The 144,179-nt window shown below is 39.8% G+C and overlaps 2 protein-coding genes across 8 annotated transcripts in view; both read left to right on the top strand.

Moving 5' to 3' along the window:
• The window catches only part of LOC109409257 (syntaxin-1A), a 298,425-nt gene extending 294,761 nt beyond the window's left edge, over positions 1-3,664 (top strand). For all 4 annotated transcript variants that reach the window (XR_009998103.1, XR_009998102.1, XR_009998104.1 and 1 more), the window contains exon 10: positions 2,103-3,664. The gene's annotated coding sequence lies outside the window, so the exon portion shown is untranslated. The remainder of the gene's footprint in view (positions 1-2,102) is intronic.
• A 33,556-nt stretch (positions 3,665-37,220) lies between these two features.
• LOC115265416 (PDZ domain-containing protein GIPC3) lies at positions 37,221-143,530 on the top strand. Of its 4 annotated transcripts, none has more exons than XM_062854409.1 (6): positions 37,221-37,596; positions 49,084-49,425; positions 125,287-125,517; positions 125,673-125,924; positions 125,987-126,076; positions 142,638-143,530. In XM_062854409.1, the coding sequence occupies exons 2-6, from the start codon at positions 49,111-49,113 to the stop codon at positions 142,788-142,790; spliced, it is 1,041 nt and encodes a 346-aa protein (XP_062710393.1). In that variant the 5' UTR covers positions 37,221-37,596; positions 49,084-49,110; the 3' UTR covers positions 142,791-143,530. The 4 variants fall into 4 exon arrangements, with proteins under 4 accessions (XP_062710393.1, XP_029726272.1, XP_062710391.1 ...); XM_029870412.2 differs by having other exon boundaries at positions 37,226-37,596; positions 48,631-49,425; XM_062854407.1 differs by having other exon boundaries at positions 37,226-37,596; positions 48,503-49,425.
• The last annotated feature ends 649 nt before the right edge of the window (positions 143,531-144,179 follow it).

The following is a 144,179-nucleotide window of genomic DNA, read 5'->3' as shown; positions in this document are numbered from 1 at the left end:
CATGGCTTTTTAAGGACCCTGACGAACAGTTACCAAGAAACTAGTCTCAAACCACATAAGGGACAATCGGTACTGTCCCGTAATCGGTTCCTGGTGTCGTGACTTTTTCGATAATCCGAAAAACGGTTAGCAAGAAAATTGGCTCAGACCGCATTCAAAACTACCAGTAGTGTTCCGGATTGGGTTTCTCGGGTATCCTACCGAATGTGGCTGTTAACGTAAAGTTAGTTAGATTTCCCATTGATTTGATAGCCCATTTAATTTTATTTGCCAATTTGTATATTTATATGGTATGTTGAGACGAGCAGATGAACTTCCGCAGAAGAACTCACTCTCAGTTCTCTTTCTCTCTAAAAGTCGCTCGTCATCGAATATAGTATAATTATTCAATAAGAATCAAGCACATTTTTTGTAAGTTTGGTCTTGATCTCAACCTCGTGTAAAACAGTTGTGCTAAACATATCTCGTTGCGTGTGTAATTTCGTTACCGCCAATAAAGCTTATTCAGTCTAATAATTTCGACTTCGCGAGTGTTTTTCTGGAACAAATCCAGAAGAAACGAGAAACCCAGCGCTACTTTTTCCCCTCATCGGCCGCAGTAAGTTCCCCAACAGTGGCCAAATACAAAAGTGAATCAAACCCATGCATGCTATACCAGAACCAGCATTGGGTGCTCGCAGGAACTACAAAAGTTAACAAAGTCAATACAAGCGATAAATATGTGCAAGAGAACAAAATCTTGACTGAACTAAGCCAACATACAAACAGTCGTCTCACTATACTCGCCCAAGTACTTGTTTTCAACGATTGAATCAAACATAAATTGCTTTTGTTCGTTTGACGTTTACTCACTATCGTTATCAAGCCAGCAGTGGCTTATGAAACGCAACCTGATTAGCATTTGGCGATTATTTTTTCGTGACGAATAAAATAGCAATATGTTCCAAATCATATGTCTGTTTGTCTGTACTAAAGCAATCTCATCAAATCACACCAAGAATCACACCATTTCAGATTCCTGAGGAGTAAAAATATACAGTAGGATGAGTCTACGTTATATTGAAAAATGAAAATCATCTCATCAACCCCGGACAAAGTTTTTTCAATCCTCTTTTGCGTCTAAAACTACTGTGAAATTTTTTTAAGGTTTTATTGCTTGCATTTTTTGTCAAATTTTACAAGAATATTGTAACCTATGATAATGAAATATAGACTAAAGTGTGCAGAAAAAAACTTTGTCAAAGACCGCAAAGTCATCTGGTATTGTGAAAGAAGTGATTCAGTGATAGTGAAGGTTCAAGCAGTCAACTGATAATTATGATATTTTTCAGCTCTGTCTATACGTTTAACATAACGTTGGAATATGTTACATTGATAAGTTTCCCAATTATATTAAAATAATTGCTTATAAATAAAGAATTCTCAGGATTCAGGAACAGTTCGGATTACGTCGATGGAAAGATCATGCTTCGAAATGATGGCTCATGCACAGAAACTTGCTGAACAAAGGAAACAAAGGAAGATTCCAAAATTTATTCCAAAAACAGACCGCCCGATAGGTAGGAGATTGTCCGCATCACGACGGCTTCAAACCGAACGGACTCAATATATACCAAAATTTCCGTATGACATTTTTGAGTTTAGAAAAGCCATCTTGACTAGCAAACCTTGACCGATTGATCCCTTGAAAAGGCCCCACACGGACCGAAACGTCGGAAAAAATCAAAAGCTAGTATTTTGGATTTCCCCAAAAGACTGCAAAGCCAACATTCTGAAGCAAAATCATCCCAGTCGTATCCCAACCAAGGAAAGATCATGAGTACATGTTCGACGAGAAAGGCACTATCACCACTAGGTGGATTAATCTGGGTTTTTCAATCCAGATTTCCTTCGGACGGGATAAGATAAAAATCATTCACACTTATCCCTGTTGTGCCACAACATCGATACATAAGTAGCAACCATTTACTTAATTCTTGATTATTGAACTATCAACACCAACAGCTTTTGTTTTTAGTATTGTTCCAAACCAATGGCATAGCTTCGTTTTTTTTCAATGTGTTCGTTTGAGAAAAGATGGTTAATTATTCTTCTCATTTTAGATTTTTCTGCGTCTCAGTGGCGGGTTATCGCACCCTGTGACATCGTCAACCCTCTGGAATAGTGCTAATAACCTGAATTCTACAACAGAAAACCCTTGCTGCAAAACAAAGATCAACCCAATCAATACCAGCGACTTAATATATGCGAAGGATGAATCGAACATTGATTACCAGATCGGTCGGAAAAGTGTGACACAAACACGAAATGAAACAATAACAGTTCAAATGGATTAGTGGTGTGGTGCACTCCATTCAGTGATCTCGTGACTCGTAAGCTTATAAAAACAAAAAGAAAAGTGTGTGAAACAAGCTTCTAAACACACCCGCCTGATGATGATTGCGATTTCTTTTTTCGTCGTTTAAGTTTGTGTAGGATAATTTTAGGAATAAGTTGTTCGCCGCCGAAACGCGATCGTAAGTTTTGTTTTCGATTCGTTGATTTGATCATTAGAAACAAAAACACATACCTACATACCTAAGAAACATGTATCTAGTCAAGCTGGGTTTTGCCAACGATGGACGACACGCTATAATCATCAGTCGTTCTTGATCGCTGCTAGTTCAATCAATACCGCACGCAGTAAGTGCATTACAAAAACATAGATTTTAGTTCTAGTGTAAATACTATTGTAGGAGGAAGTTTGTCCATCGTTTGTTACACATTCGTTTCCGTTGATGCTATTTATCTCAATTCGAAGTAAAGTGGTAGGTAACGGGGATGGTACATTTCACAAAAAGACGTTTCTTTTGACATAATGGTCGTTTGTGATAATGCCGTTTGGCATAACATGAAGAATGGAAAATTTGAGGAGTAATATTATAGTGTTGCCAATCTAAATTATGCCAAATGGAATACTCACGTTATTATGGGCAACCGAAACGTCTTTGAGTGAAACGTCCCAACCCCTCTTACCCAGCTAGAGCCGTAGTAAGCCGATTTCCGCAAGGTCGATCATTTTGGTACTCTTGTTCCAACTCAAACAACTTTTGCTTGCGAAATCGAAGTGTTTTTTTTTTTAAGGAAACGCCTATGAGAGCAGTTGAGCGATTAGATAAAAAAAAACTTTTTAAATAGAATCCAGGGAATCCGCGGACATTGTGTGTGGAATGTCCCGAGATTTAGAAACGCCTCCATTAGAGCAATAATTCAGACAAAAAGTGAGGAGCACTTCCAATCAGCGTGACGAGCAAAACCATTCTCACACACAAGTAAAACAAAAAAGAAACTAGGGAAAGGGTTGTCCAATGGGTTCGGTTGGGCGCCCAGCGCGAATCTCTCTGGAGTCTCTGTACATAGGGTAATGTGTGATGATCCAATCAGGCAGGGCGCCCAGCGGAACCCCGAGGAGGACACGTTTAAACAACAGTAACAACCATGCAAGGACATTAAAATTGGCTTAATAAAAACTCTATATATGCAAGCAAGCAAGTGTGTGGCAAAGATGAAATCGGAAATCCCGGGAGATCAAGAAAGGGGCGCGGAGTGGCTGTTTTGACGCGCGAGCGTGTGCGTAGAAGCTTACATGTGTGATGCATTCAGAACAAGCGCGAGAAGACACGAAGAAGACACTAATAATGAGGAAGAAAAATTTAAAAAATGTTCAAGAAAATGTGTGATAATATTTAAAGAATAATAATCTCTAACATTACTTTGAGGAAACAAAAAAAAAAGGATATACAAGAGGAAGCCTATAGATATACTACTTACGTACTACCACTACTCTGCCCTTCTACGCATAATTGTCTTATCTTGTATGGGAATCCCTTTGGGAAACATGGGATAATTATACGTAGAACGGCAGTAACTATTACTACTATTCACGGGACATGACGACGACGTCTCAAAAACGGAGTGGGCACGTGACTTCCACTACGACGGACAATACTTTCGTGGTTAGACTTGATCACGAACGGGATCGTTTTCAAGGTGATGGCGACGGCTCAGGCGGGATGGGATTTCCAATGCTTCGAATTGCTGGTTTATACGAGGGAATTCTTGACCCAGGACAAACAAAGAACTAAATACTGTATTCAGATCGTCTATATGAACTTGTATAGGCGAATACCGTGTTTGAAAACACAAACACAAACCATCAAGTACATCAGTAGATCTCTAGACCTACATTCTAGGACGTACTAGGCTGACCTACTTTGGACCCTATGTTTCAGTTCATCTGATTGGACACACATGGGTTAAACACATAGACCACTAGCTACGTTTGTAGATCTCGAGGCCTTATTCTAAAGATATCTTGGGTGACCTACAATGCCGAAAGGACCTTTCACATTCCTGCTATCTCAAGTAAGTGCTTGGATTATCTGTGTAAACTTGTACAGATAAGTACCGAGCAAAAGAAGCAGCAGCGGACGTCTGACTGTGTCTGTATATCTTAAGGCATTTAGGAAGAATTTGGATGACCTAGAACCTTCTTAGGGACCCTCGTTTAGAATTCGGTTTATCTGGTTGGAGCTAGCTGTGGATTGATACCATCTCAGACGGCGGTGTATTGATAAATACCGTGTTTGAAAACCAAACACAAATCACCGTTTACATCTATAGATCTCTTGATCTGCATTCCAGGAAGTTCTTGGATGAGCTACTTTGGACCTTGCCTTGAGTTTCCCTTGAGGGTTTTGCGAGTGATTTGAAACAAATTTTGAGAGCATTTTAGAAGTGTTTCAGGGATTCCATGGGTGTTTCTAGGGGAATCAAGGGGTTTACAGAGGCGTTTCAGAGTGCCTCAGGGGGCATTTCGGGCGGTCTCAGGATCGTTCCTGGCAGACCTCCGGGGGTTTCAGGAGAGTTCTAACCTTCCGTAACTCGCGCGGTTGGTCATCACCTAACGCTAATGCTGAGTGCAAAAAGCAATATTTTTTCAACGTGTTGTACAAAATACAGCAGCTCGCGATCACTTGAGCGTTAAGAGATTTTAGAGATATCTGTTTTGAAACGCTTCAAGAGGAATCAGGAGTTTTTCAGAGGCATTTCAGGGTACCTCAAGGGAGTTTCAGGAGATTTCAGGGGCTTTTCAGGGTTGTTTTAAGGGATTTCAGAATATCTTTTTATAAGGAATTAGTGTTTCCCTTTTGAAAAGCTTCCAAAACTCCTTGGAAATCCCCCAACCTTCCTAATGCATCAAGTTGGCAACAGTTCGTTGACGTAGTGCACGATTTGGGCCAAAAATGAGCGTAATGTACAAGGAGGGTTTCAAAGTTTTCTAAAATTTCCTGGGATCCCCTGAAACTCGCCTGAAATGTCCATGAAACCCTTTGAATGCCCTTGAAATACCCTTAAATGACTTTGATACTTCCATGAGCCCATCGAAACGTTTCTGAAATCCGTTGAAGCACTCTTAAGTAACTCTTTGAATTTCGCGGAAACCCCTCCTTCTCTCAAACTTCCGAAATGCCCCTGAAATGGCTTGAAACACCTCTGAAATTCCCACTATCCCTTTTAAGTTAAGCGCTTCCAATACCCTTTGGGACGCCCTTGAAAGGCTCCAGAGACTCTTCTGAAACCGTTTTGGAACACCCAAAAAACCCTGGAACCGCCCCTGAAACTCACGTAATCCCATCGAAACGCCCCTAAAGCTCCCGGAATTCCTTAGAAATGCCCCTGGAACGCCTTTTAAAAGCTCCTAAAACCCCTCCGAAACACCCGTGAAACGCCCTTAGTAATCCCTGAAACGCCTTTGAAACCACTTTAATGTCACCTGAAACCTCCGAAAATACCTTTGAAAGCCCTCTGAAATCCCCTGAAATGCTTCGAAATACCTTTGAAACTCCCACAAAAGAGCTTACACCCTTGAAACCACATGAAATGCTATTAAAGATCCTAAAATTCCATTGTAACGCCCGTGAAAGGTCCCAGTCCTATCCAAACAAGGCGTTCACTCTCCTCGAGTTGGTACTTACTAGCCAGTCGAAGTCCAGGTGCAGCTCATCCTGGTCCTCGAACTCCGATGTCGGGACGCGGTCCAACACCTCCTGGTCAAAGCTGACGTACTCCTGGTAGTGCAGGAGTACGTAATTAAAATACTTCGTCCGCTTCGGTTACAGCACACTTCGAAGGTCGTTGGTACATCGCAGTGTTCTCGACAGATGTCACCGATGGTGTCGATGCCCTCTGACCATCGGGGATTCTCGTTTGATCGTCTCATTGATTTGCTAGGGCCGTACCTCACTGATCGATGGAAGATCTTCTTCTTGGTGTGTGGCGGCGGAATACCGTCGACTCGTTGACCGCCGGGACTCCGCGATTGATCGCCTCGATGAGTAGCAGAGACGGCTGCGCTTCCACTGATGCCTGTTATAGATTCACAGAAGGCTTCGACGGTACCGATCGTCCAGATGACTGGCTGGATTTCCTTGGCTGACCTCCATGTTGACCAGCAAAGGACTTCGGGGTTAACGAAAGCAAGGCTTGCTGACCGGTAGAATTTCGTATCTTATCGGTAACTTCGATGCCGATGACCTTGGCGATCGACGGCAAAGGTGTAAACCTTGATGCCGATTGTCCTCTGACCGGCAGGATTCCATAGCTGACTGCCTCCATGACTAGCAGGACGTTCCGCTGGGACCGATGGACTCTTCGACAGGCTGGTGTTCTAGCCGATGGCTAGGATATCACCATTGACACCGAGCATTTTTTTCCCTGGAGCGTACGCCCAACACACTTTGCAATGTTTTGCAACGCCTTGTTCATGAACAAGATCGATGAGGTTGAGCAGTATAGGTCATCTTAAGATATTGTAAGGTATTACGCGTGATGGGGCCCTCTAAAGACTAACATCTATGGTTTAAGAATCATGCATTTGATTTGGAAATTTCGCTGAACTAAACCTGTTCTGTAAATGCGAGCTGTGATATTTACTTAAATGAGTAGGAAGGTTCAGGGAATTGAAACTTGACCTAGCATCGTAAACTTTAAGAATTCTCTGTATGGCAACCGTATGCAAAAACTGCGGTCATATCCATAGCTGCATCCCAAACAATACATGTATGTCTAAACACTTGCTTTCTAGGGAGTTCTTAGATAACGTACAGTTTTGTTTGAACCCGAACATCAGCAATGTAAAATAACAAAAGAAATCCATCTACTCGAAGTTGAGCGAGAGCATGGTGCGCCAAGTACGAACGTGACCCGAACAGTTCGCGAATGACGTCATTGGAGCGAAATTGGAAAGAGACAAACAGAGCATTAACTCAACTCTCAACCACTGAGCGGAATTGAGCCGATTGAATCAGAACGCGTTCATTGATTCAATAAACTTAATTCACTTGGTCCGAGAATTTTGACACTAGTGCAGGGCCGTTTCCAATCAGAATTGGACGATTCCAGTTGGAAATGGTCCCGCTCTAGTGTCAAAATTCTCAGACTGAGTGAATTCGGTTCACGCAGTACTGAATCCTCTCTCAGTAAGCGCTAAATGAACGTTCCAAAGAGAATGGACTTATCCACCGATGAACCGAATTCTCGCGGTCCGAGAATTTTGACACTAGAGCGGGGCCGTTCCAATCAGAATTGGACGATTCTGATTGGAACAGACCCCGCTCTAGTGTCAAAATTCTCGGACCGCGATGAATTTGGTTCATCGGTGGATAAGTCCATACTTTGCTTCGTTCGTCTCGGGGACATAGATTCGGTAGCGATTCATTCAGCTGTCGTCGTTTCTAGCGTCACTCTGTACGTCACGGACCGAATAAATTCGGTTTATCGGTGGATAAGTCCATCACCTTCTGATTCAGATGTTTTTGCACAACGTAGTGTTTCGTGAAACATGTTCACTATGTGGTGGTAGAATAAACCATGGACGATCATTATGTCTAGGAACTCCATGAAAACTATAGGAGCTTTTCCAAAATGTCATCAATGTTCAGAAATATCACCAGCAGTTCCTGCAATCTGACCTTGCGCTATCATAAGCTCTGAAAAAGACATCCCCTCTAAAGACAGAAGACTTCACCGATCACTGAAACGAAGATACATGACACTTGAGTGGAAAACGACACAATTTCTCATCAGCATTGTCATCACTAAAATCGCATTTTTCGGTAACCGTAATCATACGTTTTGCAGACAGAAGAATCCTGTTCAATGAAGAAGGTTGAACATGGTTGAAGTTGCTGCATCCTGCTCTTACCGAATTGTTGACGAACAGGTAAGAGCAGAATGCAGCATCTTCTACCATGTTCAACCTACTTCATTGAACAGGACTAAGGTTTTACTTGCTTTACAAACCAACTTTTTTTTTGAATTGTTACATGAGCTTCTCACTGGAACGTAGAGGTCCATCATGAAAGTATGGAAATCGTGTCCATAAAATTGATTCGTATTGAGGCTTGATAATTCTCCTCAAATTCAAAAGCGTTTTGCAACATGCTCTATTTAGAGCGGTATTTCGCTTCTGCCTCGTCGCGAGGGAGCGAACGAACCCCAAACAGAGAGGCAATAAAAATTGAACGAGGAAGAGGGAAACGAAAAAAGAGCCGATGATGATTTCGGATCAAAGAGTGCGATTCTTGCCTCGAGAGTCTTTCTTTGTATGGGAGTGGAACGCGAGAGCTTTTTGAGTGTGAGTGGACGTGAGAAGCACAACAAGCAATTTTGAGTGCTGGACGAATTCCTCGCTGCGCGACAAGCTCACGCTCGGTGCTGTTGAGGATTTGCGTTGTGATTTTCCGAGTTTTATTTTTTCTCCTCAGAAAATCGCCGAAATCGCTTCCTCATTTTCTCGCGAGGGAGTTTCTATCAAGCCTGGTCGCCAGACCGTTGCCAAACAATGATATGAAGTGCAGGAACTTGGTTTTCCTTCCGACGATGTTCTCTGTTAGTCGAATTCATTAAGCTAGAACCCATGAGTCTCGTATGACACGCGATTCGTTAAATTTCTCTGTTCGCTGGATGAGTTCTTTTTAATACTTCACTGAACAGCAGCAGTCACTCAATGAATCTGACTTAGTATAGGCGTCCAATGACGACAAGTGCAGAGCATTTCTACCAGTGACTTCAAATAATATCAATCGAGCATTGAAGAGAACTCATTCGGCACTCACCGTGCAAAGCAATGACGTATATGATTTATTGATTTATATCATTGTGATGAGATGATTAAATGAGTTCAGTATGATTGAGTTAATGAATATATAGGACCACTGCAGCTTTGCGTGTTTGCAGAGCTGCAAAGCTCGCACAATGTAGAAAGTGCTACGCTGTTCGCCCAGTATTTCAATTAAATGAGTTCCAAATGATTTCTCTTCGATGATCCATAGAAATTAATCAAGTATATGCAATTTAAATGAAGCATTAAAAGTAACTCATTTGGCACTCACTACTGCATTCAAAAAGGGTATAAAATTACCGTATAACGACAGTATGACAGTCATTTCAATTTTTCCACCGATCAATTCATCCCTCTACTACCAATCACGTTTTCCCAGTCATCATCACTCATACTCTCACGCTAGGACGCATCAGCGGGACGACACACCCGGGAAAGACACTCACCACAAAGACACACTCACACAAAAACGCGAGAAAACAAGAATCGTACTATACTGCCCAGAAAAATAAACTTACGAAAGTGAGATTTAAGAATTTTACAACAATTCACGATAAGATTCTTCATTAGTAGGAATTCGAAGAAAATGAAAAAAGAGAAAACCCAAAACAAAAAACGCAAATCGAGAACGGTAAACAAAAAAAAAAAACTATCCAAACTGTACAGTTTTCCGAGGTTACGATTGTTGCTTCGTGACGTTTACTTTGAGTTATGAGTTCTTGCAGCTTTCGTGTGACGCTTAGGTTATGCGTTGCTACTGAAAGGCAGTGAATGAATTTTTGGGCTCTGACTAATAAAGAGGTTACAAATCATGATAAAATGCGTACAGTAGCAACGTATTTATATTTCATTTGACATTTCTATCAAAACAATGCATGAGCAACGCGTAATCATCATTAAACAAGGAATGCATTCTATACATGTAGCATTTGAACGGATGAAATTACAAACAAGGATCTAGCCTATTCATTTATATTAGTTATTTACCTTGAACTCGAAGCAAGTAATAAAGGGTTGAACATAACAATTAAAATCTTATAGCCGAAAAACTAGTCAGATAGAAAAAAGAACTCACGTATAGAACATCTGCAAATCGCAAAAAGAAAAAAAAATGAACAACCAATTTAAAATCAGCGAAAGACAAAATGTTATTCAATCTTCTTCCTCTCGTGGACAGCGAATTAAAAACAAAAAATACAAAAAAGACACTTTGCGAATAAGATCAAAACACACACACACACGAAAGTCCTAACAAAAAAAATGAATGCACACAAAACAATATCACGTCATCTAGGAGAAAAAAAAAACACAATTAAAGGCGATCTGTTGTACAGAAAGTATTTTTTCTCTATATTTCTCTATATCAGTTAATAACTAGTAAGGTTACCATTAAGAACAAAATATTTAAATAAAAAAGAGAATAATTAAGCTACTTGGATGGCGACGAGCATTGCCAGAATAGGCCAAAGATGGCGCTGCAGGCGAGTGCTGTCACGTCGTTCCACAGTAAAGCCCCCCTTGTTGATCAGTCTTTTACTCACACAGACGCCAGACGGCTCTCTGACTGTTTTCCATATCTTTCAAAACAAAAACAAAACATCACTTTTAACCCCGTTCGAACCGTTTTTACAATCGACTGTGGCGTGACAGCACCGCCTGTCACATCCAGTGCCATCTTGGATTGGTCGGATGGAGAGAAAGAGAAAGATGGTTAGCAAATCTATATAAGCGCAGCAGCAGCAGCAGCATCATTGTGAGATATAAAAAGCAAACAAACAAAAAATCGACACGTGTTAATTTTAATTTTTCCTCCTAACCCTTTCTCTTGTATTAGATAAGGCATTTATTTTTTCTTGAAATCTTGATGTTGATGAACAAAACTAAAAAAAATATTGCAAAACGAAAGCGAAGCAACCGTTGCTATATATTGGGAGGAAAATGGCGGGAAAGCGTTTGACAGAAGTATAAATAAACAGAACATGTTTAGAGAAGGATCGTGTATATTGTTACATTTAATCGTAAGTCCATTTTGAAGTTACTGACAAGTTAATGAAGAATCTCTCTCAAAATAGTGTTGAAAGAATCGTAGGAAAAATCATTCATCTCTATCTACACACGCAGTGGAAGGAATACAATAACAAAATCAGTTAGCCCTCCCTCGGTTTGACAGCAGTTTATACAAACCAACACACACACATATACAACACTCAACCATGTACACAATCCCAGACTCAGACAGGTTAATCAAACGAAGACACTCACACTTACAAGTGATCAAAGCGTCGGAAAACAAAATTGGCACATTTTCAAATCCACACATAAACAGTCACACAAACACGAACATAGAAACGAGATGATGTATTAACAATAACCTATAACAATGGAAAACAAATAGCGACTAACGAAGAAAAATCAAGATGAAAAATGGACAATTGAAAATTGGTTTTCATGTTATTTAATAAACAAAAAACGAAACAAGTTAATAAGATTAAAGGAGAATCAAGTGATGGCTTTCAAAATTATATAAAAGGAAAATCTAAAAAAATAAATAAAGTTAATAAAAGCTAACAATTTTCGCCTTTTGCATTTAAAGAACACTCACACACACATACACAAACACACTCACAACACACACACATACCAAACATCAATGCTAGCCAACAACCAGTGATTAGGAAAAAGCAACAATACTAAATTACCACTTCTCTCTGTTTCTGTCTTTCTGAAGATAATAGGAACAATTTAAAAGAAAACACTCTCAAACACGTAAACACAAAAGAAACTCACAAAACATAAATGATAATACAAACGGAAAGACTTTGAAAATTTTACCGCACTCGTAGGAAAAGACACCGTTCAATTTCTTCCTGGTAGATATCCCCTTGTCTCAAAGGCAACGCAGCTATGAAAAGAAAATAAAAAAAGCAAACACAGCCCTACACACACTCACAAACATTGAATAATCAATCCCACAAAGGAGGAACGTGTGAGCGAATCAAACGAATCGCCCGACTTTGTGCGGCGACCCCACCGGTCACGTCTCGAGACTACCACTACTCTTTAACTAAACTGAGATACAAAATACAGTTCTTTCCCAACTCACACAAATCAACACAGAAGACACACGCGCATGTTTCAATGACGATTGTAGAAGAACTCTTTTCGTTCTGTCCCGAAAACCCTCTGGTACCTTCACACTTCAAGGAATAGTACACAACACTCAACTCTACAAACAATGAATTACCACAACTCGAGGGAGCATAGTAGTACTCGAGGAAGAGAAAACAACACAAACCAACAAGAAGCAAAGCAAATGCAAACAAAGTGAGAGTAACCGTGTGTAAAACTTGTCAATTTTTCGCATAAAGAAATGAAACATCTACTAAGAAAAATCGAAAACCAACATTTAGGAACAACTACAACAACAGCAACAAACAACATCATCAACCAAAAAAAAAACAGAAGAAACAGCTTCAAAGTTTACAAACTTATCAATAACAACAGTCACCACCAGAAGTGAAACAGGAAAAACACAAACTAAAAGGAAAGTCCAAACATCTCTCTTTCCAAACTACATTCAGTAGCAATAGCAACTCGAACTCTCGAATTCTATTCGATGTGTAACATCCACAAAGTCATCAAATCCAAACAACAGCAAAAAGAGCAGCTGCAGCAAAAATTAACTTCGAGAAAAAAAGAATACGAAACATACACACAGAAGAACAAAACAAAAAACAAAGAAGCATAAAACCGCAGAAAGCAAAACAACAACAACAACAAACAAAACAGAAAATCAGAGAACGAAAAACAAGTAATCAGCTGTAATCTACTTCAAAACAAAAACAAACAAAAAAAATGCTATTATAGTATGTAATGAAATTCCACAGAACCAGAGAAAACAAAATCGTTGCAATAAAGATGAAAATATTAAGGATAAAAATTAAAAAAAAACGAGCCACGTTTGGAGTATTTTTCGCTGAAGAACTTCCATTTCCCTCAACACAACTCCGGTGAAGACGTTTTGGTAGAATCCCGAGGTGTTGAGCACTTTCGCTCATGCATGCTGCCGGAGACTTCAACGGTGAGGAAGAATTTAATCGAGGAACCCAAATTGTACACTACTATATACTACTATATACTACTTTCAGTCCTGTGCAAGGGACTGAGTTGAAACTTCTTCATCCTAGGCGATTTTCCGCTGTGACCTACGCCAGATCGAACTTTCTACTGCCAAAATCATAATCAAAATAGACATTTTTATATTTTTGTACACTTCTTTTAATCACGGAGATGATTTAAAAAATATAAAAATGTTGAGTTTGCTTATTGTTTTGGCGGTAGAATTTTTTGTCGCTTAGCCAAGCATGGACGTAAAATAAGGTTTGGGTGTATTTTTCTCTGAAGAACTTCCATTTCCCTCAACACAACTCCGGTGAAGACGTTTTGGTAGAACCCCGAGGTGTTAAGCACTTTCGCTCATGCATGCTGCCGGAGACTTCAACGGTGAGGAAGAATTTAATCGAGGAACCCGAATTTAAAAAAAATATGTTTAGGTAAGTAAACACTACTATATAGTACAGTCGACCCTCCACATGTCGATGTTCTACATCTCGATATCTCTCCCTATCTCGATGGTTTGGTCGGTGTCTTCAATCTGCATACATTTTACCTTTCTGCATGTCGATATCTCCTTATCTTAAATTCCAGAGGAATTCCCGAAGGAAATTCCAGAGGAATTCCCGTAGGAAATTTCAGTGGAATTCCCGTGGGAAATTCCAGAGAAATTCCCGTAGGAAATTCCAGAGGAATTCCCGTAGGAAACTCCAGAGGAATTCCCGTAGGAAATTTCAAAGGAATTCCCGTAGGAAATTCGAAAGAAATTCCCGTAGGAATTTCCTACGGGAATTCCTCTGGAATTTCCTTCGGGAATTCCTCTGGAATTTTCTTCGGGAATTCCTCTGGAATTTTTTTCGGAACTTCTTCTTCTTGGCGTAACGTCCTCACTGGGACAAAGCCTGCTTCTCAGCTTAGTGTTCTATGAGCACTTCCACAGTTATTAACTGAGAGCTTCCTCTGCCAATGACCATTTTGCATGTGTATATCGTGTGGCAGGCACGAACATACTCTATGCCCAAGGAAGTCAAGGAAATTTCCTTTACGAAAAGATCCTGGAGCGACCGGGAATCGAACCCGTCACCCTCAGCATGGTCATGCTGAATACCCGTGCGTTTACCGCCTCGGCTATATGGGCCCTTTCTTTCGGAAATTCCTCTGGAATGTCCGTAGGGAGTTCCTCTGGAATTTCCTTCGGGAACTCCTATGGAATTTCCTACAGGAATTCGTCTGGAGTTTTCTTCGGGAATTTATCTGGATATTTCTTCGGAAATTCCTTCTTGAATTTCCTCTTCAATTTACTTCGGGAATTCCTTTGGAGTTTTCTTCGGGAATTCTTTTGAGAATTCCTTCATAAACTCTTCAGGGAGTTTCTTCGGGAGTTCTCCTAGATTTTATTTTGTTTTCTTTGAAAGTTCCTTCGGGAATTCTTCAGGAAGTTTCTACGGATGTTCCTTCTTGTATTTCACTGAAAACCTCTTCAGGAATTGATTATGAAATATTTTTAGGAATTCCTCAAGATTTCTCTGGAAGTTCCTTCAGGAATTTCACTGGAAGTCTCTTCAGGAATTCTTCTGGAAGTTCTTCAGTAATTCTTGAAGGAACTTCCAGAAAAATTACTAAAAGAACTTCCAGATAAATTCCAGGAGCAGCATCCAAAGGAATTACTGAAGAGGCCTCCAGTGAAATTTTTGAAAGAAATTTCAGAGGATTTCGGGAACGAACCCCAGTGGAATTTCTGAAGGAATATCCAAAAGAATTCCTAAAGGAACTTCAGGAACATGGCCAAGTGGTTTCACATAGAAAAATTGTACTTGTAATAGTCACCGACAATTCACAAATACAAAGAAATTAAAAAAAAAGTCGCCGACAAGCTGACGCTGAAAATTCTAGAAGTTTGTTAGGTCGCATACTAGGGTTTGTTTCATGTAGATGAGTGGCCACTTCCCTGAAGGCATGGCCCCTAGTCCGGAACATGGTCAAGTGGTTCCAAAAGAAAAGTCATCCTTGTAACGATCACCATTGAGCTGGTACTGAAAATTCATGAAATTTGGCACAGGTCGATTAGTAGCCTCAGGGGGCAGGGCCTCTAGTCGGAAACATGGCCAAAGCATTCATTCAAAAGCAATTTTGTTTGGGTGTTTTCTCGGATTTCCAGGATACTTTTGAACACGTACCTTTCGATTCCATATTGGAAGCCGCATGGATTGTCCCATTTATCTTTCAATGATTTCCAATTGGATTTACCAAATGCTTAAAAACCAACATCTCTTCTCGGCATTACGTCAAGCAGCGATTGGGAAATTGAGTGTTTGTGGATGCCCCCATGTGGGAGTCTTGCTATAGCTTTTGAGAAATCTCGTAGCAGAAACGCATAGAGATAATCAGGGCCCTACATTTTCAATTTCAATCGAAATTTTCAGGCGAAGTTTGTAAACAATGTTTTCAATCGTCAATGGAAACAAGGCGCCGTCGTCGTCGCTCAGCCCGACTGTCATCGTCACCGATGAACCGACGGTGCTGCATCGTCGCAGATGCCACTTTGTTTCGCGCTCACAAGGGGCTGTCCATAAACCACGTGGTCATGAGAGGGGGGGGGGGGGGGGTTCGGCCAATGACCATTTTGTATGGACACAAAAACAAATTTGTATGCACAAATGACCACGCCGGGGGGGGGGGGGGGGTTGAAAAGTCCCAAAAAAATGACCACGTGGTTTATGGACAGCCCCCAAGCTCACGCACGCTCGTTCGACATCGAATGAATTTCTCTGTTATAACTCAATTAATGAGTGTAACAACCGGCAAATCTGTCTAATGTTAATGTATGCTATGCATATTTTACTGAAATAGATTATAACCAATAAAAATATTAAGCAAACATACATTTTAAACAATTTGAAAATTTCAATTGAATCCCAGTCGGAGTGAAAATGAGCCGCCAGCCGTCGTTGCGTCGAAGAAAGTGACAAGAAGGGCGGCTGAAGCGAAGCGCATGCATGTTGTTTTGAATGTTCCCGTCGTCGGCGTCCGTCCGATGCTGATGGGCGCTCGCTTTCAGCGTCATGTTTTGGTTTCGACGATGTAGGCCCCTGGAGATAACTCAATATGGTTTTCCTACATATGAATTTGTCCATCACAAGCCTCAACAGGCTGCTTCATTTATATGTATATCTTAGCTGAGAATCCGACTGTGGAACTTTGAATCATTTGATATGTAACTACCCAGCTTTTGTGCAACTGCGTTTCCGAGTACTCGGTAAACACTTGATTAAGTGAAACTGATCTAAGAAGCCTGAATCTTCAGGATGTTCTGTTGTTCTGAACCCGTTGTGGCAAGTAGCTATAGGCTTACTTTACGCTTTATGCGTTTTTTACAGTGCCCTTTTCAGGACGCTGTTTGAACCCGTTGTGGGACGTTTGTACGATTATGTCGACCCTATTCCCTTATCTTCCCTTTCCCTATCCCATTCCTTATTCCTCCCTTCGCTCTCCCTCAGATAAATGATGAATAGGCTCGTATTCATGGCGATGGCACAAATTTCCCAAATGGAGGAGAACGTGCCTCTTGAGCCGACCTACTGATACCTGATACCTGATGGCCTCTAGTCGGAAACATGGCCAAATTATTGCATATAGAAAGGTCATCCTTGTAATGATCTCCAACGAGCTGGCACTGAAAATTCATGGAGTTGGATAGGTCGCACGTTAGGGTTTGGCTCAGGTCGGTAATTGGCCACTTCCCTGGGGGCGTGGAATCTGTAACGTGGCCAGGTGGTTCCCAGAGAGTTCATGAATGCTTCCGGATATTGTCGAAACATTTTATCGAGTTTTTGTAGGATAAATAGCCTAGAAATAATGCGAAAACCATCAAGCTGATGACAAATTCCAGAGTTCTCTGGCCCAAGATAATCTATTACCCTAACGGAATCCGGAATATCTCCGGAACCACTTGGCCAATCCAATCCATTCTTGGACCTTCAAAACTAGGGAAAAATCCCGATCCAACCGAGCCAAGAGAATTATAATCGGTTAAGATTTGACTAAGTTAGAGCAAATTGAAGGTAAAAATGATGTGCCAAAAAGTATGTTAGTACAGCAAAGGTTAAGCATTCTCTCAAACGATCTTCCAAGGATGCTTTGGAAATTGCTCCAAGGATTTACTTTTCGAAAATCTGAGTTTCTGTCAGAAAATCGGCATGGGATTTATCTAGAAATTCCTCCAGAGATTAAAAAAAATGTGTGAGACCTATTCAGAAATTTTCCTATAGAAACTGCCCGTGGGATTCTTTCAGAAAGTCTTCTACGGCTTTAATTTTTTTTTATGAATTTCTCCAAGGATTACTACGAAAAAATTTCTTCAGATTTTTCGATAATTCTTTCATGGACGCTTGCTGAAACTTTTTAAAGCATTCACCTTCCATGAACTTTCTCAAAAATACTTCATGGATTTTTAAAGGAAATGTTTCACGGGAACATTAAGAATAAGAAATTCAGAACTCCTTCAAAATTTTCTCAGAAGTTTTCTAAAGAATTTTCTCCAAGGATTGCTTTAGAAATTCTACAAGAGATTAAGGAAATTCCCATCGTTTCTTCACATTACTTGAGATATTCCTTCAAGACATTTATTTTCAGAAATAGCTTCGACAGATTCTATCAAAGATTCTCATAAGGATGCGCTGGAAAGGCTGGAAGACATTCATGCAGAGATTTTATCAGAAATTCCGCCGGTTATTCCTCTATGTATTTTCTCAGAAATTTCTCCAAGCGTACCTCCAGGAATTAAAAAAAATGTTTAGGATTTTTATTAGAGGATTTCTCCAGGATTTTTTTTCCAAAATGTCTCGAGAGGTTTTGTTAGGTATTCCACCAAAACAAGGGTTTCCAGGTGTTTATTCAGATATTCCTCTTGGAATATCTTTAGAAAATCCATTTATGGATTCTTTAAATATTCCTGTCTTTTTTCAGAAATTCTTTCAAAAATTCATTTAGAATTTACCTCAGTTTTTTTTTAATTCCTTCTGAAATTTCTTCAGCAATACTTTCGGAAGTTCTAAAGATACTTCTTCAACATTCCTAGAACTACTTCAGAAGGGATTTCTCCAAAAGTTGTTCCATGGATTCTTTCAAAAATTGTTCCAGCAGTTCCTTAAGAGATTCCTCCAGTAATTCATCCATTGAAATGTACCAGGAAAGGAGCGCTAAAATCAGGGAACCTTGACAGCTCTGATTTTTCCAGCACAGCACTGGAAAACATTTTGTCAGTAATCTGCCGAGGCATCACAATGACATTTTTCTGGAATTTGCTACACATTTTGGAATTACACACCAAGATAGTATAAAGTATCTACTAAACATATCAGGAATATATTACAATTCTCGGTGAGGAAGTCATAAGAAATCTTGAATGAGGTTTGTTAGGAAGCTTTGAGAAATTTTGGATCAATTTCGGCGCCGGCCACGTCCTTATAGTCAGTTTGGAAGGGAGAGGAATGTTAGAGTGTGCTGGTTGTTGTTACTAAAGACCGAGATCACCTCTGCATCCCCACAACCAGCACGGACTGGGGTATTTGTTAGACGGAAAGGATGGCAGATCTGGGAGTCACCGTTGGGTCGGTGATGCGATCCATGGATAGGGGGTTATTTTTAGTATTCGTAAGATTGTGTGGTGAATGAGGTGAATAAGGTCAGGCGGCACAGCACGCTTTGGTTGCATAACTTGTAGGTTATATACACTGTGCTGTGAGTGGAAATTGGAAGGGAGGGAAACGACTTTTTTCCAATTCGTTTCTGGTTCTAGCGATGGCTTTGAACATATGAATATACATGAGTTGTATATGTAGAGAAGAGAGACAGAGAGAAAGTGGATAGAAAGGTACAAAGTAGGATGAAAGGGACGGGCCAGGGATTGAACCCATGACCTTCTGCATACGAATCAGAAGCGGTAGCCACTAGACCACCAAGCCCGTCTACAAAAATGTACATAAAATCGAGGGTCCACTAAATCGAGGTATACATTCATTTCATTTATTTAGTTCAACATCATATTCATGATAACACTGAATCAACAATTTGCCGCCATAATACTCAATTTGCAGCTGCAGCCAGGGTTGGTAACCATCTATTTCGTCACTGACCAACGACGAAAAACTAAAAAAGTTCGTCACCAAATAAAACTCCGCCACTTGCATCATCATCCCCGACCGACAAAGAAACCACGACGAGGATGAACCGAAAATAAAACAGGGAGCTATAGTTTTCGTCATTCTCTTTTGTCTCCTTTTGTAAAGACGAAAAACGAACATGCATTCGTCACATGGCATCTGACAGCAGACGTAAGGCGAACCAGTCAAGCTTTTATTGACGATTTGGCCTCGGTCCTTTCGAGCTGTTGAATTAGCTCTGTTGGTATGCTTGATGTGCTGACAATCTGAAGATTTTTGGTTCGATTCCGAATGAAGGCGTGTTTAACTTCTGCATTTTTTTTCTTCTGATCAGCCATCCACGTGAGGCTGATTATTCGTTCGTTCGAACAGGAAGATGCAAGCAACTCAACGAAAATGCCAATAAAGAGAAACGGCAAAACTTTTTCGTCGTGAGCAGCAAACTGACTGACGGTGTTTGAAGAAAAATATTCAAGAACTGCTGACTCAGTGACGCAAACTTTTTATTACCCGTTGTCGTCAGTGATTATGCTTCAGCTCCGGCGACTATTAACAACCCTGACTGCAGCTCTCAAACGTCGATCACGCCCAACGCTCGCCAGATCTTGCTCCACCTGGTCCGCCCATCGTGCTCTCTGTAGCGTCTTGTACATGGTACATTTGGTGCGGGGGTGAATCTTTTTTGACCGCAGTTTCTTCTGGAGCCCGTAGTAGGCACGACTTCCACTGATGATGCGCCTTCGTATTTCACGGCTCACATTATTGTCAGCCGTTGTCGAGGAACCGAGGTAGACGAATTCTTCTACCACCTCGAAAATATCCCCGTCTAGCGTAGCATCGCTGCCAAGGTTTGTCCTATCTCGCTCAGTCCCACCTACCAGCATGTACCGCATCCAGTACTATTCCGACCTTTGCTGCTTCACGTTTCAGGCGGGTGTACAGTCCTGCCACCGTTCCAACTGTTCTAGCAATAATATCCATGTCATCCGCGAAACAGACAAATTGGCCGGATTTCATGAAGATCGTACCCCGGCTCGTCGCATAACCCCTTTCAGGGCGATGTTGAATAGTAGGCAGAAAAGTCCATCACCTTGTCGTAGTCCCCGTCGAGATTTGAATGAACTGGATAGTTCACCCGAAATCCTTACGCTGTTCTGCACACCGTCCATCGATGCTCTTATCAGTCTGATAAGCTTTCCGGGAAAGTTGTTCTCGTCCATGATTTTCCACAGCTCTGTGCGGTCGATACTGTCTTATGCCGCTTTGAAGTCGATGAACAGGTGATGCGCTGGGACCTGGTATTCACGGTATTTCTGGAGGATTTGCCGTACGGTGTAGATCTGGTCCGTTGTCGACCGGTCGTCGATGGAACCGGCTTAGTAACTTCCCACGAACTAATTTACTTTAGGTGAAAGACGACGGAAGATGATCTGGGATTGCACTTTGTAGGCAGCATTCAAAATGGTAATCGCTCGAAAGTTCTCACACATTAACTTGTTGCCCTTTTTGTGGATGAGACAGATTATCTCTTCCTTCCACTCCTCCGGTGGCTGTTCGGTCTCCCAGATCTTGACTACTAACTGGTGCATACAGGTGGCCAACTTTTCTGGTCCCATCTTGATGAGTTCTGCTGCGATACCGTTCTTACCAGCCGCTTTTTTTGTTTTTGAGCTGGTGGATGGCATCCTAAACTTCCCTCAGCGTGTGAGTTGGTTCGTTCCCGTCCTCTGCTACACCAACATAGTCATTTCCTTCGCTGCCTTGATCCCCCGTGCCTACATTCTCTTCGCCATGCTCGTCGAAGTGCTGCTTCCACCTTTCGATCACCTCACGTTTGTCCGTTAGTAGGCTCACATTCTTATCCCTACAGATTTCGGCTTGCGGCACGTAGCCTTTGCGGGATGCGTTGAGCTTCTGGTAGAACTTTCTTGTGAACGGCACAGCAGTTCCATTTCCTCGCACTCCGCTTCTTCCATGCGTCGCTTTTTCTCCCGGAAGAGACGGGTCTGCGATTTGCGGTTCCGTTTGTTGTGCTGATCTCCAGGTGTAACTATACGGGAGGCTGTTCTGGAAGAAGGTGCTATGAATGGCCATGTTCTTGAAGGCGGCGAAGTCGATGAGGCGTAGGCCATTTTCTTGATCCTCAGATGGTATGATTACCTCTAAACGTTCGCACCATGGATCCTGTCCAACACACCTCCTGCAGCGCTACGATGCCGAACCCGCGGTCCTTCAGTATATCGGCGAGAATGCGGGTGCTCCCAATGAAGTTGAGAGATCGGCAGTTCCACGTACCGAGCTTCCAATCGCAAGTCCCTTTTCGTCGCTGAGGTTGTCGCCATTGGTATCGGTTCGCATTCTTCTCTTGTTGATGTTTCGGCGCTATTTTTTAACGGCTGGCTCGCAGGGCCTGACACCAACCCACTAACCCAAGGAGCTGGGCTTACCTTCCCGGAATCTACGGATTCTGCATTAGCATTTCCTTCAACTATAGTGCCAAATAGCTAGACTCAAGCGCTAGTCTTCGCCGGGGGTGGTGTTTCTAATGGGCGCCCGGGAGATAATATTTTATCTGAGCTTCCACCCCCAAGTCGAGGTATACCTGTATAGTGAAAATAAATGAAACTAGCCACAGCCTACCATAAGGAAACCCCCAGACGTCGCCATTGTCACTTCCCGTTTCAACATAATTAAAATGCGTCTTGTGCAAAACGAAAGCATGATGCAAATCAGCAACAGAAATGACAATCAGCGCGTGTGTACGCATAAATCGTAAACGATTACTGAAGTTCCCGTCTGCTGGTTTCTATCGATAGAATAAGAACTATGCACGGTTTACATTAGGCATAGACGTATGTATGTAATGTATTTGCTTTTCTCTGGAAGGAGAATCTACGGCACTCGCCAATTGTTGTTGGTGTCAGCAGATGCGTATGAGTTATTGTTTAACACCATGCCTGTATAGGGGGTGATACACAAATTATGTCACGCAAAAATCGACCTTTTTCAACCCCCCTCCCCCCTACGTCACACTTCTTGTATGAGACCTCAATTTTTTTGTATGGGTCGTCACGTTATGCAAACCCCCCTTAAAGCGTCACATAATTTGTGCATGGCGCCTAGGTAGAATATGTACTTGCATAAATTGACAGCAGGAACGACATCGGAAACGGCCATGAACCCCTCATGAAGCAAATTTGAAACGCATTTTGCGACTCGTATGTAATTACAACGATACCGGTAAATTACATTTTTTTCCTCTCCTACAATAAGTATCTTTATGCAATTCAGTATCATAATTTACATTTTATATAACTCATTTTGGTATCATAATGGCCAATTTTTCCGAACTGGTTCATTATGCAACTAAAATGAGTTGCATAATGAAAAATAGTTGTGTAATGTTCATAATGCAACTCATTTGAGTTGCATTATGAATATTATGCAACTCAAATGGGTTGCATTATGAAAAAATCATTGCATAAAATTTTGTATGGAACTCGTTGCAAAACTCGATTTTTTCAGCACTCTTCGTATTTAAATGCACGACTCGTGCTGAAAAAATCAACTTTTTGCCACTCGTTACATAAATAACTATTTAGGTACCTATCGTCTGGTTTTCCCACTCTCGACCGATCGAAAAAAAATGCACTGCCGCCAACCCACCGCGCCATTTATATGCCATAATACCCACCTACCACCGTCGTCGTCCATTATGTGACTGCTCCAAATGACCCACTCACACGTTTTCGTGTTTTATTGTTTCTCGCTACTTTTGGGTGAAATGAACTTGTAACTGCCAAGTCAGCCAACGTCGTCGTCGTCGTAGTCGTTGATCAGCGTAGAGGTTGGGGGAAATTTTTAACGAACACGGTGTATGCAAGCAGCGCTCTGCGACTGGTGCATTAATTATTATTCAAATATCGTGCATCGAAATTACTATGAGAAACTCACATACCTACGTAGGAAGGTTCGCCAACTTCCACCCTCTACCGGCGCAGCACAGCAGTTGCGTTGCGTTCCGCGTATCATAGAGGAAGCGAGAGACACATTGTTCATGTTTCACATCGTCTCGCGGTTTGCTTCAGCAAACAGCTACAACGACGAAACCGGCACGTGAAAAAGAGCTTCACTGTGTTAAGATGCTAGTACACAGGGTCAAATATTTGAATAAACACAAACCAATGCTCAAACAGCTGGTTGAATTTTTATCAGTGTCAAACAGATGTTTACTCTTTAGCACATTCCGTATCAAATATTTGACCCCGTGTACCTGGGGGCTTAGGGTCTGTGTCAATTGGCGAATTAAAATTAATTTTCGCTTAAACTTGACAGTTCGATAATTATTTCCTTAGGAGAACTGTCAAGTTTAAGTGTTGAACTGTCAAATTTAAGTAAAAATTAATTTTAATTCGCCAATTGACACAGACCCTTAGTATTAACACCATGGCTTTTTGCCGATGTAAACAATTAGAGTTAACAACACAACACCTAGTAGCCTTACATGACGTGAAAACCTACAGTGTATCAAACAATTGTCCGTACAGCAATTTTTTAGTCAAAATAATTTTTCATTCAAATATTTATAACTTTTTTATACGTCAATCAAAAACGCTGAAATTTTGACCAATCATAAACCATATATTACAGCTCCATTGGTAAAATTTTGAGCGAGATCCAATAAGTTTTCTGAAAGTTATAGAACTTTTAGTAAAACTTTTAGGATTTTTGGACACATTTTTAAAACATTATATCTCAATATGTAGTCGATGAAACTTTTTCAATCTTTTTTGTGTTACAGCTTATACCTAAGGCTTTCATATGCAGCTTTGTTTGACATTTTATGTTCACTACAAAAAATATGAAAAATCTGCATATATTCAAAGTATTATTTGTAAATTTATCATATTTTGATCAATAAAAGTGCCAAGTGTTTTTAACTTTTTTAAACTCTTTTAATGTAATATTTTTATACAGGACCTACTAAACAACATATGAAGAGTAGGTCCTATGCATTTTTCGTTCAGTTAATGCACTTTTATTGGTAGAAAACGTTTGGCAGATTATATGTTCAAAATATGGTATTTTTTCAAAAACTGTCAACTACATAAGCAAATTTTTCATATTTTTTGTAGTGAATATAAAACCTCAAACAAAGCTGCATATGAAAGCCTTAGGTAGAAGCTGTAACACAAAAAAGATTGAAATATTTTCATCGACTACATATTAAGATATAATGTTTTTAAAATGCGTTCAAAAATCTTATAAGTTTTACTAAAAGTTCTATAACTTTCAGAAAACTTATTCGATCTCGCTCAAAATTTTACCAATAGAGCAGTAATATATGATTCATGATTGGTCAAAATTTCAGCGGTTTTGATTGACGTATAAAAAAGTTATAAACATTTGATGGCAAAAATATTTTGACAAAAAAATTGCTGTACGGACAATTGTTTGATACACTGTACCTGTTGTGTTGTTAACTCTATTTTTTACATCGGCAAAAAGTCATAGTGCCAACTATAAGGCCCCGAAAACACGGGGTCAAATATTTGACAAGGAATGCACTAAAGATTGTGTAAAAGTGCTCAATACATCAAGGACTATTATTTAAGGATTTACATTAATTCCATAAAAAATACCGGAATTCCTTCCGAGGTTCCTCTGAAAGTACATCTAGAAAATCCACTTGGTATTCCTGCCCTCCGGAAATGCTTCCAGGAGTTCCTCCAGCAATTCAACTAGGAGTTCATTCTTACGGAAATTCCTCCAGGAATTTATCACGGGATTTATCCATGAATTCCTCTCGGGATTCCAGAACCACAATCTTGTGGAGGCCCTTTAACAATTTTTTTTGTTTATTCTTTTTATTACTAATCCACTACAGGACACATGAACGAGAAACCGAGCAGTTACCGGAGGAGTGGAAGGAAGAGACAATCTGCCCCATTAACAAGAAAGGTGATCGTTTGGAATATGATCCTCTCCCGTCGGTCTCATCGACGGGCGGTCGACAAAGGACCAGATCTTCACCGTACAGCAAGCCCTTCAGAAATGCCGTGAATACTAGGTCCCAACACATCACCTGTTCATCGGCTTCAAGGCGGCATGAGTTAGATAGTATCGATCGCACAGAGCTATAGATACTCATGGATGAAATTGGCCTTTCTGGGAAATTGACCAGACTGCTCAAAGCAACTATGGACGGTGTGCAAAACTACGTAAAGGGTTTCTGGTGAATTATCCAGTTCATTCGAATTTCGCCGGGGACTGCGACGTGGTGAGGGACTCTCATGCCTACTCTTCAAAATCGCTCTGGAAGGTGTGATGCGACGAGCCGGGCTCAACAGCCGGGGCACGATTTTCACAAAATCCGTTCAATTTATGTGCTTTTCGGGCGACATGACCACACAGAGAACAGACGTTTAAGCTCGAACAAAAATACGTCAAAATGGTGTGTAAAGGATTTAAGTGCACCTCAACGCCACCAACAGAGACTACCCCACATATAAAGTCGATTTGACCCCACGATGGCAGTGTTCATCGTTGAAATACACTAGCCCACAAAGCGACACGAGTGCCAAACGACCAAAAACGGCGAGCATTGGAAACTAAAATGACAACACAACAATGTTAAGTGATAAGACGCTAGCGCCACACAACAGGAGCATAACCACATACTCCGAAATGACCGTTACAAAGTTTTACACAAGGCAGAAAGCGAAGATAGACGTCTGTTCTCTGTGATGACCAGACCATTTGGAATGGTGACAGAGCTGTACACGCGCCAGAAACGCGAAGCAGCAAAGGTCGAACTGGTGGTGAATGCGTCAAAAACAAAGTACATATTGGTAGGTGGAGCCGAACACGACCGGTTAGGGGGTTACCTTCCTGGTGGTGGAAGAATACGTCTACTTCGGATCCTTACAGGTGGCTGAAAACAATGGCGCATCATCAGTGGAAGTCGTGCTTACTGTGGGCTCCAGAAGAAGCTGCGGTCTAAAAAGATTCACCCACGCACCAAGTGCACCATGTAGGATAAAGTAGGCCGTGTTAAAAGTTCAATTGCAAAACGATTGTTTTAGCTTCAAAACCATCATGTCAAAATTTGAAGTCCGTATCTCAAGGCTAAGTGGTCTCCCACGGGCCTAAAGTTCTCAAAAATTGTGTGGGGTCATAAAATTGCGATATCTCTTTTCGTATTTGAGTTATCGCGGACAAAATATGTCAGGTTCCCTTGGGGATCTCAAAAAATGGTCAAAAATGTTCATTGCTAGGTAGTTTTTCGTCAATAACTCAGAAACGAAAAGAGATCTCACAATTCTGAGCACCGATTTCAATAGAATAGTGTATTTTTTCCGTCGAAAAAAATTCATGATTTTTCTGACCTCATACAATTTTTGAGAACTTTGGGCCCCGTAGGTGACCACTTAGCCTTGAGATACGGACTTCAAATTTTGGCATGATGGTTTTTTTAGCTAAAACGACCGTTTTGCAATATTTAACTTTTAACATTTCCAACTTTTGCAAAAATAGGGACGGCCTAGTAAACAGGCATAATGCGTCCCCACGAGGCAAAACGTCCCCCTTCAATTTCTTGGAAATTCAAAATAGTGAATGGATAAAATCATTGTATAAGGCTTCATATTCATGAGACTAGTCTACTATGTCCATTTTGTGGATGTTGTACCCTTCAAAACAAATATAACACAAGAAATTGAAAACGCACACATTTGTTGTAATTATCGATATGTTTAAATTATGCGCTAGCACGCGCCAATGAAACAAAACCAATGAAAATAGCTGTTGTCTAAAGTTATGAAGTGAAATAACTTACCTCTGCAAACAAAGATACAGTCGATTGATTAAAGGCAAAAATTTCCGTTATAAAACCTTGCCTTATCGCTGTTGTCGAGAAAGACATACCCAGTCAGAAATTTTAGTGAGTTTTTTTCCACGTAGTGAACAGGATTCAAACGAGGAAATCCTTACATATGTGGAAAGTCAGAACGAAGGCTAAGTAGTCGATGCATGGAGGATTCTGACGAGATGAACGTTTTTTTTTATCTGTATTAACGAGATTTTTAGCCCTAGGCTAGTTCATCTCGGGACTCACGCTTTACTTCCCTTCCGAAGGAAGAACGCACATTTGTGAGTTTGTCGGGAGTGGGATTTGATCTCAGGTCCTCGGCTTGATAGTCAAGTGTTCAAACCATCACACCAGGTCCGCTCCACAGATAGTTATACGGTTAAACAGTATCATGAGGAACAGGTTTTCAAGTAGATGCTGTTTCCATGATTGCAAGATCACAATTGACTACAAATTTGGAGTGGCCTACATAAGAAAGAAAAACCCAAAAACAGAGAGCTCTGAAGGCTCTGAAGGAGTCAAAAATATTAATGAGGCTCATGCACATTAAACCAGCCCAAGCAGACTCCCGGCACTAGCACAACGGGCGTCGAGATGACCGGAACTGGACAAATGGGCACAATATTCAGACTTGAAGGCACAGATAAGGGCAGTCAAGGCTCTTCAAGAATCGTCAAGGAAAAGAGTGATAAAGTGATGCCTAGCAATTTTAAACAAGGAGCTGATCATTTGGTGTACCGCCAAATAAAATCCCACAAACAAAGAAGCTTAAAATTTATTCAAGAAAATTTTCATCATGCAATGGGAGCTTCAGCAGCATTAAGTATGACGTTTACGAAGGGCAAACTGGACGTGGCGCTTTTACAAGATCCATGGACAAGAAACCACAAAATATTAGGATTACACACAACGGGATGTAAGTTAACTTTTGATGACACTCAGCTCACTCCAAGAGCTGCCATTCTAATAAGCAGTAATGCACAATACACACCCATTACAGAATTCACCGGAAGGGATATTGTTGCAATTTCGCTAGAGGTGCCAACCACAAAAGGAAAAACGATAATTTATGTTCCGTCGGCATATTTTCCTGGTGACGTTGAGGAAGTACCTCCTCTGGAATTTGCAGCATTCGTATCCCATTGAAGAAGTCAAAATAAAAGGTTCATCATCGGATGTGACGCAAACGCCCACCATACTATTTGGAGTAGTACAGGAATCAACAGTAGAGGTGGGTCTCTTTTTGATTTTGTACCTCAAAACGACATTGACATATGTAACAAAGGTAATACACCTACATTTATTAATGCTGTAAGGGAAGAAGTGTTGCACTTAACTCTTTGTAATTCTACACTTTCGGGTAACATAGCAAATTGGAAAGTATCTTATGAAATATTATTTTCGGATCATAGGCAAATTCTATTCGAGTTCGCTGCGGGAGACATTGTAAAAAAAACATTTAGAAATCCTCGAAAAACTAATTGGAATCTTTATTGTTCTAAGATTGATAATATCTTAGAATAATAAATTATCTTTCAACAAAATTACTACAAGTTCTGAGCTTGAAAAGACAGCTGACTGCCTAACAACTGTACTTACGAGGGCATTCAACGAAAGCTGTCCAACAAAAGTGCGTTCCACAAGCAGAGACGTTCCTTGGTGGAATGATAGGCTGGGGATACTTAGGAAACAGTTCAATCGAGCCAAACTTACATCGAATTGGGCTCCTTATAGAGAAGCTTTTACCAACTACAATAAAGAAATAAAAAGATCAAAGCGGAAAAACTGGAGACACATATGTGAGAGCGTTGAAAGTGCTCCTGAAACTGCTAGGGTTCTCTCAAAAGATCATTCCAATGGTCTTGGAATATTAAAAAAGGATGACGGATCCTACACAAAAAAATACCCAAGAAACTCTGGAACTCATGATGAAAACTCGTTTTCCAAAATCTCTTCCTTCTCTCTTTGATCAAACTAGAGATGATGTTTGTTTGGGGAATTCAATGAATGGATTGGAAATGTCCAACTTCGAAGCTTCCGAATTAGCTAATTATATATTCACATGCCCTAGGATTGGCATTAGCATTAGCTTCTTTTAAGTCGTTTAAAAGTCCAGGTATAGATGGAATTTTTCCTGCGCATCTCTAAAAGTGCAAGTTAACAATAACTCCAATACTACTAACTTTATTTAAATCCATTTTCTTATTAAGGTAGGGTATATGGATCATTCCTTGGCCTAATTTGCAAACCGCCTTGACAATTTGGACCATAACTCATGAATTAATAGCACTAGAAATAATATGTTGACCCTATTACGCACTCTAGGCAATGCATGTTTCACCAATTGGAAGTAAACTAACGTAAATATTCAAGAATTTACTTAACTAAGTTGAAAAGATTCGATGTGATGGTATGCAACGTTAGTCTATGGTACATAAATTGGCCTATTAGTGGATACAACGTTGGCCTATTGCTTTCCATGCACTAGAACCACTTATTATCTCATTTTTTCAATATTTCTGCTGAGGTATTATCTCTGTTTGTTCACCAATCATACTTTCAAATTACATTATCGGAGCCAAATTTTCAAAAAACTATAAATAAATCACTTAAACTAAAGTTCTTTCTTTTTTAGTAACGAAAACAATGCAAGCAAGGTTCTTATGCAAGCAATGTTGTTGGCGTCACTTTATCGGTGTTTTTGACGTCACTTTACTGATGGGCCAAGATTTGGGTACATAGTGAAAAAAATGTCCTCAATATTCGGCCCACATGTAATTTGTAAAATAGTTATTATTCGTTAAAAACAAACATACAAATTCAAAATAGCATCTTTGACCGTCGCATCAAAAGTTCAGTTATTGAAAAGGCAATTCGAAATATTCCAAAATCATGCCATTTATGATCATGTGTATAGACTACCCACTAAGCCGAAGAATCATGGCGTCTACAAAAACTAAACAAAGTGACATTTTCATACAATTTTAATACTCCAAAGTGCTAAAATTGAAACGAAATGTTACAGTTGTTTGGCGCAAAGCTTTGTCGATATCCAGTTCGGCGTGTTTGTTTGAGTTTTTGGTTAACGTTAAGATAGGCCGAACGAGGGGACTATGCCAACGAAGCATCCCGATACCCTATTTTCCAACAAAATGGAGGCAAGTCCGAGTTGTTTTTTTTACAAATAAAAAAGATAAAACGTCACCAAAATCGTCTATTTTTTGGAATTGATGGGAAAACTCAAAAATGAGTATATTAAATCGGATATACTTCAAGATAAACCATTAAATAGAGTGCAAATCAACAACATCGTCTCTTCACTCGTTAGTAACTAAAATAGAAAAAAAAAATAACGGTAAGGAATTATTATTGGCAACCTTTCTAGATGTCGAAGGCGCGTTTGACAACGCTAGCTTTGCATCGATGATAAGAGCCATGAGGAAACGTAATTTTTCGAGAGTGGTACTGTTAGACAAAAAGTCAAAATTAAATTTGTATGAGCCTTTATCGGGTAAAAGCTAACACTTTGCTCAATCAATAAAATATTGATTGAGTGAAATATGGTGACGAGTGCATAGTTATTTCCATTTCTTCTTAGTTGGGGGGGGGAGGGGATATGTTATACCTGATTACCCTACTACAAGACGCTGATCACGGCGTGTGTATGGGAAAGGTTTATAACAAAAAAATAGGCATCGTCAAATTTTTCGCTATTCAAAAATAGAGGCTTTCAGCTTTCATTTGCACGGTCCCTCAAAAAAATCCACCGAGTGATCTCGAACAACTTTTTCAGAATACTGTTTTTCCCCATACAAAATGAACGGTTCCAAATTAATCCCTATTTCTACTTAACAAACATACCCAATTTTTGTATGAAAAAGTTCCCCCGATGGAATATTTCGATGTTGGGCTTGAATGAAAGCTAGAAGCGTCAACTTTTACCTAACGTAAAAATTAGCGATGCCTATTTTTTTGTAATAAATTTCTTCTGCCAGACACACCGTGTGATAAGACCGTTGCCCTCTACGGACACGAGACATGAACCATACTCGAGGAGGACCTGCAACCATTCGGAGTTTTCGACGCGTACTAAGGACGATCTTCGGCGGAGTGCAGGAGAATGGTGTGTGACGGAGAAGGATGAACCACGAGCTCGCTGCACTTTTCGGCGAACCCAGGAACTTCCCAAAGCCGGAAGGATACGATGGGCAGGGCATGTTGCAAGAATGCCGGACAACAACCCTGCAAAGTTGGTGTTAACGACTGATCCGGTTGGTACAAGAAGGCGTAGAGCGCAGAGAGTACGACCGAGGATGGCAGCCATAAACTGACTTCCTGATTTCCACTTTTCATCTTCTTCCCCATTCGAAGACAGTCAGCAGCGAACGGTTGTCGCTTGAGTTCGTGTGTGTGCTTGTCAGCGACGACAGCAAACTCCGGCGAACGGTGGGAAGCCAAACTTGGAAATTAGTCATTCGTCCACATTCGCATCGCAAGCGAATGCGATTCGTGAGTGATGCGATTGACATTGTGCATGCGAATTATTGATGTTTTCGAATTATTTTCTTTGCTTATCTAGCATTTCAGCGACAATACAGTAAAAATGTATGCATTACATGCAGAAATTTTCTTCTACTTATGATAATAGCCGCTTCGATCGCTCACCAGTATTCTTCACCATTCATTCATGTCAAGCAGATGGCTCATCGCTTCCTACTGGTGATGGGGTTACGTGTTTGATCACGACGATCCGTTTGCTGCATCTTTCTCGATTCGCTTCAGCAAAGAGGAGTGAATATGAATGGAGTGAGGCGAATATACCGATCCTTGAAACTGACTATTGTGTCGTACTATTGTTGATTATGCCTTGTTTTAACGGTGAAGCGTTGTGGGTCCAATCTTCCAGGAAAGCCTTACTTCAAAATATTCTATCGGTGAAAATTGAAATAAATCGAGTTTGAAAATTTTCTATCAAATGAGGTATATTCACAGCATAATTTTTACGTATTGTTATGCTTAGACCTATCTGTAGAGTCCCGTAGCCACACAATTCCTAATTAATTATTACATGAAGCATACTTGCCTTATGATTTACTTTTGTGAACTCACATGTACGTCGTCAATCTATGCCGAACGGAGAATTTACTTCCTCATGATCCGGTCGTTAATCAAACACCGTTGACCGTTTAGAACGTTTAGTCACAATAAATTCTATATATACGTAGTTGCAAATAGCTATGTGCCATTTGCGTTACCGATTACGGAACCAACACCTACCTTGGCTCTTTAAAGAAGACAAACGACAATAATCTTTTGGCATCATATTTATATAACCAGCCCAAGCAAGTCTACCGAACTCCATGTAAGAGCATTTTTTCCTGTGAACCATAACATGAACATTACATGGCACGACTCATGAAGTAACACTTTACAAATGATTAATAATTTTGTGATAGATAAATAATTTCGATGGATGTTTATGCAAGTAATGATATTACGATTAGAATACTTTGATTTATCCCTGGATTTAACCATTCCGAAATTGTGCTGTTGTATTTTGTACAACACGTTTAAACTAACTCACATGTTATACCGTTTAACCGTGGTGCTGGCAGTAGTGATCAACCACGCGACTAGCGGAAGGTTAAACTTGTTTATTGACTTGATAAATTCCAATAAAATCTAGCATAATATTGATGACTTTGCTATTAAGGTAAGATAATTTGGATAATAACAACATAACATTCTGCCATGTTTGTTTTTATGTTTTGAATTCCATGAGTGTATTCAGCATGTAATTTAATCTCTTCGGCAATCCAAATTTGTGAGAACTGTAAACAATTGAAATATATGGGTTCCTTAAAATAGGTTTCATGAGACTTTGATCGTAAAATTCGTAAATCGTAAATATTCGTAAAAATTGTTTTCCATGTACCAGTTTTTTTTTTATTTGATGAAATATTTGGGTGTGTTAGTGGAATATCTGTAAGTGAAAAAAAATCTTCTAGTCAAATCAAGTACGAGACACTGCAGACATTCTAACAGTTGACGTCGGCATACGAAGCCGAGCGCGGTGGCTGTAAAGCAAAACAAACACGCTCGACATTAGAGCTTAGGGGTCAAATGCACTCTTGCTACGCGCAAATGTCTTGGGATTCCTTAGGATATTTAAGCCCAACCCTTTTTTGTTCGGACATATGAAATCAAAATTTCAAATAGGGTTCATCTGGTTACATTTTATCAAATTGAATACTGTAAACGTAATGAATGTTTTGAAACAACAAAATCAAATATTTGACCATCATTCATGAATCAACTATTAACTGTTTAATATATTGAACAGATCCATATGATCCCGTCTTGTTGTTCCACTTGTCCACCTCGTGTCTTTATTTGATATCCCAGTCTTGTTGCTCCACTTGTTCACCTCGTGTCCCTTCGAAAGTCGTCTGTATGTATCGTTACAGGTTGTTTGTTCACTCCACGTTTGACCACCAGCAATACGCCACAGCAAGCTGTCACGTGTCAACGAAAAGCCCCATCACCCTATCTTTCCTCAAATATTTTTGTTCCCCCTAACCTCGACCAAACCGCGAGTTTTGCGGTTCCCCAAAACTAACATAGTTTATAAGACAAATACATGACATTGTAAATAGTTTAAACTGAATTCGGCTCCGTTATGCCAGTTGGTGCATGAGCCTTAAATAAACGATTAAGTAAAAAAAAGATCCATATGATGCAAAATAATCCCCTGATAAATGCTAAAGCTTAAAATCAAGCTACAGTCAAAAAGTTACATTAGGGGTACTCACTAAACAGATTAAATTGCTGCGTAAGCCATGATTTTCTGCTTATTTGAAATGTTTCATGATTTTGCGAATGAAATAATCAAAGATTGCCTAGGTGATCGCGACGTCTAATCAGTTTAATCAGTTTACGCTGTTAAGTGAATCCCCCTAGTATTTTGTGGCAAACATATTTGAATACGTAATTAGAATCGTGCAATGGCAAAACGATCGATTGCTCCTCATCAATTTCATTAAAGTAAAAGGACGATAAGGATGACGTCACAAGCTGACGTTTAAAATTGAAGTTTACACAGATAAATGGCCTGCCTTGTCCTCTGCTACACCGTGCCTCATCACGCACACATTGCTGCTCTCGTTTATGCTTCTCAGTTGTTTTCCACCCAATTGTTAGCAGGATGATGGCATAACTTAAGCTAACAACGTAAATAAAATCAGATGGAAAAAGCTGCCATGTTATGGTAGGGGCAAAGAAGATGGCTGGTTTGGGAATCGCACCGGCGAATGTTCATGTCATATATTGAAAATATTAAACAAATATGGCAATTCACACCGTCTTCAATCAGAGGCTGAACAGACTGGACATTACTACCACCAACACACAAAACCTACACAGATATAAATAATGAGAATCACACGTCATTGAAGTTTACATCCTTTTAGTCACTTGCAGCTATGACGGTTTACAGGATATATCATGTAAATTTGTGTAATATGTCATGTAACATCTCTGAGTCATGCTGAATTACATGACATATAATGCATGTTTACATGAGATTTACACGACATGTCATGAAAACTTCTGTGAAATCCCACGCTCCAATTATGTGCATTATATGTCACAGAAATTTAAACTATTGTTTTAATCTATTACTTCACGAATTTTTCGTCTTACGAAAAGTTTCTTCCGAGTCTCACTCTATGTCTTACTAAATATATACCTAAACGTTTAACACCACTAACCGCACGACCACGAAGCCCACCAAATAAAAAAATGAGCTAATTAATTACGGCAGACTCCCTTTGGCTGATCATATAACAGAGATACCAAAGAAAGGGCAAGTGAATATAATGTTCAGAAAACTAAGAAGAGGCCATCGGGTATATGAATGATGCCTTGTTGTTTGCAGTTCTGGATGATCATCAAAATTATGCTCTGAATATACCTCATTTGATAGAAAATCTTCAAACTCGATTTATTTCAATTTTCATCGACAGAATATTTTGAAGTAAGGCTTTTCTGAAAGGTTAGACCATAAGCTGAAACCCTCTGGAAAAAGATTTTAGGTTCATGCAAGTTCGATAATACTTAGGTTCCTGGTATGCGTGCATCCTCGTAATCATTTTGAAATGCCCCTGAAACTCTTTGAAAAACCTTTTTAAAGCTTCAGAAAGCCATTTGAAGTGACCCTGAAAAACTATCAAAACCTCTCGGAGTGCCCCTAAAACGTTCCTGAAACCCCTTTTAACGCCCTTTTAAGGCTTCTGAGAACCCCTCCTGAATCGCCTCCAAAGCCCCGTAATACTATACCCCTGAAATCTCCGTAATACCATTAAAATGCCGACGAAACTTGTCGGAACTCTCATGAAAGGCTCCTGAAACCTCCTGTGATGCCCTTGAAGCCCCTTGGTACCCCCTTTTTCTGGGCTCTCTGGAAACTTTCTGACACCAAAGCCCACGGTGTTAAAATATCGATTATTATCGAACTTTCATGTACCTCGGATGTTTCTTCATAGAATGATAGAATTTCGGCTATAATGTATAAATGCAAAATTTGAAAATATTCTATCGGGGAATATTTGAGTTAGCTGAGTTTTTGGCCATTTCCATACTAAAAATAAAAAATTACAAATTTTAGCCCAAAAAACGTCCCATACAAAATGTATGGAAAAATTTTCGCCTATGAAATATTTTCTAGTTTTCCGATTATGAATTTAAAGCCCAAATACTAACCATTTTCGAAGAAAAATCCCAGGTACATGAATGTTCGATAATAATCGAAATTTTGACACCATGTAGCCCGAATTTGGCATGATTGTGAAGTTATGGGAGGACAATAAATGTCTCTATGGTACTGTGAGAACCCTGCCCCCCTCCTGGAAAGAGGGCTTCTATATAAATAAAACAGAAATTTCTGCAGAGATGCAGAACTAATCAAGCAAAAGGAACCAAATTTGGCGTGTGAAAAGTTTCGAAGGTAAGAAACATACACGACCTTTGAGGACCTCTCCTTAGTGAGTGTTAAATACTATAATCAATTGTCCTTCGTTCACACAGTACCATAACTTGTTGATTATCTAGGTTCGTCGCTTATTCTTGAATATTAAACTGCAACTGACCGCTCGTCCTTGATCTCATTTTAGGGGGCAACTTACGCTACTACGTTCACTTCCGCTGCATCGGGCTTGCACGTGCTGCCCTAGCTCAAGCACAATATAAGCCCATAGTTTGAAAGTCGTTCAACCTCATCCGATTCGATTGGAAACAGTCTGTGTTGGTGGAGTTGTGGCGGATCATTGCGTGAACTTGCTTGTTCTCTCTTTCGTCAATCTGTAATGTTTTGCTCACCGAACAAGATACAGCGAGTGAGCCATCGGAGTCATCAACGCCGTAGAAAGTGAGAACACGACACCTGGACGGATGGAAAATGCGCTTTGCCGACGACGACGAGTTGGTGGTTGAATGTTATGCACCTCATGAATGGGGTGGTGAAGCTGACTCCAGAAAGAGATAATAAGAGCGAAACTAAAAGGGGAATAAAAGAGAACAAACCGAAAGACCTCTCTCGCTTCTAGGAGCGATTGAGCTGTGCAGGTCTGTAATAAGCCAGCAACGCGACACCAGGCGCTTATTTTTCCCTAGCTTTTTGTAGCAGTAAACATAACGGTCCCAAGCGCCAAGCTGCTCTCGTAAGCAACTGTGTGGCTTTTCGAGTCCGCAGCACACCGCATTGTTGAAGTCAACGCGCGCGCGTGTGCACTGCAAGCACGATTTTCTCCACGGTGGTGAAACTTTCTCGCTCGCTCGTTCCGCAGCGCTTTGCTTTGTGTGTCGGTCGGTTGGTCGGTTGGAGGTTGAGGGCACTCTGCTAGTGCTAGTCTCGTATCGTCCGTTCATTCGTCGTGTAGCCGGAGCTCTCGAGTTCGCTCTCGTCGTTGTGGTACGCGCGTTCTCATTTCCGTCCGATCGCTGAGCTGGAGTGTGTTTTTTTCGTTATTGTTGCTTCTTGCGCCGCGCGGAGTTCAAGACCAAGATCTGCGAACGGATCGGATCGGATCGGTTCAGCAGCCTGCCAGCAGCCAGTAGTGGCAGTGACCAACACACAGTGTGTGCGAGGAGCATCCAGTTCCAGTCGGAATTCATTGAACTTTCTCGGTCCTCTCACGAGCCTCACCGTGTTTCCAGCACACCAGGAGGAACAGGGCCTGTACGGGGTGGCCAATATCGCGCAGTGTGTTCCCGTTGTTCGGGGAATTGAAATTGTAATTGATTTTATCTGCCTCGGAATATCTCATACATAGGTGTTGCGTTTTAGAAGTTGTTGGAGATTTGGTGTGGAATACGTGTGCGCTAGTTATGTATTGTGTGTGACCTCGATACTCGATTTTTTTTTTCGGATGCGAACCTGGTGCTGCGCGCATTGCTGCGATTGTAACTTTCTTTTTTCAAGTGCAATATCATACGGTGTGCCGAGACGTGAATGCTGTCGAATTTGCATGAACTAAATGTTTTCTTGTTGATACATTGCTTTTGATTTAAACATGGAAAAAGATTCAAAAAATTCAATAAGAATTCTTTGTGATTTCTTTCTAAGCAATTAATCAAAATAACGTTTAAGTAAATTGCTACCTACACATGAACGGCATGAAGATACCATTAGGAAATTATACATTAGTGATGAATAATATACGAGTTATGGAATATAATAATTTACGTAGGAAAATGAAAAGTGAAAAAAGGTTCAAAAGGGTAGCGGTCTGCAATCGATTCCTGGACGTTAAAAGCAGTATAAACACGTGTCTTATACCCATGGGCATCGGAGCCCAGGAATTTAGTCTGGGTTCCATTCCCAGACACTAGAATCACTAGATGGTAAAGTAATGCAATGAAAAACATGACTTACGAAAGGAAGAATGATTTATAATTGACAACGAAATCTTTAACTCTTCCCTCTCCAAAGTGTCAAGAGAGCTCTTTTGGCTATAACTTTTAATTTTGTAATATTTTGCAACCAAATTTTGACAGCGAATGGTCGCTTATTTGCGGAGTGATTTCCGAATGAAAACGGGGCATTGGAGTTAGCCGTTCGTTTGAAACTAAACGGCCCACTAATCAAAAATTATTCTGAGCTCGTCAAACATAATAGCAGCTACTGCTAAACTCTAAACCTAAACCTCTAAATAATCTCTAAATCTAAACCTAAACCTCTAAATAATCCCCAGAGGAATTATTGGAGAAATCACATAACGAAGTTCTACACTGCCGTAATTCTGCAAAGTGACGTAAGCGACATTCATAGTTTTTGCCCATTTTTTGGTTATTATGCATAAAACTCTTGCTCATCCTCTAAGTTTATTTCCATAGATGATAGATTACGACTAGATCTTGCATTCTAATACAGCAGGCATACCATGGTGTTATTTTTAAACCAGATATTAAATATAATATACCACAAAATATCGGAATTTTGAATGGCGCTTACGTCACTTTGCAGAATTACGGCAGTACAGCAATTTCTGAAAGAATTCCAAACCAATTTCCGTAGAAACCTCTAGAGGAGTTCTCGGATAAATCCCTTGAGTTGTTTCCAAAGGAAACCCTGTTGCAATCCCCTAAGCAATCCATGCTAGGATTGCAAATGAAATTCCTGGAGAAATATACGAATTGTTGGAAAAAAAATTGTAGGAATATCTGGTGCAAAAACTGGAGGAATCGCAACAGAAATTGTTTGAGAAACTATAGCACGAATTCCTGGAGAATTTCCAGTAAGAAAATCTAGTAGAATTTCTGCAGGAATTACAGAAGAAATAAAAAAAGGTTTATGCAAAACCTAAGATATTTGTGTAGGAATACCACGAAGAAGTTCTGAAGGGATCCTAAAAGGAATCCCCGAAAACTTCATAGAAGAAGCTCTATAGGGGAATATAAAGAGGAATCCTAGATAAATCCCCAGAGGAATTCCTGGATTCATTGTTTTAGTAATTTCTGAAGAAAACAAAACTGAAAGCATCCACATAGCAGTTTTTTTGGGAATTCCTAAAGGGATCCTTGGACGAGCCTCTGGTAGAATTTCTGGAGGAATCCCAGCAGGAATTTCTAAAGAAATCATAAGAGGAAATTCTGAAAAAAAAAGTTCTTAAATAAACCAACGGAGTACCTAATTCTGGGAGGAGTTATTGTAGAAATTTCTGGTGAAATTCCACCATGAACTCCTGAAGGGTTTCCAATAGGAGTTTTGGAAGAAATCCCAAGTACAATTTCTGGTGGACCAAATTTTGGACACATCTTCGACTTTTCCCTCTTTTAAAATTTTTAGTTGAAAAATAAATAATAATAATAATAATTTTCAAGAGCCTTGGTAGCGTTATATGCCTTGTGACTTTGGGGAATAATTCTAAGAATTATGCCAAAATTTCTACCAGTACTGTTTGAGAATTTCTATCAGATTTTCGGGGCATCCTTCTTAAGATTCTGAGAGAATGCGTTCCAGGATTCTGAGGTTATCTTCTTTGTGAAAATTTCTCTAATAATTCCTGAGGTATTGTAACGAAAAGAGTGATTTGTAACAGATTTATTTCTCAGTAAAGGTACAATAATAACTTATGGAAAGAGTGCGAATACGAAAGGCGACCGGACAAGCGACGGTTCAGGCCTACACTGGCCCATCGTCAAGCAAAATGATCGTACGGTACGTTTAGCGAGGGAAGTTCAAAAAGTTTTGTTACAGTATCTTTCTTAGAGTTCTGGGAGAACCATTCTCATTATTCTGATGGAATTCCTCTCAGGATTCTGTGGGAATTCACCCCTCTGGACTGTGGACTGTGAATCTGTTTCATGATTCTGGGGAAATCTTCTCAAGATCCTGAGGGAATCTCTCACAGGATCCTGGGCATAATTCCTCGCAGGACAAGCACTCGACACTGAAGAAGTCTGTAAGTCGCAGACGAAATAGGCCTAACTGTCCGAAGATAAGCAAAGTAGTGGAATCAAAAGGAATTCGCTCGTCTTTTTCTAGTTTTTCTTTAAAAGTAATTTTTCTTTTTTTTTTCTTTTTGAAAAAGTGAATATTAAATTTTAACTAGTAATTTATGAAAATTTTGTTTAATATTCGTAGGCGGATTTTTTCAGAACAAATTTATAGTAGTATTGATAAGAATACTTAATTTTTTGGTGCAATTCACCATCCTAAAAAATTATGAACTCTTTTGTAGTTCATCAAATCTGTAATCGCCACCCCAAGAGCCACAATTTGCGGAACAACTCTCCAGTATAAAACGCTTTCAGATGAAAAATTTCAAGCTACGACTCCAATTGAATGTTCATGGCATTATTGTTTAGGAAATGTGTCAAGTAAAAAAACAGCATCATTGATCGTCGAAAATCTCTCCCGCAGTAAATTTCTGGCTACGTCACTGTACCTGAATAACTTCGTTTCGTTTATTTAACTGATATTTTTTTTTTAAATTTCATTGGGACCAGATGTTTTGACAATGCTTTAAAGGGGTCGCCGCCTCAAAAAGGTTGGGAACCCCTGAGCTAGACAAAAAGCATTCCAAATTTCATAAGATTGGGGCACTAGAACCAAAGTTACAGCCCCTTGTAGCGTGCACCCAGGATAACGCGAAACTCCAAACTATAAACGGTATTATCTCGTAATGGTGTTTTAAAAAGTGCCGTTGCGATAATCACGATATCTTAAAAATTAGTTGACCGATTTGCATTTTTTTTTATTTTCGTATTTCAGTTCGATTTTTTTACCCTCGCACAGTATGTAACCCCTTAGGGATTTTTTGTGTTTTTTACTGTCAAGAAAATCTATTTGTAACGTATTTCAATGAATTTCTTCAAAAGTTCATTTAAGGATTCTTCGAAAAAAAAAAAAAAAAAAAATATATATATATATATATATATATATATATATATATATATATATATATATATATATATATATATATATATATATATATCTGTATACATGGTGAATTTCGACGAATGTCTGTAAATGTATTCTATTTTTTTGCAGAACTTTCTGGTATGAATATTTTTGGAAGCTAATTTATATATTCCAAAATATCTGAAGAAAGTCTTGAAAATGTTTTCCAGGAGAAATACATCAAACACATCAAAAGGAGTTGCTTGTAGAAGCTATCTGAATTTGTGGAAGCTATCAGAGTTCGTGAAAACCTATTGGATTTTGCTTAAAGTTTTGTGGATGAGTACTTTGGAAAATATTCAAATCATTTTCACAGAATTCCCTGAGAAATCTCTGGAGCATGCTGCCCATGAAATTATTGACGAAATTCTAGAATAAAATGCTATGGAATTTTGGTTCGACCTGCTTTTCAAATCTTGGATTCTTGAGAAACCCTCTCATTAATTCAAGGAAACAATCGTATGGAAATATCTAAGTGAATTTCAGGAAACAATCTTAAGACAAAACTGGATGCATTTTTGGTTTTTATTTTCTTATTATATAACGAAGCAATATTTTCTAAATCGGATTTCAAAAACATTTAGAACATAGCTTCCCAAGCCAACCTTCGTTTCGCGACCCTCCAACCGCATGCATGCATGCTTTGATTGTTTTATGAAAAGCGCAGTGAAGCCAAGGTCGGGTACCGTTGATTTAGAAGAAAGACCTTAATTTAGTTATCTCCTTAATTTTTACAAAAAAAATACAAAAAATATTTTTGAAAAAACGAAAAACATTTTTCACAAGGAAAAAAAAATCAGGAAATACATTGATCCTTCTTCTAAATGTTATCACGTTATAAATCAGAAGTCAAAAAATGAGGAAATGCATCCAGTTTCGCCTTAACCCTCCTTTGGTGTTAGGATCAGGTATCAGTAGGTCGGCTCCAGAGGCAGTGGCGTTAGGGCGTTAGGGTCGAAACGTACACAGCGAGGTGTTCCCAACTTGATGCAAAAGGAAGGTTAAGAAAACAGCATTATGCAAGAGTTCCTGGAAGAGCGTAAGCTCTATTGCAATTGCTTCTATCATTTTTTGCATTCTTCCAGATGTTCTAAAGACATTCCAGTTTTATGTGCTAGGGTATGAGTGTCCTTCTTCACGCTATGTTCCTATGTTCATCCTATTTATTGCAAAAAAAGATGTTTTTCCATAAACTTCTGCAAACATTCCTCCCGAAACTCGTTCAATTGTTTCTCAAGGATTTTTTCAACAACATTTTGATGCTTTATCTTAGATTTTTGGCCTTTTTCATAGAATGAGAAAATCTGCAACAGATACCCAAGAGGTGGTTCCTCGAGTGATGTGGGGATCGACCCACTAAAAACTCTTTCTCTCTCTTCCTTACCTTCGCGGTACGCCCGTTAGGGATGACTTCGAGAAGGGGGGGGGGCGTACATGAGTACACTCTTATAGTAAGCGTTCCACCAGCTACCGCCTTAAGTTGTTCACTCTCCCCTGGAGGCTCGGGTCCTGGCTAGTACTTAGACTACCCGTTGAACTCCCGGATGGGGAAGGGGGCCAACTCAACTAGCTGTTGTTCGGCTTGCCATTTACTCTGTAGTTCAAGTACGATTCGAGAAACCGTGGAAGTAACGGAGTCCCACTTGTCCGCCCCCATACACATCCTTTCAACAATGCTCCACGAAACGTGGACATTCAAAGAGCACATGCTCCGCGGTCTCGGCGCAGTCTGCACACTCCGGACATGCGGGGGAGCCTGCGTGTCCGAATCTGTGCAGATACCACCTAAAGCACCCATGGCCTGACAGAAATTGAGTCAAGTGAAAATTCACCTCGCCATGGGGCCTGCTCGTCCACTTGGATACGCTCGGTATGAGCATGTGTGTCCATCTACCCTTGCTGGAGGCATCTCATTCCCTCTGCCACTTCAGCATAGACGAGGTTCTGGCGATACGCTTCGCGCCTCTTATGCCGCGTCGCTCGAAACATTCTTCATCCTCTGCCACCACTAAAGCTATGGGCATCATGCCCGCTAGCACACATACCGCATCCTTTGAGACCGTGCGGTATGCGCTCACCACCCTAAGGCACATCAGCCTGTGAGTACTCTCAAGTCGCTTTACGTTTCGATTAACCACTAGCGCCTTCGACCATGCAGCGGCGCCATACCGTAGTATGGAGACCACTGCTGCCGCGAGCAGCTTTCGCTTACTCGGGACTATTGCCGAGCTATTTGACATTATCTTTGGCAATGCCATTATCGCCATGCTTGCATTTTTGCAGGCATATTCTACGTGGCTTCCGAATTTCAGCTTATCGTCGATCATGACCCCAATTGCTTCAGTGAGCGCTTAGAGTTGATCGTGCATCCACCTGTGGTGACCACTGCCTGCTGTTCAGACTTGCGGTTGTTTACCACCACCACCACCTCCGTTTTGTGGTGCGCGAGTGCCAAATATCTCGACCTCATCCAATCCTCCACTATGCCAATTGCGTGAGTTGCTGTCAGTTCCACTTCCTCTATCGACTCGCCGTATACCACGAGGGTAATATCATCGGCGAAGCCGACCAGCTTTACGCCCGGTGGAAGTTTGAGCCTCAATACGCCATCATACGCCGCGTTCCAAAGTACCGGGCCCAAGATGGACCCCTGCGGTGATGTTGTAGCTCCTCTCGCCTTCCTCGGTGTCATAGATTAGCACCCTATTCTGGAAGTAGCTCTCCAATATCCGGCATAGGCTAACCGGGACTCCTAGGTGATGTATTGCGCACTCAATTGCGGCCCAGCTGACGCTGTTGAACGCATTCTGAACGTCCAGAGTGACGACCGCGTAATAGCGGATTCCTGTTCGCTTCTTTTGGAGCGCTATCTCGGCCGTTTTGTTGCCTTTTCCACATCTCCGGAAATTCGCCTCTGTCTAGGCACATCTGCATTAGGCCTGTCCAGCTTTTCAAAAATGTTCTCTGATTCTCAAGTCCACCCCCGTATATTGATTGGTATCCTAAAAGAAGTAACTGGTCAAAATTTCAGCCAAATCCATTGAAATTAAGAGGTGCATCAAATCAATTTTGTGTTTTTCGACTATTTTTGAACTTCAAAAAATCATAACTACACTAAAACTTGTCAAAACTTAATTCTTTCGGCAGAAATTGAAAGCTATACTTGTTTGCTACAACTTCTCCGAACAACGTGTGCCAATAAAATTGAAGGAAACATGTGTAATTATCACATTTGTGATCAGAAAAACCTTAAAAAGTTGATTTTTTGATAGATTTCGTTCTGGAACACCCTAATATACGTAATAAGTTGGATTTTTCAAAACGGCATCATATTCTCCAATGTTTTTTGATTATTTGCTTCTTTGACACCAATGCTGTAGGAGTTGAGCAAAAATTACTAAAATTCGTGAAAGCCAAATGTGACCTAAAAACTAGCTTTTCGGGTGCAATCACGCTTTGGCGCGCGAAAAGTGGCATCGCGTCAGCACTGATATGATAGCCAACTACTGTCATCACGCTTGTTTGTTATCACCCGTTGTAGGGGGTAGCCAAGGCAAACTACAAAGAAGCAAAGCTACTACGTTCAGTACAATTTCGCGCCACAGCGTGATTGCCTCCAAAAAGCTAGTTTTTAGGCCACATTTGGCTTTCCCGAATTTTAGTAATTTTTGCTCAACTCCTACAGCATTGGTGTCAAAGAAGAAAACAACCAAAAAACATGAGAGAATATGATGCCGTTTTAAAATATCAAACTTATTACGTATATTCGGGTGTTCCCGAACGAAATCCATCAAAAAATCAACTTTTTAAGGTTTTTCTGATCATAAATGTGATAATTACACATGTTTCCTTCAATTTTATTGGTACATGTTGTTCGGAGAAGTTGTAGCAAACAAAAATAGCTTTCAATTTCTGCCGAAAGAATTAAGTTTTGACAAGTTTTAGTGCAGTTATGATTTTTTGAAGTTCAAAAATAGTCGAAAAACACAAAATTGATTTGATGCACCTCTTAATTTCAATGGATTTGGCTGAAATTTTGACCAGTTACTTCTTTCAGGATGTCAATCAAAATATGGGGGTGGACTTGATAATCAGAGAACATTTTTGAAAAGGTGGACAGGCCTAATCTGCATAGCCATTCTGAACATGTCAGGCTTAGTCTCGATGGCCATCTTGATGGCTAATGTCGGGATACCGTCCGGACCGGGAGCCTTGTTCAACTTAAGCGACTTCGCTATTGCAATGAGTTCGTCGTTCGTCACCGGGGCTACCTCGCTATGGCCGGTTTGGCTATAGGGAACGGGGGCCCATGGTCTTGTATCGTGGCGCGGGAACCGCGTTTCCACGATCTTTTGCAGCATCTCTGGGGAGCGTTCTGGGGGTGCTGACGCGCCCTTCGTTTTGGCCATGACTACTCTATATGCGTCACCCCATGGGGTCGTGTTGGCTGCCTGGCAGAGATTTTCGAAGCACGCCCGCTTACTATCCTCATCGGTACGAGCCCTTTGCATCCTTTGCTTTGTGGCCGTCTTCCTCCGTGTTCCACCCTGTATCGAATCGCCAGATTTTTGGCCTGTAGAAGCCCATTTGCCTTTATCTATTTTATTTTAATTAGTTAAGAACATTGTTCGGAGCTGGTTCTCCGGACTTGTGGGGACACTCGCGACGAAGTAGGGGTCTTCGGATGTGGTTTTACCACGCAATCAGAAACACAACGAGGTTAGGCTACGAACCACGTGATACGTGCTTTATTGCAGCTAGAGATAAAACGATGTGTATAGCGCAAGGGTCGATTCGGTTATGTCCTATTCTAAATACAAAGGTTCTTTTTCTACGGATGATCAGTGGAGAGAGTTGTGTGTATCTCTCTTCTCTGCTTTGGGCAGTGAGAATGAGAGACCTAATTCGTGTAGGGTAAATACAATAAATATAGACGGTTCCTAACAAACATCCTTTAAAGCTTTGATAACATTCTGCAACAAAATGACATTTTGCCTTTCTCGTACCCAAAGTGTACTGAAAGGCTATATGTTCAGTCAAAAAATGGATTTTCGATAAAAGGCTCGAAGGGTCAAGTCACATATACCAATCAACTCAGTTCGACGAATTGAGATGATGTCTGCATGTGTGTATGTATGTATGTCTGTGCGCAAAATAAGTTCACTCACTTTTAAGGCACTTCCTCTTGGCCGATTTTTCAGATTATAGCTATAGAATTGAACCGTAATTTTACCGCATTGTTTGCTATTAAAAATGGTCCGGATCGGTCAAAGCGTTCTGGAGTTATGGGCATTTAAGTGATCTGGACCAGCACCGGTAGAAACTGGTAGTATATAAAACTGAACCAAGCCCCATCATGGGATACATCAAACTGCGGCGATTTTTGTAGTTTTTAGCATGGTTGATGAATTTTGTGCGGAAACCAACACTGGAGACTAGAAATTCCACGATGTCGACCCAAAATTCAAGATGGCAGCCTAATATTCTAGATGGCGGCTTTTTAATAGAGTTTTGGGCCGTAAAACCTTGCATGGGTATATTTCGTATAAGGAATATGTCCTAAGTCCAAAAACCGCGACCAGAATATCTAAGATGGCTATCTAAAATCCAAGATGGCGGCTCAAAATTCAAGATGGCCCTAAAACCATGCAATAGAGTTATATTTGGTATGGAGAAGATGTCTGGAGTCCAAAAATGACGACCAAAATATTCAAGATGACGGTCTAAAATCCTAGATGGCTACTTCAAATTGAAGATGGTGGCTGTTTAATGGAGTTTTAGGCCCTAAACCCATACAATATGGGTATATTTGATATAGGGAAGATGTCCTAAGTCCAAAAATGGTGACCGTAATATCCACGATGGCCGTTCAAAATCCTAGATGACGGCTCAAAGTTCAAGATGGCTCTAAAACCATGCAATATGTCTACATTTGGTATGGGGAAGATGCTCGGGTTCGAGCAGAATATCCGAGGTAGCGTCTTACAATAAGAGATGGCGTCTCTTAATTCAAGATGGTGGCTGTTAAATGGATTTTAAGTCTCTAAAATCATGACCCTGCAACTAGTCATCGTATAAGATGTGAAAGTGAAGGCGATATGCGTACTTTTTACATGCGCCTCTATGGAGGCTTGCATGCGTAAGGCCTTCACTTTATCATCTTACGAAACATCTTATACGATGACTAAGGAAATATGTGTATATTTAAAATGCAGAAAATGTCCGGACTTCAAAAATGGCAGTTGGAATATCCAAATTGCTTAAAAGCTTGAAGGGTTAAAGGCTAAAACATCAAAAGTCAGATAAACGATAAGATTTCTGGTGTCATGAAATGGATTTTTGTTAAATATTCAACATGTTACTTGAGTTTTGTCGAAATGGGGTTTTGAAGACATGAGAAAGGCGCCATCATCGCCAGGTGGATTAATTAGGGCTTTTCAATGTAGGGTGACTAAAGGATATTATCGGCAGGTTTATTCTCTTTGACATGGTGGTTTTTGTGGGCCAAATTCCCTGAAATTTGGTCACCTAAATCAGCTTGGTTGGGATGGATGTGAGGCCACCTCTGAGTTCAACAGGTCTCAAAAAAACCCCATGACTAAGAGAACAAAACTGCCGAAAATACGCAAGTTCCCCTAAGTAATGCAAAAACTCACGCCGTGGATTGCATTTCTCGTGATCTTCGTTAACTAAGTATTGTGCTTAAACAAATTTCATTTTAAATTTTTGCCCCCCCCCCATTTAAAAAATTGGCTAGTTTTCGAATGTGTGTGGGGGGGGGGGGGGCGGCTGTCAGATAAAAAATATTTATGTTGCGGGTTTGTTCATCGGCTTTTTTCGGTGAAAATTCAGCATTTCCCGAACGTTTCGACCTACTACTGTTTTCGGTCATCCTCAGCAGTTCATGCTATGGGGCAGAACTATAACCATTGCCCATTTGTTTACTTGAGCAATGGTTATAGTTCTGTCCCATAGCATGAACCGCTGAGGATGACCGAAAACTGTAGTAGGTCGAAACGTTCGGGAAATGCTTGCTTTTGAGGGTTTGTTTTTGGTTCATGCAAATTCGTTATAATTCCGTGTCCATGTCCAAGCACACCGTGCAAAATCCAAGAGTGCTGTGAAACGGTGAAGGGATTGCGCTCTTCATGAGCATTTTAAATTTTGTACAGAGATGTGACATTTGTTTATTTGAAAATTCTATAGTTTCGTGTTTTTCCCCTTATCATTTCTAGTTTGTTCCTTATCAAATTCAAGTGTATATAAAATTTCAGCGACACTATTTCGCTAGATACGACACTTTTTCCACCAGTTGAAGGTTGTGTTTACTCACTCAAAGGGGTTCTGTCTGTTATCACCGCAGTTTATAGTAGTGTGGCGACGACGAGTGTTGGTGAAAGATAAAAATACAAGCTCGCCATAATTATCAGCCAGCGCGCTACCGTTGCACTGTGGAAGAAGAAGGCCTTTTTGATTTGCGAAGTAGAGTGTGCTCGGCCAAGAAGACGATGAGGTGTTCGGTATCGTTATCGGGTTGTTGAAAAAATTTACGGATCGAGTGCTAGTGCATTAAAGATTTACCGTTTTTAACTCGCTGGAGAAAAAACCGCGCAAGAGGAAGGTGAACAGATCCGGCCGAAAATTCCAAGCAGTGTGGTGTGTGCTTCAGTGTGTGTTTTGTGTGGGGTGCATAGGAAGTAGACCAACTAATATCCCTCAAAGAGAGATACAGCAAAGAGAGATCTCGTCCGGTTTGATTGGGCGCCATTTCTGTATCCTGACCATCTCTCCTTCTGAATTTTGCTAATCCGACCAGGCGCGTGTGCGACGCATCCGAACCCAAATGCCTTTGTTCAACAAGAAGAGTGCCAAAATCTCTAACCCATCCCCTCCCATGACGAAAGATCCCCACCACCATCTCTTCTACGAGAACAACAACAGCTACAACAGCAACGGCAAAAACCTGGCCACGGGAACCACGATGCCCACGGCGCCGCACATCGACGACCTGAACCACGAGAGCAACGTGACCAAGCCGCAGCTCGTGTTCAACTGCCAGCTGGCCCACGGCAGCCCGACCGGGTTCATCACCGGGTTCGCCAGCGTCAAGGAGCTCTACCAGAAGATCGCCGAATGCTACGACTTTGCGATGGATGAGGTAAGTGTGGACAATTATTTTTCTTATCGCTGCTGGCTCTGTGTCTGATGATGAGGTGTGTGCTGGACTGATTTTTATTTTTTCTTCTTTTGTTGCGCTTGTATTGTTGCTATAAATTATCTTATCGTGATTAATAGGTACCTAACAGCCACGGTTGTTCAAGATGCCTAATTGTGCCATTGGGGATTTCTTTTGATACCGAGCAATTTCATTGTTGAAATTGTATACGTTTCATTCAACTGAAACATTCCTTTACCGTCCAAATTCTGTATCGTTAGTTGGTACGAATGAATTAAACGATGACGCATGCCAAAAATGAATGACTAATATGTCTGAGTGTCTTGCAAAGAATGCAGGTTTTGCAGATAGAATATACCAACGTGCCAATAATATCTCCTAAATAAATATCTTATTGCATCTATTTCCATTACAAACCAATGTTCTAAAAATCTGTGAAGTTTGAAGTGTAAAGTTTGCCTTAGAAGGAGAAGCTCTGGAAACCTAAAAAAATACGAAAACGCTACGCTGCACATCTTTTCGTTCTTAAACAAATGAGCCTCAAATAAACTTATGCAAAAATAAATCTTTTCGTTCTAAACACGGAGCAAAATGTTCCAAAATATGGCCAGCAGCTAAATATCGATCGTCATTGGGTGCTTTCCAGATCCAATACACACTCATTTTTGTTCATCTCAGACTTAAAAACTTGTGTTCATACATAGTTTTCGTAATTCATATAGACGTCAGCTTTATCAGAACTTCCCATGTCCTGGTAGAGTGTACACAATTTATAGATAGAGGGGCATCTCACACCCCCCTCCCCTGTTAGACTTTTGTCCATATAAAAATTTTGAAATTTGTATGGAGTGTAGACTTTGACCAGAGCCCCACCCTCCCAAAAAGTCCACGTGGTTTAGGCAATTTTCTAACTGTTTTCCCGAAACAAGCTTTAAGGAAATGTGTGAAATATTGTGGGCTCCAAAAATGTGTTGGCCCGGGGATTTATCTACTGATTCCTCAGGATGCTCCATTTGAGATTTGTTTTCGGGTTCCTTTTAGAAGTTTCTTCTTCTTTGTGGCTCATCGTTCTCACTGGAACTTGGCCTGCCTCTCTTCAACTTAGTGTTCTTTGAGCCTTTTCACAGTTATTAATTGTAGAGTTTTCTTTGCCAGCCATTGCATAAAATTTGTATATTGTGAGGCAAGTAGGGGAACAAAGCCCAAAATGCCAAGATGGGGTAAAATGGCCCAACTCATAAAATCATTCCTGAATCGGACTTGATCATTAATATAGGTGAATGGTGTCAAGATATGTTTGCATCGAACATTCTTCTAGAAGCTACTCCACCAAACCCACGAAAAATCTTTTGATTTCCCAATGAAAATTGGCAACTTCCGGTTTTTCGTGCTTGCAATTAAAGTTTTCTGGTGATTTCATTATCAGCCAAGTGTTTCCAACGAGATTGAGGCGCCTATGGAGACGCATGGTTGTTGATGTCTACGCTTTCCATGTTAGCGGTCATTCAAATATGACGACCATCGTTTTGCAGGGAGGGGGGTAACACTCCATTTATTGAGTATACGAATAAGCGGGACAGAGGGGGGGGAAAAGAGTCGGAAATGCCCGAAAACTGATGGACGTAATTTTTGAATGTTTTCATGAAGTGGCATCTTACCCCATGGCAGAAGGTCTTTTTGCACCACTTCCGTTTTACGAATCAGTTTTTAAAATCGCTAAAAATAGATGAAAATGCAATAGCTTAGTGAATATTTTTGCTGAAGTATCGAGCAAATATTGTCTAGTTGCTGTTACCACTTTGAAAGCCTAACAAATGAGGCTATTTTCCATTGAAAACGATGAAAGTATGAAAAATGGCATCTTACCCCACTTGACCCTACATACAGTGATACACTATGCCTGGTAGGGTACCATTGGAATGTATGGGAAAAATAGACCATCGAATTTCGAAAACGGGTAGCGCTCAAAAGTTTCGCTCCTCAAAAAAAAGACGCAATGCAAAATTTCAGCTCAATCGGATTTCGTTAAGTTGAAACAGGACGCCGTGTTATTTTTCCTATCTTGCTTCTCTTTCTAACAATTCGCGTCGCGATTTTGAAGATGGTAATCTCGAGTTCTATCGCACTGAAGATGCTGAACAATCAACATATGCACTGCTAGTGAGCATACACAATGATAGGTTTTTGTTGCAAAATATGAAGCAGAATCTGAGATTATTATCTAAGTAGCAACAGAACAATGGCGGATACTTCCTCCACCGTCCCGTTCGCCCTTAAGGGTCTGACCAAATGTCTTAGAAATGTATGAAAGATCTGGTGTTACCTCGGAAAAAATTAAAAAAAAAATACTTCTTAGGACTTAGGAAATGTTTTAATTGGGTAGTGAAATGAATTGGAAATTGCCCAGGGAAGTCGAGAAACGTTCCTGACTGGACCGGGAATCAAACTGGACCGGGAAAAGTAACACAGAAATACGGATGTAGCTCTGTAATGAATTGGTAAAATTGGCCAAATAATTGATTGAGAACTCTTTGGTGTATGTTTATTATTTGTGCCAAATTTTATAAATATCGATGCGTTACTTTTAACTGTGGATGAAAAACAAACAGACGTGGTTTTAAGCATTTTGTACAATCATGACCAATTTTCAATAGCATAATAAATGTTTCCTTTACGCTACAGTTCAAAGCTCTGTGATGATAATTATGAAACTTCGTTAGCAGTTATGATACTTGTAGAGACACTTTCTTGCAAAATTTCATCAACTTTGATCAATTGGTCTGAAAGCTACTGGTACTGATAGAGGTGAACGTTAGTGAAAATGTTTCGTATTTTTCATGTAAGATGTTTGCCTATTCATAACCCCTGGCCAAGATCACAGGGTTCGACGGTATTAAAGTGAAGGATGTTAATTGTAATTCTTGTAATGAAAATATCACCTTTAATGCGCCTCCAACGGTTCATTGCGAACCGGCTGCTACAGATGGAGTATGGCTGATTTATCAGAAATGCTCGATAAACAGGAGGGACCTGCTGGGGCCTAGTAGTTTCTATACCCAGAAAACAGTTCCGGTCGATTGAGTCTGGGAAGGTTTCGAATCATAATGCAAACTTTTGTGTTTTGTGACGGGTCTCGGAATCTTTTTTGAGTCAGCAGGCTTTGAATTGTTTCCTGGGCTTCCCACTATTCGGTTAATTTTAACAAATACACTATACAAATACAAATTTAATTCAAATATGAAATAATTAGTAGTATCTCGCGTATTCAATTTACTAATACATTGTTCTCAACATTTGATGTGCTTTCGTGATCCAATTTTCTCTATAATTTTCAATATCAATTTAAAATAACTAAGAAACTAATAGTGGAAAATGCAGCATTTAACAGATCATAGGCACACAAAAGATTACTGAATAATAGGGCATAGCATAAATATGAACAATAACATTCTTTAAACCTTGACATGATAAAAAAAAAAAACAAATACAAAATCGACAATATGACAAAACCGAAACTTTCACACCTTCTACCGTAACCTTCTGAGTCAGTACGCAACAGTGTCTTACTGGACGACATGTTCCGTGTACGGCTGGTGAACTGCTTCTGAAGGATTACGTTCTGTATCCTATCCAAAGGCCTAGTGAACTGTCGTTGTCCGCGCAAAAGCGAGACGCTTGTGCGCACAGTGATGGGAGAGGTTTTTACGTCCGTCGGCGTGCCGCTAGAAACCTTTCAAAAAAAAAAAGATGTTTGCCTATTCATAACTTTTGAATTTCTCTTCCAATTTCCAAGAAATTTTCACAGACGGTAGTTGATTTTGTGTATATTATGCCTGTAAAGTTTGATGATTATTGGTATAGTACTTTCAATAGTATAATCGAAACAATAAAGGGTGCTGTCTGAAGGGCTAAAATCACGTTCAGTCTCAATACTGATTCGACTATAAAACTGTTGATAGTGCATCGATTTTTTTTTGAAATTTTGCCTTTGCAACAAATGTAGATTGCGAGGTTTGTGTTCAAAATGTCAGCCATTTCCTTTGCCAAATTCGAAAGTTACATCGCTGATAAGTAAAACTAGGGGCTGTACAAAATTCAATGGCACACATTCAACTCTTTTATTGCTACAACAAAAAGTACTGCACCGATTCACATGAAATTTTGTAGGTGAAATAAACACATTTTAATATGTTATTAGGGCAAATTTGAGTAACTTTAATGTATCTATTGCAAAGTTACAGCTGTATTTATGTGTTCCGATTACTGCTATCACGACGAGCCCCCCCGTTGCAGCTCAACTGTGGCCTAGTCATTTTGACCGGTCAACAGTGGTCGCGATCGGTGTTCTGCTGTCACTGATGACTTGCAATGAGATGCGAATAGACGTCACCGAAAGGGAACGATGATTTGCAAGATTGAAGATTGTTGCTCGTATTTCTAAAACTAATTCCATTCTAAGCATTAAAACATACATTATTAAGTTCAAAATACCTATAAGCTAAAGTTGTTCTAGTAATCCATAAGTGAATTCAAATTAGTTAACTATTCAATCGTCAGGTAAACACATGCAATTACGGATAATGAATTAGATTATTATACCTACTTACTCTAAACTATAGGGAAACTAGAACCCAGCCCCTGTTAGAACTTAAACATCTAAACATACAAGTACACCTAAAACAACCCGTAAGTACTCAAAATTGATGAATAGTTAAACAGCCTAAATAATGTGTATTTAAAAACAGAAATCAACTGCGATTGGCCGATAAGTCGTGATACGATCTCGACATCTAAGGTTCAGCTAAAAATGTAAGTTCTTCTTCCTCTTTTCTTCAGAAAATTAATTATTAAACTTGTTTTAGCTTAAAGCTTACTCCCACCAACATTTGGCTTTCGGTTTGCTTGAAAGAAGTTGAAACTCCACCCATCACAACACTGCGGATACAGGCTTTATTGGTCAACTATGTTGAATCCCCCCTCTCCTCTCAAAACGTGACGTAATTTATGGACGTTCCCTTGAAATATTGTATACAGTGGGCCCATGATAGTATTTTGGGCTGACAAAATCGGCATAGTTTTTTTGTGAAAAAAAGTTTCTGATTCTATAAATTGTATCTGAATAATAGTTTCTTAAGCTAAAGTTCACTTAAGAGGGATTTGTTCCACTATTGTTCAGCAAAAATGTTTGTTAGGTATACAGACGGTGAAAGGGTAGGAATGTGGTTTATGTAAATTTGAGTGATAGATGAAAAAAAATTTAAGAAATGTACTTTTGCTGTTCATAGCGGAACAATTTCACCTTCTACTTTTTGTTGGCATGATATATCTACTGCAACACAGGCTTCTAGGAACTTGTAATAATTTTGTCCTGACAAACAGACAGTAGGTAGGTGAAGTGGTGAATCATAAGATTAAGCAACGAATAAAAATAAACATCACAAATAACATTTCTCATTTCTGATCAATAAGTTTGTTTTGTCTTATACCGCCTAAACTGGTACCATTGTCGTTGCCATTCCGCGTTATTTTTTCGAAGTATTATAATCCAGAATCAGTTTCTGCGATGTGTCTATGGTAATGGTAATGCGAATTCTGAAATAGCACGATCATTACAAAAAACAAACCTTACCAATTCATTAGATGGATCCTTGTAGAAATCCCTAGAGGAATTACTGAAAGGAGTTTGAAAGAAATTACTGAATTACTACAGAAATCACTGTCATTCATAGAGAAATTCTGTTAAAAGCTCTTGAGAAATCCCTTGAGGAATCCATGGACTAAATCCTGAAGGACTACATGTAGGAGTTCCTGGAGAAATTCCAGCAGTACTTCTTGGACATCCCCCTTAAAGGAATTCTGTTAGAATATTAATAGAAAATTCTGAAGGAAATTTTAGAGAAATCCTTGGAGAAGTCTTTCCAAGAATCGTAAGAATAATTCTTAGAAAATGCATAGAGGTTTCCCTGGTGGTGGTATTTAAGGAAAAAATTCACGATGAATCCCAGAAGAAAACTCTAGAGATTTCTCGGAGGAAAAATCCGTGAAAGAATTCCAGTAGAATTTATGTAGTAAAAACTGCTTGGGAAGAATCTGCAGAAGAAATACCTGAAGGAATCCCAGGAGAACTGATGGATGCTTTCGAGTGCTCGAAATTTACACCGTAAATTCACCATTGAGCAAAATCTGGACGGACTTGGTGGTCTAATGACTACCAGGGATAACATGCTCCTCAGTGTGCGTAAAAATGTGTGCGGTTCAATATGAAAATGAGCTGCACTGTGCACATCTTCAGTGCACATCTGAGTTCAACCTGTGGCCCGTCCCTTTTCTCCTACTTTATGTCTTTCTATCTACTTTCTCTCTTTCTCTGCTCTGCATATATACAACTCATGTATAATCATATATTCATAGCCCTACGGGTTGAAAATACCGCTTCCCTTTCTTCCAGTGTCAAACTATCGTTTAACACCAAGAAGTTATGCAACCAAGCGAACTGTGCCGATTCTCCTTCAGAGTAATCAACACACAATCTATCACTTAAATATATCCCCGATCCATGGATCACATCACTAATCAAAGCACGGTGTGTCTGGGAGAAGAAATTTATTACAAAAAAATAGGCATCGCTAATTTTTACGTTACGTGAAAGTTGACGCTTCTAGCTTTCACTCAAGCCCAACATCGAAATATTCCATCGGGGGAACTTTTTCATACAAAAATTGGGTATGTTTGTTAAGTAGAAATAGGGATTAATTTGGAACCGTTCATTTTGTATGGGGAAAAACAGTATTCTGAAAAAGTTGTTCGAGATCCCTCGGTGGATTTTTTTGAGGGACCGCGCAAATGAAAGCTGAAAGCCTCTATTTTTGAATAGCGAAAAATTTGACGATGCCTATTTTTTTGTTATAAACCTTTCCCATACACACGCCGTGAAAGGTGACTCCCAGATCTCACATCCTATCGAACAAACAAATGGCCCATCCGTGCTAGTTGTGGGGACGCAGAGTCCTCTCGGTCTGTAGTAGCATCATCCATCACACTCTAACATTCCTTTCCCTTCCCAACTGACTGTAAGGGTGCCGTTATAGTTACGCGTGAGAGTGAGAGTGCGCGTATGCGAAGCCGCAAAAAAGAATATCAACAACAGCAAAGCCACGAAAATCCTTTGAACGCGCACTGCCACTCTCACTTTGAAGCGGCACTATGGCAACGCCGTAAGGACTTACCCCAAGACTTGCCCGGTGCGGTATTGATCCAAAATATATGAGATGTTTAAATTACACTTAGAGTGTTGGGAGCACCACCTTTGCGTTGCTTTGCGTGGTAACGGAGTAATTCGTAGATTGCATACTGAAAGTTGTCATGTTAAAACCAAGGTTAAAACCTTAATACTCCTAATCTAATTGCTTATGGAATGCTATTTGGGTTGGAATAGCTATCCAATTAGAGGTTGGAGAAAAAGACATGAAAACTTCCATTCCGGCCACGCCCATCTTCTCCGTTACGAGGATAGGAAAGGATGTGATGATATGACACCTACTTTATGAAAGGCCAGCGACTCATCGGTGCCCCCATAGGTGTCAAGGAGTTGGATATTTGGAATGGGTTGATTTGGGATTCACTATAAGCGAGTGATGCGACAAGATTTTGTGAGTGTATTTGAGTAGTACATGTAGATATGTTGATGTGAGTGTAAGTGTTTAGTATGTTTAAACATCAACGTTGGGAGTGACGTAGCTAAAAAGGTTTTGTCACTCCTTAGGCCAATTTTCTTCAGGGATGGGGCACAGGCATTTACACTGTGTCCTGGCTAACAAGCCTAGGCTTAAGCGCCATTGCTCGCTCTCTGAAACGATAAGAAATAGATGGGAAGGGATAGCAGGGAAGGAATGATATATATTTATTGAGATGCCAGCGATCCACCGACACCCTCGAGAATAGAAAGAAATGGGATTTTGGTACGGGAATGCGGGTATGATTAAGTTACGGGACTGGATTGTTAATAAAATCGTTGGGAGTGGTGCTGCTAAGAAGGTTAATGCACACTCCGTTTAAGTTGGCGTCTCTTCTCCTGGGATGGGACTCAGGCATTTCTCCATGTGCCCTGGCTTCAAAGCTTAGACTTAAGCGCCGTTACTCGCTCTCTGAAACGAGAAAAAAGTGTAATGATCCCTTCTCCGAAAATACAGAAAAATGAGCACTTACAGTAAGCAAATCAAAAATACGAAATTCAATCAAGAAAATTTGATATGTTAAACAGCAGCTTTCATCTTAGCAGCTTCAATGCTGAAAATTGATTTATTTATTTACTAATTGAAACAAAATTACAATATTTCAAACTTACATTTAAGTGTACACATCCGCACTTCACAAAGCTAGTCTACTTCCAATTGTTTGCTAAACTTCTGGCTTCTCCACAATCTTCGAATTTGTGCAGTGTTGCCAGTTTCACTAGTAAAACCGCCCCAACATAGAGAATAAGAGGTGTGCCTCCGTCCCTGCTGCGATCATGTGTTGGCTGGCTGGGTCCTGGAAGAATCCCGGAAGAAATTCCAGCTGAAATGGCTGGAAGGATCTCAGAAGGAACTCCAGGTGTTGTCTCAGAAGAAAATCCATGAGGAACTTGAAACCGATCAAGTTCCTTCTGTGTTTTCTCCGAACGTTTCTCCCGGAATTCCGTTTTTTGTGGAACACCTTCTGGGGGTTCAGGAAGAAATTTCAGATTCCATTTCAAAAGAAATTATTAGGGGAATCTCAGATGGAATTCCTGGAATAGTCCGGGAAGCAATTTGTGGAGAAACCGCGATGGATTTCTTGGAGGAATCCCGGATAGATCTTGTGGAATCCCATAATTTTTGGTGCATTTAATTTTCTCAGCAAAGTTACTCAGAAGTCCAAAAGCAACAACTTTGCTGAAGGCGGCATCTCCACAGGTCCTCAGGATTTTAGATAGGAAGCCCTTAATCGAATACCTTTGGTGATACTAAATATTTGTGGTCATTTTATTATTACTGCAACTCTCTGGCTTAACGCCGACTAATTGGATTTAAAAACGAATGGTTTCCACGATTTTTAGTAAATTGCTTACAGGCTTTCTCCAAGAGATCCTTCGCGGTTTCTTCACAAAGTTGTTGCAGGATTGCCAAAAGCTCTTGATGAGATTCTTCTTGGGGTTTATTTAGGATTCCTTCAGAAGTTCCATTTAGGGTTTTTCCCAGGGGCTTCTTCTGAGATTCCTGAAGAGGTTCCGTCTGGGATATTATCAAATGCTCCAGGAAGTACTCCCGGGATTCTTCCAGAAATTCTTTCCCGTATTTCTAGGAAAGAGTTCCCAAATGAATCACAGAAAAAGTTCCCGGAGGAACCCATGGAAGAGTTTCGGAAAAAAAATATTGAAGCTATTCCTGACAGAAGTCCCGGAGTCGAAGTAGAATGAGTCCCGAAAAAATCCTGGAAGTCATTCCTGGAGGATTTTCAGAAATAGTTCCTGAAAGAATTCCGGATGCAGTTCTTGAAGGGATCCAGGAGAAGATTTTGGAGCAATATTGACAGAAGTTCTCGTCAGGGTTCTTATAGGATTCCTGGAAGGATCTCAGAAAGAATCCCTGAAGAAAACTCTAAAGGAACTGCAGGAGGAATCTCGCATGGATGGAATTCGTGGAAGGAATCCTTGACGGAATTTTCAAAGTAGTTTCTGAAGAAATCTCGGAAAGAATTCCTGTAACAATCCCCGAAAGAACTCGTAGAGAAATCCCGGGTGAAATTTCTGGAATATTTTCTGGAAGTCCAACAAAACTTCAAAAGAAATTTTAAAACATACTACATATTGGGAGAATTTCTGGGTGATTCCCGAAATTCATTGAGAAATACCGGAAGAAAGCTTTTGGGAGTCCTATAGACCCTTTTTTTGTCTTTATTTATGTGTATTTTAACATCATGCTAATTCTTCACTTATATAAAACCTTTTAAAAATCTCAGAGGATATGTCTGACGATACCAGAAAAAGATACGGCTGAATTAAAAGGTACTAAACTGATTACACTCATTCGAAGAGGGTATTCTGCTTAGAGGGTTCGAAAAGTCGGTACAAGATCAGAAAAAGAATCTCTGATGCAGCTCCCTGAGAAATCGCAGAAGGAAATTCTAGAGGGATCCTAGAATAAATTTGTGGTGAAACCACGGATAAATTTCCTGAAGGAATCTCAGGAAAAATTTCTGGGGGAATTCTAGAAAGAATTCCTGGAGGAAATTCAAAATTAATTTGTAGAGAAATTGTGGAAAGATTTTTTGTATAAATCTAGGTACTCCTAAAAAAATCTCAAAATGTGTTCTTCAAGAAATCCCTGAAAGGCTCTTGGAGAATCCCGGGAGAACTTCCTCGAGAAGTTCTAGCAAGAGCTATTGAAGGAATCCCAGACGGCACCTCTTCAAGAAGCTCAGAAGAAACTCCTGGAAACCCCCCAAAAAGAACTTCTGGAGGAATCCTAAATAGACCACCGGAAGAATCTCATCAAGCACTCTCTGGGAATCCCAGAAGAAACTTATGGAACATATTTATGGAGAATCCGCGAAGGATTTCTTGAAGGTATTTCGGGTGGAACTCCAGTGGAGCCACCATGCGACCTACCAGCATTGTGCGCAGATACATATATACAGATAATTTCGGGGCAGAGTCAACCGCTGGACGAATTGTTATTCGTTACATGCGCTACAGCAGTGTTTCCCAAACTTTTGGGAGGTATCGCCCCCTTGGAGCTTGAGAAAAACTTTTTCGCCAACCTAAATGAGATTTTTTTTCATGAAAAAAGGCTGAAGCTTTATTGAGCTGAAGCCCCCAAAAACCCACTATTTGACACTACTGTGGCGAAACTGATATTTAATGTATCTAAATTAGTATCTCTCTTATTAAAAAAAACGCATTATTGCATGTATAACAACACATTTTGAAATCATGTTTGTGCTATACATATTCTTGAACAAAAACGAGCAAACAGAACGGACTGTAAACATTTACGAAAACTCGTTATCTTACACCAGATATTTCCTAGTATTTTTGAAAGGGTGGGATATTGAAATACAATTTCAAAAATATTTTTTTATACAGAAAGTGCAAATCAGGAATATATCTGTGTATTTTCAAATGCAGCTTTTCAAAGTAAATGCAAATAATGAAAAGCCAGTATAAATTGGAGAAACTTCTATTGTCAAATGAATATGCAACAGTCATTACTCGGTTTTCAGGGAAATCAACCCTGAATTCTTGGAAAAAATCAAAATAGCTACTAGTAATAAGTTTGAAATTTTCTAATAATGTGTGATAGCTCCCATCTAAAACGTGTTCTGAAATTCGTCTGAAACATCATGATTTTGATTGAAAATTCCATGAAAAAAACGCCCATGAATTAAAAACAAAACTTTCTCATCAAGTAAAAAACGGTTCTTCTCATAATCTCTTATAAAAGTTTCGTCGTAGTTTCTTAACATGGATAATATTAGATCTCCATAATTCCTGGGAATTATTTAGGAAATTCATATAGCAGTCTCATTTGTGTTTTTTTTTCTTGGAATTCTGACGAAAAAAAAATCTGTGAGATGTAGTCGACCTCAAAACAGACATTTTTCAATAATCCTAGAAACAATAAAATTTGAAATGTTAGGGATTTTTAATGATTCAGTTGACATTCTTGACTAGTATTTCAATACTTTTGATTTTTTGCAATTATTCAAAAAATCGCTCCCTTTTTTAGTAATTTCGCCACCCAATTTTGGTTTTTCACATTTTCGCCCCCTTCGGCCTGATTTTCGCCCCCGGGGGGGGCGATTTCGCCCACTTTGGGAATCACCGCGCTACAGTGATAGACATTCGTTTAGCCGAGGCCAAAAAATTTTCAAAAAAGTGTCAGGAAACTAATACAAAAGGTTTTATGATAAAACTTTTTTATCGAAGTGATAGCATATCTAGTACTGTTTTATAAAAATGTGATACATCACACTTACATATACACTGAAACACAAACGAGGGTAAAAACTCTTCAAATGTAATTTTTTGCCTAGACATTCATTTAGCCGAGGTAAATGAAAAATTGGTTTTCAAAAGATTTTTTGCAATTTCGTGAGTATATTTCGAGGATGTATTACAATGTAGTGCTAATTGATGTCCGGGCCTGGTTTTCTCGGCCTTTTCAAAGGTTAAAACCTTAAATGCAACAGATGGTTTAAAATACCGAATAAATCGAAATGCAGAAACGTTTATCGATTTTCAACAAAATCCACTCTTCTCTTATTACACAATCAATCAAAGTAAATTATATTTCATCGATTAGATAGATCGCCTTTCCACTTGATCGATCAACTGTGAATCGGCGGCAGCAATTACAGGTGTCCATCTACAGTCAACAAATAACGATGGCCTTTTTGGTGGATTGAAGCCCAACCCTTGCCTGTAAAACGAACGAGCTCAAGTTAGCATGTCTCTGCCGCTGGCTGGCTGCCGAATATCATCCACACACGTGGTGACGCACTTGATCGGTGCGCAGTTATTGCATTAAGTTCCAAAACTGCAATCGAAATGCCGACCGCCACCGGGCCAAGTGATGTAAATAAATTGAGAAAAAAAAAATGGGAACAAGTCATGATTTTTCCTCCGAGTCTTTGTGCGCACGGTATTTAGGTAGAGTTGTGTCGTAATGGACGATGGTCAATAATGTCCAAATGCCGCTCGTACAGTGACTGACTGACGGATTGAGCGGTGTGTAATGGACAGTAACATGTACGCCGCCCGACCGTTTCCTTCTGTGGGCGATGGATAACCAAACCACCAGCGAATCGTGCTGGCGATGGCAGCACTGAGACAAAAAGAAAAACGCCCGACTTTGCGAAACTTCGAAACAAGGTCAATGAATTTGCAGCCGAACGAAACGCGATAGCAAAAGTAGAAACTATCGACAGCGGCCCAGAAGTAAATTTTGGCAGGAAAGCGGTTTTAGTGGCGCGAATCAATGACGCGAAGCTTAGCCGCTGCGAGACGATGCTCTAACAAGCTTAAAACGGAGAACCAAAGAGAATAGAAATCCGTTTAACTTCGGAAAACGAAAAACAAAGCAACGTCTGAAGCCTACACAGTATTGACGTAGGTCGATATGCTGTCGAAAGTGAGATACAATCCACTGGGTAACAGTATGTAACAAAAAAGTAACTACACAGATCGAAACATGAGTGTAAAATTCTGTGACATATGATAGCGTGGGATATCACAGAAGTTTACATGACATATCATGTAAAAATCACTAAATACAGGGTGTTAGGTTCCTGAGTGCAAACTTTTTAAAGGGTGATAGAGGACCATAAATGGAGACAAAAATTGTTCTACGCATATGGTCAAATCTCAATCGTTACGTAGTTATTGAACTCCCCATGTTTTTTACTCTTATTGCCTTAACTGGCTATAACTTGAAAATGGTCGAACTTATCGAAGTTTTTTAACCCTTATTCGAAAGATTATTGGATTTTCTATCAAATGGCATCTTTGAATCGATTGGCTTAGTTTAATAACTAAGTTGTCTTGACATAACCGTCATCATCGAAAATTCTAAAGCAGTTTTTTCGCTCAATACTTGAATGTTTGTATTGAAAATGAATTCACTGTAATCTTTTCTGTGTCCGTAATACAGTGAATACATTTTCATTACGGAAATTTCAGCCCTGAACGAGAAAATTGCTTTCGAATTTTCAATGGTGACGATTATATCAATGGCGAATCCTTCAACCTTAATGGAGGAATAACAGTTTAAACAAACTTTTAGGTCAATTTTGTTTGTAATACTAAAGGTGCCATTAGACTGTTTGTCATTATGCCAAATATTTGCCATTGAAGTTCGACATTCATCCAAGGTTGCTATGATTCACGTTGTGTTGGTCATTTGTTGGGCTTGTTTGGCCTAATACATGTCATGTCTTATGGTACCTTAAATAAGCACTGACAAGTTTAATTTTCTTCTCTTCTTCTGTAGTTTGATGCTGAATTTAGAAAATGTTTGGGAAGTAGATACCATACATAGCCAAGTAGCGTATGAATCGTCATATCCATATGAACCAAATTGAATTCTCGATGTCCAACACGTTTTTTTAGTCAAACTGAGATCTCTGAGGTTTAATTTAATACTTTGCAAGAAATACTTGTCAAAAATAAAAAAAACTGTGATTTTACTATTTTTAAACTGCCTTAGTAAGAAGATTAGAAAAAAATTAGTTCGTTGTTGATTATTTGTAGAGTTATTTTATGTTTAGTGGTTTTTATCCCGCGGCTAACGCGAAAAATCTGATTTTGGCCCGCTCTATGCTTTAACCTGAGCACCACTGCTCTAGAGTAAGATAAAACTGATCTAGATCCCTTAAGACAGATCAAGATCAGAGCCAAAGACGTAAGAATGTAGTACCAACTAATCCGAAGCACTTTTGACTGCTTTCCAACGAAATGCATATCTAGAGCTCTGGAGAGGTATATTGAAAGAAAAAAAACTGCTCTGGATCAGTTACAGCAGATCTCTGTCAAAACCGAAGATGTGAAATATAGCAACTATCAAGCTAAAGCACTTTGCCGAAGACTGCAACCCTCTTGGATATCCTAGTTCTAGTGTTCTGGAGAGACATGCAAAAAAAATGTCTAGAGCAGGTTCAGTCAATATAGATCAAAATCGAAGGCTTGTAAATGTGGTATCAATATATCCAAGACACTTCTTCAATAACTACAACCCTTCAGGATGCACATCTAGAACACTACATTATCACATCAAAAGATATAACTGATCAAGATCAGTTAAAGTAGATCTAGAGCGAAACCGAAGCCGTAAGAATATAATCCCAACAAAGACTCCAACCCCCTAAGATGCATTTCGAGAACATTAGAGCATCGTATTGAAAGATACAACTTATCTAGATTAGTTTTAGCAAATCTAGATCAAAACCGAGGGCGTAAAAGTGCAGTACCAACCAATCCAAAACTTTTTGCCGAAGACTCCAACTCTCTAGGATGCATATCGAGAACACTAGAGCGTCGTATTGAAAAAATATATCTAGATCAGTTTTAGCAAATCTAGATCAAAACCGAAGACGTAAGAATGTAGTAACAATCAATTCGAAACACTTCGCCGAAGACACCAACCATCTAGGATGCATATCGAGAACACTAGAGCATCGTATTGAAAAATAAAACTTATCTAGATCAGTGTCATTAGGTCTAGACCGGTCAAAACCGAAGACATAAAAGTGTAGCACCAATCATTCTTGGCAACTTTGCCAAAGACCCATAATCCTCTAGGATGCTTGGCACGAGCACTGGAGCGCTTGTTCGTCGAGAGCCGCAATTGATTGTAGCTAGGGATGTTCAAGATAATTGCCAACATTTTGTATTACCTCTGCACTGAATTGACTTAAAACTTATTTATGGCACATAGTCCGACGTTATGTTCAACGTATAAGCAGAGCTGAATAATATCAGACTTCTTAGTTGACTGCTTGAGCACCTTCACTAACACTGGAGGCTGATCAATATCAAGACGATACTAACAAGCTAACTTGGATATAACTTTTTACGCAATCACAGATCACTTTGCGGTCTTCGACAAAGTTTTTACTGCACATTTTAGGCTATATCTTATTGCCCGTTGAAAACAAGAACGATAGGTAGTGAGTATAATGAGACGTCTCTTTGCATGTGGTTTAATTTGTCAAGATTTTGTTCTCTTACGCATATTTATCGTTTGCATTGATTTTATTTACTTTCGTAGTTCCGGCGAAGCACCAAACGCTGGTTGTGCAACCCTACCGGTAGCCTCTAATGTGGTATGAGCCTATTTTCTAGTTAACCGTTCCTCAGGCTATTAAAAAAGCCGTGATGAGATGTGTCGCATGATACATTTGGTTCCGAAGCACTACCGGGTGTCCCAAATATAGTCTGAGACTATTTCATTGCTAACGTGTTACCTAAAAAAACAAAACACGATTTGATTCATCTCGTGCATAGGTATATATCACTTTTACATTTGACCACTTCCAGTATGACACCCAGAACTGGTTTCGGGACACTACCGATTGTCTAAAATATGGTCTGAGGCTATTTTCTTACGAATCGATCACCGTAAATTATCAAAAAAGCTGCTACCAATTTGATGTACTGTCAAACCCCGCGTATTCATCACTCTTTAATACGACACATTCAAATTCGTATCCCTGCTCATTCGACATATGTCGAATTAAAAAATGGTCAATAACACAGTGTAATACACTGTAAATACGAATGATCCGATATTGTGCTGTTATTCACACTCGCAGCGGCTGCTCGTGCAGCTGCTACTTCCGGAAGTTCAAATTTGGTGCTTTACGACACCTGATCAGTTTGATGATCAACCACAGTGAACCTCCAAACAAGCCAACAATCGTAAAATAAAACAAGCTATCAATTCGTACCACCACAATTATCTGCAGGATTTGTGTTCAAAAACAAATCCTACAATTTAAACAAAAATATAAATAGAGTTGGTTTATTGAATTGAAAGTTTATCCAGGTAATTTGACAGCAATCATTGTTGAATTAGCATGGTTTTATGGTGCCACACGCATGGGTTTCCAAGCCACTTTCGGTTCACATTTTACCACTTATCGATTGTCCCTGATGTGGTCTTAGACTAGTTTCATGCAAATTGTTTATCAGTTTTCTTGAAAAGTCGCGAATTGATGTACCGAATGCATGGGAGTGGTTCATTTGTGCATTTCGCCAGATCCGGCGAGACACTCGAAACTGGTTCCAGAACACTACCGGTAGTCTTAAATGTGGTTTGAGACTATTTTCTTGCTGACCGTCCTTCGCGTTATCGAAGAAGCCGTTATTTAATGTGATGCGTGCATGCGTTTGGTTGCGTTCTACATTTGACAACTTCCGGCAGGGCACCCAGAATCGGTTTCGGCACACTATTGGCTTTCCAAAGTGTGGTCTATGATTGTTTTTCTTGTTTTCCGTTCATCAGGTTACCCAAAAAGTCATTTATTGTGTCGCATTTATGGGTTTGGTTCACCTTTACATTTGACCACTGCCGGTGGGATACCCCTAATCGGTTGTGAAACACTACCGGTTATCCTAAATACGGCCGGAAACTTTTTTGCCAAATCGAGATACGTAAAAATTCGCGATTTGATGTATCGCATGCATCCGGTTCCGGATCACTACCGGCACACTACCGGTTCAGATATGTTCTGAGAATACTTTCCTGCTTACTGTTCATCAGGATATCAAAAAAAGCCACTATTTGATATGTCGCATCCATGGGTTTGATAAACATTCATACTTGGCCACCTCCGGCGGGGCATCTGGGATCTGTTCCGGAACACTACTGCTTCCGCTATAGTCTGAGAATGCTTTCCTGCACACTGTTCATCAGGTTATCAAAAAAACCGCGGTTGGATATGTCGCATGCATGGTTTTAGTTCAATTTTATATTTGGCCAGTTACGGCTGGACACCCGGTACCGGTTCCGGAACACAACCGGTTCAAATATGGTCTGAGCATATTTTCCCGCTTACCGTTCATCAGGACGTCAAAAAGCCACTACTTAATATGTCGCATGCATGGGACTGGTTAACTTTTATACTTGGCCACCTCCAGCGGGACATCTGGAACCGGCTCCGATATGGTCTGAGAATGTTTTCCTTCTTACTGTTCATCAGGTTATCGAAAAAGCCGCGGTTTGATATGTCGCATACATGAGTTTAGTTCACTTTTATGTTTGGTCACATCCGATGGGACACCCGGAACCGGTTCCGGGACACTACCGGTTCAGATATGGTCTGAGACAAAGGGCTGCAAAGGGCTCTAAACTTTACACATTCATGGTGTATTAAGGAGGGCCTTAGCATCAACCCGTTAAAAGTCGTAATTGTCCCTTTCACTAGGAGAAGGAAGATTAACCTAAAAGCTTTTCGGCTTGGAGGTATACAAATTCATCCTAGTGATCGAGTCAAATACTTAGGTTTGATACTGGATGCTAAACTGAACTGGAATGCTCAAATTGAGTCCGTGATCGGTAAGGCAACAAGTGCGTTCTGGTTATGCTCCAAAACTATTGGCAGGAAGTGGGGCTTGAAACCAAAAATGATAATGTGGATTTATACTGCCATAATCCGCCCAAAAGTGACGTATGCTTCGTTTGTCTGGTGGCCAAAAACAAAAGAGGTTACCACGCAATCAAAGCTTGCGAAAATTCAACGTCTTGCGTCCATTGCTGTTACAGGAGCGATGCGAAGCACTCCATCAAAAGCTTTAGATGCGATTCTCAATCTGCTACCTTTGCACGAGTACGTGCAATTAGAAGCAGAAAAGGAATTGCTGAGACTTGAACGAGTTGAAAAGTTTATGCCAGGTGATCTTGTAGGTCACCTGAGCATTTCACAATACTTCCAAAATAGGTCAGTAATGAAAATGATTAAAGACTGTATGAAACCTGTGGAGAACCATGATGTTCCTTACAAATTGCTCGAAACAACTCGTGCAGATTGGGAAGTCGGAGGTCCCACTGTACGTCAAGGATCAATCAAATTCTATACAGATGGCTCAAAAGTTGGAATAAAAACGGGAGCAGGAATCTACGGCCCTGGAATATAAATTTCAGTGGCGATGGGACACTATCCTACGGTGTTTCAAACAGAGATTCTTGCTATTTGGAAATGCGCAAATATCTGCCTTGCGAGAAAATACAGATATGCAAATATTTGTATTTTCTCAGATAGTCAAGCTGCACTAAAAGCATTGTGCGCTTACAAATGTACTTCAAAGCTTGTCTGGGAATGCATTCTTTTACTGCGCAGGCTGTGCCAAGGGAATTCAGTAAACTTATACTGGGTTCCAGGTCACTGTGGCATTGAAGGGAATGAAATGGCAGACGAGCTTGCTAAAAGTGGATCCAATTTAAAGTTTGCTGGCCCAGAACCATTCTGTGGTATATCAAACTGTACAATTAAAATGGATCTGAAACGCTGGGCTGAGCAGAGGGTGATATCCAATTGGATGGATGTCAAAAATTGCCATCAGTCGAAACGATTTATAACACCAAATGCTTATAAAACCAAAAAGCTCTTAGAGCTCAACAAGAGAGCTCTATGTACATACACTGGCCTAGTAACTGGACACTGCAAGAGCAGGTATCACTTGAAAAATATTGGCCATACTCAGAGTGATATCTGTCGTTTCTGTAATACGGAACGTGAAACCTCGGAACATCTGCTTTGCAGTTGTGGTGCTTTATACACGCGCAGGCAAAGATTTCTAAATAGTGGTTGCTTGCAACCCAGTGAGATCTGGTCTGCAGAACCTGGGAAGGTCTTGGAGTTTATCAATTCCATTGCACCTGACTGGGAGACGACGCGTCGTGGCAGTAGCTGATTACTTGACACATGGTAATTAGCTGGCTAGATGCGAATATCAAAACGGGACATGCCACAAAAGTTCAGCCTATTGGACGCAGTGGCTTAATTTCCCCAACAGGGGAGGAGAAAAAAAATGGTCTGAGACCATTTTACTGCTTACCGTTCATCAAGTTATCGAAAATGCCGTAGTTTGATGTGCCGCGTGGATGGTTTTGTAGCGTTTTCATATTTGATCCCTTCCTGGGGTACCAGTCCGGAACACCTAAATGGCAATATCTCCGGAACGGCTGGACCGATCTGAACCATTTTCAATAGGAAACAATGAGACCAGATTCCGCGTCGAATGAACCGTCGGTCATTAAAATCGGTTGAGGTTTAGTTCAAAAAAGTGATGTGAGTTTTTTGTCCAAACACATACACACATACACACACAGACATCACCTCAACTCGTCGAGCTGAGTTGATTGGTATATGCGACTCTCCGGGCCTCCTATCAAAAAATCATTTTTGGAGAAAACATATAGCCTTTCCAGTACACTTGGTGTACGAGAAAGGCAAAAAATATTTCTTATTAAAACGTTGCTTACTCACGCTATTCTGGAGGAAAAATGAGCATCCCTAACACCATGAATTTTGTATAAAATGTATGTATTTGGAGTAAACTAGATGATTTTTTGAACCTTCATAATATCAAAATAAAAGATAAAAGATATTATGACCATGCTTAAAATTTCTATAAGGCTAATTAGTTATCAAAATGTTTGCTTGAGAAATTGGCTTCATGGACGCCTTCGTAACCAAATGTATGACCATTGAGAGTCCAAATCATTAGTTCAATAGCGATCAAATTTACTCCAACCTAGGGTTCGATTGCAGAGGTTTAACCATTCGAGAAGGGAGAAACCTGTTCCATAGTTGCATCCACTAATCATTTTCTACCCTCTTCCATTGCAGGCAAACATAAATGCAAATAATAGCATAAAAAGTACCTTACCAGAGTTGAGTACCTTTGTTCATCTCTGACTCTGGGGCATCAGCAGCGTCGATCTTGGAACGACGGTGGGTGCTGGAGAGCACCACCCGGAAGACCGGGTGGGGTGGGAGGCACTGCATAAATGGTTAATGTTGAAATCGTTCACCAAACAGGATTATCTAACCTAGCCATAAAAAAGGGACTGAATAGGCTTCATTTTCCGCATTGTTTGCGTTTCCTTCCTTCCAAATGTGCGTGCGTGTGGACGAACGAGGGTTGGGCAGTGCACCTACAAACCACGCCGCGGCGGCAGCGACGCTGCAACAAGTGCATTTTAGTTTTAATGGTATTTGCACTTGAGTCGAGGAGAGAGAATTCCGCTCCGGCCGCCCGGTGCATATTGCTCTGGTTGGTTGCCTGCTTGGTGTTGCTGATCGGCGTAAATATCGCACGCGTGTGTAATTCTGTTGACGAGCCTCTTCAAATAATACGATGCGATGATGGTCTGCGCTGCGCAAAACTGCTTGGTGTGTCATGCGAAAATTGTTTGAACAAGTTTGTTAGCAAAGTCCATGCAATGAAAATGTCCATGATGGTCCATGGATGAAGGGTTCGGAAAGGGAGTGTAGTTGGGTTATGTATGTTGCTACTGTTGATAGAGAGATACAACGAGAGAGTTTAGATCTTTATCATTGCCAACGACCATAATTTGGAGTGTTATCATGGTACTAGGACACATTTATACTTAACGTTGCCATTCTTTTATATTATTTTATTCTCTACAACACAGTGTGGGATCACTGGGACCCTTATAGCTTAACTAGAAAACGCGCTGCTATTGAACAAGATCATACCCAAATAGTCAAGAATATGAGACTGATATAGAAATTCCAAAAGCAGGTAGCGAATCATGCCGATATTTCAACTAAATAATTAAAAATAACACAGATTCAACCTTCTAAAGTTGACTGGTTTAGTCAAAATTCGATGTGCACTACCATGATTACACCGGTAGATGAACATTTGAGCAGTTAGGAGTTGATAGCTCACCTGCTGTTCAAACACTTTCATTTCATAAAAGTGGTCATCACGCAGTTTCACATATTATTTTGCTGGTAATTGGAGATCAGTTAATGAGAAGTTGTGTTCATCATTGAATAACTCAATTTATTATAGCATCCCTGCTAGTAATCCATCTTCATGAGGTGTAATCGAAGCCATTCAGCCTGTTCGCATTTCATTAGCATCTCTTGCATGCGTCTCATGCACAACAGGTGTATATTACATCCCATAAGATTTGCCACCCTTAATTCGCCAAAACTGATTCGATCGTCAGTGCAATTTTGTTGATGCCGCACGGATTCGGTCATGCAAATTGCGAATCGGGTACGGAGGACGGGTGCATACATAGTTTGGTACCGCGTGAGGTACCGACCGGGGAGAAGTCATTATCCCACCGAAAAATAAATTACAATGAATCAATGTTAATTACCGTACCGTGGCTTTGCAGTGAAAATTCCCTCAAGCAAAAGAAAAAAAATCAGCTATGAAGAAACCTTTCGGATAGGTATATCGGAGATCTTTGTCGTGATCACAGGTAAATAATTTACAGTGTTCTCCGGGTGGAGAAACAGGTGTTGTATAATTTTATGCAATGTAGGTTGGGAATTTCTCGTATTGTTGCATCGTTCCCAGCCGGAGTGTAGGTCATAGCATATCTCAATTTGGGTTTTCAAACATTGCACTGCAAGTCCGTTAAATGGTTAAATCGTAAGATGTTGAATAACACGTTGTGAATACTAAGGGCAATCGAGTTTCCAATTTCGGGAAAATATAAATAGGCCTTCTCGATTTATGGAAAATACAGATCTGCTTCATGCGTGCCCTTGGTGAGTACCTCTACGAGTACCTTAGTGTTTGGGGCCGTCCATATACCACGTGCACAACTTAGAGGGGGTAGGGGGTTCAGAAAAAGTCCATGCTTGTCCACGAAGAGGGGGGTAGGGGTATTCACAATGTCCACGTGGACAATCTTATTCCAGAGCATTATAAAAAATCAACAAAAACCAATCCGTTTTTATCAAATTTCACAATGCATATGATCTTAGCAAAATTTCGAAATCTTGTTGTTTTATTGTTTTCTTTTTCTCGGGGGATTTCGGCTTTCAGTCAAAGAAAAGCGTTAATTTTGTATCTTAACTTTTGTATCTTCGTATCATAACGTTTCGATCGAGATGTTGGGATCTTCTTCAGGGCTCGAAAATAATGAATTTGTCTGACCCCGTGTATATCACCACTTTTCTTTGGCCGAAAGCTAATATCCCCCGAGAAAGGAGTCAATTTCCAAGTAGAACCTCTACAAGAACTTGTTGTATTACTTAGATTTTTGAACATAAGATAACTCAGCAAACGTGCTTTTTATTTTCCCGAATAAAACTCCTGGATTTACCAGTAGTGTGGACATTTTTGGTTCTTCGATAGCTCAGTTGGTAGAGCGGTGGACATGCTCATAGGAGCGGAGATGTTCTTCGAGTTGCTGCTGTCGGAGCATTTGAAGCTTAGGGATTGTCAAGTTACGCTATGGAACAGTAATCCGGTTCATAAATGTCCACACTACTGGTAAATCCGGGAGTTTTACTCGGGGAAATAAAAAGCACGTTTGCTCTTCTCGGTAACAATAAAACAACAACAACATTTTATTTAGTATTGGGTGACACATGTCTTTTTAGAAATGGACGCTTTTGCGCAAATAATCGAAATTCTTAACAACTTTCTCCCCCCCTTGGCAAGTAGTGTCCAACAATCCTTACAGGGAGTTATAATTAATCGGTAGAACCGCAATCTTTTCGATTGCCCTCTTCACTTCACCATTTGCTGTCCTGATGGTGACTACTCGAATGATGTTGTCCAAGCCGGGATAAATCTGCACAATCCGTCCAAGATGCCACTGCTGTGGTGTCACGTTCTCCTCTCACAGGACCACTAACATTCCAGGTTTGATAACCATCTTCTCCTTGAACCATTTACCCCTTGGCTGAAGTTCGTTGAGGTACTCCGACGACGATCTCGACCAGAATACCTGTTTTTGCCGCCGAAGATACTGCCAGCGCGACAATGACGATACCTTAACTTCCTCATAGTTCGGTTCAGGAGGGGAGGTGAGTTCACGACCCACCAAAAAGTGAGCAGGGGTCAACGCTGTCAAGTCATTTGGATCGTTCGTTATCGGAGTAATCGGTCGCGAATTGGGTATCGCCTCTATTTGTACGACAACTTTTGTAAGCTCCTCGTAGGTCAGCGAAGTTTTACACAGTACCTTTTTCAGCAACGATATGGCCGCCTTCACCCCAGCTTCCCAAATCCCGCCAAAGTTGGGCGAGCGAAGCGGAATGAAGGACCATTGTATCTTTTTCGCCTCACAGAACTGGTTGATCTTCACGGATGCCTGCTGCGTCTTGAAAAGCCGGTACAGTTCTGTTAACTCGGATTGAGCCACACAAAAATTTATAGCGTTGTCCGAGTAAAGCTACTCGGGGGTGCCTCTTCTGCCAACAAAGCGCTGTCGGGTGGCCAGAAATGCCTCAGTTGTAAGGTCGGACGCGACCTCTAAATGTATGGCCTTTGTGCTCATACAACGAAAAGCGCAATATAGGCCAATGGGTCCTGCATAATCAATGCCGGCTCTAGCAAATGCTGGGGCAGGTACAACGCGGTATTCAACGCACCCAATTCTTAACAACTTGCCGAACAACGATTTTACCCCTTATCGGCAAGTGACGGTTTCGAATGATGGCTAGCAGACCTTGTTGGCCCACGTGCAGATGTTCGTTATGCAGCGACTCAATCAGAATCCTTGTCACGTGATGCCTAGATGGCGACCGCTGACTCGTAGCAGCCCGTTGATGTCGAGGAACGGAGACAACGGCAGCAACCGCAGCAACTTACTTCTACTTGTGCTGTCATTCTGCAGCATTTGAATTTCTTCGGCAAATCCTTCTCGCTGCACCTTCCGACAGTTGTTCACGAACCGGTACACGTAGGTAACAATTCGCTGAAGTTTTCGGAAACTGCTGTGTCTTGTCAGTATTTCGTACGGATCAGAGCGTACCACCAGTTGACAATAGTTTGGATCTATAATTTTGAGCTGCTCTCAAAGTTACCAAAAAAGCAAGAGTAACCGAAAAACGAATCCACAGCAAAAAGAAAAGAGAGTCCTCAAATGTTGAGCAATCTCCATACTTATGCGCAAGAGAGTATGGAACAGAATGATATGCGGAGGTTTTACGAAACTGTCAATGGCATGTGGAGAAAAACAGCGCTTTTCCCGTCATATCCGACGACAAGGATGAAAACCTGCTGACGGATAAAACAATGGTAGCTGCCAGGTGGACAGAGTACTTCGATGTACTGTTTAACGGTGAGAATGGAAGAGCGAATGACAGAATTCCAATCGACGACGACGAACGGGCTGTGGAACCTGTAGCGCTAAACGCGGTCAAGACAGCCATTAGAGGACTGAAGAACAACAAGACTGCTGGGAAGGACGAAGCTCTGTCCGAGCTTCCCAAGCACTATAGTATTATATTGCAGATATGATAAGAAGAAGAACTTCCAGCTAGTTGATTGGATTGCCTCATTAGCCCTTCATACTAGAAAAGACATTGACTGGAGTGCGCTAAAACCTGGGGACACCGAAGTGATGACACTTGCTCCCAGATAGACCACGGGCTTTGAGGGTCTCTGTCAGAGTGCCAATGCGAACCCGTGGGGTGACGCCTACAGGATCGTTATGGCCAAGACGAGAGGTGTGATGGCTCCTACAGAGCAATCTCCAGAGATGTTGGAGGGGATCATTGGAGGACTTTTTCCTTGTCATGAACCTAGTCCATGGCCTCCTTTCGTAGGACAGCCGGGGAATGGGGCTGGTGATGAGGAGAGGGTCACCGATGTGGAACTTGCGGGGATAGCTAAGTCCCTTAGCGTAGGTAAGGCCCCAGGTCCGGACGGAGTTCCGAACCTGGCCTTAAAAGTAGCCATTGCAGAGGCTCCCGAGATGTTCAGGTCTGCTATGCAGAAATGCCTGGACGAGGGAGTTTTCCCAGAAGCTTGGAAGAGGCAGAGCCTAGTACTATTGCCAAAGGCGGGGAAACCACCCGGAGACCCGTCGGCATATAGACCAATATGCTTGATTGACACGACGGGGAAGGTGCTCGAAATGATCATCCTCAATAGAATGTTGAGGTTCACCGAGGGCGAAAATGGTCTTTCGAGCAACCAGTACGGCTTCCGGAAGCGGAGGTCCACCGTAGACGCTATCTTGTCGGTTACAAAAACCTCCGAGAAAGCACTCGAGCCTAAGAGGAGGGGAAATTCGCTTCTGAGCGGTAGTGACTCTGGATGTAAGGAATGCGTCAAATAGCGCCAGCTGGTCTGCTATTGCCGATACGGTCTTGTGTCTGGGGATACCGGAGTACTTGTACAAGATTCTCGAAAGCTACTCTCAGAATCACGTAAGTTTACGACACGGAGGTGGGTCGGAAGTGTTTTCACATAACCTCAGGAGTCCTGCAAGGTTCCATCCTGGGTCCGGTGTTATGGAATGTCATGTACGACGAGGTGTTGAGGTTAGAGTACCCAGTGGGAGTGGAGATTGTCGGATTTGCCGACGGCATTACGCTCGAAGTCTACGGTGAAACGATCGAGGAGGTGAAGTTGACTACCGACCACTCGATCAAGGTTGTGGAGACGTGGATGCGGTCCAGGAAACTGGAGCTGGCTCACCACAAAACTGAGGTGACGGTTGTTAATAACCGGAAGTCGGAGCAGCAGATGGAGATCAGTGTAGAAGAGTGCACTATCCTGTCAAAGCGTTCCGTCAAACCCTTGGGCTCGATCATCACGACGATAAGCTTACCTTCGGTAGCCACGTCGATTATGCCTGTAAAAGAGCCTCCACAGCTATTGCGGCACTGTCCCGGATGATGTCCAATAGCTCTGCGGTGTACGCCAGTAAGCGTAAGCTTCTGGTTAGTTTACTATTACTTTACTATTACTTTAGAGCTTTTAGTAGAACTTGTTACTTCAGACTCTAGTTTAATTTTAAAAAACACTTCATTAATACTTCACTTTTGCAAAAGAAAATAAAAAATGAATAACTCTTTTTTAAAGAAAAACTAGAAAGGACGAGCAAATTCCTTTTAATTCTACTACTGTGCTTATCTTCGGACAGATAGGCCTATTTCGTCTGTGACTTACAGACTTCTTCAGTGTCAAGTGCTCGACTGGTTAGTGTTGCTACGTCCATACTTAGGTATGGCGGCCCGGCGTGGGGCACCGCGCTAAGTACTGAATGCTACCGACGGAAGCTGGAAAGTACTTACAGGCTTATGTGCCTGAGGGTTGCGAGCGCGTACCGTACCGTGTCACACGACGCTCTATGCGTCATTACTGGAATGGTGCCTATCAGCATTCAGCATATCAGTGAGGATATGGAGTGCTTCGAAATGCGCGGCACAAAAGGCATACGCGGGACTGCCAGGATGGGCCTCTATGGTCAAATGGCAGCACGCGTGGGACAGTTCCACCAAAGGAAGGTTGACCCAGAGGTTGATACCGAGGGTAGATAGTTGGATTAATAGGCGCAATGAGGAAGTTACATTCCACCTGACACAGGTCCTTACAGGTCATGGTTGCTTCCGACAGTATCTACACCGTTTCGGGCATGCGGATGCTCTCGAATGTCCAGTGTGCAATGGTTTAGAGGAAACGGCGGAACACGTTTTGTTCGTGTGCCCGCGTTTTCGCACAACGCGTGACCGCATGCTTGCCACATGCGAGAAGGAAACAACTCCGGACAATTTGTTCCAGAGGATGTGTAGGGATGAGTTTGGCTGGAACGCCGTTTCAACGGCTATCACCCATATCGTCTGGGAGCTACAGGGGATGTGGTGGGTGGACTCGGAGAATGGCTAGTGCAGACGCTATGCATGAGGTGGTCCAAGGGTTCGGAGTCGGCTACATAGGTCATACCGGTCCCTGCGGTCGAGATCGACCCTTACAGCGAATAAGTGGTTGCGGAGAGGAAGTCCCGGTAGCGGTGCTGTCGTGGCGTCGGTCTACTGGGTTGGATCCGAGTGGCCGCGGTTGGAAAGAAGTCTCGGGCATGGATCGGGGTAGGTGAGACCCTGCTGTCTGCAATCTTCGGGTGCATCTGATAGAGCCTGAAGGGTAGTGATACCCTTCTTTACGGGCAGATCAGATCGGGTTGCACGTGGGCATCAGATTTGATGTCTGCCAAGCAGTTGAATGCGGGCGACGTTGACCCTGCCCGCCTTCCGAGGACAAAGGGAGTGGCGAGGACCACTCGGAAAACTGGCTAAGCGCCAGCATGCTACCGTGATGGACTCTCCAGAGCGAGTCATCGATGTTCGTTGCTGCTAGGCTACGCAGCTAACCTTGAGGGTGCGCTGTGTACTATCCCCTCTCCGAAACAATACCTTCTTGGTGGTTCCGGAGAGACGAAGGGTTTGGCGACCATAGGAATGTGTTTAGTGGGTACGAGGAGAGAGTAGTCATGGCTTTTGAATGCCTGACATACAACATTTTTGTTCCTAGGATTGTTGAAAAATGTCTGTTTCTGGATCAAATAAATTTTACACCAGGGTGCGAGACCACCATGTTGAAGAATCCAACATCTGGGAGGAATTCTATCGACTGAGGGAAGCTGGTAGTGATATTTTACTCTACTAGGAACTCCTGAAATTATTCGCAATGCAATCTTGAACTGCGATCATAAATTAGAACTTTTTTCTCAGGTTAAAAGTGAAATGTGGTCAGTTTACCCTTAAACTACGGTTGTCGTGCATTGAGCGAACCAAATGCATGTCGGATGTGGAACTCTGCTCGGCAACCGTGGTCGATGTTATTTGGTTTGGGCTCGAAGAAAACAAGATTATTATTATTGTTATGGTAATCACCCTGCAGTTGGAAGATTATGATTGATGACCACGTGTAGTAAGGTTATGCACCCCAAAGTTGACGATCATATGTTAGTATTTCCCCGAGAAGGCTTGCCAAACAGACGTGTGCTCCACCACACGTTCCAAAGAGATTGATGACTTGGATATTTCCCCCACTTGAGACCATAACCACTTGAGAGGTCGAAATGGTAACCGTAAGGAATTCAGTCGCACTATGATCCTTATCAACGGGGCGGAAGCAGACGAGTGTCCACGTCGAGCTTTATCGCTGTTCGCTAGTGGGACAAGTAGGTACTCTGTCATTACATATCACCTCGTGCCGAAAATCACTCATGTGCGACAGACAGCATCGTATCGTAATAGTGCTTTTGTACTGGGCCATTATCTTGACCTACAGTGCGTAATGATACCTTGCCGAACATGACAGGCATTCCCTCGAATGAAGGGTGATCATCGATAGTGTTGTGTTCAACGAGACAGGCTTGATGTGTTCAACATTGTTTTAATTAGTAAGTCGATGTTACGCGGCTGAAATTTGGCACATTTTCTTGATCACCAGTCATTTATCGACAATAGGGCGAAACAATTTAATTTTGAATAATTCGGTTATTGAAGACATCAACATCGCGATGATGAATCTAATTTTACTTTATCAGTTACACGATTCAACTATAGTTTATAGATTTCTCCAATAAATTCCAGTTTCAAGTGTGTGGATTTTCTTGGGATAAGCACTATGTGATACGTTACACGGTGTCAAAACTTTGATTATTATCGAACTTTCATGTACCTCGGATTTTTCTTCATAGAATGTTAGAATTTCGGCTATAATGTATAAATGCAAAATTACGAGCGATTGATCAGCACGCGACTCGCTCATCATCACAACGATCAATCTTACTGTACAGCTGAGAGTGAAATTTCACCTCTCTTCGCACGTCTGACCAGTACAACCTGTTTCAACCCCCAACCCAACTGAACCACGCAGAGCAGTGAGTTCGATTTAAAGTGAAACTGTATTACCACTAGTTTTGTTTGGTCACAGCTTAGCGAGTGTTGCGGAGTCTACCAAAAGTGGACATTCCACTGCTGCACTGCCGCTGTGGCCGTCTTACGAGCGAGCGAGCGCGTCTCAACTTCGAGTGCTTCCGTGCTGCCTTCCTTGGACGGTAGAGGTCTCCAAAAGTCCAACTTCCTTTGCTTGTTGTCTCGGCAACTCATTTCGCTATTTGATTGGAATCACTTATCACATACGGCTGATCTCCATCCGCTGCTGGCTGACTGCTACACACTAGCTTGGCTCATTTGGCTAGCAAAGCACGCTCGCTGCATTTGTTCACCTCGGATGGCAGTATATTCGTACACTGCTTTGTACTTGAGTATGAACACGTGAAAAAGTAATGCATCTTGACATCATCTCAACAAATTCGGGATCACCTAGAGTGTCACCTAAAATTCGCCTAATTTTCAAAATTTTAGGAAAATTGTTCAGAAGAACTAAATCATCCGTTTTCTTAATATTGAATTATTGTACCAGTTTCAAGGGATTTCTGGGGCGATTAATTATTTGTTCAATATTCTTTTGTAAGTCTGAACATATGACGCAGGTAGTGTACATATGACGGGATCTTCGCGACTACCTGTTCTCCATTACCGCATGTCGCGTCGTCAGCCAGCAGGGTGGAGCTTCAAAAAGCGTACTATTTTGTTGCTGCTGCTGCTGCAACTTTTCAACCAACCACTTTCTAGCGGACCGTCGCGTCGTCCGTCGTGCAGATCGGACCGGTTTGATATTTTGTTGAGGGATGTGTTTTCCGATTTAGCTGTTCGTTTATCTTCGGTGGCAATTTGCAACGCACTGCATCTGATGGGGTTCATTAGCCCAAGTTCGGTGAAAAGTTCACGATCCAAATTATAGCATTTTGCGATAACACACGCGAGATGTGCGAATTAATGGACTATTGTAGTGCACCTCCGAGTAATTTGACAAATATTAGCTTAGCTGGGGTTCGTTAGGTGGTTACAAGAGCAGACCGAGAAAGGTTAAACTGGTCCACACTCCGTTTTGAATCTAGTTGAATGACTTCCTGGTGGTGGTTGAAGTCGAGTCGGTTGAATTGTAATTTACGATGACAGCCTCGGCTGACATTAGAGTTACTTGGTGAAATTTCTAGTGGGCTAATTTCAATATCACAGACAGACAGACAGACAGACAGACAGACAGACAGACAGACAGACAGACAGACAGACAGACAGACAGACAGACGGACAGACAGACAGACAGACAGACAGACAGACAGACAGACAGACAGACAGACAGACAGACAGACAGACAGACAGACAGACAGACAGACAGACAGACAGACAGACAGACAGACAGACAGACAGACAGACAGACAGACAGACAGACAGACAGACAGACAGACAGACAGACAGACAGACAGACAGACAGACAGACAGACAGACAGACAGACAGACAGACAGACAGACAGACAGACAGACAGACAGACAGACAGACAGACAGACAGACAGACAGACAGACAGACAGACAGACAGACAGACAGACAGACAGACAGACAGACAGACAGACAGACAGACAGACAGACAGACAGACAGACAGACAGACAGACAGACAGACAGACAGACAGACAGACAGACAGACAGACAGACAGACAGACAGACAGACAGACAGACAGACAGACAGACAGACAGACAGACAGACAGACAGACAGACAGACAGACAGACAGACAGACAGACAGACAGACAGACAGACAGACAGACAGACAGACAGACAGACAGACAGACAGACAGACAGACAGACAGAAACTATATATAAATGAATTTCTATCTGTCTGTCTGTCTGTCTAAAAGTGATTATTTCGTGTGCTATTGTGTTTGAGAGGAATCCAGAAGAAATTTCAAGAAGAATCCCCATAGGAAGTCTAAGAGGAATCTCCGAAGGAATTCCAAGAGAAATCTGCGAAGGAATTCTGGATGAAATCGTCAAAGGAATTCCAGAAGGAAACCCCGGAAGAATTCCAGGAGGACTCCTGAAGGAATCCCATGAGGTATCCCTGAAGGAAATCCAGGAGGAATGTCCAGGAGGAATAAATTTTAAGAGGAATACAAGAAAGAAGTCTAGAAGGAAACCCCGGAAGAAAATCTAGGAAGATTCCCCGAAAGAATTCCAAGAAGAACCCCCGAAATTATTCTGGAAGAATACCTGGAAAAAATACCAGAGTGAATTCTAGGCTCCTAAGACATTACATAAGGAATCCCTGAAAGAATTCCAGGAGGAATGCCCGATGAAATTCCAAGTAGAATCCTCGAAGGAAGTCCACGAGAATTCTCTAGAAAGTCCAGGCGTAATTCCCGAAGAAACTACCAGATAAATCCCTGCAGGAATTCCAAGAGAATACTCGAAAAAATTCCGATAGGAATCCAGATGGAATCCCCGAAGGATTTCACTAGTTTACAGCATTTTTGAACTCTGTAAGCTGATGATCCTTTTTGGCGTAGAATCATGCCCTGAGTTCGAAAACACGAAGGAAAAAAATTACAGTAGAGCGGAAATTTTTTCGACTTTCCATACAAGGCTGATGATTTGAAATCGATTTTTGTTCTATTTTTAAGCAAAGTCGCTCACTTCACACATCTCATTCTCCGTAATTAGTTATCCGATTGAGCTGATTTTTTTACTGTATCTCGCCTACATATGATATGTTAAATAAACGTTGAGAAAGAATTTTTAAATGGTTTTTTTCTTATTGAAAAAAAAAACATTTCTTCATATATTTTTGGAAATTTTGCAAAAATTTAAGGAGATCGTCCCCAAATCTCGTCAATATCTTGAATTTCATCAATCTAACGCAAAACCTGCATTCAGATGATCGAATGGTATTGTATTCAGCTTTTATTTTATGGAAAAAGATTTAAATTTGGTTGAACAAAACGCAAGATATTTGAATTTTAGTAAATTCCATATTTAAAAAGTTGTAAAACTCGATATTGAGCCAATACTCAAAAACTGTTCTACTTTAAATTTTTTGAAGCACGGTTTCGAAATCAGCGCTAAATTATGCTTCAAAAATTTTGGTCGTTAACAGAAGTTCACGACTTTCGTTTTATTTTGTAAACTATGTTTTCAGCGGAATCTCCCAAAGGAAATCTTTCCGAGTGGGAAAAGGTATCCCCTAAAGACTTCCTGGAGGAATTCTTGTAGAAACTCCATGAGAGATCCCTCAATAATATCCTGGATATATGCCCTAAGGAAATTATTGAAGGAACTCCTACAAGATTCCCTGAAGCAACTTCTTTAGGAATTCCTGAATGAGCTTCTGAAGAAATATCTGATGTAAGTCCCGGATGAATCCTCCTAGAAAAATCTCAATCTCAATCTACAAACTGAAAGACCACAGGAGCGATCCCTGGAAGAACTCCCGGTAGAATCCCTAAAGGAACTTCTCGAGGGATCCCCTGAGGGTATTCTGAAGGAAACTTAGAAGGATTCCTTATATAGGAATCCCTTATATAGGAATCCCTGAATAATTGATTGATTGATTTGTCTTTATTAAAGAGACTTTCAGCCCTTGGCTGGTTCGTCTCTTTGTCCCTGAATAAACTTCTGGGGGAACTTCTTAATTTTCCTGGAGGTATCCTTCTATCCTCCTATAAGATTCTCTGAAGGAACTCCTGGAGAGATTTCTGAAGGAACTTCTGTAGGAATCTTTGAAAAAATCCTGGAAGAATTTCTGAAGTAACTCCTGGACTAATTTTTGAACTACAGAAGGAATCCCTGCAGGAACTCTTAGACTAATTTCTAAAGACCTCATACAGGGATCTCTTCAAAAACTTCTAACGGAATTCTTGATGGATCTCCTGAAAGAATCTCTGAAGGGACTTCTGGAAGAATAACTAAGCGAACTCCTGATGAAATAGCTTAGGAAACTTCTGAAGCAATTCCTAATGAAAACCCGGATTCATCCCTGACTTCTCCTGGATTTATTAGATCCCTGAATGAACTCCTGGATATGCTACAACACCGAAGAAACTTCTGGAGCGATCCTTGGAAGAACTCTTGAAAGAATATCTGAAAATTGTTCATGGAGCATCTCGCAGTAATTCCAAGAGCAATCCCCGAAGGAATTGATAAAACTCCCGGAGTGATCCATGAAGGATCTCTTTGAGCGATCCCTACAGCACGTCAGGAGAAATCCCTCGTTGGATCTCCTGGGGGAATCTTTGATGAAACTCCTGGACTAGTTCCAAAAGAAACTCGTGTAGGAATTTCTGCAGGTATTCCCGAAGAAACTCTCAGACTAATCTCTGAAAAATTTTCTGGATGAATCTCTGATGTACATCTAGGAGGCATCCCTGAATCCTTCTGAAAGAATTTCTTTAGAAAATCTTGGAGATTTTTCCTTAAAGTACTCCTGCAGGAATTCCTGAATGAGAATCTGGAGAAATCCGGACATTGTCGCTGCATCAAGCGTCAAACCGGTCGGCATTATGTAATTTTTTAATTACTTTTACTTTGACGATTGTAAGAACCATAGGTGTCGTGTCTCGTCTCACGTCGCGTCTATTTAATGAATGTTTTATTTAAATGTTTATTCAATAGTTTCGCCACAGTGGTGCAGCCAGAAATTGTCTGTGGGAGGGGTTTTAAACTGTCAATTATACCTTTTTTGATTTGACACTTACATTTTGTAAATAGTAATGAGTAATAGTATTCGTTGTTTGAAAATAGCGGCACAGCCGGAAATTTTTTTTTCGTCGCAAGGCGCTTTATAATGAAAATTTGTTCGACAAATTTTGGTTGGAGGGGGGGGGGGGTGTAGGTTTAACTCTTACCCCCCCCCCCCCCCTCCTGGCTACCCCAGTGTTTCGCCAATATTTCTATGTACCAAGAAACTTTGAAATCCTTTTCAATTGCAGTTCTACAGTTTTGAAAATTGTATCAATATTTTATACTTGTTGGGCTACAATTCGTCCAAACTACGCGGAATAAAGAATCTTTCTCCACAATTAAGTTTCCTTAGGTCATTAACAACCGCAAACAGCGTGTGACCTGCCACGAAGTCGCAGACCTCTTCCTGGTTCTAAACTTTCGCCTGTGATTCTTCGTGCATTCAAGCAATGTGACGAAATCGCCCATAAATGTAGGAGCTTCAATCTGTGTAAGGTAACGAAGGCCATCAAAACTCAAACGCTTGATTTTGATCCACCCAGCTTTGCACGAATCAGCCTAATGAGTCTCGTAGGAAAACCATGTTCTACCATTATCTACCTTAACTCGTTTATTTTTACTCAATCTTAAGTCGGTTCGAACGCGTGAATTGAGGAGTATTGTTCGTCAGAAATTGGTGCACTTCCGTTTGTGACTTTTAACCGTCCTTTTTTTTTTTTATTCTTAATCACTTAACCTAATTTACAGCTCTTTTGTCCACTAGGGTACTACGTGAGCGATTCCAATTGGACGCTGCACTTCAACTTTGTACAGCGCCTAAATGTATTCTATTCTATTCTACTGTATTGAACTGGCTGCCTTTGTGTTTCTTTCATTCTTCTACCCTGTCCATGGTAGAATGATGAGCACGATGATGCTGATGTGTGGCTACTGTTCCTTTTCCAGTCCGATTGGGGGTCCATTATGAGTTGCGGTTCGCCGATATCCAAATTCCGGGTCCGTTAGAGCTATATGCTCCGAAGAGGGTCAGGTGCCAACTGCTCTCGGGGGGAAGAGCAGCTGACGAAAAATTGCAAGTGCCGGGGCTGGGTTCGAACCCATGACCATCCGCTTATGAAGCGAACGTGTGGACCACTGCGCCACGGGCCCCGACTACCGTCCTTTTTGTAGCCTTACTATACGTCAGCTCGTTAAATACCTTTGTAATCTCATCTAGAATCTAAGGCTCCACAGCTTGCGTCATCTCTCTATAAATGACTGACTGTAACATAAACCTTCCATCCATTTCTACATTGAACACGTGAATTATTATAAGCCGCATGCTCATCATCGATCTTGCCCGTACAGACAAGAAGTAGCAAATCCCCCAATGTACAACTAACCCAAAATAAAGATCAAAATAAACCGTTATCGTACCACGCCGCCCCATGAATCCGAACCATTTCTCTGCGTTTCTGTCGGCCGGCAAGATTCGTCTTTATTACTTTTCTCCGTTTGAGCTGATCTGCGAACAAGATCTTCAGAGTTGTTGCGCTGCGGCTTCCCCTCCGTCGTTAGCCACATTAGCCTATGCTCGATTCGATAAGCACACAAATTTACACCTGTTAATTGAAAGCTCCTCGGTAACGAGCGGCGGTCATACGCCGAAGGCAATTGGCCGCAATAGCAACAGATTCACTCTCTCTCTATTGGACTATTAGAGTTTCGTTTCTTGAGGCTTGTTCCGGGCTGCCCATTCATGCGTTTTTTCTTCACGGGATCTTGGTGTTCCCATGACGGTTAGCAAGTGGATATATGGAAAGGGTTAGGGGAAGGTTTGAAATTTCATCCCATCGAGCTTGATTTATACACTAACCAGCAGCAGTATGGTGTGTTTGAGATGGTTCATGATCTTGTTCGAGTTATTTACAGCGACATTCAACACCATCAGCGCAACATGAAAACTTTAACAATATATTTTTTTCATCCAAGTATTTGCTTACAAGAGTGGCGAAGCCGATGCTAGGATGAAAGTAGGGTGGAATGTGAAAAGTTGTTTACTGGAAGTCAGACCGATGAAGAGGCGCAAAATAAAATAATCCTGTTACATGGTGCTGTTACGATTGTCAGTTGGTAGCGGGAAGGCTTTTGTACTGACGCTCTCATAATCTCATAAGCGAATTATAAGAGAGCCGTTGCAATAACTTTCCTAATCGATTATGTACCACGTTATGGTGAGCCCTAGTTAGCGATGGTAGCGGGTGGAATATTAAATTCCAACAATGGTTTGACAATATAAGGCCAAACATTGGTTTGTTTCAGTATCATCTCGATTCTTGATCGCTAACAAAATATTGGCAAACCTTAAGCTGTTAGTACACAGGGTCAAATATTTGTCCAAAAAGTAAACAATGCTTTTATGTCAAACTGATGTTGTTTATTAAGTTCTTTCCTTGTCAAATATTTGACCCTGTGTACTTCAGGAGGCCTTAAGAAACCTTTCGGATAATACGTTAAACCTCAGTTGTTACCAGCCGATTTTGTAGTATATGCAATGCAAAAACTGGCTTATGTCCTAAGGTGATCTTGTACCGACTTTTCAAACCCTCTAAGCAGAATACCCTCTTCGAATGAGTGTAATCAATTTCGTACCTTTTCATTCCGCCCTATGTTGCTTATCCTTTGACAGATACGCGTATTTCGACTACCACTTGTAATCTTCCTCAGGGTCACTGAGGAAGATTACAAGCGGTAGTCGAAATACGCGTATCTGTCAAAGGATAAGCAACATAGGGCGGAATTAAAAGGTACGAAATGGATTACACTCTTCCTAAGGTGATATTATTCCTCAAGGGCGTAGCCAAGTTTTCGATCAGGAGGGGGGGGGGGGTGTTCGATAAAATTAAATAAAAGCATTATTTAACCCTTCAGCAGGCACGCTTTTGTATTTTGTACAATACGTTAAAAAAATGCCTGATCTACACAAATCAACGTGGTGCTGGTAGCGATGACCAATTTCTGGAAAATTGAAGATTTTTATTTACTCGTGCGTTATTTTGCTCTGATTTTTTTGGTAATGTCTACAAATATTCATAAGAAATTTTAACTGAACTCTTTTGAAAATAACGAACTCTTTTGAGGACTAACCTAGAATTTCCTGGTTCCTGTATGAGTCCTTTTTAAATTATCTTTCAATACTATTCGTTGGAGGAATTTCTCAAGAAATTCTTGAAATTATTCAAAAAAAAAAAATCATTAGGTAATCCTGGAGAAATTTTTGGGTAGGTACATTCCCCAAAAGATGATTGAAGAATTTCTGAAAATTCCGAAGGAATTCCTGAATGAATTTTTGAAGAGAACCTTAGAGAAATTTTTGAAGAAATCACTTCAGGAATTCCTGGAGCAAACCCTGGCAGACTTCCTGGATAAATCCCTGAAGAAACACCTGGATGAATCCCTGGAGGAATTCCCGGAGCAATTCCCGGAGCAATTACCGGAGGAATGCCTGGAAGAATTTCTGAATGTATACCTGGAAGAGTTTCTGTGTAAATTATGGGAGGAATATCTTGAGAAATTGGTGAAGAGATCTCATGAGGAAATCCTAGAAGAAAACCTAGATAAACTTCTGGAGGATTTCTGGAGGGTATTCTGGAGGAATTCTGGGAGAAATCTCTAAAAACATTCAGATGAAATCTCTTGAGTAATTCCTAGAGGAAATTTTAGAGAAATTTCTGAAGGAATCTTTGGAGGAATTCTTGAAGAAATCCCTGAAGGAATTCCTGGGAAAACTCTAGAGAAAATTCAGGAAATCCTGGAGAAACTACTGAACAAAGTCCTGGCGTAATTCCTAGATATATTCCTGAAGAAATAAATTTTTGAAGAAATCTCCAAAGGAATTTTGTGAGGAACAGCTGGAGAAGTTTCTAAAAAAATCATTTGAGAAATTCCAGGAGGATTTTCTGGAAGAACCCTTGGAGGAATTTCTGGAGGATTCACTGAAATCTCTGAGAATATTCCTAGTGAAATTCGTGGTGAAATCTCTGTGGGAATCCCTGGAGGAATATTTGGAGGAATCCCTGAAAAATTCCTGAATGTTTTCCTGGAGAATTTCCTGAAAGAATCTCTGAAGAAATCCCTGGAGGATATCCTGGTGAAATTTCTGGAGGAATTGCTGAAATAACTTCTGAAGGATTCCAGGAGCTATTCCTGGAGGAATTCCTGAAGAATATCTTGGAGTATTTCATGGAAGAATTCGTGGAGAAGTTCCTGGAGAAATTCCTGGATAAAATCCTGGAGGAATGCCTAAAATGCCTGGATTTTCTAGAGGAATTCTTGATAGAATTCTTGATGAATTAATAGGGAAATCTCCAGAGGAATTCTGGAAAATCTATTTCTGTTGCTGTTATTTTTATTTTTATGAAAAATTCTCTTAACAAATTGCTAGAAGAATTTCTAGAGGAATTCCTGGAGAAATCCTCGAAAGAGCTATTGAAGGAATCCCTGTGCCTGGGGGAATCTTTGAAGAAATTTGTGGAGAAATCCCTGGAGGAATCTCTGGAGGAATGGCAGGAGGAATATCTGGAGAATCCCTGAAAAATTCCTGAAGGTATTCCTGGAGAATTTTTTATGAAGAAATCCCTAGAGGATTTCCTGGGAGAATCTTACTATTTTTCTATTTCTGAAAAAAAATCTCTAGAGAAAATCCTGGAGGAATTTTTAACCTAATTTCTGGAGGAATTCCTGGAGAAATCCTCGACGGAATTCCTGAAGGAACCCCTGGGGGAATCCATGAAGAAATTTGTGGGGAAATCCTTGAAGGAATCTCTAGAAGTATTCCTGGAGGATTCCCTGAAAAATTCCTGAAGATATTCCTGGAGAATTTTCTGGAAGAATTTCTGAAGAAATCCCTAGAGAATTTGCTGGAAGAATCCTTAAAGAAACTTGTGAAAGATTTCCTGGAGAAATCCCTGGAGGAATCCTTGGAGTAATTCGTGGAGAAAATTCAGGAGAAATTCCTGGAGAAATGTCTGGAGGAACACCTGAAAAATTCCTGAGGGTATTCCTAGCGAATTTCCTGGAAGAATTACTGAATAAATCCCCAGAAGATTTTCTGGAAAAATCCTGGAGAAATTACTGACGTAATTTCTAAAGGATGTCCAGGAGTAACTCCTGGATCAAGTCTTCTTCTTATTCTTCTTAACTCCTTATCAATTGCTGGAGAAATTCCTGAGAAATTCTTGAAGTAATTCCTGGATGAAATCCTTAAAGAATGCAAGAGGAGTTCCTGGATGATTTCCTTCGGGAATTGCTGGAGGAATCCTTGAAGGAATTCCTGGAGGAATCTCTGGGGAAATCTTGCAAAAATTACTTGCAAAAATTACTGGATGAATTTCTGGGGGAATCTCTAAAGAAACTCTGGGAAAATATCTGGAAATATCCCCTGAGAAATTACTAGAGAAAATTCTAGAGAAATTCCTGGAGAAATCCTCGAAAGAATTTCTGAAGGAATCCCTGGGGGAATCCTTAAAGAAATTCGTGGAGAAATCCCTAGAAAAATCCCTGAAGAAGTTCCTGGAGGATTTTTTTACGGGATTCCTGGAGGAATCCCTGCAGCAATTCGTTGAGGAAAATCTTGAAGAATTCTTGGAGGCATTCCTTGATGAAATTCTGAAGGAATCCCAGGAAGAATTCCTGATGCAAACCCAGGAGAAGCACCTGGAAGAACTCTTAAGGAATTCGTGGAGAAATTTCTGAGGAATCCGTGAAGTAATTCCTGGAGAAATATCTGGTGAAATTCCGGGAGACATCGCTGAAAAAAATCCTGGATAAATCTCTGCAAGAATCCAAGAGGAATCCCTGGCATAATGCCTAGAAAATTTCCTGAGAGAATGCCTAGGAGATTTGCTGGTAGAATTCTTGAAGGATTCCCTGAAGTAATTTCTGGAGAAATCTTTGGATGAATGCCTGGAGGAAGCTCTGAAAGAATGCATTGAGAAAATCCTGGAGGATATCTTAGAGGAATGCCTATAAGAATCCCTGAAGGAATCTCCAGAGGAACTTCTGCAGAAATCTCTAGAGGAATTTCTGGCAAAATTTTTGGAGGAATCTCTAGATGAATTCCTGAAAGAATTTTTAGAGAAATTCCTGCAGGAATTCCCAGGAGAATCCATGTAAAAATCATAAAGGAATTTCTGAAGAAATTTGTATATGAATCTCTTTAGGAACTCGTTTGCGAATACCAGGAATCATTCCCGAAGAAATGGCGGATGGAATTCTTGGAGAAAATCTTTAGGAATTCTTAGAAGAGTTCCTGAAGAAACTCCTGAAGGCATCCCGGAAGCAATTTCAAGAGGAATCCCTCAGGGAATCCCTTAACAGTTCCTGAAGGAAGTATTGAATTAATTCCTGGAGGAGTTCCTTAAAGAATACAAGGAGGTACTTCTGAAGGAATCCTAAGAAGAGTTCCTGGGAGAATCTCAAGTAACAAGAAGTTCGGATAAGAGGGTACTTTATAAGCTAAGTAGCTTGTAGGAGGATGCTCTTTAGCCTTCTATGCAGCTTCATTTTTAAGTAATTACGGAACTTCAAAGTTCACACAAGGAAGCCTGTTAGTCTTCTATGCAGATTCTGATAAAACTTTCTCAAAATGAATGTAAAAACAAAAATGTACTTTTCAGATTCATCTGTGTTATTTGCTTATATTGCGTGAAATATGACCAACCTAACTGTATACGATATACTCCTGGAGTAGATTCGAACCGGATCCTTTGGCACCTGCTGCCGTACCGCTGCACTGTTGTAGATACGTGTTATTATCACATTTTTTTTTCATTTCAATAATTAATTTGGTAAATTAAATTTTAATGTCCACGAAAATTTTCGCTTAGTGTTTTTTGCTAAAATAAAAAAAATCTTAGCCCTACAAGTTATGAAACGAACTTCTATGAACTTGAAAGTTCCGACAAAGTTCCGAGTAGCATCTTAGGCAGTTTTCAAGCTGCTTAAGAGACCAACAATGAGCCTTGTGTGCGAAGTTCCAGCTAGGCTCATTGTTAGCTTCTTAAGCAGCCAGAAAGTTCCATTCGAAACTTTATCTGAACTTCGCGGAACTTGAAAGTGCATTTCGTCATGGGGAACGGAACTTTTGGTTACTTGGGATCCTTGGAGGATTTTTTTAAAGCTGTTCCAGAAAGAATCATAAAAGGAATTCCCGAGACAATTGTTGGCATAAATTCTTGGAGGAATACCTGGAGGATATTCTAGAGGAATGGCTGTAGGGATTAAAGGAGGAATCTCTAGAAATACTCCTGGATGAATTTTTAGTGGAATCCCTGCAGAAATTCCCCGAGGAATCTCTGAAAAAAAAATCGTGGATCAATCCCTTGAGAAATCCCAGGAAGAATTCCTGAAAAAATGCAGTTGGAATCCTTGGAGAAATCCCAAAGGAATTCTAATAAGAGTTCGTGGAGCAACTCCTGAAGGAATTCCTGCAGGAGTTCCTGTAGAAACCCCAGGAGGAATCCCGGAAGCAACTCCTAGAGGCATTCCTGAGGGAATTCCTAAACCGTCCCTGGAGGAAGTACTGGATTAATTCCTGAAGGAGTGAATTCCAAGAGAGACTTCTGAAGGAATTCTAAAAAGTGTTCCTGCGGGAATCCTTGGAGAAATTTTAAAAATAATCCCTGGAGTTGTTCCTGAAAGAAACGCAGATGAAATGCCCGGGTGAATCCCTGGGGGAATTTTTGAAGGAAACCCTAAAGGAATTTCTGAGGAAATCCCGTGAGGAATCCCGGAAGCAATCCAATGAGAAATTCTCTAGGAAATCTCAGGAAGGCTTTCTTAACAAATTCCTGAAAGCATTTCTGTAGGAAAAAATATGAAGGAATCCATGCCTGCAATAATAATGTTTGGACGATTTATTGTTGGAATTTTTGGATGGACTCCCAAAAGAATGTTTTGTATAATTTGGTGTTTTTTTTTTGTTTTTCAGTCACAGATCTTCATCAGGGCTCGATATGAATCAACTCTCAACCACAGGATCGATACGTAGGCAATTATTTAGAATAATCAACGCTTTTTTCTGTGATTGAAAGCCAAAAAACACCAATCAGTCAGTCCCAGTAAGCTTTGTACAATGTTTTAAAGAACTCCTGAATTATTTTTTAGATAGAGTTTGCTGTAAGGGTTTCTGGAAGATATTACTGCTGGAATACTTCGAATTATTCCAGATTGAATTATTGGAGCAATCTCTAGTGAATTCTTGAAGGAATATATGGAGAAATTCCTGAACACTTGCAGAAATACCTAAAAGAATTTCTGTTGGTATTCTTTTGGGAATCCCTGGAGAAACTCCTGGAGTAATCCTCGAAAAAAAAAAACACTGGAACTATCACTGGAGGAACCTCTGAAGATATCCCAGGAGAGATTTCCGGAGGAATATCTGGTGAAACCCATAGAGGAATTCTTGAAAGAATCCCTACAGAAGTTTCTAAATAAATGCCTAAAGGAATTTGTGAAGGTGTCCTTGAACGAATTCGTAAAGGAATCCCAGGTATTTTGCTCTTAGCATGACGTTTGTGTGAATTGTTCGCCCCCCCCCCTTTTTTGACTACGCCCATATTCCTTATTTTTAGCTTTTTAAAGTGCTGCGATATACTGACACTGATGTTTATTTCTTCATATGTATGTTAGTATGGGACTCGCTTGTATGAAAAAAATAAATCATCGCTCCAGTCAACTTTTTAGATCCCATTTAGGTCCCATATGAACTGTACAAAATTTCAGCGCAATCGGTGAAACTATAATTTAGCGCAAGCAGTTCAAAGTTTGCATAGGATTTACTATGGGAAAAGTTACACTTTCAAACAAAAAATCCCAGAGGTCGCCCTTTGTCTCCTTAATTCAAATCGATCAACGCCTCTTGTAGAAAAATCAATTATAAAACTTTCCTTCGAAGACCGCAAAACGATTGGATGCTTGTGGAAAAAGTTATTGATTTATTACCGATTAGTGATCCAACGAACGGCTTTTTGTTTTGTTTTATCAGCAGCACTGCTGCTGCCGTTGTTGCATGGGAAGGCGGGAGGCATCACCACCCCCAGAAACAGCAGCAGCCAAGGCAGTAGCTGCAGTGCTGCTAATAAAACAAAACAAAAAGCCGTTCGTTGGATCACTAGGGTAATTCGCCAATTGTTGAACGGTTAGTACTGGCATTTTGGTTTTCGTTTGTTTTTCCGTGCATAATTCCACTTTAGTTGAAAAATATCCAGTGAACGTCTAGATCTACTTATCCCTTATACTGCCCATTGAATTTGTATTCCCTTAATTTCCATTTTCTAAGAGAAAATAGAACATTTGTATGGGAAGTCTGTAACCCAAATGTTGAACGCTTCCTTAAGCTAGCTCATCCTAATGTTGGACGGTTCTCGCCAATTGTTGATCGGTTGAAGCTTTGTTCGTAATTGATGACGTATAACCCGACATCAACCTATCATTCACCTATTTTTATTTTGGCCACCAAACCCAACATAGACACGATAGTTACCCGATGTGGGTCCAACAGTGGTCCAACATTTGATAAAATTTGACCCGACTTTGATCCGACATTCGACATTTTTCACTCTGGCGGACTTTTTTCCGGGTTTTTCGTGTTTTGTTCCCAGCTATTCCGAGCTAGTGACAATTCATTTAAATGACAAGGAATCGCACATTTGAAGAGAACTCTAGTGGACTGAAATCGTTTTAAACATGACTAGATGCAAAAATGGCTGAAAAGATTTGTCTTTAAAAGCCCCTGAAACTCTCCTGGAAACCCATGGGACCCACTCAACCCCTAAGAACACACATGGAACGACCCTGAAATCCCTTGAAAACCCGTGGGTTGCTCCTGAGCCTCCTGGAACGCCTTGAAATACTCCTTGGACCCCCTTAACACTCTGAATTCGTCTTGAAAACCTCTGGAACGCCCTTGAAACTCATTGAAAACCACTGGAATCTTTCTGAATCCCACTGGAACACCCCTAGAACATCCCTGGAACGCCCTTGAAACCCCATGCAATGCACGGTTAGGTAAAGTGAAAAAAATTCTAGCAGTCATGGTCCTAACATCGTAGGTTATGCCAGTGTTCAACAATTGGATCATGGATGCATAATGATAGTGTGATAAGAAAAATATTTGGCCAAATTTAATTACAACGAAAATGTGGTTTTAAACAATGGTAAACTGTTAATGACATCCTTCCATGTCTTGTAAATATGGTGTGCCTTTGATATTTGTGGTCGATTTGCCCGCAAAGCTTATTTCGTAACAGCAATTTCTTAAAATTAATTCTAAGAATTGTGCAGTTTTCGTGTCATCAGCGGTACAAAATTTTCAATAATTTTTTTTGACGTAAAATATGTATAATTTTGTAATTTAATTAGAGCAATATCGTTACCCACATGTATATGCATCTACATCATAAGTATACGTTGGATGAAAATTACTTAAGTAAGGTTTATAATAAAATATTCAGAAACTGTTCAACATTTGGGTAGTGTTCAACAATTAGCGAATTACCCTAATCGGTAATAAATCAATAACATTTTCCACAAGCATCCAATTGTTTTGCGGTCTTCGAAGGAAAGTTTCATAAATATTTTTTCTACAAAAAGCATTGATCTACTTGAATTAAGGAGACAAGGGGCGACTTCTGGGATTTTTTATCTGAAAGTATAACTTTTCCCATAGTAAATCCTATGAAAACTTTGAACCGCTTGCGCTAAATTATAGTTTCACCGATTGCGCTGAAATTTTGTACAGTTCATATGGGACCTAAATGGAATCGAAAAAGTCGACTGGAGCGAGAATTTGATGTTTGTCCCATACTAATGTATGTCCAAAAGTGTTTTGTCTGTTTTAATTTTCTCTCTCCCTAATTCAGTAAACTTGTTGAATTTGTTTTAGTTACAGTTCTCTGGTGACCAATTTCAATTCTGCTATAGACTGTTACATTCTAACTTCTTAATAGGTTTAATATTACCAAATAATCTCCTTAAGACACCGGGTTCTCAGCCATACTAGAGAAAATTTTCCAAGCTGGCTTTGCGGCCTTTAAATCCAAATCCAACTTTCCAATGCGATTTACTTGCACGTCATCGCCCGGAGTAACCTTGACACATACACCAACCATCAGTCCAACCACGATGAGCGGATGAAATGTTCAACAGTTCCTTCCAAACGACCCTTGCCTGGCATGGCTCGAGGCGATTTGAGCGAGGTGAGTACTTTCGTTTTGCTGTACTCATCGACACACCACAGTGGAGTGCCGGACATTGCACCGCAGCAAGTGGTAGCCTCTCTTTTTTCGATACACATTTACACATTATTTTTAGGTATTTTTTCGCCCACCAGTCAGCGTGACTCGCGCTGGCTGGTCGTCAGGTCATTCGCGGGTTTCCTCGTGTGAAACAGAGCGTGGTTCCCCTCGGTGACGGACGGACGGGCTTCGCATGCCAGCCAAACGACGAATGACGTCGCCCGCTTTCGGTTGCTCGAGGGAGGTCGCCAGCCACGACGTGCTCTATGGTTTAGTGACTGTGGCAGCTCTTTTTGTTCATCGAAATTTATCACCTGCAATATGTAATTGTAGCGGGGAAGAGGGGTTAAATACTTTTTTTGTAGGAAAGGGATGGATTATCCATCTTTACTATACGCAGAAAATTATGTTTGTTTAAAACTATAGAACGCATGGTTGAATATCAAACTTAAAAAAAATATTTATTCCAAACTAATATTTCTTTGTTTTTACTTACAATCAACTATATTCATCGAATACTTTATGAATTTTTGCTATAACTAAAAATTAGCCGGGGCCCGTGGTGCAATTGGTCACACGTTTGCTTCATAAGCAGATGGTCATGGGTTCGATTCCAACCCCGTTACTTTCGTCAGTTGCTCTTTCCCCTTGAGAGCGGCTGACACTGACACTTTTCTGAGCCCATGGCTCAAACGGGCTCGGATACATAGACATCGGCGAACGATGCCTCATAATGGACCCTCAATCGGACTGGAAAAAAGGAACAACCAACAGCCATACATCAACATCCTCGTGCTCATCATTCTACCATGATAGAGTAGAAAGTGAAAACAGCGCAATGGCAACCAGTTCGATATAGTAGAATTAGAATAGAATATATTTATGCGCTGTACAAAGTGTAAGTACAGCTGAAAAAAAAAACGGAATCGCTAACGCAGTGCCCTAGTGGACAAAAGAGCTGTAAATTAGGTTAAGTCAGTCTGTCAGAAGTTCCCAAACTTTCTGCTACCTTTGGAAATTTTCGAAAATGTGGCGGCGCACCAACGCTTTTACAGATTATTTTCATAATGTCAAAACTTTAAATGCAAAATGGTAAATAATGTTAAATATCATGTTTTCCCAAAATCCAAATGAAATTCAGTTTCTCAACAAGTTTTTTTTTAAGAAAAATTGCTTAAAGATTCCATAAATATTTGTTAAATTTCAAGTGTCATGTTTATTTATCGCACAAACTAAACAAACATGACTAAAACTTTTGCTTCGAAAACAAGCTGCTAATTCCTAATAATTCAATCAAGAACAGTAAAACTGTTGCAATATTTTAATAACTCCAGATAAATTTAAATAATTTTACGATTTTTTTTTGAAAATCTTAGATTTTTATGGTAATTTAAGAACGTAGTGTTGAAAGTGTCGGCAAACTTAGATTAAAAAAAAATAGAATGTCCAGGAAGGAATGGATTATTCGTTACCATGCGTTTGATCATTATGTCTTTAGAAAAGTTTGAAGGTGAAGGGCTTTTGGTGACTATTTTTGAATGACCATTTGAAAAGCTGATTAAATTTAAGGAATGCTTTTGATGCAAAAAAAATATAAAAAAAGATTGATTCACGCGTTCCTTAAAGAACTTCGGAACAGGTCTTAATGGGATCAAAAGTTACATAGTTTTCCATCATTTTTCATCAAGATCACAAAAATAATCAATTTTGAGATGTGACCTACTCGAACGAAACCGAAAATTTGCTGAAGTATTCTGTGATATTTATGTTAGTAAAAAATATTGTCCCGAAAAGCAGCAGACAATAGAAACATCGCAAGATTGGCGGAAATTTTTGTGGAAAGAATTTAATAACATTTTATTGATTTTTTCCCTGATTTCCGCAACAGTTTGCGGCGCACCAACGAAATGTTCACGGCGCACCAAGACGCCGCGGCGCACAGTTTGGGAAGCACTGGGTTAAGTGATTAAAGAATAAAAAAACTAAACATTATGGATGCCATAATACTTTATGAAAATTGATCGTCCTTGTTATGACAAATAGGGTTCCCTTATTAAGCATGTGGCTCCCATTTTCATCCCACGGAAAACAAAGGATTGAAGCACTGTTTGTTTTGTTTCATATTTTTGTATTTTTCGTTAGAAGTGAGCACCCATAAAAACGAAAAGTACGGAGTCAATCGGTGCCATAATCGTTTGTTTTCGAAAAGGATGAAAATGGGAGCATGAGATTACTGATGGCACACATACCCTATATTTCCGTGCAGCCGCAGGAGCTGCCTTCACCAATACGATCACATTCCGACTTTGTTAGCTGCATAAATGCAGTCGTTTAAAACAATCAATTATTTATGTTAAAACCACCGAATATTTGTTTTTTCTAACAAACTGTCGAAAATTTCGACATATTAAAATATTTGTACTATCGCACAATGGCACAATGGAACATTTCAGAAGTCAGTTTTTCGCTATAGTAAACTAAAAAAACGATTGATTTGAACTAAAGTCCCAATTGTGACAAGGCTTGCTTCTCAGCTAAGTGTTTTATACCTGACTAGAAAAATATATCAAGTTTTGAACACATTGTGTTATGATGATATGATTTTTTCTATATTTTATTTTGTTATAAACTAGATGCAGCATGATGTTAGAACAACTAAAACTGTAACAAAAAGTACATCGGTCTTATCAAAATAATAACCTATTTTGTTATAATCATAACAAAATTATAACACAATATGGTATAAATTTTAGCTATAATATTTTTAAACACCAATGAGTTATACATATCATGGTTTGTTATAATTATGTTATATTTTTGTTAGAATCTCCTAGTCGGGTAAGCACTCCCACAGTTACTAACTGAGAGTGTCCTCTGTCAATGACCATATCTTGTGGCAGGCAAGAAGATACTCTATGCCCAAAACCTGTCCATTACGAAAAGTTCCTGAATCGACCGGAAGCGAACTCGTCGGCATGGCCATGTTGAATATCCACGTTTTTACAACTGTGGCTATATGGGCCATCTGCTAGCTATGCAAATCAATAAATTTTTGACGATTAAAGCAGTAAATGGTGTTTTTATACTCGTTTAAAGTTTTATATCGTACTAGCTGTCCCGGCAAAGGTTGTACTGCCTGCCTATTATGTTTCTGGACATGCAGTTCTGGAGACAAATGGCCCACACAATGGGATTTCAAATGTTCCCGTTTTTGTTGCTTTCCCGGTCGATTTTTGCAATTATTTTTCCGTACGAATACGTCGGAGCCCTGCATGAATGCAACAGTGAAAGAATTATGTCGATCTGTTGACCCGTTCCCGAGTCTATTCGTAACATACAAACACCATTCCATTTTTATTTATATAGATGATATGAACAGATTCGCTCATTAAAAGCGGCGTGGAGCGGATCTGGTGTGATGGTTAGAACACTTGATTATCACGCCGAGGACCTGGGATCGAATCCCACTCCCGACATACTCGCAAAAATGTGAGTTCTTCCTTCGGAAGGGAAGTAAAGCGTGGGTCCCGAGATGAACTAGCCTAGGGCTAAAAATCTCGTTAATACAGATAAAAAAAAAAAAAAAATAAAAGCGGCATTCAGAATGATTGGTTCCACTAATTTTTGTTCGTATTCCTCCAATGTGGTTATTCTTAGATAATTATTAGTATCAGTCACTTAACTTTTATGGTAAATTTTATACCGTTCCCCGTTTTTGTTCCTCTCGTACGCTGTCGAAGAATGACGATAAAAAGGGAAACTTTTGATGCCACATGGGGCTCAAAACATAACCCATGATAACCATAATGTGTATTGTATTATGTATTTTTTTGGTTGATGGCGAGGGTCATCGGTTTTTTTTTAGTAATTTTTTCATGAATTTTTTTATGTTTATTGTAATGGTAATTAATCAAACCATTAAAATCAAATTGTGTTCAAAGTACAAAGTATCGTTTATAGAATTAGAATATCTGTTGATCAGATACTCAAGCGGTTGTTCCTCGGATTATGTGGGGATCGACCCACACAAAACTCATTCTCTCTCTCTCTCTTCCTTACGTTTGCGTACGGGCGTACCTTTTCCACGTAACATGTGTACTCTCTATTGGTAAGCGTACCACCAGCTGCCGCCATAAGTAGTCTTCTCTTCACTTAAAGCTAGAGTCCTTCCTAGTACCCAGGTAACCACTAAGCATTTGAATAAGCCGTGTATCAGCCCGTATTACGCATTTAAACTGCTTGCTGCCCTACATAAGCAGTTCGAATGCATAGCTGCCTTGAGTTAGCATAGGCTGTGCTGCTCAAAAGCTTTCGGCTGTTAATTAGCATTTCAACTGCTTGAAGTGGTTTCACTTGGGAGCATACAGAATGCTTTTCAACTGCTCTTTAAATGCTAGGAGCAAAAAGGTTGGGAGATATGTTACGCATTTGGCAACACATTTTGTCTCTCTCTTACAGAGCCTATGCTTCTGTTTACAAATTTGTGCATCTTATTTGTTTCTTCATTTTCCCCTACTCATCCAAAAGCACCAAAGAAAACATTACTGCAGCTGGATTGGATTGGGAACTTGTCCATCAAAAAATCACCAAATATTTATCATTTCGTCGGAAAATATGTGCTGAATAGGTGGATGCTTTGGTGGATCAGAAGATTGTTCGAAAGAGGGAAGAAACAATCTTATTCCACAGATATTTAAAAGAAGGGATCGTTATGCTCTACCACAATGAAATATCTCAATGAAAACAAGTTTTGAATGTTGAATCTGAAGCTGTTATCGAATCATTCTTTATATTGGCGATTAAATCAACGCACGCCACCGGGACAGCTTGAGCATCGTGGATCAGGAGCAACAGAGTCCGAAGCAGATATGATTAATCAATCTCCGGATCGTAAGTTCAAACCTACATCACTACAAAAATCAGCAAAAAAGTACCACCTAGCACCGGCTGGAATATGGAAGGATCAGTGAATCAAAATTCAACCATCGCGCAACAATAATGACAATGTCGCAACCTGTATTTGTTGCGACAAACAAACCCATGCGACATAAGTTTGTCCCAACTTGAAAATAATGGGATTAACATCGTACACCACGAGTTTAGAGATTTTTAGGCCTTGCATTGCGATTTTCGAACGGTAACTTCGAGTCGGTAAACACTGCAACTCTAGTGAAGCTCTATCATCAAACAGCTTCGACTTTGGGTGAGCAATAATTGATTATTCACGAGTTGAAAAGTACGCAACAAATCCAGCTTCCGTTTTGTCTGCAACAAAAAAAATCGAGATCATGTCATTATCTGTTAACAGTAGGGATAAAGATTAATCGTCGCACCTTCTTTGTTGCTTGTTTTGTGCCTCTTTTGTCTGACAATTCTCTTCACTGGGAAGGATGATGAAGCGGGGAAGCAGGCTGAGAGAACGAGAAGCAGACGTCAATCTATTTTTGTTTTTTTTTTGCTCGACGAGGCGTTACGCTTCTTTGACATTTCATCACGACGTTCCTGAAGGGATAGCACTAAGACAGCCCGTTATTTTGCCAAAACCTGCTGTGAAGTAGCACTATAGGCGCATATACGGCTAATTAGCATTTAACGCCTTGTCGTAAAGGCTACTATAATGCTGAAGGAAAGCTATTTTAAATGCTTACTGGTTACTTGGGTATTGTAGCAATTGTAGACTACCCGTTGGACTGAAGCTCCCGAATGGAAAGGGGCCAATTCAATTTGCTGTTGGTCAGCCTGCCATTTTTTCTGTAGTTCAAGTACGATTCAAGAAACCGTGGAAGTAACGGAATCGCCCCCGTAGACATCCTTTCAACAATGTTGTCCGGAGTGATATATCTACCGCATATCTCCTGCATACTCGACCTTTGCTCCACGAAGGGTGGGCAGCATGGGCAATCAAAAAGCACATGCTCCGTGGTCTCGTCGCAGTCTGCGCATTTCGGACTTGCGGGGAAAATGGACAATTTTTGCGTGACGTAATTTATGGATCTTCCTAAGGACGGGAACCTCTCAACGGATGGACGTGAGGTGATCGAAAGTTGGAAGCAGCACTTCGATGAGCACTTGAATGGTGTGGGGAACATAGCTGTGGAGGAACAAGGCTGCGGGAGAAATAACTACGTCAGTACAGCAGTTCGTTCGAATCTCGCCGGGGACTACTGGAAGGCGAAACAACAGCTGGAGCACAATTTTCACGAAATCCGGCCAATTTGTCTGTCTTGCGGATGATGTGGATATTATTGCTAGTCCAATTGGAACGGGTGTTTTAGCTTAGGTTAACTGTGAACTGACTGCAGACTGCACATATCAATGGTTGCTACTCAGAGGCGGTCCAAAGCAGTTAAGGGCCTTTACGGACCCAGAGGTCTCAGAGGGTTTTTGGGAAACTTCACAGGCTCTCAGATAGACTTCAAGAGGGTTTCAGGTAGAAGTTCAGAGGCGTTTCAGGGCATTTTAGGAAGCTTAAGAGGGTTTTCAGGGGCTTCACCAGTCAAGGCTTCAAAGGCGATCCAGAGCGTTGCACGACGTTGCGCTTCGTAAGCTCTCAAGAGAGTTCTATGGGGGTTTCAAGGGGCTTGTAGAAGCGTTTCAATTAGTATTGATGCGTTTTCAAGCGTTTCAGGAAATTTCAAAAGACTTTGGAGGGCTTCGCTGGTTGTTCCAGGGGATGTGTTCTACAGGTAATTCAGTGGAGTTCAGGTGGTTTAAGGGCAGCACTTCACAGAATCATAGGCGTAGATGCTGTGTAATCATGAATTTCATCCAAACATACAAATTATGCATGTAGATACGACGACTTATTCTTAAGAAGGATTTTGCTGAGCCTTAAATAGCAGAAGATACGATCGGTTAGGTCTGCCGGAAAACTTTACCTTAGACGGGAAGTTACCTTGGAGACGACGTTGATCTATCAGGTCAGATTGTTCGACGGAAAAGTTTGCCTTAGAAGAGAGCAGCTGTTACAGTTGATAGGGTATTGCATCATTTGGGAAGGTGCACGGGTGCACCTATTTTGGGTACTTTCCACTAGAACAGGTCGGGTATGAATAGAAAAAGCAAGAGCTCGACTTACAAGGGAGTTAAAATAAACAGGTTTTATTAAATATGGCAATAACAACGATATCAACATGTACACAATACGAACCTTCCCCAGAAGCGTTATGTTATAATACAGTTGTGGAGATATATTAGATTATTGTATAATAAAAACTGCTTCTTGCAAGAACTTGAATTTGTGATGGAATACCAGAATTAGTTCTAGAGGAATTATGGTAAAAAATTGAAGTGCGTTCTAATCAAATTTGTTGAACATGAATATTTTCGTGAAATTCGTGGTGAAAGAATTTCTGACTATAATGTTTGTAAGTGACTGTTGTGGTTCCCTCGGAAAGTGTACAGGGGTAGACAAAATGATCGGGACAGGCAAAATTTTCATTTTTCAAAAAATGGTCAACTAGCTCTAACTTTTCAAAAAGTGCTTCAAAAATTTTGTAATTTTTACTGTTAGTTGGTCAACTAGCTGTCTAGCTGGTGCAAATTTGGAAAAGTTCTTGTAACTATTTTGAGAACCGGGCAATCTCTCAGTAAAAAGAGACCCCTCGAGCTGGGTCTCAGGGTCGGCTTGCTACTGGGTAAACTGAGGGGCTGCGCGAACAAGGTTTGCAGTGCACGGTCACCTGACTAGCACTATCATGGAGTATGAATAGAAAATGAGCTTGGAGAGAAAAACTAAGGTTTTATTGATAAATTTGGTCTATCGAGGTAAGCTAAACTGTTGAGGGATTTTGGGGTTCTATTTGGCCTATTGCAAACTATGTAGTTGTGGGTAGATATTGGGTTTTCACGTACCGGCACGACTTACTGCTTCCTGCTGCCGCCGACGATCCGTCGTAGTCCTGCGAGCGCTCGCTGTTGGTTGCAGGTTGGAACTGACTGGACTCACAGGTTTGTACGGGATTGACACAATTTTGACGATTGTCGAAACATTCTAGCTATTGAGGGCTTCGTGGCCGTGCGGCTAGAGGCGTCAGTCATCTAGGCGTTTCGTAAGCCTCGGAGTTTGAATCCCGCTCCAGCCGGGGAAAACTTTTCGTCAAACGGAAGATTCTCCACTGGGCCACTGGGTGTTGTGTGTGTGTTGTCCTTTGTCTTATGTTAGTGCTTTTTCAGTCTGTACAACCTCTGGTTTTTTATTCTTCATGAAGTAGAAAATATTGTAGTAAAAGCTATAATTATCCAATAGTCAACTTTTGACTGTTATATCTCCGGGTTCCATGAACCATGATTTTTTTTTTCGTGTTGAAAATGTTAAATTAAGTCAAACGTTTTTGGATTCGGTTCATTTAATCCGGAGATATGACAGTCCAAAGCTGAGTATCGGATAATTATGCCATTTTCTAGAATATTTCTAACTTCATGTAGAGCTGCCTGATCTTTCCCAAATTTGGGCCATTGATAGACAACTAGTTGACCAACTTACAGTAGAAAATTGAAATTTTTCTGCACTTTTCGAAAAGTTAAACTTGGATGACCATTTCTCGAAAAGCCTGTTTCGATAATGTTGTCTATCCTCTGTATTTTTACCGGAGACTTCAATTGGAGAAGTTCGTCACCTGCTACATGGTAGCATGCGACAAAGTTTTTACCCGATTACCATGGAGTGGAGATTAATCCACCAGCAGAAAAATAAATGTTGAAGATCTCAAAAGTGTAAATCATTACCCCCGACGACAAAACCACAGAACTTATCTGTACATATGTACGTTGAGTTGATTGAAAAATCATGAATTGATCACACGGATTGGTATACCGAAGACTTTGCACTTAAGTCACATGAGTAGGTAGTTTCCGTTGATTCCGACATAAAATAGCAATCCATCTCAAAGATGTTTCAACCCAGCGATGACTTTCAAAGTACCCTAGTGAATTGAAATAAACCAACTATGAGATAAACGGCAAAAGTCTAAATTTGGCTTCTCGCACAGACATCATCGACTAAGTCGCTGCTTCTCGCTTTGTTTATGACAACATTACGTGGGGAAAGAAGAAGGAACGCAATATGTGCAAAAAATATATGTAGAAAATTCTTGGATTTTTTTTTTTCACGTGCACGCACCCAATAAACTCAATAATAAACACTAGTAAAGTGACGACTTCTGAGCGTGCCAAATGAAGCAAAGCAAAATGAAACTGGTAAACAAAGTCAAGACGAGTCATGCTCCACATTCACGTGACTGAACTTGTGCTAACCCAAGCAAACCTTCTGTTAGTATAATACGATAACAGAGTAGTCTAGTACCTGCCCTACTAGAAATAGGCACCTTCGAGGAATGCACTCAAGCAATCGGTGCACCCAGAGTCTACAACATCTTCCTCCATCGTAATCGTTGCTTCATTCAATTAGTCGCAAATGAGATTTTTTCCCACCTCTCAAAAGGCATGCATAGGAGATGTACAGACGCTGAAACAAATCATCGCAGATGTGCATCCAAACAGCCAGCCAACTATCATTGAGCGGCTTTAGTTAAAAGCTTTTGATTACACGTTTTTTTACGAGTTTGGCTGAGATGGCGAGCATCGCGTTTGAAGGTATGTAGCAAGTAACTGCTGGGGGCATTATACAACAACAATCCTAAGACAGTGGCATAATTTTTATGGAACCAAGAAATTGAAAGTAAATGCATTGCAAATGATCGATTATCTGCAATTACTTATGTGATTTGGAATCATTAAGTAACAATAAATATTAAAACAAAAAAATCGTAGAAATGTGATAGTATGCAGATATTAACACATGTTGAATTGATTACCATTGCTTATCTTACTAAGTAATTTCTTTTGGTGACAACCATGTCAGCATCAGCAATGCAGTAGCATGTCAATGAAACCAATGCATCGCACATGCAACATATAACCTGAGGTTCCATGGCAGAGACCCCTTGCAGCTGAGATGCAAGCGGTGGCCGGCCGCCACAGGCGTTGGTTATTCAATCGCCCAAAAATGAGCCAAAATATTGTAACTCTTTGTCGGAGAGGGGACCGCTTCGAGCATAGCTTATGGCCAATTGCATCACCACAGACCCGACCATTTCCCGATGGTGCTGCTGCTGCAGGCAGGTGGGTAAGCTTAGCTGCACACGATGCGATCTTTATGTACACACAAATGCCTATCTGGTGTAATGTTCATTTAATGCGAATATGTACACACTCCAATCTCTGGTATGGCGGTGCGTGGTCATCGAGTACAGATGATGAGAAAATTTGGTGGGATCAATTTCGGTGGTTGACCGTTGGAAGGTTAGTTTTTGTTTGTTTGAGCAATGAGGCTAATGAGGTGGCTTGGCGATGGTAATTGAGCCGTTTCAGGTGTATGATGTACAGTTTTGTTTATATTTGAATTTCTACATTTGAGTGTTCGACCTTCTACATGTTGCCTGAAAATGTTGGTTTGGTTTAGATATATGAAGACGAAATTCTGTTCATGTTTAAGATATGCGCACAGCAAAATCTAGCCAAAGAAAATTAAGTAGTAATAATGCATTCTAACTTATTTTCAAACCAAAAGCAATTCATCGTAAAAAAGCATTAATCTACTTCAAATCAACATCAGGACATTGCTGATTTGACTTATTATATCCGTCGTCTCGAGTTTTGCGTTTGAGCCCTTCCGTAAAGTTTAGCACAGTAGGTACCTTCGATCGCTTACGAAGAAGTTTTTATTACATTTTTCGTCAAAATCAATCTTATTTTTTGACAAAAGATCCCATTATTGAACTTTTTGAATATTCCAATTTACGATTGCTCAATATCTTTAAATTGGTGTGAGTTTTGAAGTGTATGAGATATTTAAGGGTTTCGGGTGAACTATCCAGTTCATTCGAATCTCGCCGGGGACTGCGGCAAGGTGATGGACTCTCATGCCTACTCTTCAACATTGCTCTGGAAGTTGTGATGCGACGAACCGGGCTCAACAGCCGGGGTACGATTTTCACAAAATCCGAACAATTTGTGTGCTTTGCAGACGACATGGACATTATTGCCAGAACATTTGGAACAGTGGCAGAGCTGTACACCCGCCTGAAACGCGAAGCAGCAAAGTTCGGACTGGTGGTGGAGGAATTTTCTTACTGACGGCTGACAACAACGTGAGCCGTGAAATTCGGAGGCGCAACATCAGCGGAAGTCGAGCCTACTGCGGGCTCCAGAAGAAACTGCGGTCGAAAAAGATTCACCCATGCACCAAATGCACCACGTCAAAGCGCTAATAAGGTCGATGGTCCTCTACGGACACGAGACATGGATCATGCTCGAGGAGGACCTGCAAGCACTTTTCGAGCGACGCGTGCTAAATTCGATCTTCGGCGGTGTGCAGGAGAACGGTGTGTGGCGGAGAAGGGTGAACCACGAGCTCGCTGCACTTTACGGTGAACCTAGCATCCAGAAGGTGGCCAAAGCCGGAAGGATACGGTGGGCAGGGCATGTTGCAAGAATGCCGGACAACAACCCTGCAAAGCTGGTGTTTGCAACTGATCCGGTTGGCACAAGAAGGCGTGGAGCGCAGAGAGCACGATGGGCGGACCAGGTGGAGCGTGACCTGGCGAGCGTTGGGCGCAACCGAGGATGGAGAGCGGCAACCACAAACCGAGTATTGTGGCGTACTATTGTTGATTATGTCTTGTCTTAATGATGTTGAACAAATAAATGTATATAGGGGAAATTGCCTATTCTCGGCCGTTTTGTTCTCTTCGTCTTTGGGGGTTTTTTGAAACCTATGGATCTCAGAGTTGGTCCCAAATCCTTCCTAACTAAGCTGAATTATATGGCCAAGGTTCAGGCAGTTTGGCTGACAAAAACCCCCCATGACGAAGAGAACAAACCTGCCGATAATACCCATTGTCACCCTATGTAGATGCGGTCGAAGAGCTCGTCCTCAATTAACGAGATGTTAGCAACAAGAAGGAGGTAGTTCCAAGCTCCTTGTCCAAATCGTTTCAATCGGGTGGAGTTGTCAACACCCTAACAGGCTCAAAATGCTGACAAGACCGAACCCCGCTCAATAATAGAAAATTAACTAGATCACAAGCGGAAATCCTCGAAAACAGGATTTGCTCCTACGAATTTGAGATGGGACCAATGGGGTTGCCAAGAAGTTCCCAGAGAGCCATAAACAGGGGTTTCTAAGGAACCCCTGAAGCGTTTCAGAGATTTCAGAGGCCTTTCAAAGGAGCTCCGTCAGGTGTTGACATTTTAATGGGATTACGGGGGTTTCAAGGACGTTTCAAGGAACTTAAGGGCTGATTCTGGGGGTTCTCATGAGCATTTTAAATGCATTACAAGGGGTTTCGTGGGCGTTTCAAGGCATTGCAGAGAATTTCAGTGAGTTTCAGGAACGTTTTAATGGCGTTCCTTAAAAGTTTTAGGAGCATTTAATAGCATTTCAGGGGCGTTTCAAGGGGTTTTCAGTAGCGTTCCAGGTGGTTTGTGGAGCCTTTTAAAGGTTTTCCCATGGATTTTAGGGGAATTTCAAATTGATGATTGCAAGGCCGTTTCAATGGGATTACGAAGGTTTCAGGGGCGATTCCTAGCATTTCAGATCAGGGGATTCACCCTTAAAGGCAAAAGGGTTTCTGGGATATTTCAAATGGATTACGGGGATTTCAAGAGCATTTTAATTAAATTATGAAGGTTTCAGGGGCGTTTCAAGGGGTTTCAAGGGTTCTTGTGAAGGGGTCTCTGAAATGCCTCTCAAATCCCCATAAAATCCCCTTGGACCTCATGTAACGCTCCTGAGACGTTCCGAAACCCCGAAATGCATACCTGTTACAACTGCACAGAACAGATAGGCATCTTAGAGCAAATTGAAAATTCCATCCACTTATATGGTAAATTTTGACATTCATTGCGGAATAAAATGATTTTTTCTTGCTTGAAATTAACAGTGCATGCTCTCGTCTAAAATGACAAACACGGCTGGTCTAAAACCGTTTGACGTTTCGGTGGAACTCGCCTATTTATGAACACACTGAAAAAAGTTGACACGGCCGATTCATGTGTTTGATTAATGAACTGTTCCATAAACGTCAAAGTTAGTCAGATGTGTTTTTCCATTGAATTCAATAGTTTATACACCGCAGATTAATCTGATTCACAACATGAACTTCACAACACCTGGCGTTCAGTAAGCTTTATCTTTAACTGAACCCGATAGCCAAATCATCACAATCTCATATGTGATGCGATAGAAATTGAAGTATTATACTTTTGCTTGAAATCCGAAGTGACCGGCGGTGCGAAAATTGATTTTTAATCTATTTAGAAATGTCGCAACTTAATTTGGATTAGTGCATATTGAAGCTCTTAATTAGCTTAATGATGCGCAACAGAAAAAATAGATTCAAATTTACTTCGCAGCTGCAACTTCGCATGTGCTTCAAGCGACGACTTCGATTTGGTGGTGCGACGATAGTAAGCCCATATGATACTAAGCGCCGAGATATGTTTAACACGTGACATTCGAGGGTTTTACAATTTGCGCAAATCCATGTAAAACATCAATATCCCAATATCAAGCAATCCTAGACTTGTCAATTTGTTTGAGTGTATGAACTATTAGACGAGAATAGTCGTCTAATTGCCTGCTGGGTGGAGAAATTTACAGTGTAAAAAGCTTGCCCGCCACCGCTAGGTTCGCTGCTGTCGATTTTTAATGACCAGCGCCTATTTTTCTAATCATGATGTCTATCTGTTCTGTGACAACTGCATCCAGGGTACCAAGTTCCAATTTTTTCCACATTTTTGAAACATTGTCGTAGTTTTCTTGGACATTTTCAACCAATGCAAGAATGAAGCACCGTTTTACTCCAGAATCCCTGAACTCTGACTGACCGGCTTCATAACTGTTTTCCATATTCAAGATTATCTTCAACGAGCCTTGTCCTCCGTCAATCCCTATTAGTATGCGTGCGTCCTGAATATTACGACGACTTTTAACATATGCTATCAAGCCATGAACACTTCGACAGAAGATCAGATATTCCTTGGTCAGGTTGCCGCTTGAAGTTGAAAAAAACATTGACTCAACTTCAAAAAAAATATCAAGTTCGTGTGCGGAACTTGTAAGAAAGCTCTGCAAACCATGCTGTATCGCCACTGATTTCGATTCGCCAAGAGCTTGAGCAAGTTTCCGAGTCTGAAAAACAATGAAAAATTAAAAAAACGCATTTAAAAAAAAAAACAGTCCTACAAACCTTTCTTGTGCTCAGATCCAGTTTATTTTGAATTTTCAAGATCTGGTTATGTGACAGACGAGGCTTTTCCGGAATTTTTTTCGCACTTCCTAGAATCTTTACTTTGGTGGGTTTTCCTCTGGAGTTCTTCAAAACTACATCGCCGTTTGAAGCATTACTGGATCTCAGTGATTGTGCCAGAAGTTTACCGGTATCGTTACCAGCAAGGCGCACTAGATTTTTCTCTTTCGTGTCTTTTGAACAAAAATGCGATTTCCCTCGATGAACTTCTGATAAGCACTTGGAGCACAACTTAAGGTTGAAATTGGATTTTGGATTTGCTTGGTTTGGTCGTGACTTCGGTTTGCTCACCGGTTTGCTCAAAGGATTTTGGCAGGCCACCGTACACAAATTGCACGTATGTTTCGTTGATGTCTGTCCTCTCGTGACTACCGACGACACATCTATACTATAATCATGTAGTTTTATAGTCTTATGTGGCAGCCCTGGTATAGAAAACATATTACTAGGCATAACCATTTAAATTAAAAAGCTTATTATTACCTTCCGACCGCCTGTAGACAACCATGTAGCACTTGGCACACAAAACTTTCGGGTAAATTTCTTCATTATCATTGTAATTTGGCAAAAAGTATTTAACTATGGTTTGCTTTAGTTTGTCGTACAGTTTTCTAGGCGATTTGGTTTTACCGAAACACAAGGCGCAAACTAAATTGCGGCAGGTTTCGTGGTCCAGCTTCATGTCCGCTGCAAACAAGATACTGGGAGACAATGGGCGTGCAACCAAACCTTTTTTCTTAGATTGATTATTTTATGTTACCATGGTAACGTATATATACTGTACTGCAAATGGTTGCCTAAATAATGATTACCTCAATGGATCATTGAAGCCAACTTTTCCGCTACTCACCGCATCAAAACAAAAGCGCCACCGTATATGGACGGCAACACAGTGACAGCAGTCGAGTTACGTCAAACACACAAGGCTGCGGTGGCGCTATCTGTTCATTTCATAGCGGTCATTTTAGTTATTTTAGTGATCCATTGATCAACCTTTAATATGTCATCTAGTTACAAGACCACGTACGTAGTTTCGTACATCACCCTTCATATTGCATGAAAGAGTGTTGTATGCGATTTTAAACAGATGTTGAAATAATGTAACAATAAATAGTATGTAGTAATAAATAGTATGTAGTAATAAATAGTATGTAGTAATAAATAGTATGTAGTAATAAATAGGAAATTCACAAACCATCTCTCAGTTTTCATTCGTTAACAAAATTCTTTGTTTCTTAATCCGTAAGTAGAACGATATATTCCTAACGACACCATGTGATTTCGTGCATGACATTCGGCATACCAAAGTGGGCTGGTTACATTGTATGCACACCGAATACAGATTTGTGATAAATTTCAGTTCTTGATCTTATTTCTTATGATTGCTTCTGAAACAACACCTGAAAACCCCTAGTTTTGATCAAAGACTATGTAAGTTTGTTATCTCTTTCAACATATTTTGTATGGAAAAACCTTAAAATACTCAAATCGATTTTATTTTAGTTTTCCCCGATGAAAGATTTTCTAGTCTTCAGCATCGATTTCTATACTGTTAATACTAACTTTTAACGAAAAAAAAATATGAGGTTCATGCAAGTTCGATAATAATCATGTTTCAGCACACCGTGCTCTGCCAATGACCATTTTGCATGCGTATATCGTGTGGCAGGCACGAAGATACTCTATGCCCAAGGAAGTCAAGGAAATTTCCTTTACGAAAAGATCCTGGACCGACCGGGAATCGAACCCGTCACCCTCAGCATGGTCATGCTGAATACCCGTGCGTTTACCGCCTCGGCTATATGGGCCCTATATATACTATTTCAACTATACTATATACTATTACTAGATACTATTCTAGTATCTCCTCCGAAAATTTTAAAATGTTTTATCGAGGGAAACTAAAGTTTTTACTGTTTGAAGATTTTCCTCTATTTTCATAGTATGAGCTTATTCTATGAAAATAGAGGAAAATCTTCAAACAGTAAAAACTTTAGTTGGCAATATTGTCGCAGGATGTTTCATTGGCTCTTCAAATCATAAACAAATATTAATAAGTTTCACAAGCACCATTCCAAAGATACAACATTCTAACAACTTCTCTGAAAATTTGACAACATTTAATTGAATCGATCACAAATTACAGTGGTTTGAAAATATAAGATATAATAAAGTATATTGAAAATGTAGTAGAGTGTCCATTTCCCGGGCATTTTCCTTGTCCCGGGATTCGGGATAAAATTTGTAGCATATCCCGGGAAATCCCGGGATCCCGGGATTTTTATGAAATGCAAATTTCAGTGGAAATTGAGATGAATTTCAAATAAAACACCATTTGTCAGCTAATGTGTATCCATTTTGTTGAATATGGAGGGAAATTATTGTTACAGTAGTCACTCATAAAAACAGCTTTTTTAGTTTCAGAAATCCGATAAATAATAGGTACTCTAAACTAAATTGCAATATGCTGCTGGAGAGCTAGCAGTACTTTTTTGATTAGTTGCAAAATATTAATGCAATTAGCTCAAAATGTTTTTAGCATATGTAGATATTGTTTGATATAACTCTTGACTGAGCTTCTAAAGGGGCGAACATGTTTCTGTAAGCTAGGTATTGTCTCGATGATTTGGATAACCATACAATACATGCCCACACAAACTTTATTAATTATCGAGTGAGTAAAATTTGTGTTTACTTGATTGTTACAGAGGATTTCGTGATTTTGTGGTGCAATTATAGAAGTCGTCAAGAGAATGTGTTGTTAAGAAAAACTGAATCGTCCTCTTCCAGGCTCCATCAAGATTTTTTGAAATTTAACGCCAATAATGAGCATAAAATCATGGATTCCGGGATTCCCGGGAACTCCGGGAAATCAAATATTAAATCCCGGGATACGGGAAATCCCGAAATTGCCTAAATCCCGGGAATTCTTGTCCCGGGACGTCCCGGGATGGACACTCTAAAATGTAGTAACTTAATTGAATTTAATTTCAATTTCTCATGATAAGCATTCCTCGCAATGAATATATATTTTGTTACTCATCTAAAACTGTGATTATATTTCACATTTTTTTTTTGCGATACTATTACAAAACTCAGTAGGTGTTTTTAACGAGTTTATAGATAAAGCGATAGAATGCATATCTCCAATGAAATTGAAATCAAAGCTTAAAATTGTTGTTACTGATGATCATTTAAATGTAAAATTTTTAATTTCACGGAAGACACGTTAGTAACATGACGTATGAAGGCTGGGTAGCATTTTGGTTTACTTTAAAAGCTTCAATATCTTAAACATTATAACAGCGATTTACTAAGCTTCCTAGGAATACCAAAACATTGGGCTGTTAATTCAGTTTAACTCTCGTTTCATCATGAACCGTTTTCAAATTCACCGACAAGATACCAACATATTTATAACGTGCTTAAGAACAAAAAACGGTGCCAAACACTTTATGTAATCAACGCTCACGTCGTGCCACATTTTTATTTGTATTCGAGTTCTACCTGCTATGAAATATTAATTAGATTCTCAAACTACGGTAATTGACATTCCACTCAGTGAAATGTTGCCAAAAGTGATGGTTAGAACACTTGACTATCACGCCGAGGACCTGGTATCGAATCCCGCTCCCGACAAACTCACAAAATGTGAGTTTTTCCTTCGGAAGGGAAGTAAAGTGTGGGTCCCAAGATGAACTAGCCTACATTGAAATAAATTTTGTTGTGGAAACTACCGATTCCATAGTAAAATTAATAACCGTACCTATGATTCTCAACCGACAGGTATTTCCTGTTAATTCCACTAAAACACTGTCAATTTAACTAGCAGTGCTGTTAACATTACCAAAAATAATCTAAATTTAACAGCTGGGCATTGTATTTTTAACCATACCGTGTTGTAAGATGCGTGTCCAGGAAAAATTGACATTGTTTTGTTGTTGAGGCGACTACGCTATTAGGGAACGTCCATAAATTACGTCATGCAAAAATCGACCATTTTCAACCCCCCCTCCCCCCTATGACACACTTTTTGTATGGGACCTCTGAAATTTTTGTATGTCTCGTCACACTTTGCTGAACCCCCCCTCCCCCCTTAAAGCGTGACGTAATTAATGGACGTTCCCTTAGTTAAATTTACTGCAATGCATTGTAACTTCAACCGTATTGCAGTGAACTTAACAGATTTTGTTGTCGGTTGAGAATCATAGGTACGGTTAGTAATTTTACTATGGAATCGGTAGTTTCCACAACAAAATTTATTTCAGTGTTGGGCTAAAAATCTCGTTAATACAGATAAAAAAGGTGCCAAATTACCAGAGAAGTTGCTTGATTATATGCTTTATTATATTTTTAAATTTGTGAAACTCATGACACCGTTCAACACTAGTTCGCGTTATGGGATGATAAAAAAATAATAGGGGCTTGGGACCCTAGAAACTCTAATGCGTATTTCAATTGAACACCCCAAGTTCCCAATTCAAACTTCGGTCTTGAACTGTGAAGTCCCGTTCCAATATTTTTCAAAAGTTCTTTCACTATGACACTTCTATGGTTCCAAAATCCTGTTCTTTTTTTCTCATCTCATAATAAACAGTTTTTTTTTAATTTTGTTTAGCGATGTTATTATTTGTTTAAGATATGAAGAACACCGTGTGACAATATTCCCATATATGAGCTAATTCTATGAAAATATAGGAAAATCTTCAAACAGTAAAAACTTTGGTTTCTCTCGATAAAACAATTTAAAATTTTCGGAGGAGACACTAGAATAGTATATCTTTCGAACGCCGGGTGTGAGTTTGGAGTACATTTTAATTTGTTAATAGTGGTATCAGGCATACCGTGCGTGCATATTTACTCATATAAGAAAATCCTATAGAAATGGCTCAAAATCTTCAAATCACAAAAACTTTGATTTCCCTCTATGAAATATTTTCAAATTTTCAGAGGAGATACTAGAATAGCATATCTTTCGAATGGCGGGTGCCACTTGGGTGGGCATTTTTATTTGTTAATAACGGTTTTTGGCACACCCTGTTTTGACATTGACAGTGCTTTTTAGTTGGGTTTTGCCCCAACCAGTGAACATTCAACCATCGAGACAGCCCATCTAACGAGCTCTCAACGAACGAATCGTCACTGTAATCATTCCGTATATTGTGCATTATTAAATAGTCCTTTGTTAAAAATGAGGAGCACAACATTATAAAGGCATTGTAAAAGAACAACATTTGGATGCTTTTACCTGAAATTTTGAAAAGTATTCCCGTGATCTCATGATCAGAATTTCCCGAGATATGCTCTGTTTTTTTTTCTTCCCGAAACCCGGGACAAGAAAAAAGCTGGGAAATGGATACTTTTAAGTTGTCCTCTAGTAACTCTAGGAATCGGCGATCGATGCGTTCCAATATCCAGAGTTTTCCAGCAGACGGTACGGTGTCTGTCTATCACCAGGTGCTGGGCGAGCGGATAAGTGCGATTAGCGAGAGTGATAATCTAAACACTCTGTGGGAGTCTATTCATGGAACGATGAGTACGGTAGGACGGGAGGTGATAAATAAGCACTGCACGACCTAGGGACGAGGAGTGCCAGGAGGTAACGTACGAGGAGAATGCTGCCAGAAGAATTCGGATGCTGGTGTCAGGGACCCGGCAGAGCCGAGAACGAGTAGTCCAGGAACAAATCTACCACAAAACGGAAAAAAAGCAAGAACATGAAGAAAATGTGATTGTTTAGGCTCAAGAGAGTATGGATCAGAATGATATGCGGAGGTTTTATGAAGCTGTCAATGGCGTACGGAGTAAAACAGTGCCTTCTCCGATCATGTCCAACGACCGTGATGGAAACTTGTTGACAGAGAAAACAATGGTGGCTGCCAGGAGGAGACAGTACTTCGACATATTGTTGGCCGGTGGAAATGAAAAAGCGACAGACAGAATTCGAATCAACAACGACCGACAGATTGTGCTTGACCATCGCTAGACGAGGTGAAGACAGTCATTGGAGGACTGATGACAAGATGAGGCCGATTGATTGGTGAATATCAGACGGATTTTCGTGAAACCCGATAAACGACGGATCAGATGTTCACCTTGCGGAAGATTCTCGAAATATTTCTGGAGTACAACTTGCAGATCCATCTTCTATTTATTGATTTTAAAGTAGCGACTCACACTCAGTGAAGCGAAACGATTTATGGCAGATTAGGATCGAACATGGTTTTCCGGCGAAGCTGATAATACTGATTCGAACGACGCTTGACGGGTCGAAATCAAGTGTATGGGTTGTGGATGAAATTTCGTCATCATTCGTAACCTAAGACAGACTGAAGCAGAGCGATGCCTTTTCGAACTTACTGTCCAACATAGCACTTAATGGACCGAGACCAATGGAGGTGAATGTTTTGTTCGGTGTAGACTCACCGCTACAAGTTGATTGATTTTTCAGAACTTTGTTTTATTTTTATTAGGCAACGTAGACCAAGATACGCCCCCAGTACCTTATTCACAAAACAAAACCTACCAATTGGCAATGGAGTGTCAATCAACTAGTGCGGAATGCCACACTTCAGCGTAACTCGAAGCTTCCGGAGTTATTTTGTGTATGTGTCGAATTCAAACAAAACAAAACAAAACAAAACCAATGTAACCAACTCAACACCATTTCATTCAGCTAATCCTCTCTCATACATATGTACACTCTCCAAAGTAACCGCATGCCGATTGCTTGCAGGCAGGTATTCGCGCCTCGTCGTGGGGTTGAATGATACATTATCTATCCGGGGGATGCACTGTACACGTTGCGCTGCAGTGTAGTATGCAGATGTAGGGGCAAAAGGCACCTCCTGAGAAAAGTTTTTTATTAGGCTCCAATCGCATCAATATTGTATGTACCTCTAATTCTAGTTGAATACAGACACATGAATGATCTTTATATCATCATGTAAATATCTACTATAAGCTGCAAAACAATTGAAATGTTTAAGGATGGCTTTCTGTAGTTCTGTATAGCAAATTTTGAAACAAGTGATTTCACCCCAATCCCCCCTATTGATATCACCGATCGACCGCCCGCCCGCTCGTCCGTTGCTAATGATGATCACGTTCATCATCGGGTGATGGATTGGTTTTTGGGAGAGGCTGCTGCATGTAGATAAGCGCGAATAACTTGTGCGGTGTGGCCGCACGAGACGATGATTACGACGATACGATGATGGTGATGCTGTGCGCCTGCATAACACTCTGCCACTTTGGTACCGACTTACGATCTCCGCTGTTAGGTTGTAGTATGTAGTAAAGTTTGGCCAAGTTGGTTGGCCGATGGGACCGTTAGTTTGTCCGGAACTGCCTCTCGAGCGGTTGGAAGCTGGCTAACCTCGTGGCTTCGAGTACAAGTTATCGGGAATCGGACGGAGTGTGTGATTGGAGGATCGATGTGAATCAGGGGAAAAATCAAAAGTGAACGTGATGTGATCTGTGATGATAATTGGACAGTTTGTAGAAATTGTTTTAATGATGCCAGCTGAATATCGGAGTTGATGAAGAAATGGGAATAAGTGTTTAAAAAATCGGAAGATATACATTCGTGAGCGATATCTGATACAAAGAGCTAGATAGCTAGATAGATAGCTTAGTAAGTAAGTTTGAAAATCGGAATAAGTGGGAGTTTGAAAACTTTAACAGTTTGAGGACTTGAGGACTTTGTAAAACTATTAAACGTATGCATGTGTAGTGTTAGTGTGCCCATCATTGTGGTAATATTGTAATGGTTATTTATACAATGAGTTTCAAAATGAAGATTTTAACGAGTTTTGCAACGAGTTGCATACAACATTTTTTGCAATGACAAAAAAAAACGGTGGAATATAATTTATTTAAACAGTACCACCATGCTTCCATGGCTGAATGAGAGCGCCCACGTGTTCCATCCTACCAAATTTGAATCAAGCAAGCCGTGCTATAACCGTCACAATCGTCACAATATTTGAAGCTTTTGCCGTGGAAACTCTGGTTTCCAATCAAACAATCGCATTATGATTCATAATGCAACCGAAATGAGTTGCATTATGAACCATAATGCAACTCTTTGATTTAATGAAGAAAAGTAGACCGTTACGATACCAAAAAGGCAAGTATAAAATAAGATATTATAGTGCGGAGTTGCAAAAATTAATTTTTAAAATAGATCGCACCACCCAATGAAGGGTTCCAAAACGTTAGTGGGTAGTTTAGTAGTAAATATGAAAACAATCGTTTCTATCTGTTTTCGATAATAAATCGCTTGCCCCAACATTGCGCAAACTGTTCCTACCCGAGCAGAAGGGCAAATGGGGTAACTTGCAACACTTTTCGACTTTGAAGCAATATCATTGAAAATCTAAACATTTGAACCATCCTGTAAAGCATCGTGTACGCTAATTACCCAGAGTAGAATGATATGGAGCAATTGATTTATCAAAATATGTTGTCACCTAATCAGGAGGTGCGAAATACATGCTTGTTGCAAGTTTCCCCATCTGTGGGGTAACTTGCAACACAGGACATGAAGTTAAGATAGCTATCATTAAACAGCACGAACATTCTAGTGCTTAGTCGTATTGTAAATTTTTGATGTAATGCATGCATTGTTGAGATGTACACTAACCAATTGACATATATTTTTTCATGAAAGGGTTGATAGTTATTGCAAAAGAGAGTATATCGTTTAACAACAGGTCTCACGTCCCTCAAATATAAAACATATATGGATTTCGTGACATAGTACTCGTAACAAAATGTCAAGAATGATAATTGTCATTTCTTGAAAAGGTAGAGTGAGTCATCTTTAAGTAGTTTCCAATTTGAAGTGGTGTTTGACAATTTCTGCTAAATAACATGATTGAAACACATCTATTGAACTTTGTAAATATCAAAGTCGTTAATTTGGGTACTCAGCTGAAATAATTTAGTCCATCTACGTTCAGAATTGATGTTGGTGGTTGTTTTAAAGCGCCTATAAACTAAATTAAACTTTTAACAAGATGTAACATGAATAAAACTCCATAATATGATATTTCCTAACAATGTTTGAAAATCACGTTCAAAAAAATGTAAAAAATGAGTTGTCATTTGAAAATGAACTCGTTACGTAATCAAGAAATGATCCGTTTTGGTTATTTCTGTCAAAAATGTCGTGAAATGAAGATAAACAATAGAAGGTTTTGTCAAATTTAACTGTTGCAAGTTACCCCATAGTGGTTGACGAATATAATAATGATTTTTTACATGACTTAGTCGATAAGTTTATTAAACTTTTATCGTTTAGTTAAGCTTACTATTAGGTACCCTAACTGCAACCAAGGTCATCAGACTTATCGCACTTACCATAGGGGAGAGGTGAAACACGATTTTCATACTTGTTTTTATGGCATAAAATGAGCAAACCGTTTTAACAGTGTAGCTAAACAATAAACAAAGAAACAAAACTAATTTTTCCACTAAATCGATCTTTGGTATACATAATCTCTATAACCGAAATAGAAGGGCACACTAGTTTTCATTATTATTAGAAAATACTTCACATTTAGTGTATGTCATCGTGTTGCAAGTTACACCGCTGTTGCAAGTAACCCCGTTTGACGGTACCTTACAAATACCATGCGAAGAGCAACATGTGCTTTAATACCTAAAATTCTTATTGCAGCGTTATTGTGCGAAATGTTAAGAGACCATCACAATAACAGTTGGAGGTATTTGAGCAGAGTTTGGTATTGATGTAGTATTTGCTAGTTTAGCAGTGAAAATAACCGAAGAACAAGATTTGATATTACATCATGAAGTCATCGAACATATGAAACATTTAATAACAAGAAATGTTATGAGTTTGTTATTCAATAACTTTGGAATTTTCAAAGATGGAAATCACTCAAAGGGGTTTTTGCCTCTTCCAAATTTTTAGTTAAAAATAAATAATAATAATAATAATAATAATAATAATAATAATAATAATAATAATAATAATAATAATAATAATAATAATAATAATAATAATAATAATAATAATAATAATAACTTTGGAATAACAAATACAGCAATTGAAATTTTAGGTATGTATTTATTATTGAAATAACAAGACTTCCTTTTTCTAGGTGTTATTTATACAAAATTGTGGTATTCGTTTTTGTTATTTTGCCTCTTATTACCACCTAATGAAGGGCATATCTAGGTATGGTACACGGTTTATATGGGAAAATATAAACAATGTAAAAACTGCAACTCCTGTATACTTTTTGAGTTCCATTTTCATCCCATATCAACTGTGCAAAATTTCAGATCGATCGAAGAAACTATATTTTAGCGCCAGCCATTCTTAGTTTTTCATACGATTTTCTATGGGAAAATTTTCTTCTTCAAAGAAAAATCGCTTGAGGTTACCCATTGATCCCTAAAAATAAGTCGTTGAATGATTTCCGTAGATAACTTCACGAGGAATCAGACCTCCGAAGACCACAAAGCGATGCGACATTCGTTGAAAAAGTTATTAAGCTTTACTCGATCGCTAAAATGACGAGATTTTATTATTTATTGTTATTCCTTACGTGTTAAACAGCGTTTGCATGCCATTTGGTTTTCAGTCAATAACTTTTTCCACGTGCCTTAGATCGCTTTACGCTCTTCGGAGGGTTTGTTCCTCGTAAAATTCCCAATAGAAATCATTCATCGATATATTTTTAGGGGTTAAGGGGCAACCTGGGGCGATTTTTCTTTGAAAAAGTGATTTTCCTTATAGTAAATCGTATGAAAACTTAAAACGGCTGGCGCTAAAATATAGTTTCTCCGATCGAGCTTAAATTTTGCACAGTTGGTATGGGCCCAAAATGGAACTCAAAGAGTGTACAGGAGTAAAATGTATTTTTGTGTCCCACGCTAATAAATACCTTGATATGTTATTCACTTGTTATTTTCTTCTGCTCAGGTAGTATGGAGGTAAAACTTAATTTTGGTTCCAAATGTTGCGGTATCTTATAGAAATTACATGGGATTTTGGAGGAAACAACATATATAATATAATGTGATATAATTGAACATGATTATATCACAATCAGGACATGGTTTTTCAGGATTCTGTTATACATATTTTTATTGCGGGTAGGGACACTACCACAAAAATAGGAACACAGCAGCAAAAATATTATGGATTTTTTTTAAATAGGTTTTTGGACTTGCAGCATTGTAATCGTACTAACAATTCCCCTGTATGTCTTCCGCCGTTTTTTGTAAGTTGTTTGTACAGGTCTCTGTGGACAATTCTGATTGGTTCAACAAGATTTTTTTTCCAAAATTTCGATTTTTTGCAATTGTTTATTTTTTTTTAAAGATTATAAATGGCTCCCCTTTTGCTTTTCATAATCATTCCTAAAGAGGATTTTCAAGTCTATTAACCATAGTAGGATGCTGGGGTCAATATGACTCATATAGGCAGTAGGCACGCTGAACGTGTACTACGCTATCGTGGTGCGAAAAGCATCTTAGTAGGGTTAAAAGAGAAAAAAACGCAAGTGTGAACTTCATTTTATGTGTCTTCCGTAGTGCACGGTGCATGACCTATTACCTCCAAGGAGAAACAAAGGTTGAACTCTCATTTTTTTTAGAAGTGCTGGACGTAGCAGTAGATGTCTACACGTTGTGGTGGAACAACCCGAGTAGAAGAAAATAACAAGTGAATAACATATCAAGGTATTTATCTTAAATACTACCTTACCTTAATATGCCCTTCATTAGGTGGTAATAAGAGGCAAAATAACAAAAACGAATACCAAAATTTTGTATAAATAACACCTAGAAAATAACAAGTCTTGTTATTTCAATAATAAATACATACCTAAAATTTCAATTGCTGTATTTGTTATTCCAAAGTTATTGAATAACAAACTCATAACATTTCTTATTATTAAATGTTCCATATGTTCGATGACTTCATGATGTAATAGCAAATCTTGTTCTTCGGTTATTTTAACTGCTAAACTAGCAAATACTACATCAATACCAAACTCTGCTCAAATACCTCTAACTGTTATTGTGATGTTCTCATAACATTTCGTACAAACAGCTGTTCTATTTTCGTCAAAAAATTACCGAACACGGTATTCCAAATTTAGTTTGTTGCATATGCAATAGAGATTTTTTTTTGCCTTCGTTCAAATTGGGCCAAACGGTCTCGGGTTTTCATGAAACTTTTTCCACAGACAGGGCTCATGGATATATGAACAAAAAAAATTGAGAAAAATTTAGGGTCGCCTATTTTCCCGGAAAACTCAGGTGGGTTTTTTTCCCTGACACTACTTACTTTGAAAAATCATAATTCAAGAACGAAGCATCGTACAAACAAAGTTTTTTTTAGAAAATGAAAGGAAAAGTTTTCCACAAAATTTTCCATAGTTGAGAAAATTCGTAAAGAAAAGCCGAAAAAACTATGCCCGAACTTGTGGAAAATTTTCAAAAAAATATTTTTGAGGAGGTAATTTCATAAGCTTTATTCGCTGAAATTTTTGGAATGCATTTTTTTTTTCGTTTTTGAGTTATGGCCAATTTTGTTAAAAAATGTCCAGATTTTTCAATAGGAGTTGAATGGCTTCAAGGTTGTGGTTGTGTGTTGTGAAGAAGAAAAATAACGTGTTTGTGGCGTTGAGCTGCGATTTTGAAAAATATTTACTGGTGCTTGTGGTTACTCCAACTCTAAGTTTGTTGGAGGTATCTGAAGCAAAAGGACCTCGGAGTTCTCCGACGGACAACAAGTGAAATTAAGCTTTCATTATCTTCATTGCAAAATCCAGTTAGTTTGCTCCGTGTTAAACGGCCCCATTTGAAGTTCCAAATGGCTTTACAGAAGTTGAGCACGATCGGTTGTGCTTACGCGTTGTTCTACTTGTTTTAATGGATGTTTTTTTGCATCCCATTATGTGATGTCGAGGACCGATTTTTGCTAAAGAAAGTTATACCATAGGCATTGTCGTCGAACTTTAAAAAGGGATAACATATCTGTTCGCATCATACCGGGCAAATTCTTGGATCTGTGGATTGCCTAGAACCGAATCGACGCAGTTACAACGCGTCGGATCTCGGAACCTTGGGTAGTTTCCTGCCGCCACAGTTCCTCAATCCTCTATGAGGCTTTGTCGCCCATCGAAATAGGAACATTTTATAACTGTTTGCATGGTCAGAGTAAAACACCTATAAGCGGTGTGTAGGGCCTATTTCAAGAAGAGTTCCCGAAATATCCTAGGAAATGTTATTACATCTCGTTTTATATACTCATCACCTTGGATTCGCTGTGAACGACCGGAATATTTCGCATAGTATTCTAGTGGAGGCTGGACTGTATCGTTTCAACTATCATTAAAAACGGCTACGAAGTCTCGAAATTAGCAAACGATGTTTGTTACTTGCCCAACGTTTCGACACGGGGTTGGTGTCTTCTTCAGGGGGAACTAGAATTTAATACATGTACTAATTGGTCTGTTACATAATTTTGTCACGGTAACTTACACTAATTTGGTCGTTTTTGGTCTTGTGTTTCGTCTAACTGTAACTGTCCTGTCATTAATTTGTTGGTACATGCTGTAAAATTATAGTCATTATAAATGTTGTCTAGTTACTTGTCTGATCTAATAAAATTTATGGAAACTAATTGTCTTACACTTATTTTGCTTGTTATAACTTTCAACGGACATTTGGCAATGGCGCAACTTTGCCTTTATCATCCCCTCAATTATGTTTAAAATTTGTTGGTAGCGAAAACTGCCCTATCTTAATAACTACGTTTCGTCTTCAGTATTTTCTTGTTTGTCAAGTGTGTATCGTTTGGATGAATTTTTGATGCTGTTCAACACTGCTGCGTATGTGATACTTAGTCTATCAATGTCTGTCCGTTTATTAACTGTGTGGTCTGTGTTTGTGATGTGGCACATCTCGAGGAATGGAAGTAGTATCCATAATTTTACAGCATGTACCAACAAATTAATGACAGGACAGTTACAGTTAGACGAAACACTAGACCAAAAACGACCAAATTAGTGTAAGTTACCGTGACAAAATTATAATTAAGTAACAGACCAATTAGTACATGTGTTATATTCTAGTTCCCCCTGAAGAAGACACTAACCCCGTGTCGAAACGTTGGGCAAGTAATAACCATCGTTTGCTAATTTCGAGACTGCGTAGCCATTTTTAATGATAGTTTCGCATAGTTTTTCTACAATCATTATCCAGCTGAGACGTGCGATGTAGCTTTAGCGTTATGGGAGCATTCTTATACGTTTTTAGACAATTTAGCATTAGACAAACTTCGCGCCAACCCTTCTACGGGGCTGGCAGCACCCTCTCAGAATTCAACGATACTTGGTGGGCATAAACACTAGGTCTTTTAAGCAACATTGCACACTTTGTTTTTTTCAAAATTTGTCCATTTGTAAAAATACAAAAATAAGAAACAAAACAAGCAGTACTTCAATCTGTAGTTTTTTGTAGGATGAAATTGGGGGCCATATGCTTAATAAGGGAACCATTATCCTATATTACTATTCTTAATAATACAGTCGCATAACTAAGTCATACTGAATTCCAGATCATTCCCGTCCATAATCCCATCTCCTTTCTATTTACGAGGGCGTCGGTGAGTCGCTGGCATCTCGATAAATTGATATATTCCATTCCCTATTATCCCTTCCCATCCACATAACGAATTTCTTATCGTTTCAGAGAGCGATCAATGGCGCTTAAGCCTATGATTGTTAGCCAGGACACAGTGTAAATGTCTGTTCCCCAACCCCGAAGCAAAAAGGCCCTTGGAGTGTCAAAATCTCTTAGCTACGTCACTCCCAACGATGGTGTTTAAATATACTAAAACGTTTACACTCACACCAACACATTTGCATGACCTACTCAAATACACTTACATAATCTGAATCTTGCCGCATCACTCGATTATAGTGAATCCCAAATCAACCAATTCCAAATATCCAACTCCTTGATACTTATGGGGGCGTCGGTGAATCGCTGACCTCTACTCAGGTAGACAAAAATATCAAAATCAGATCTCAAATCGAACAATTTTTGATGTCATATTTCTATGTGATATTCAGGTGTTATTCAAAGATTTAATAATTATCGCACGAATAACTCAAAGCGATATGAAATCAGTTTTTGTTCTTGTATAAATATCTGAAAATATCTACATAAGAACAAATTTAGTTCTTGTGAACTAAATGAAACACATACACCCAAAGAGTTGGATCAATGTTAGTGAAATGCCATGTGCCTCTTTTTGAGCTGTGAAAACGAAGAACTTAATGCTCTTATTCCCCTCAAAACTCACAACAGTGAGGCACAGTTGAGTGATAAGCATCGCCGCCTGTGGAGTTGGCTTTTTTCAAGGAAAAATGTCGATAAATCTTGACTGATATTGTTTTGATCTTGTAATACGAGCTATTATTGAGCACTTCTTCATACTAGATTTTGATATTATTTCTGATGTTTTACCTCTTATCTCAATCAAACCTATATTAGTTTTCGTTCTTCAGTAATTCAGTTTTTAATAACTGAATGTGTTATTCGTCATATTTTCCCACCTACTTGCGTAGGTGCCATCTAGAGGATAAATCGCGAATCAAAGTCACAATTATCAGATTGTTCTTAGCTTGCTGATCAACTTTACCGAAGACGGCATCATTCTATCTCATCAGGATTTTAAGACATAGGAGTTTGGCTATTGGCACTGGTGCCGCCTAGCGGACGAATCTCGAACCAAGGTCACCATTGTCAGACAGTTTTTAGCTTGTCGAAATTTTTTTCTCAAGACACTATTCTTCTATCCCATCTGGATCTTCTGGTATACGTTATGCAAAATATATAGCCTGATAAATTCTGAATTCCGAACGAATTCTGAATGTATTTCTTGGCCATTAGAAGTGGGTTATACATAAAAACTGTAATTATGTGCAATTGCGTACAATAAGCTTCAAATGTAAAAAATGAGTAAATTTTTTGTAAAACTGTAATTTAAATAATTATTATTTTCAATTTTTTTGTTAATCATTCATTATTTCAACGTTTACTTAAATCACAGATGCACACACCGGAACTGTTGGTAGCTAAAACCCTCGAACTTTTGGCAATCAGCATAACCCTTGTATCCATCCATTTTGTTCTCCCCATTTTCAGATTCTATTCTGCACGCTAAACTCGCACAAGGTCGACATGAGCAACCTGCTGGGCGGTCAGATCGGCCTCAATGATTTCATCTTCGCACACAAAAAAGGCCGACCGAAGGAGGTGGAAATAGTGAAATCGGAAGACGCCCTCGGACTGACCATCACCGACAACGGTGCCGGATATGCGTTCATCAAGCGGATCAAAAGCGGCAGCGTCATCGACCGGATCCAGCACATACAGGTGGGTTTTTTTTTGGTGAGAGTTACTTAGTAATTAGGTTTTTATACCATAAAATATGAGAAACCGTAAAATATGAAATGTTTGACCAAATCTTGTTATTTTATTCAATACTATAACCAAGTTGAGGTTTAAACTAATCTACCCTAAAATTACAGGTCGGAGATCACATCGAAAAGCTGGACGGTGTCAATGTGGTTGGCAAGCGACATTACGAGGTGGCCCGCATGCTGAAGGATATTCCTACTGGATCGACGTTCACGATTCGATTGGTCGAGCCGATGAAGAGTGGTTTCCAGGGTATTGCACCGCGTAAAGGCGGTGCCAAACAGTCGAAACCGGGTGGCTACGGCAGTGGAAAGGAAACGCTTAGGTTTAAGGCTAATGGCAATGCCGCCATTGAGGACGAGGTTTGTTGTGAATATAGGTTTGTGGGAAACGTCCAATTATACAGACTTTCTTCTCATTTTAGCACGACGATGCAACACAGTGTGGAATAGATGCCATCAATACACTGCTAGATTCGTTTATGGGAATCAACGACACAGAACTAGCGACGCAGGTGGGTATCAGGATAAGTTACATGGAATTACTTTGATATCGGTACAGGGCTATATTATCCATAGTAAAGATATTGGGGTAAATATGACCCAGACAATCAATAAAACCATCGTTGAACGTACGCTACACCTAGTTGGTGCGCCTAGCCTGACATACTTACCTTACCGATCAGGCTAAGGCCGGGGTGGCCTCTACTGTACATAGTAGCCGACTCCATTCCACTCGGTCCATGGTTGTTTGTCTCCAGTTCCGCACTTTGCGTAGGGTCCGCAGATCGTCCTCCACTTCGTCGACCCACCTAGCTCGCTGCGCTCCACGTTTTCTTGTACCGGTCGGATGACTATCGCGAACCATTTTAGTCGGGTTGCCATCCGGCGTCCTGATGACGTGACCCGCCCACCGTAGCCTCCCGATTTTCGCGGTATGGACGATGGTTGGTTCTCTCAGCAGCTGATGTAGCTCGTGGTCCATTCGCCTTCTCCAAGTCCCGTCTTCCATCTGCACTCCGCCGTAGATGGTACGCAACACCTTCCGTTCGAAAACTCCAAGGGCGCGTTGGTCCTCTGCATGTAGGGTCCATGTTTTGTACCCATAGAGGACGACCGGTCTAATCAACGTTTTGTAGATGGTTAACTTCGTGTTACGGCGAACTTTATTCGATCGTAGAGTTCTGCGGAGTCCAAAGTAAGCACGATTTCCTGCCACAATGCGCCTCTGAATATCTCTGCTGGTGTCGTTGTCGGCGGTCACCGGTGAGCCCAAGTACACGAATTCTTCAACCACCTCGATTTCATCACCGTCGATATAAATTGGCGGGCGCGGTGATTCCTCCCTGGAGCCCTTTGCCATCATGTACTTTGTCTTCGACACATTAATGACTAATCCGATTCGCCTGGCTTCACTCTTTAGTCAGATGTACGTTTCCGCCATCGTCTCAAATTTACGAGCAATGATATCATCGGCGAAACCAGACAGCTGAACGGACTTTGTGAAAATCGTCACACTCGTGTTTATCCCCGCTCTCCTTTTTACACCCTCTAAAGCAATGTTGAACAGCAAGAATGAAAGACCATCACCTTGCCGTAACCCTCTGCGAGATTCGAAGGGACTCGAGAGTGTCCCTGATACTCGAACTGCGCACATCACTCGATTTATCGTCGCCTTGATCAACCGTGTCGGTTTATCCGGGAATCCGTATTCGTGCATAATCTGCCATAGCTGTTCTCGATCGATTGTATCATACGCCGATTTGAAATCGATGAACAAGTGATGTGTGGGCACGTTGTATTCGCGGCATTTCTGCAACACCTGGCGGATGGCGAACATCTGGTCCGTTGTAGCGCGGTCACCCATGAATCCAGCCTGATATTTCCCCACGCACTCTCTTGCAATCGGTGATAGACGGCGGCATAAAATTTGAGAGTAGACAGTATCTTGTAGGCAGCGCTTAGTAGTGTGATCGCGCGGTAGTTCCCGCAATCCACCTTGTCGCCCTTTTTGTAGATGAAACACACGATACCTTCCATCCATTTCTCCGGTAATACTTCCTCCTCCCAAATCTTGGTAATGACCCAGTGTAGTGCTCTCACCAGTGCTTCTCCACCGTATTTCAGAAGCTCGCTTGGTAGTTGATCTACTCCAGCGGCTTTGTTGTTTTTCAACCGGCCAATCTCCTCCTCAATCTCTTGGAGGTCAGCATCAGGGGCCGGAAGTCTTTCGTCCTGTGCACATACTCCTAGATCTGTTACCATGCCACCTTCGGTACTTGCAACGTCGCCATTGAGGTGTTCATCGTAATGCTGCCGCCATCTCTCGACCACCTCGCGCTCGCTCGTGAGAATATTCCCGTGATTATCTCGGCACATGTCGGCTTGTGGCACAAAGCCTCTGCGCGAGCGGTTCAGCTTCTCGTAAAACTTTCGTGTGTCCTTAGCGCGGTACAACTCTTCCACCGCTTCGCGATCTCGTTCTTCCTGCTGGCGTTTCTTCATCCGGAAGACTGTGCACTGCTTGTTCCGCGCCTGTCTGTAACGTGCCTCATTCGCTCTCGTACAGCATTGTTGCAGTATTCTCGCCCATGCTGCACTCTTCTCGTTTTTTAACTGTTCACATTCGCCGTCGTACCAGTCGTTTCTGTGATTTGGAGTCGCGAAGCCTAGTGCTGTAGCCGAGATACTACCTATGGCGAATCGGATGTCCCTCCAGCCATCTTCAAGTTTAGCTACTCCAAGCTGCTCTTCCGTTGGTAGGGCCGCGGGCCTAGCCTAACATCCTAGAGAAAATTGGTAGGCATGAATAAGCGTTTTAGAAGCAACTAGAGCAACCTGATATTGATCATGCGAGAGAAAGTTGGAAGTTCGGAAGTCAAAACTTCGGCGAAGTTCGGCGTCGGCACTCTAATATGGGCTTCACCGACGCATAAGAATTGTCTGTGTCGGCGACGCTTCAATTAGAATGCCGACGTTTTTACTTCGGTGAATTTTTGTTGGGGATATTTGATTTCACATATCGACTTAGGTCTGAAATAAACCAATATGTAAGGACTGTTCATTTCATAAAGAGGACACCTTGCTTGTGCGATATCTTTTTTATTTTTCAATAAAATCATTATCAGTTTTCTTGCATAACTTTTAATGGTTATTCTGTTATGTAGAAAAAATATAACATTTTACAAACTGTTCTTCATCATGTAACTGAGGCGGTTTTCGTTGAACCTCAATAAAAACCCATTTCTCAAGATTCTACATAACTTTTCACATGCTTAATATTCACATTTCCATCAAGTTTTTAATGTATTGGAATCTCATGCCATTCTACTAAGCAGCTACCAAGCAGCTTGATATACTGAGTTGCCTTGTTTCCATTGAAAGTAATAAAAAAAATACTTATTGAAGTCCCTGCGAATTCAGCTCAAAATTTGTCCAGTGTAGTAGAGAATCGCTTTCTAAATTATACAGAAGAAAGATATTAATCCACAATGATGATCATTGTGAAAAACTACTTACTTTTTGCTCCAGGGCATTCTTTTTTTATTATCGTACAAATTGGGCCGAAGTGTCTCAGATTTTCATGAGACTTTTTCCACAGGCTGGGCTCATAAATATATGAACAAAAAAAAAAAAAAATTGGGAAAAATTCAGGGTCGTCAATTTTCCCGGAAAACTCAGGTGGAAATTATTTGTTTTCCCCTGACACTACAGGTATGTTCCGTTTTTAACAACACGGCCCGCGATTTTCAGTTGACAAAAACGGAATAGTGATAAAAACGGAATAATTTTCTTTGACAAAATATTTTGCAACATTTTAATATGAATTGGAAGTTTTACTGTAAAACACATCCCAAAAGTAAAAATATGCAGTTCACTATGAAATTTAATTGTTTTTTGATGTCTTGGTTGCACAGTTCAAAATATATTTTTTTTACTGTGACGCCGACAAGAGGTTTTCACCACATTTTCGGAAATTTATTTTCGTTGAACGCAATAATAACACATATTACAATTCCAGTATTCGGATCGGCGTTTTAAAATATGACATACTTCAAGGAATGATAAATCTCCAGGAACGTAATTTCGATATTCTAACAAAAAAAAGATATGTTCCTAGTCCCTCCCCATGGATATTCGATCTTGACGCGATGGGAGGGCTTAACCCATTAGCACTTTGTGCGCCAATTTATTCAGTTCTGATTCAGCCTTAAGATAGATGTGAATCTGGTTTAAGAGCTGAGCAGAGGTGAAAAAATCGGCCGTAAATGCTAATGGGGACCAGAGGAGTATCCGCAGTGAGCCTATCACAATTTCCAAAGCAATGTCATAGTTCAGCTTGCATAGACCCAATATTTTAGGAATTTGCAGTTAGATTTTGAGGAGCGTTACGTAAAATTGGGTGTGGGTGGTATCTGCGTTACACTTACTACTCATCATTACTAAAGCAATAATCTAGAAGACAATTGGCGCTAGAAATTGCACTACCATTTGAGCCTAGACAAAAGTAGATAGTAATAGGAAACTATGGGCAGGATAACAGTATTAACATGGATTTTTTTTTTCATTATTATTTATACATATCTTCCAAACGGGTGCATAGAGATTGGAACCGTTTGAGCAGGAGCTCCTATTTCGAGTGTTAGTAATACCACGTAATACGTTTGTACAGGTCGGACTCAATTGTCCGGAGTCGGGTTCTGAAGCTTCGGAAACGTGTGTCTGGGGAACGAAATGTTGTATGTATAAAGCTAAAATTTTGACATTTTGTCAAGCTAATTTTGATTAGTAGCCAGTAAATATTACAGCTTTGTACATCATTCCGTTTGCCAGATGTGGTTTAAGGAGGCTTCAGAGTTTGAATCCGGATAGTCGAGTCCGACCTGTACTGTATTTTCTATAATTTTCAACGTAATAGCCATCCGAAAGACCATACGTGTTTTTGATTATCTCCTAGATCTTATTGTGGCATAACGTAACAGGTAGGAATTAGGATATAAAGACGTTAATGACATGCCAGGATTACAACACATTTTATTAAATTGGGATTTGAATTTTCTTGGGTCTAGAAAAGAAGGTTTAGTCTTTGAATTTTCATTTTTTTTTTAATTTTTAAATTTAGACAGCTAAAATGATTTCATTGTTTTGTTGTTTATGTATTTTCAAGTCAAAATTGATTTGCATATTTTTCATCTAAACATAACCAATCAAACCCTTCCCTTCCCACGACTTTAAACGACTATTTCTTTGCCAAAAAAGCGTTTCCGAAAGAAGCGCTAGAACAAAAAATATTGCAAATTGGCTGAATTTTTCGAAATCAATGAACTTTGTTTTGTTGTAAACCAATAGGTCCTTGATTGTTTATCAATAGTTTTACTATTGAAACAACTAGTTAGTAGTTGGGTAAAAACTTATGAGGTTACAGTCATATTCTAAAAATTATTGCTTCATATTTATCTAATTCCGTTTGTACAGATTTCGTCGAAAATCGATGGTGCTCTCTAGCTAGAACAACCATGGGAAGTGGGGGGTTAAACCCATGTTTCATTGAATTTCGCCGTATTATTTGCATAATTGTGTCAAGTCCACTCCAATTCCTTCCCCCAACCCATACCATTACCCCTCCGATGGTGTTCATGTGGTCCGCACGGACTATTACGGCCATTACCCCTCCTTGATCTTCGGCTTTGGATTGACTTGCGCTCTTATTGCCCCACCAAATGCTGCAAAATGAAAATGAAAATGAAAAAAAAGATATGTTCCTAGACGAAACATTTATAGGAATCAGTGAAGATAATACTCGTGGTGAAATGCTTTCCGGAAGGAAGGGAAAGTATTTTACCACGAGTATTATCTAAACAGATTCCTATTAATGTTTCGTCTAGGATACTTTTGGGGAAATCTCCAGGATTTTTTCTAAGCAATCACTTGTTACTTCTCCAGAGTATTGGATCCCCCAGGAAGTTCCTCCAGAATTCTTCATGGTTACCTTGTACCAAGCCGCTTGTTTATTTTTTGGAATTCGATAAGAATTTTTAGAGAAAAGAGTTCCTGCTCCTTATGGTTTCTTCAAAAAACTCTTCCTGGATCAACCTAGATGTCTCTTTTTAAATTTCTCCTGGAGTTTCTTCGGGTATCCCTTCAAATATTCCACCAGGAATTAGAATTTATTAACCTTCCTTATGCATTATGTTGGGAACAGCTCGCTGACGTAGTGTACGGTTTGGGTCTCGAATGGTCCTAATGCACAAGGTGGGCTAAGAAAAACATTTTGGGATTCAACCTAGACATCCTGTTGAAATTCATCCAAGAGTTGCTTTGGAGATTCACCAAGATTTTACTTTTGAAATACAGGTCGGACTCGATTGTCCGGAGTCAGGTTTTGGCACTTCCCAAAAATATATCTCGCAGACGGAATGCTGTGAAAAGCTGAAATTTTGACTGATTACTTATCAATGTTGGCTTGACATAATGTCCAAATTTCAGCTTTTCAGAGTATTCCGTTCCCTAGATACTTATGTTTTTGAAAAGTATCAGATCCCGGCTCCGGATAATCGAGTCTGACCTGTATAGGAGTTTCTTCGTTTCTACAGAATTTTCTACGGGAATTCTTCCAATATTACTTTCTGAAATCCCTCCAGATTTTTTTTCAGATATTTCTCCAGGGGTTCTTACTGGGGTTCTTCCAGAATTTTTTCTGGGATTCCTTCAACAGTTTTTCTAGACTTTCATCAGAAATTCTTTTTTGGATTCTTTCTTTTTTCTTATGATATTAGAATGTCGTCGCTCCAAAAATTTCTTTAAAGGATTCCTAGAGAACTTTGTTATGGTATTTATGCGCAGTAAAACACCTACACCTACTGGAACTTTTATTATGAATACTTCCAAGAGATTTTCCAATTGGATTCTATCTTTTATCTTTGTTATTTCCCCATGATCACTACACAGTTAGAAAAAATCACCGACTACGGTAATGTTTGACCGAAATCTCAACCGTCAAGTTTATTTACAGGGAAAAATTGGTAAAAGTAGCAACTTTTACCGAAGTTCGTTAGAGTTTGACAGATAAACGTTAACATTTTACCGAAATTTGTTATTTTTTTACAGAATTTCGTTAAAAATCCATTACCGAACGCTCAGCAGTTGAGATTTCGGTAAAATTACCGAACGCAATTAGCTGTGTAAGTGAACCAGCCTTGGGCTGAAAATCTCGTAATAAAGATAATTTAATAATAATAATTCCCCCCGATTTCTCGCTGCGTTTACTGGAAATCTTCTTGAAGTTTAGTCTAGTAATCTTTCAGGAATTCTTTCCGCAAATCCTCCAGAAGTTTCTCCTGGAGTCTTGCTGATGTTGTGTATAGAAATCTCCGGGAGTTATTCCTGAGAATCCTCCAGAAGTTTCTTGTGGGAATCCTTGAGGATTTTTTTCTATGAGTCCTTTTTTTTATTTTTTTTTTATTTTTTTTTTTATCTGTATTAACGAGATTTTTAGCCCCAGGCTAGTTCATCTCGGGACCCACACTTTACTTCCCTTCCGAAGGAAGAACTCACATTTTGCGAGTTTGTCGGGAGTGGGATTCGATCCCAGGTCCTCGGCGTGAAAGTCAAGTGTTCTAACCATCACACCAGGTCCGCTCCACTTCTATGAGTCCTGTATAAGTTCTTTCAAGAAATCATCCAATTGTTGTTCGAGTGATATTTGCAGAATTGATGGGATTTATTTAGGATTTCTTCTGGGAATCCTTAAAGAGTTGCTGGAGAAATCCCCAGATCGTTTTCCAAGATCCTGAACTCCTCTTTCCTAGAGAAACTTATTTCTGGAAGACTAATTCACCTAAAGGAACTTCTGAATTATTTCCTGGCAATTTCTCAGAAGAAATCCATTAAGGAATCTGGATAAGCTACTTATGTTACACTTGAAAAATGATTGAGCCATTTTACAAAATGACAATATTGTTGTTGATGATTTTAATATGTATTCACGTGTTACTTCCTGTCAGATTTTCATAAATTAAATTGGTTCGTTTTAATTTTTCTATTGGACTATTGGTTTAATTTTTCTCATGTTCAAATAAGAAGTAAAATTATGCGTTTGCGAAAACATGTACATATTAACGATATTTACAGCTGAATTTAAAATATGTTGAAAGCTACTGTGGCGTATACGTCTTCTATGTCATCATTGGTGGTTGCTTAAAATTCATTATTGTTGCATTGCCCCGAGATCAATATCAAACTGTAAATAATTCGTGTTCGAGGAAAAAAAACGACAACAATTTTAGTGTTGACAAAAACGGAATGAAATGTTGACGAAATCGGATAGTGACAAAAACGGAACGTACCCGTATTTACTTTAAAAATCATAACTAAAGAACGAAGCATCATAGAAACAAAGTTGAAGTGAAATTGAAGCATTTTCTCAGGAAACAAAAAAAAAATTAAGTGGAAAAAGGTTTCTACAAAATTTTCCACCGTTAAGAAAATTCAAAAAGGAATGCCGGAATAGTAGTTTACGCAACAAGGACGAGTCGTACATTTATCCAACGAGGCTTGTCTGTTTTTTTTTTGGTGTGGGAAATTAGGCCTTTTCCTGTCAGATTTGCGTGAGGTAAATCAGCCTTTTACGATGAGAAATTGCAAAAAAAACTATTCCCTAACTCGTGGAAAATTTTCAAAAAATATTTTTGAGAAAGTATTTTCATAAGGTTTGATCGCTGAAATTTTTGGAATGGACTTTTTTTTCTTTCTTGAGTTATGGTCAATTTTGTGAAAAATAACCATGTACGCATAAATTATATGATAATTTTTCACATAATTGGCCATAACTCAAGAACAAAGAAGGCATCAAAGCTTATAAAACTACCTTCATGATTTTTTTTTTTTGAAAATTTCTCACGAGTTTGGTCATAGATTTTCCGGCTCTTCTTTAAGAATTTCCTCAACTGTGGAAAATTTTGTGGAAAACTTTTTCCTTTTCATATTTTTTTTTGATTCCTGAGAAAATTTGCTTTCATTTTCTAGAAAAAACTTTGTTTCTACGATGCTTCGTTCTTGAGTTATGATTTTTCAAAGAAAAGGCTTTTATGGCACATTTGGACATTTTTCAACAAAATTGGCCATAACTCAAAAACGAAAAAAGGGCATTCTAAAAATTTCAGTGATTAAAGCTTAAGGAATAACCTTCTCAAAAAAATATTTTTTTGAAATTTTTTAACGAGTTTGGGCATTGCTTCTCCGGCTTTTCTTTACGAATTTTCTCAACCGTGGAAAATTTTGTGGAAAAGTTTTTCCAGTTCATTTTTTTTTTATTTCTGAGAAAATTTGCTTTCATTTTCTAAAAAAAAAACTTTGTTTCTATGATGCTTTGTTCTTGAGTTATGATTTTTCAAAGTACATAAGTAGTGTCAGGGGAAAATAAAAAATTTCCACCTGAGTTTTCCGGGAAAATAGGCGACCCTAAATTTTTCTTTCTTTTTTTGTTCATATAGACAAAATGATCGGGACAATCAAAATTATCACTTTAAAAAAATGTTCAATTAGCTGTAACTTTTCAAGAAGTGCATCAAATATTCTCAAATTTTTACTGTAAGTTCTTCAACTAGTTGCGTATCAGTGGCAGGGATGGCAAAAATGCTTTTTTCTCTCTTCCGTTCATCGATACCTACAGTAAGATTAAAACAAAACAACGGCAGCACCAATACCATCGGCAGCCACGCCGTCGGCAGTCAAGCTGGCGCTTGATAGTTTTCGCTTCCCCACAAACATAAGGACTGTTCAATTTATAAAACGCACAACTTGCTTGTGCGATATCTTTTTTATTTTTCAATAAAATCATTATCAGCTTTTTGCATAACTTTCTATTGTTATTCTCAAATGTAGGAAAAATATAACATTAAGCAAAACGTTCTTTATTGTGTAGCTGAAGCGGTTTTCGTAAAACATCAATAAAAACCCATTTCTCAAAATTCGACATTACTTTCCACATACTTAACATGCACATTTTCATGAAGCTTTTAATGTATTGGAATCTTAAACTATTCTACTAAAGGTAAAGCTCAAAAGTTGGTCAATAATAATTCACCAAGCAGTTTCCAGCCGGATATAGTGAGTTACCTTGTTTTCGTAGAATTTATTAAAAAATGTTCATTTATGTCCTGTGTTGCAATAGCAGCATGGATGCGGCTTAAAATTTGTCCAGAGTAGTAGAATATTGCTCTCTAAATGATATAGAAGAGAAATTTACTTTTAATTGCATTTTTCATCCTAAATTTAATCCATAAAGATGGTCAAATTAAAAAAAATCATACTTTTTGCTCCATTGATGCAGATTTTCGACTCTAGCGAATCTTGTTATTATTTATTTTCAACAAAGTTAGTCCTATGTTATTGTACACCTTATTTAATAATAATCGGATGCAAAGTTTTTATTTCCAACATTATTGTTTTGCAAAATTTGCTTTTGGTTGCATTGTTATTTGGAAGATCCTTCAAGGAACGAAACTGTATTGATTACTGTGTCTGTAATGGCGCACAGTAACCAAACCAGCAATGCTATTAAGAAGCAGTTTTCTGCATTTCAAACCACATTATTCTCACTTTCGACTGAATGCATAAAACAACTGATTATTTAATATTTTTATGCCCTTTTTGCTTTACAATTGAATTTTATTCAAAAAACCGAATCTCACTTTAGACTTTAATATCTCAACACTTAATTTTCCAATTGAGTTTAAATTGTGCCAGAATGCTCATTACTCATGCTGCTGTAGCATGGCACATACTTTTCTGGTATTAAAAATGATAAACCATTTGTAAACAGTTATTTTATACATATTTTCAATTTTCAGAAATCGAAAAATTCGCCTTATTTAACACCTGACCGATTTTCTTTAAAATAAAACTATTTTTATTCGATTCAAAAATTATTACTACAATGAAAGATGATGTACTGAACAACGAATCAAGGGTGGTTTAATTTCAACTACGCGTCTTCTTTGTATAGCCTTGTAAAGTTGTCCGTTTTATAAATTGAACAGTCCTTATTTATGGGCAGTCATGCCGAGGCAGGTGATTGCGAAAAATGTCAAATATGTTCAACTGCTAATAACTCATTTGTTTTAGTGAATAATTTGTATCTGTTTGCTCAAATAGCTAGAGCACACTCCTAGCTTTGTGATGCATATAAAGAAGTTTGTCTAGAAGCGGTTTGAAACGCAGAAAAATGCGAAAATGGGAGAGACAGAAATTTCTGTCGTCGTTGTGCTCGAGGACCGGCGCTCTCGCGCTTGCAAACCGTTTCGAGGAAGAAGGCTGCTGGAAAAAAAATGTTGGGGCATTTATTTTTCGAACAGTTTGAGTTTGGCTGGGCCTGTGATGTTAGTGTGGAAAAATGTCAAATGTACAGCCGGTAACCGTTTTTTCCAGTACATTTCTCATCCCTGATCAGTGGACAAAATTTGGAAAAGATCGGGCTATTCTGCACGAAAATATAAAGATTGTAGAAAAAGGTTTAATTATCCGATAGCCAACTTTGAGCTGTTATATTTCTGGATTCAATAAACCGAATGCAATGAAATTTTGACCATTTATGACTTTTATAATGAGCTCTGAAAAACGTTTGACTCAACTTGAAATTATGAACAAGAGAAAAAGTTATAACGATTTTATTTATTTTATGATTTCTATTTTTAATATGCATCCCATTATTTTTTTAATTAATTGCCGGCTATGTTCTTACTTTCCTTCAAAACACATTTATATTCAAGACTATTAAAGGGAATTTAAATTAACTGTACCTTGAGTTTTGAAACGATGTTGAAATTTAAGAAAATTTGGTGTTTTATTAGCAAAATAATCGAATTCTAATATTTTTTTCCTTGTTAAGAATTTAAAGTTAAGTCAAACGTTTTTCATAGCTAATTATATAAGTCATAAATGGTCAAAATTTCATTGCATACGGTTCATTGAATCCGAAGATATAACAGCTCAAAGTTGGCTATCGGATAATTATACCTTTTTCTAGAATGTTTATAACTTCATGCAGAATAGCCTGATCTTTTCCAAATTTTGTTCACTGATACACAACTAGCTGATGAACTTACAGTAAAAAATTGAGAATATTTGATGCACTTTTCGAAAACTTACAGCCATTTGAAATAAATTTGAGATGAGAAAATTTTCCCGAGCAGAAGGGAATAACAACAGCATAAAAAGCTGTGTTATTTTGTCGATTATTTTTAAGTTATTACCATAACATATTGTGTTATAAACTTGTCTGTCATAAGCGGCAAAATAACAAATTGCATAACAAAAAATGTTCCTGGAAAACCATTTCAATAACTTGTTTTGTTAGTTTCAATAACAACTTAATAACAATGAATGCGGAAAATATTTCGATAACAAATTTTGATATTAATATGTTATTGATAATAATCGGAAAGCAGAATTTGCTATGATATCAAACTCGTTACTAAATAAGTTATAAAACTTATTATATCAAATTATTCGATTTGTCTCACAAGAAAAACATGAGGTTCATCAATGTTAAAAAAAATACTGTATTCAGCTTTTAATTCATTCTAAGAGATTTGAAGTCGCAAGATAATCGAACTTTAGTAATTTCTACAGGGGATGGCCAAAATGTTTGGGATAGGCAACTTTTTTTCTCTCACAAAAAAGTTCAACATGCTATAACTTTTCATAGAGTGCATCAAAAAATCTCAAATTTTGACTGTTTGTCAACCTATTATATGTGCATCATTGGTACAAATTTGGGCTCGATTGATTAATATTTCGCAAAGTTAGAACCGTTCGTGTAAAACACTGTTTTTCAGACAACTTTTTTTGAGCTGTCATATCTCGGAAACCAGTGAGCCGAATTGAATTAAATTTTGAACGTACACTAACAATATGTAAATGCTTCACTAACTATTAAAACATAGGTACTTTTTAAACGTTGAAAAAAGTTATCATGGATTGACACTAATTGGATTTTTCTCGAAAAAATTTAATTTTTTCACATCAATGTCAATAAATTTTAGTGTTGATATCCAAAGATTTTCCACTTCTGTTCTCAAATTATCTCTAATCAGATATATTAGAGTCTATTTAGATTGAAGGAAGAACACATTTAATAATTTTTGTGTGGTATTGTAAATTTGACTTATTTTTCTCTATATGGGTAAAAATTAAAACCCGGTATAACTTGATTCGCCGTGAGAAAATATTACATTTTATAACGTCGTATTAAGTATCAATTATATTATTGATAAACGTTTAAAAATTCATTCAATTCGGTTCACTGGTTTCCGAGATATGACAGCTCAAAAATGAGTTGTATGAAAAATAGTGTTTTACCCGAACGGTTCTAACTTTGCGAAAGATTAATCAATCGAGCCCAGTTTTGTACCAATGATGCACATATAATAGGTTGACAAACAGTCAAAATTTGAGATTTTTTGATGCACTCTATGAAAAATTACAGCATGTTGATTTTTTTGTGGGAGAAAAAAAGTTGCCTATCCCAAACATTTTGGCCATCCCCTGTATATTATCAAATACGACGAGCTTCGATTTCCACCTGTAATTTATAAACTGTTGTACTTTAATTGTTTTCGGAGCACGGTTTTGAAATCAGCACGTGTCCTTGAAAAAGTTTGATCGTCGATAGCAATTTGTGACTTTTGTTTTGTTCTTTTTTCAGCATAGAAACTGATTTTTTTAGAATGCTCAACAGTTTTGCAGAAAATTTTTGGGATATTGGAAAGATTGTTTTAATTCCTCCGATTTTTCCCTGGATTCAAGAATTATGTCGAATATTCCTCCTGGATTCTACAAGGATTCCTCCAAAAAATATGCTATAATTTCTCCTGAACTTCCTCTGATGATTCCTACAGGACTTTCACCAGAAATTTTTGCAATATTTTTTTCTAAAACTATAAAACTCTTCCAGAAATTTGTCGACAGATTTGGTCATAAACTTTTCCATAAATGACTCGAAAAATCTTCCAGAAATTTCGCCGAGAGTTCTTTGACGGAATCTTTCATGGGTTTTCAAAGACTCCTCCAGAATTTCCTGTGATCATTAGTCCTGAACTTCATCTTAAGATTTCTCTGAAAATTTCTTTGAAGATTTCACCAGAAGTTTTTCCGAAGGATTCTCCAGGAGTTTTTCAAAAGATTCTGCCAAGAATTGTAATAATTGCTCAGAAGATTCGGAATTTCTGAGAAAATTGCGCCAGTAGTTCTCTTGAAGACTTCTCCAGGGATTTATCGAAAGGTTCCTCCAGAACTTCCAAGTGCTTGTCCGAAAATTATTTAAGGAATTCTTAAAAGTAGTCGTTTAGAAATTTCCTTCTTAACTGAATACAAAAATGGAACAACACAAAGGGGCAAGTCATAATTGTAGAATTGTTGCTGTGATTTCAAAACTTGTTACTGTTGTGCTATTGCTGATAAGTTGATCAATAGTATAACAATAACTAAACTTGTACTTCAACAAAACATGTTATTTTAATGTAATTTAGTTAATGTAATGTAATGTAAAGCTTCATTATAACAATATGAGATTGTCGTAGTTATTAACTTGCTGTTCTCCTCTGCTCGGGTTGCCTGTCCCGATCATTTTGTCTATCTCCTGTAGTATGTATCCATGAGCCCTGCCTGTGGAAAAAGTTTCATGAAAATCTGGGACTCTTAGGCCCAATACGGTACGGTAATAAAAAAAAAGTACCCAGCTGCCCCAGATTATATGGTGAGCATTAGCATCACTGCCAACAATTAGCGGAAGGCCTTTTGCAGTGCAGTATGCGATGACTTGTTTGAAAGCATCCGTAGGGGATGGTTCATCATGCGGTAAATAAACCGAACAATAAACGTACAGTCGAGTCGACATGTCGATGTTCTGCATCTCGATATCTCTCCCTATCTCGACGGTTTGGTCGGTTCCTTCAATCTGCATGCATTTGACCTTTCTACATGTCGATATCTCCTTATCTCGATACCTCTCTATCTCGATGCGATCTCATTCGTTTTTGTTCTAGATTTTCTCTCCATATGTCGATATGCCCGTTTCTACAGGTTGCTAGATCTCGTTTCTTATGTGCAAAACATTCTGGGAAAGCGAAGTGACATCTGTTCGTTGACGGTTTTTTTTTCCTAGTAACGGACTTTTTTTCAATCTAGTGTGCATTACAAATTGGTTCTTGAGTTCGATCTCTTCCTGTCTCGATGGTCCCTCCAATATCGAGATGTAGAGAGTCAACTGTATTTCCTGTTGAGGTTTCCAACAGATACATCGATTGTGATAGCACATACATCTCTAGTAGTTAGCTCAGAGATGAGTGTAGCAACGATTGCGTTGTTGACAAGCACACATGCTCGAGGTATGACACGCGAGTTTGCCATTTCCTTTTTACTGAAAGTAGCAAACGCCGGATTCACAAGGCTTCCTAGATAGAAATTCCCCTTACGAAAGTAAGGTTCTTGGACTAACGGCACTTGGGCTGTACCATTTTGCATAAGTCTGTAAAGATTGATCGTTGCTGTTCTTTTGTGCTGAAGATTGATCTGCGCTATCCTAACCGTAGCCACTACCCAAACTAGGCAAGATTAAACTCTTAATAATCACAGCACAAGAAAAAAACAGCAACAATAAAGCCAGATCGGTAACGATTTGAATGCGCCAAAGGCGAGGATACACATAATGAACTATGTAAAACGCATACTGCGAAACCATGTAGGTGAAAATTTAAACTAATTAATAACATCTTCATAATCCCGCCCTTATTCAGCCTCAAATATGAGATTGAAGGAGGGCAGCTGATTGTCTCGGAGAAACACGAGGTCCACCGCGCTATTGCTCCGGTTAGCACAGTAAGGGCAAATACTGTGGAGGGTGCCCTGGTACTCCACAGGCTCCGTTTGCGATTAGGTTTTTATTAGACCCCCTACCCGAGCAGAGGGCCCATATAGCCGAGGCGGTAAACGTACGGGTATTCAGCATGACCATGCTGAGGGTGACGGGTTCGATTCCCGGTCGGTCCAGGATCTTTTCGTAAAGGAAATTTCCTTGACTTCCTTGGGCATAGAGTATCTTCGTGGCTGCCACACGATATACACATGCAAAATGGTCATTGGCAGAGGAAGCTCTCAGTTGATAACTGTGGAAGTGCTAATAGAACACTAAGCTGAGAAGCAGGCTTTGTCCCAGTGAGGACGTTACGCCAAGAAGAAGAAGAAGACCCGAGCAGAGTCCAACAACAAAATGATAGCAAATCGAAAACTGGATTTGTATTCAGCAACAAATGGATATCACATTTTGATATCAGTCTGTCTTGATTAAATTTGATTTCAAATTTAGATTTCGTTTTGCTGTCACTTCAAACTATTACAAAAAAAATAAGCTTTTAAGTTATTTTAAAATTTCTAGGCATCCTTGTATAATAACTCTAAGAGTATATCATTTGGTGTAATTATCTTATGGCATTCAGGATTTCATATCAATCCAAAAACCCCTATATTCATCGATTTTTCCATTTTTTCGTACTGACAGCAAAAACAGTTATCAATTTGCTATCACTGATAGCAGAAATTTTTTTCAATTTGCTGTTATGGGAACATTTTTCTGCTCTCACTTTTGATGTTTTAACCGTTAAAACGACCAAAACGACAACAACCTGAGTTATCATAATTTGCAATATCACAACATCAAAATTTGTTTTCAATTTGCTGTCAGACTTTGCGCAGGTAGCCATTCATTCCTAGGCACGGTAAGCATAAAGCCGCATAACACCTTGAATAAGGGGTCACCTGATTAGTGGACTCCTACCACTGGAACAGGTGGTCCCTAGTGCTATTCTTAGCCAGTTGAACCAACTGCTACCGACACTACACAGCTATCTAGGCTGATCGGGAAAAGAAGTTAATATTGGTGATCAACTTCATACGGTTCCGAAAAGCCGAAAAATCATACAATTGGCGTTTAGGGTGTACAAATATAGATAGAACTGAGTACATGACATAAAGCAACATCATAAGATAACAAATGTTCCCCCTTTCAATTTCTCCCCACAGATCTGGGACCTAGGAAGCAATAAAACCAACTCGATGGACTTTGCCGAAGCGATTGACGCGTCCGACCTGGAAGCCTTTGGATTCACCGACGACTTTATCATCGAACTGTGGGGTGCAATCACCGATGCTCGACAGGGTCGTCACCGAAGATAAGTAGGTTAGATACCTAGCGTGTGTGCGATGGTGATGATGATGAATCAACCCGCGCGAAAAGTAACATAGCAAATAGCAACCGCCAAGCCAATCGCGCTGTACTGAAGCGTATCTCTGTATCCCCCTGTCTCCTTTTCCGTAAATAGAAAAAAAAAAAAAAAACAAAAGTAGATTGGATTTAGTTTCTGAACAATGGATATTTGTCGTCGCTTTCGTCGGAATGTTATTGATGAAGTTATTTATAATCAAAAATCCTATATTTTCCACCCCTGTAGCAACGAAAGCGATTACAAAAAGTACCCAAAATCATAATATTAATAGCATTTATGTTTGTCATGAAAACCAGAGGAAAGCATTCCCTCGGGAACGACCAATACTTATGATGAATCGTGTAGCTAGAACAAAAAAGAAACGAACAGCAACTCAAAACAAATGAAAAAGACATTCATTAATGTGAAAGTGATAATATTAGTAATTTTAAACTACTATTAACGTTATTCCGCAGAAGAAGCTGCAGGAGAAAAAGTGTACTTACAGATGCGTCGGAAGTCGGAGTCGGTCCGCATTCCGAGAAAGATTATGTAGATTTTTATTTATCGACTGGAGCAGGAGAACGGAAATCAAGTCATGGATGATGTTATTTTAGCTGTTTAGAGCAATGAAAAAAGAAAGTGTCGATATGATTCTTGTACGATTAAGCAATGATCAACGTTTAGAAATACAGAGTTAAGAGATAAACTATAAGGTATTTGTTTTATTGCCGTATAGATGACACCCAAATATACAATACTAACTTACTTAATTTCAGTCCCAAGCAACCATGGTGGTGCAGAAGGCCGAATTGAAAGATCTCCATCCTGAGCGATTGCCAGCCATCGCCTTAACCTGTGGCCAGGGCAAATTTCTGTCGTCTTCCTTTATTTCCTAGTTGAGGCTGCGCGGTCATGATCCTCTGGCTCTGCCAATGCTGCAATGTCCTGCTGGGTTCCAATCTAACGCTTGTTTGCAGATTTCATTCCCACCCCTGCGTAGAGTGTGGTCGACTATCGGCTTTTGATGAAATCGACCACCATGCACGAATTATATACCGCAGATCTATTGATGAGGACCTGCAGCCGTTGAGTGTTCTCTGCTGATACACACTAAGTTTCACTGACGTACAGCAGCACAGATTTTACGATCGAGTTGAAAATTCGGATTTTAGTGCGTCGACTAATCTGTCGATCTTGGTGCCACCATTGGACGCCTTTTGGCTACCAAGATATTGGAAGCTTTCAACATTCTACACTACTTACTTAGCTACCGTGAAGCTGGTAGGGTTGACCGTGTTTACATCTAACGATTTGGTCTTGTTGACGTTGATGGTTGGAGCTGCCGCCGAGGAGCGAT

The sequence above is a fragment of the Aedes albopictus genome, chromosome 2, assembly GCF_035046485.1.
Source record: "Aedes albopictus strain Foshan chromosome 2, AalbF5, whole genome shotgun sequence".
Classification (NCBI taxonomy): domain Eukaryota; kingdom Metazoa; phylum Arthropoda; class Insecta; order Diptera; family Culicidae; genus Aedes; species Aedes albopictus.
The sequence above is the reverse complement of the archived record's forward strand: the minus strand, read 5'-3'. Positions and strand labels throughout refer to the sequence as shown.

What these genes read in the sequence shown, in the direction of transcription:
- LOC115265416 (XM_062854409.1), top strand. Translation starts at nt 49,111, where the DNA reads ATGCCTTTGTTCAACAAGAAGAGTGCCAAAATCTCTAACCCATCCCCT. An exon ending in ACGACTTTGCGATGGATGAG is followed by an intron (nt 49,426 to 125,286) that starts GTAAGTGTGGAC and finishes CCCCATTTTCAG; the next exon opens with ATTCTATTCTGCACGCTAAA. An exon ending in ATGCCGCCATTGAGGACGAG is followed by an intron (nt 125,925 to 125,986) that starts GTTTGTTGTGAA and finishes TTCTCATTTTAG; the next exon opens with CACGACGATGCAACACAGTG.